Here is a 144179-nt window from a genome sequence, read left to right as displayed (position 1 = left end):
CTCTTATGTCTCCTGCATCGGCCCACAAGTTCTTTATCATGAGCTCTACCTGGGAAGCCCAGAGATGAAGTGAGAATGCCTTTATAGAAAAAAGATTACAAACCGCAGTGTTTGGCCAACTTTCGAAAGCAGATTTTATTACCTGCTCTCATTGTCCCTGTAACTAGCAGTCTGGAGCCAGCTCCTCTTTTGGGGACACCATCTCCCCAAATCCTCTGGGGTTCCCACTGCCTGCATGCCTGCCCAAGAGTTTCAGCAGTGAGTGGGCTACGGGCAAGCCCCTCCAAGTGCTTTCTCCCAGAATTTCCATGAACCCTGTAACTTCATCTCTTATCCCATGACTGCTGGAGAATAAGACAAGAATCTTCTACAGATATTAAAAATAAGCTCCGAGGCTTAGACTAGTGCATTGACATCTGCTGATAATCAGAGAAAAAGAACAGTGGCAGACCAAAAAGTAGAATTTTATGTAAAGGGGAAAGACTAGGTTGATAAAAGTCGGATCAAAAGCAGTTTCCTCTTTATAAAGTGTTATGATCAAATGTATCCCGAGGTCCTTTTATGAAAAAGAGCAGTACTCGTCCTTGGGACCCCATGTCAGCTGGTAAGCTGTTCTTCTTCCGGGGTGAGCACGTGGAGGGATACTCACGGGATTCTCATTTTCCCCTTCCTTTACTTTTTCCAGCTGCCTTACTGGCATCATCAGTTTAGAAACTTTGTCTCACAATTTAATAAGTAAATGAGAGTGAGTGGCCTCTGTGTTGATCCTGATTTTTATAAACTCCAGCCCAGAGCTAAAATTGAAAAGGATGGCGTGCCATCTCCGACTGCGCTTTCACGCTGAGTGTGAATTGACCCACTGTTCATGGCCAGATCAAGCTCAGAGCTCAATTTAGATTTGGGGAGAAAGTTCTTAAAGACCCAGGTTCTATTCAAATGGGAGGTTTTCACTGCACACACAGCCTTAATCAAAAGTAGAGCAGTATAGAATGGTTTAAATTTAATCCAAACCTCGGCCAATTTCATGAACCGGCCTCCTCAAGCTTCACACGAGTGGGCTCGTAAATGCCATTTCTGCGCTGACGCGTGGCTCCCGGCAGATGCTGTTGAAGCTTTCTCTCGCCTTCCTGCGCTTTTTACAGCGTGAGCAAAATAAAGCTCATTTCACTGATTGATGAAGGGTAATAAAGTCTGACTTTTCCTTGAAAGGGCTTCTCGAGTAACTCACTCGGGCCGCAGACGGTAAGATTAGCAATCTGATGATCCCAAAAAGACAATATAGGTGCAATAATGAAGAATGCTGTGTGCACAGGTGTGCTTGTGAGTATGTGTGCATGTGTGGACACACACATGTGCACCTAGACGGTGGCGGCCACGGGATAAACCACAGACGGCTTCAAGAGGGAGAACATGAACTCGTCACAGTTAAAAGCTGACAGTGTATTTCACACTCGAGTAGAATAGTTTATCTCACACAAATAGGAAACACTGAAACTTATTCTAAGTTCTAGAGTTTTAAAAATTGCAAGAAGCAATATTTTGAAGCTTCAGTATTATTTTAAACACACCACCAAGGTCTCTTCCAGTGTGGTCTTAAGAACAGTCACACAGAGGGAAAGGCTGTTTGTTACAGGGTTAGCCTTCTGGACAAAAATCACTTCTAGTGGTCTAAATGCACCCAGAGGGGCGTGTGCTTTAGTCGGGTGCGACTCCGCGACCCCACGGACAGCATCCCTCCAGGCTCCTCTATCCATGAGATTCCCCAGGCAAGAATTCTGGAGCAGGTTGCCATGCTGGCCTCCAGGGAATCTCTCCAATCCAGAGATCGAACCCAAATTTCTTACGTCTCCTGCATTGGCAGGCGGGTTCTTTATCACGAGTACCACCTGGGAAGCCCACCCAGGGGAAACTGACCTTCAGAAGGAATGCACACGGAGGCTGGGGAAGGAGTTGCAATGAGTCGAGGTGGCCTTGGCCTTGGACTTGGACAGAGTCTAACGCTCGGGGCACACACAGCCGGTTGCAAGCAGAGCTCCATGGGGAGAAGGGAACCCAGTCCCTGTTGGAGCCGCAGCCAAGGGCCTCCAGCACCCACGTGGAGCCCCGCCAGCCGACAGTCACCGGCCTTCAGCTCCAAGGACACCTGGGGCTCCCTGCCCGCCCTGCCGCACGGGCCCCACCACTGCACTCACCCCGGGAGCCCGAGACTGTGGCGCCGGGGTCATCTCTCTGACCTCACCTGCATGCTCAGCCGAGCCGTTTCAGGTTCGGAAGTCGCCCCTGCCCCCGCACCACTTCCCCTCCAAGCTCAGCACAGCAGAAGTCACTTTGTCTTTTGCCAGAGGGAGTGGTAAAAGTCAAACCTAACCAGAAAGAATTGCCTTTTAATCGAATATTTCAAAATCAGATCTGCTGAGTTATCATCTATCGACGTCAAAACCTCCTCTCAAAGCATGGAGTCGCAGCCCCTGAGTCTGGACCAATGATCGCGGTTGCGTGACCATCACACCGTCACAATCACGACAGGGCCCGAGTCCCGCAGACTCACAGCGTCGCCTCCTGCCCCACGCAGCATCCCCCCAACCCTGCTCTCCTGGCAACCCTGGGTCTGACTTCTGTCCCCAGCTTTTCCTCTTCCCAGAATGTCATGGGAATGGAAATGCACAGTGCCATTACATTTCGGCAAATAGGGGAAAAATGGAAATAGTGACAGACTTTTTATTCTCTTAGACTCCAAAACCACTGGGAACAATGACTGACTGCAGCCCCAAAATTAAAAGACGCTTGCTGCTTGGAAGAAAAGCTATGACAAACCTAAGCAGCATATCAAAAAGCAGAGACATCATTTTGCCGACAAATGCCCATCTAGTCAAAGCTATGGTTTTTCCAGTGGTCACATGCAGAGGTGAGAGGTGGGCCACAAAGAAGGCTGAGCGCTGAAGATTTGATGCTTTTGAACTGTGGTGTTGGAGAAGACTCTTGAGAGTCCCTTGGACTGCGAGGAGATCCAACCTGTCCATCCTAAAGGAGATCAGTCCTGGGTGTTCGTTGGAAGGACTGATGCTGAAGCTCCAATCCTTTGGTCACCTGATGCAAAGAGCCAACTCTTTGCAAAAGACCCTGATTCTGGGAAAGATTGAGGACAGGAGGAGAAGGGGACGACAGAGGATGAGATGGTTGGGTGGCATCACCGACTCAATGGACACAAGCTTGAACAAACTTGGGGAGATGGTGAAGGACAGGGAGGCCTGACGGTCATCCATGGTGATGAAAAGAGTCAGACAGGACTGGGTAACTGAACGACAACAAAGGCCACTCTGTATTCTGGCGCATTGTGGGGCCTTTGCAAAATCTTGGCTGTTTTCCGTCGCCTCCCCCAGGGTTTGGCGGTCTAGTGACAGACAGGGGAGCCTGATGCGTTGCAATTTACGGGGTCACAAGGAGCCAAACAGGACTTAGTGACCAAATAGCAACTTGATAATGTGCATCTTAGGTTCCTTCATGACGTTTAATGGCTGGATAAACGTTTTCTTTAGTACTGAATAATATTCTACCGTCTGGATGGACCACAGCTTATGTATCCGGTCACCCACCTACTGAAGGACATCTTAGCTGCTTTCAAGTTTCATGAGTAAAGTTGCTATAAGCGTCGCTTGCAGGTTTTTGTGTGAACACGTTTTCCACTCGTAGGGTTAAACACCAAGATGTGAGATCGCTGGATCATACAACAAGAGTGTGTCTGGTTTTGTAAGAAACCACCAACTGTCTTGCAGTAGGGGCTGCACCGCCCTGCCCACCAGCCCTGACAGCTCCTGCCGCTCTATACCATCACCAATATCCAGTGTTATCAGAGCTCTGGGTCTGGGCCTTTCTAATAGGGGTGTCGATGCAGATTCTCAATGTGAATGGAACCTAAGTTCTCGAAATTTTAAGGGATTAGAGTGAAATAGAGCACACTGTGGAATCCACTGCGCTGCAGGCTCTGAACGTCTGATGCATCAAGACCAGACCATCTGGTGGGGGGTGGTCACGACGGGGCCACTGTTCCCGTCTCAGCCCCTTTCCTAGATGGGAATCGGGCTCCTTGTTAAAGGCAGCGCGTCCTCTTCACTGGCTCCCAGTGCAGTTAGTTTTTGACTTCGCTAACTCTGCTCACATCCAGAGAGCGGGGAAGAACAACCAGGAAATCACTACTCACAAACCCTAAAGTGAGAACTAGATTCTTCACATTTCACTGGTATGTAAATAGCTTCTATTTTTCATTCATTCAGCCAAAAATAAGGTTAATGTGTCTGGAAATTTCAGACTGAATGCTGTACTATGTGTTTAAATGGATTATACCCGTTTTATAATCTTTAAAATAACTTTACCAGAAATAATGATTATGTGGTGATCGGCAAATTAAAAGACCATGATGCTGGGAAAGACTGAGGGCAGGCGGAGAGGGCAACAGAGGACGAGATGGTTGGGTGGCATCACTGACTCAATGGACACGAGTTTGAGCAGGCTCCAGGAGCTGGTGAAGGAGAGGGAAGCCTGAGCAGCTATCAGTTTCTCGTTCACACCTGTCCACCCTCCCATCCCCAGGCTCACCTTGCCTGTTGGGTTCTTCACACAGGTGTCCGGAAGCTCAAAAGCCCCGGGTTTCTGGGCATAATCTGCACCCCTGGCTTATACTCCTATTTGTGATGTGAGGATGCTGAGCTGAGAGTGATGATAAACAGGAGGTGTGTGCTTCTAACACTGGAGATGCAGGCTGACCCCAACTCAGGCGGGACAGCTGATGCTGGCAGGACAGGCTTAGCTGGGAGCCCCAGAGGACCATGGCCCCCTGCTCTCAAAGTGCTCAGTAATCCCCAGCAAGACACAGACGGGACCCCTGCAGAAGGCTCTCGGGTGCAGGCCAAAGATAGCAGTGCAGGTCAGCTTTCTTCCTAAAATAACAAATATGTGACCTGAGTAACACTACGGAAAGGCCAACGATATTAACATTTGGGCTCTAAATTTTTGTATCATCTGAAATAAAAAGTACCTGATGAAATTTCCTGAAGGCTCAGTGGTTAGGAGCTGGGGCTGTCATGCTGAGTGTTCCTGGGTCAATCCGTTGTCAGGGAACTAAGATTCACGGCCAAAATAAGGGAAAAAATGAAAAAACACCTGAAACACCTGAGAGTTCCTAACCACTTGCAGATGTGTGTGTGCATGTGTGTGTGTGTGCGTGCGTGCATGCAGGTGCACCAATAGGCCAGTGGATTTCCTTGTAATCACAGTAAGTTACAAGTCCAAATGCTTCAGACAAGAACCTACAAGTTGCATTATTGGCTCAGTCGTGTCCAACTCTTTGTGTACCCATGGACTGTAGCCAGCTAGGCCCCTTTGTCCCTGGAATTCTCCAGGCAAGAATACTGGAGTGGGTTGCCATTCCCTTCTCCAGGGGATCTTCCTGACCCAGGGATTGAACCCATGTCTCCTGGATTGCAGGCAGATTCTTTACCATCTGAGCCATCAGGGACACCTGGACCTGTGGAAATTCAGCGTGCCCTGCCCTCCCTTCGAGGTCGTGTTGCTGCTGCCTGTGTTTCTGCCCATCCCCAGCAATTTTGAATATTCCACCTGGAATACAGCTCTTTTATTTCATCTCTTGAGCAGTGGAGTTTTCTTCTTTAGGCTAATGGCACGGGTCCTTTTGCAATAGTCTCCATCTGCTCTGCACAAGCATTTGAGAAGAGAACTGAATCTGAGATAAAGAGGTGCTTGTTTATTAGAATCTGACTGGAGGGAGAGGTACATTTAAGGGGAAAGTTTCACTTTAAGGTTTGCGTGCCTGGTGGACACAGGACAACGCGCTGCAGCCACAGCTCAGCTGAGAGGGTCACCTCTGCCCCCGACCAGACCGCATGTGATGAGGGGAAGCATGTGGGGGCCAGGCAGCTGGACGTGGCCCCCACCCGCTCCAAGCATCGCGTGGCCAGCCGGCTGCTCCTCCGTTCGCTGGGCACTAAGGTCACGCTTTTAGATCAGCGTCCAGCAGAGTGACGCTTGTCATTGTGACCTTGGTGGCCGGGCCCTGTAACTCAGTCTAGGGAGAGGAGGGGCCTGCCTCCTTCATGCCACCAGACAGGCACCTACACACCAGGGACTTCCTGCACAGAGCGGGGAGCCCCCAGCGGGGAAAGTGAAGAGGGAAGAGAAAGATCTGCAGCAGAGCCACGCTTCCAACAGAAAGAGAGCACGGGGAAGCAGGCCCGTGGGAGAGACAGCCCGTTACCTGGTTATGATGGAGGAGATGGGGCCGGTCCCCCGGGGAAAGATTAGCATTGGCTGCCGTTAAAATCTCCATACTCCGCATCATTGATGTTTACTAACACCGTTTAAGCTGTCATTTTAATAGACAACTGCATAACTCACAGTTTTATTTCCCCTCCTGGGTTTTCAGGAGATCTGTAAATCTGAACAATGCCTGTTTCCCATCTTTCTATATTAGAATATGCTTCCTAATCTGGGCTTTCCCCCTTGACTTTGGCGGTGGTAGTTTTTACATAAGCAATAATATTTTTTGTATTCTGTTAAAGTACATATTATGTACAATCTACCATTTTATCCATTTTTAAGTGCACGGTTTTGTGACATTAAATACATTCACTTTGTTGTACAACCTTCATCACCATCCCACTCCAGAGCTTTTTCATCTTCCCAAACTAAAACTCTGCTCCCACTAAGCAGCATCTTCTCTTGTTCCCCTCCCCTAGCCCTGGACAACCACCATTCTACCTATGCCTCCATGGATTTTGATACTCTGGGATCTCATACAAGTGGGAAAACGCATTTGCTTCTGTGACCTGATTGTTTCACTCAACCTAATGTCCTCAAGGTGCATGCAAGTTGCAAAGCATGTCAGACACTTTCCTTTTCAAGACTGAATAATATTCCTCTCTATGCAAGAACCACCCTGTGTGTGTCCATCATCCACTGATGGACACTCGGGTGGCTTCTACCTTTTGGTTATTGCGAACCATGGCTCCATGAACATGTGTGTGCAAACATCTGTTTGTGTTCCTGGTTTCGGTACTTTTGCATATATGTTCCAGAGGGAAATGCCAGGATCATGTGGTAATTCTAGGTTAATTTTCTGATGAACTACCACAACTTTCTCTACAGTGGCTGCAACTTTTTACATCCCTAAGAGCCAAGCAAAGGGTTCCAATTTCTCCACATCTTCACTAACCCTACTTTCTTTTTTAAATAATAGCCATCTTAATGGACATAAAGTAATATCTCATGGTGCTTTTCTGTTCCCTAATGTTGAGAATCTTTTCATGTATTTATTGGTCATTTATATATGTTTAGAGAAATATTAAGGAAGCCTGGCGTGCTGTAGTCCACGGGGTCGCAAAGAATCGGACACAGCTTAGTGACTGAACAGCAGCAACAGCAGGGAAATGCTAATTGAAGCCCTTTTCTAGCCTTTTCACTGGGTTGCATATTGCTGTGGAGTTGTAAGTAGTGCTATTTCCCCTATAGTTTTTCAAATTCCTAACTCTCCTCCCCAAATTTGTGAAGGAGATGCATTGAGTGTAGACAACATCCTTATTGTAGAGTTAGACTCTCTTATCTCTGATGTCATGGAAAGGAAGCTGCATCTTATAGCTCTGCACTTTGGTGCAAAACCAGGTTTGATAATAATTTCCTCATTAATGAGATAATGTATATAAATGTTGCCTATGCGGTCTCTGGTACATGGTAAGTACTCGATTAATTTTAGTTGAATCTGAATATGAATTATTCTTTTTGGATATTGTCTGAGTGAACTATATTTCTGAGAGGAGGAGAAAAAAAAACAAAGAAAAGAAATGCAATTATCTGACACAAGATATGTTAGTAGTGCTTTTTATTCTGTAATGTAATAATAAAGTGAAAGGGCAAGATAAGTGAATTTAATAAAATATAGTACAACACTGAGTGTTTGTATATATTAATGGTGTCCTTAATGCGTAAAATATTGTATATGTAGCAAATAGAGATAATTAATTTTATTTCTTGGAGAGCGTACCTTGTTTCTCTTGGCCAGAGCCTGCCCGCTGAGACAGCTGCAGAGGAGCCTCATTGTGGGAAGAGAAAGCACCCCGTTTGTTTGGCCCGAAAACGCAGGGCCAATCCGAGAGGGTGCGTTTGATTTTCTTCCACCCCGCCCCCCTACCGTTCAGAAAGTTGAGAAAAGAAAATTTTTCAACAAAAACGATATCATGCTTTTCAAGGACTGTCACGGACTCTCACGTCCTGAGAAAACAATGGAGAAAAAGCAGTGTGGGCGTTTATCTCTTGGGGACATCTACGGTATTTTCCCCTAATTAACATTCTCTGAGAACCACAGTCAGGATAAACGTGCCGGCAGGAACAGGCAGGATGTTTGCTCTGTTTCTTCTCTGGCCGCCACCAGGATGGGCAGAAACAGGGCAGGGAGTGGTTGCATTTGCCTGAAAAACTATTTAAAATGCTCTCTTTTCCTTCATGAATGGTTAGCATAATGTACTGTATGCATTATTGCATTGTTATTGTTAGTTGCTCAGTCATGTCCGATTCTTCGCAACCCCATGGACTGCAGTACGCCAGGCTTCCTTGTCTTTCACTGTCTCCCAGAGTTTGCTCAGACTCATGACCATTGACTCAGTGATGGCATCCAACCATCTCATCCTCTGTCGTCCCCTTCTCCTCTTGCCCTCAATCTTTCCCAGCATCAGGGTATTTTCAAATACCTTCGCATCAGGTGGCCAAAGTATTGAAGCTTCAGCTTCAATATCAGTCCTTCCAATAAATACTCAGGGTTGATTTCCTTTAGGATTGACTGGTTTGATCTCCTTGCAGTCCAAGGGACTCTCAAGAGTCTTCTCCAGCACCACAATTTGAAGTCTTCTTTCATGTGTCTCCTATACCCTCAAGCCACAATCAACATTTGAAACACTTCTGACACCAGATACATAGATTCCCCCACAAGAGTCGGGGACACCAGCTGGGCTCCTGCAGCCTCAGTCCCGGCTCTGTCTTCCTGGAGACGGCATCAGCTCCCACCGGTGAGGGGCTCAGTCCCATGAGATCGCCCCGCATGTAAGATGCCAATGGCAGGTAGCGGGTGCCCAGGTTGCCCCAATTACAAATCAGAGGTCTCGCCACCCCTCCTCGGGGTCAGTTAATTTGCCAGAGCAGCTCACGGAGCTCAGCTCACCACATTAGTAAAGGACGAGATAAAGCACACAGGGGAGCAGTCAGGGGAAGAGATGTGCGGCCAGGTCTGGGGGTCCTGAGAGCTGGAGCTTCCGTCCCCGAGCAGCTGGGGTGCAGCCCCGCTGGGTGCATGACTCTGCTTACCCGCCCGGGAGCTCAGAGAGCCTGAACCACGGGATCTGGGGGAGGTTCACTCTCGGAGGAGAGGTCCACTGTCCCCTCTGCTTCCAGCCCCTCTGGGTACACGACTGGGAGCTCAGAGAGCCCAGTACTAAGTGATTTGGGGGGAGGTTTACTTTAAGACACGTGGTCCACTGATCCCTCCCCTTCCAGCCCCTCTTCCTTCTCGGGAGGATGAAGCACAGGGCTGAAAATGCCAAGCTTTCAACAGTGGGTCCTTCCTTCTGACCACCAGCACCCATGCAGAAGCCCAGCCCAAGTCACCTCAACAGAGCAGAAGACAGCCCTATCCCTTAGGAAACCACTAGGGTTGGAGGAGCTCTGCGCCGGGAACTGGGGCATGTTTTCTGCCATCTCACACTTCTATCAAAGGGCACAGAGAGGCCGTGCTGATGGAGATGGTGATTGTGTTTGGAATAACACATCCCGGTCCCAGGCAGCCTCCTGGGACACCTCACTGCCCCCAGCCCTCCGCTCTGCAGGGTTCCCCCCAACTCCTGGGTCCCCCAGTCCCGCTCCCTCACAAGTTACCGATGCCAGGGGACAGCCTGCCTGTGCCGATGAGGACTGTCACCTGCTGCCTGAGCCTCTCACCTGAGGTCTTCCACATGCCGTGAATCAGCATGAAGTCATCTCCAACCAAGGAAGCACTTGGATGGCAGACACATTTCCTCTGCCTGGAAGATGAAACTTCTTAGATACTTTAGGCTTAAGTTACTCACCTCACTTTCCCCATCTCCAGCACACACACAGACATGTACACACACATACACACACGCGCACACACACACATGCCTCCAAGAGCTGTGAAATGAGGCATGGCAGAATAGTTTCACAGATACGAGGAAGAACAAAATCTTAATTAGACTTAGGAAAAAATCTAATTTTGAGAAAAAATAATTAAAGCAACTTTTAGCCTGCTAGCAATTGACAAATAGCAAATTTTGTCAGGTGGCACAGTGGTAATCTTCCTGCCAGAGCAGGAGATACAGGAGGTTCAGGTTCCACCCCGGGTCAGGAAGATCCCCTGGAGGAGGAAATGACAAGTTACTCCAGTGTTCTTGCCTGAAGAATCCCAGGGACAGAGGAGTCTGGCAGGCTGCAGTCCATGGGATTGCAAAGAACTGGACATGACTGAGCAACTCACACACACACAGTCCATAGGATCGCAGTCAGACACGTCTGAAGCTGTTTGTGACTGATTTATTGAAGGGTGAAGAGATGAAGTGGAGTGTCACTCAGTCGTGTCCCACTCTTTGCGACCCCGTGGACCCTACAGTCCATGGAATCCTCCAGGCCAGAATCCCGGAGTGGGTAGCCTTTCCCTTCTCCAGGAGATCTTCCCAACCCAGGGATCGAACCCAGGTCTCCCACACTGCAGGCAGATTCTTTACCAGCTGAGCTACCAGGGAAAAGGTGAGCTGGTCCCAACTGAGCTACCAGGGAAAAGGTGAGGGTCGGGCCATAAAGGGTTTATGAGCCGCGTTGCTGAGCTGGGACTGGATCCTTCTACCTCAGGGAACTTTAGGTCAATTGATTAAGGACAGGTTGACCTTTATGAACTTGGCACGGCGTTGCCTTGGTCACCATCATGCATTTAAGACAGCGTGCCTTCCAGTGGCCTCTAGCTGAGCTGGCAGGCAAACAGAATCCTGCCTCTGTTACGTGAGGACCCAACACCCCTGTGATGGAGACGCTGTCGGACGAGCAGGCTGCTCTGGGGGAGGGAGGGGAGCGCTGAGGGCAGAGTCTAGGCCACCAGGCCGATCACCCACCTGCCACAGAAGCTCAGCATCCCTGGGGCTGCTGTCACAGGCAGCAAGGACACCCCCTGCAAACTCTGCAGTGCAGTCGGTCCATGCCCCTGCGGTCCCCAGGACAACTTTGGGCTGCGTCCTTCTCAGGCATCCCTGTCCTGGTCTCAGAAAGGTGTGCCCCATGTCTGAGTGTTCCTGCAGCCTCGGGAGATGGCAGTCCTGGAGAAGACACCCCGCAGGTTATTTTCAGTCCAGGACTGGACAGGGGCCTGTGCTCTGCTTTTTAGTTATTTCTTTTTTCCTTTTAGGTTTTTTAAACTTTTTGCAGAGGTATAGTTGATTAACAGTGTTGTATTAGTTCAGGTGTACAGCCGACGTGATTCCTTCATATGAACATATCCTTGTTTTTTCCAGATTCTTTCCTTATCAGTTGTTTGTTGTTGCTGTTTAGTCCCTAAGTTGTGTTTAACTCTTTTGGGGCCTGGTGGACTATAGCCCACCAGGCTCCTCTGCCCACGGGATTCTCCGGGCAAGATTACTGAAGTGGGTTGCCATTTCCTTCTCCAGGGGATCTTCCCAACCCAGGGATCAACCTGTGTCTCCTGCTTTGCAGGCGAATTCTTTACCACTGAGTCACCTGAGAAGACCTATATTTTATTACAAGATAGGGAGTGTACTCATCGTTCCCTGTGCTGTATGGTAAGTCCTTGCTGGTTATCTATTTTGTATAGAGTAATGTGCATATGCTAATCCCACACTTTCAATCTCAGGAGATGATAAGAGTTCCAGGTGGGTCTTGATCAGCCCCCAACACGGGCTGGGTCCTGAGTTGGGCTGAGTGGACAGCTGCCCTCTGAGCATGGCATCCACTGTGCTGAGAACAGGAAGGGGCTCTGCCTTCAACCTGGTGACTTGATTTTACTGAAACGGAGAAAAGATTTGGCAGCATCAGGGGTCAGAATGTCACCTGGCCAGACCGCTGATCCTTCATACATTTTAAACAGAGCTCTTTTAATCATTTGACCCAGAATATCACTTTAGCACGTGTGTCCTTTTTCAAGGGGAGAAAATAAAGACTCTCCCTCACAGGATAAACCCCAGTGTGCTGACTGACAACTTATATATTGCTTCATTCTAACCACTGAGCCTGTATGATCACAAATCGATCTCAGAGAAATCTCTTCTATGGGTTTGAATCATCTCTCACAACGGCAAACACACTGCGTTCATAGGAAACCAGTAATGACAACGATTTTTTAAAGAGCAAAAATAACACATTCTTTATGTTTGTCCTTTTAAAAAATTGTCATTTGTGTGTATTTTGAAAACACAAGGTGCTGGAAATAGATCTCAAATGCCACCTGGGAATAAAAGGCTGTTTTTCATCCCCAACGACAGTTCTTACTTCTTTACAACCCCAGGCCCAGGCTGCACCTCCGTCCTGACAGAGGGTAGCTTCTTCCAAGATCCCCCATCCTGGTCACCCTACCCACCCCCAGGAAAAGAAAATGCAGACCGCCCCCCCCTCATGGGGGTGAAGGCAGAACTACACTTGGAAAGCATTTGTGAAACTGGAAACAGCCTTGAAGGTACAACATTTGTATTGCGGTTAGGAAGGTCTTACATCTCAGAAATCCCATTATAGAGCGTACTCCTAGAAAGTCGGGAGTACTGCCCGACCAGTATTGCCAAGACAGGTGTAGTTGAAACAGCGGCAAGCAAAGAAGGAAACAAACAAGCAATGTGAGGAAAACCTGTTACAGGGAGCAATCACAGTGAACAGATTACTCAAAGAAAACCAGAACGCCAGTGAGTTCAGGCTGCCCAGCTCTGAGGAGGGCCGGGGGGCCAAGACCAAAGTGGCTGATCCCCAAGGGGGACTTCAGATATGTTTGGTCAGCAGATTGAGCGTGTGATAAATCTCTGAACCTGGGCTATCTACAAGCCAAGAGCTCTTTAATTACAAAGACCCACATGCAAGTTCCAGAGATCCCATGGCTATCTCCTCTTGTGCCGAATGGGTTAGGTCCCATCATGAAATGATGTGTAGATTATACGTTTCCAAGGGATTTTTCCCTGGAAGCAATACCTTAACTGAAAATGGCCCCAGCCTTCATCCGTGGACACACGCATCCTATAACCATCACAGTACCCTGTTAGGAACTGAAGTACATCCCCACAAAGTGTGTGGAGACCCTAATGCCCACGGTGACTGCATTTGCAGTAAAAATGTAATGAAGGTTAAATGAGACCGTAAGAGGGGACCCTGATGCAACAGGGTTAGAGTCTTTACAGGAGGAGACACCAAGGACTCTGCCTCTTCTTCTCTAGCCCTGCTCTTCCTCACGCACACAAACTCGGGTGCTCTGTCGTGTCCAACTCTTCCTGACCCCATGGACTGCAGCCCACCAGGCTCCCCTGTCCATGGGATTCTCCAGGCAAGAATACCAGAGTGGATTTGCCATTTCCTCCTCCAGGGATCTTTCTGACCCAGGGATCAAACCTGCACCTCCTGCATCTCCTCCATTGGCAGGTGGATCTTTACCGCCGAGCCACCTGGCAAACCCCTTCCCCAAACCCTATACTGATCACGACCTCCGTCTCTCTCTTCAGCTCCATCTCGCAGTCTCTCTCCAACATACGAAGACGCAGTGAAAAGGCGGCCGGCTTCAAGTCTAGATCAGAGTCCTCTCTCACCAAGAATCAAAGCTGCTGGACCTTGATCTTGGACTTCCTGCCTCTAGAACTGCGTGAAAACTCTCCTCTGTTATTTAAGCTACTTCCTCAAAGGCATTGTGTTATGGCAGCCTGGGCCGACTGAGGCAGGTTTCAGAAAATGCCCAGAAAGCCTGCTGAGCCAAGTGTAACGCAAGGGGAAGGACAGGCTTGTTGGCTCTGACGCTGGAATTACGACCCTGAACATCCTCTTCGGTATCCACAGACTGCTCCCTTTTGCAGTTACAATGTGTTGATTCGTATCCAAAGATAATAAAACTCTCAAAATGCTCAAGGAAGAAATCATTATGCACAAAATATTTCAAGGCAGAGCCAACTTTCTATCAGAGGTTTGGGTCCCAGACACACACTTAGAGTGAGGGGTGATTTTTCTTCCTTTAAAAATAAACCTGCATTTTAATTTGAAGCAAAGTTTGGTTTAAATTGTTTTCTTTTCTTTATTTATCCTGATGGAACGTGCTCCCCTCTGCTGCAGAACACTTTTTATAATGTCGCCTTTTACTCAGCAGACTTTCTATTTCTTTTTTTTTTTTTTCCAGAGAGCAAAGCCTTGATTTAATATTTTCCATTTCTGCAGCAGACCCCAGGAATAAGCAGAATACCCAGCATTGTGATTGCTTTGGGGACAAAATGCCTCTAGTAGGTAATTAGACAAATGCTCTCTCTCTCTCTCTCTCTCTCACACACACACACACACACACACACACACAGACACACATATATATACTGGGTTTCCACCAAGGTTAGTTTTGTATATAAAAACTCATTAGGCTTAAAGCAATGCTGTAGGCGCATACATACCAGCAGAGCAAGCAGGAGAAAGCCTCCCTGCAGGAGGGAACAGGGCCTTTAGGGGCTCCTGTGTCTCCAGGAGTCGGAGTGATTGTGTAGCCTCTGCTTGCATTTGAACTCCTTGCCGTGTGATCTTGAGTAACTTGCATAACTTCTCTGAGCCTACACTTCGTTCCCACATCTGGAAAGGCAGGCCCATCCCGCTCTCTGGGTGGTGTTCCCTTCTCGTTCCCTCCAGCCTGTGCACCCTCAGCCAAAGGTCCAGACGGCTTCTTACCCTCATTCAGTGGTTCAGCCGAACTTTCCCCTCCCCTGCTCCCAAATGAAACCACCGCTCCCGCAATCACACTGCTGTGCTCAGGGATGAAGACACAGGGGCTCCTCCTCGCATGAAAGCCTCCCAACGGCCTCCTCGCCTCCAGCCTCGCCCTCCAGGCCGCTTTCAGCCAAGCAGCTGGAGAGGCTCCCGAAGCGGAAGAAGGCATCATTCTTCTTCCCGCCAGCTTCCGCTGGCTCCCGCGTCACCGCAAGTGGAAAGCCCTGGACTCCTGGCCGTGTCTCATCTGCTCCATCGCCTGACGTGTCCTCCTGCCCTGGACTCGGCCCTGGGCCGGGAGGGGGGTCCCCTGTTCGTCCGCCAGCACATCTTCCTGTCTCTTACCCCACCACTGCGCTCCCAGCCAGCGCCCGCCTCCCGATCTCCAGGCCAAGGCCCCCTGTCGGGAGGGCCACCCTCACCCTGACCAGCCTACGGGAAAGGGCCCAGCAGCCCCCAGCCCCGCCGTCCTGACCCGCCCCGCTCATGTCAGCACACGGCGCTCACAGGCAGGCTCTCCCACATTTGTGTTGAGCTCATAGTGGGTGTCAGTGGTCCGCAGCTGTGCCCTGAGTGTCTCGAGCTGGGAGACCTCTGACTGCTCGCTGGTAAACCCTGAGACACAAGGCGGGAGTGAATGAGTGTTTCTGGATGAATTAATTCATGCAGTTAGTATCTCAGAAGGCCAAAAGCGTGATCTGTGATACACATAAGTTTGCAAAACTTGAAGGAGACTGTGAAATCTGCAACTCCGCTAGCCATGTAGGTCATGCCGGTCCTAGAGGTGGGGTGATCCCGTGTAGACGTCCTGGATCGTGAGTGTGAGTTGCGGGGGGACTCAGCCCCGGCTTCTGCACCGCTTCCCAGAGAAGCCGCTCAGACCCGAGCCCTCCCCACATCCCTCCCCAGAAGCTGAGTGACTCAGGATCCAGGGCCTCCCGTGACTTGTGTTCTGGAGACTGGCCTGACGGACGTGGGACCCTGGCCCCACTCAGCCCCCTGCTGCCTCCAGTGTATGGGGGCGCGGTGATGGCAGGTGAGGGCCAGCTCTCGTCCATCACCCTGCTATGACCCTACAGTGTGGATGACGTGAGATGGAAGGAATGTAATGACTTGCAGCCTTGGGGCTCAAGAGTATCCTCAAGTCAACTCTACCAGAAACAGGGGTGAGGTTTTCATCAACCTGATTCTTGTGTCTCACAGCTGACACAGGCTCATCCAGGAGGTGTGGGGGGAGGCCGCCCAGATTTCCAAACAGGATCCATCAAAATCACTTCGACAGCAAGCCCTTGGATAGCAAATACTTATCTCCTTCTCTTTTCCTCTGAAATCTGATCCAGCACTGTGATCACAACCTTCCGTGGATGAATATTGCTATGCAACAAAAAATAGACAATGCACATGATTTTAATCCTCCGCATTCTCCAGTGAGGCTCACTGTGAAAATCTTACCAAACTTTGTTCAGTTTTGTGTTAATTGGCTAAGCTAAACATCTATAATCAGTCCTGAATATTCATTGGAAGGACTGATGCTGAAACTGAAGCTCCAATGCTTGGTCACCTGATGCAAAGAACTGACTTCATTTGAAAAAACCTTGATGCTGGGAAAGATTGAAGGTGGGAGGAGAAGGGGATGGCAGATGATGAGATGGTTGGATGGCATCACTGAGTCAATGGGCATGAAACTGAGTAAACTCTGGGAGTCGGTGATGGACAGGGAGGCCTGGTGTGCTGCAGTTCATGGTGTCGGAAAGAGTCGGACACGAGTGAGTGCGTGAATTGAACTGAACTGAACATCTATAATGCAGGGCATTTTCAAGGTTCCTAGACAAAGATATTGGAGAAATTAAGCATGTGTCACCTGGACTGTTTAACTTCTGGGGATAGTATAGTATTAGAACCAAAGAGAGCATGGGCTAAATTGCTAAACTAGAGATTCTGAATGGTAAAGATGCTTTGTAAAACAATTTAAAGAGGTTACCCAAAGTTAAAAATAAATGAATAGCACAATTAAAACTCAGCACTCAACTCCAATATGCTAAATGTGATTGAAATGATAAATATTGAATAAAATGTCAGTGATATTGGAATTATCACTGACAATGGAATATTACTCGGTCATGAAAAGGAATAAATTGTGCCATTTGCAGAGATGTAGATGGACCTAGAGATTATCACACAGAGTGAAGTGAGGAAGAGAAGGACAAATGTTGTATAATGTCACTATACGTGGAATCTGGAAAAGTGGTACAGATGAATCTATCTGCAAAGCAGAAATAGAGACACAAGCAAAGAGGACCAACATATGGACACTGGGGGAGGGGAGCGTGGGCGGGATAAATTGGGAGATTAGAATTTGCATACATACACTACTATGCAGAAAACAGATAGCTGATGAGAACCTGGGCCTCCCCGGGGCTCAGCAGTGAAGAATCTGCCCGCAATGCAGGAGCCACAGGAGATGGGGGTTCAATTCCTGGGTCGGAAAGTTCCCATTGCAAAGGTCACGGCAACCCACTCCAGTATTCTTGCTTGGAGAATCCCATGGACAGAGGAGCCTGGTGGGCTACAGTCCATGGGGTCGCAAAGAGTTGGACACGACTAAGCGACTCAGCATGCAATGAGAACATACTGCATAGCACAGGGCACTCTATTCAATGTTTTCCGGTGACCTAAATGGGGACCCAAGGCAGAGGAGACGTCTGTGTGTGTGTGAGAGACCCACGCTGCTGCACAGTGAGAACTAACACAACACTGTACACCAGCGATACAGCAAAGTGCGTGTCAGTCTCTTAGTCGCAGCCGGCTCTCTGGGATCCCGTGGACTGCAGCCCGCCAGGCTCCTCTGTCCATGGGATTCTTCAGGCAAGAATACTGGAGTGGGTTGCCATGCCCTCCTCCAGGGCATCTTCCCAACCCGGGGTTAGAACCCAGGTCTCCTGCACTGCAGACAGATTCTTTACCATCTGAGCCACGGCAGAAGCAACTAAGCTCCAATTAAAAAAAAAGAGACCGGGATGGGGAATTCGTGTAACTCTATGGCTGATTCACATCAATGTATGACAAAACCCACTGAAAAATAAAAAAAAAAAAAAAGAGAGAGAGAAGTAGAACGCCCCTCTTATGCCTCCTGTCCATTTGAGGCAACGTTTATGTGATCTTCTCTTCAGCAGGAGAAAGGGCCTGCTCCCCTAGCAGCGTCAGGAGGACATGGCCTGCGGAGAGCCGGGTCCCAGAGCCGTGCAGAGCCCGGGCGGAGAGGCAGCCCCCGCCTGGCTGACTCTCCGGGCTCTCGAGTTTGGCTATGCGCCCCCTGCCAGGGTCAGCCAGGTTGAACAGGCTCTGATGAGAATCAGAACCCAACCCCCTGTGGTTCCGAAGGGTGCCACCCTGCCCGCCCCCGTCCGGCCCCCGTGGATGGAATTTGAGGAAGACACCTCGGCCTCAAAAGGGGCAGCCTGTTTCCTCTCCTGGCTCCCACTGAAACAAAGAAAAAGCCGCCCGGCGCCTGCGTCTCTGGCAGCAGCGGGCCGCCCCTGTTTATCAAGCCAGGGCAAATCCAATTAGCGGGTGGCCCACCTCCCAACCTATCACCCGCTCGGCGCTGAGCCGGCCCCAGCCCCTGCCAATGTGTCATTTCTCCAGCGGCTGATAAAGATCAGCCGGGGATGCTCGGGGCCTGCTTTCACGGGGGCTCCCCGGCCGGGCCCTCGTGGCCCGATCTTATTTTCCTCCATGAAATAGGCTGGCAGCTCCCGGCCCGGCGGCTGCGGAACCAACGCTGATGGGCCGCGCGGGCTGGCGCGCTGGGGGCGGCCGCTCGCCTTATCGCGGGGCGCACAAAGGCCGGCGCCCGGTGATTAGCATCCTTCCCGCGCCGAGTCAGGCCTCCTTCTGTCACCCCCGCAGATGGAGGCTTTCACTCAGGCTCACGAGTGAGTGACACATGGCCCGACCGGGAGGACAACATTGTTATTTGAGTTAAGAAATCAATTTGTATCAAATGTACACTGTAATTTATTTGTTGGCTTTGAAGGGAAGCGAGCCGAGATAAATGGGCCCCGGCTGCCTTTCCCCCAACCCTCCCCTCCCCATCCTCGGCCGGCTGATAAAGTCCTTGTGAAGCTCCGGATCGCTCCAGTCACAGCCGAAGTGACAAACACGTTTAAAGTTGCACAGTGATCTTTAAATCTCAAAAAGAACACCTTGTCGGACATGATAGAACATTTTTTACCTTTTCCCTCTATCTGTCAGAAAGCTGCTGTGACATACTGCTTTAGTATTTTTGCTGACATTTTCTTTATCAGGCACATCTGTTTGTGGTCAAAAGATGCTTATTCCTATTTTCTTCAATCTACGGCGGGCTGAGAAACCGCCAAAAGGAAGGGAGAAAATGAGACGATCCATCCCAGCATCACACTTAAACACCTGGACGTGCCTGTGGTTCGGGCTGGTTGTCTTTTATTTTATTTTTAAATATTGTGTCTGAGCCTCCTGTGGTTCTGCTCTTTGCCACCAGGATCTCCTCCTCCTCTCTCTCTCTCTTCCTGCCTCTCTTCTTCCTCCTCCTCCTTTTCATCTTCATCTTTATCTTATCCGTCTTCATATTTATGAAGAATCTTCATTTACATTCTTCTGGTCGCGGAGGAAATCCGCAGAGGGTTTTATTTCTCTGCTGCCGGTGGCGCTGGCCCAGTGAATTAGCCTTTGATGGCCGTGTGGACACTCTTTGTTATCTTGAAACCCTAAGAATGACCCCAGGGTCCCTGGTCCGGCTCTCAGGGCGTGGGCACCTGGTGAGAAAACGCAGGGCCCTGGGGCCAAGAGCGCGCGTACACTGAGGATCCAGCCCTGCAGCCCTCCAGGCTCCTGATTTCTCTTCTTTTTCCCTTCTTTTGAAAAAGAGGCCAACATGTAACATTCTCACGCTGGCCAGTCACTCAGAACACGGATCGAATTTCAAGCTGGCCCTTTTGTGCTCTGAGAATCTGCTTCCTCTGTTAGCAGGAGAACAGACTCAGGACTGTGGGCTCTGTCTCTGTCTGACCTACTGTCTGTCTGTCTGTCTGTCCCCAGTGTAGAGCCCGGGAGAATTCTGTGTTTCTCAGGATGGGGCAGAGTCGTCCTGAAGCCCCGTGTTTACGCCTGATCCCGGGCCCTCCATGGGCCGGACTGCTGGCCCGGCTGAGCAGAATGCCCGTCTCCTAGGCCAGGGTGCGCCAGCCACGACACTGATTTCCTTGGCCGTGGGACGTGTCTTTACTGGTTGAGGCATCACCATGGAGTCCACGGTATCCGTGCAGGATTGAACCTCCAGCTTGAACTCTGGGCTAGTGCTGTGGTCTGAGACCCCTTGATTCAGGACTTCAGTCTTGAAACATCCCTCAGCTGCCTTGCACGCACTTCTCTGGCAACATCAGAAGGGCGGGGGCAGGAAGCCGAGCAGTGGGTGTCATCCTGCAGTGGGGGGCAGAGGGGTGGCAGGACCACGACCCAGGGCCAGAGCTGGCCTTCGCTGGACCACTGTGGGCACCCCGTGAGCCTCCCCCCTCCCCGTCTCAACAGGCCCCAAACGCTTTCCCCTTCCTGTGTCCCCAAACACATTCCTTGATTTGTCATCGTGACAACTCTTTGCATGTCAGTGTCAAGATTTCCCGTCTGCCAGCCTAAAATATGCGTCCGCAAACACAGAAACTGTCTTTGCGTAAAAATAATGAACCATCACAGAGTGGCAGGACTCACTCTCCACGCAACATGCAAGTTAGAAAGCAAGCGACGGGCGCCCAGGCCACTCGGGGGACAGCATTCCTCAAACCACCTCCAGCCCTGCGCTCTGTTTGCTCGGGTACCAGTTTTATTGTATGTGATTTACATTCCACACAGCACACTGCCGTGAAAACTAACGGCTTTTAGCGTGTTCGCAGACTTCTGCAACAGTCACCATCAGCCAGTGATCCTCTACTCAAAAAGAAGCCCCTACCCCTCCCACTGCCCCTCTGCCCCAGCCCCAAGCAACCACTAATCTACCTTTTGTCTGCATGGATCTGTCTTCTGGACTTTTCCTATAAATGAAATCACAGAACACCCGGTCTCTTGTGACTGGATTCTGTTATTTCCATTACGTCCTCAAGGCTCATCCATCCTCTGGCAGGTATTAGCGTTCCGTTCCGTTTTGCAGTTGAATAATTCTCCACTGTAAGGATGTACCACATCCGTTTTGTTTATCCCGGCTCCTCAGTGGACAGACATTTAGGTTGCTAGCAAATTTTGTCTTTTATGGATAAGGCCGCTGAGTTTTCACTCCCAAGTTCCTGAGTGGACGTATGCTTTCATTTCTCGTGGGCCAATACCTGGGAGTGTAAGTGCTTGGGTCATAGGATAATGCTAGGAAGTCCTGATGTTGGGAAAGCTTGAAGGCAAAAGGCGAAGAGGGAGGCAGAGGATGAGATGGTCAGGCAGCTTCATCGACTCAGTGCACATGAGCTTGAGCAAACTCTGGGAGATGCCGGAAGACAGGGAAGCCTGGCTGCAGTCCATGAGGTCACAAGGAGTCGGACACGACTTAGTGGCGGAACAACAGCAGGGTAATGCTATGTTTTACTTTTCAGGAACCACCAGGCTGTTTTCCCAGTGGTGGCATCTGTGTACTGTTTTCACCCACGATTCAAATAAACTCAGTTAGCTCCTTTCTACTGAACAGAAGGTTAGAAGCAGCAAATTAAATGCAACTTTAGAAAACTTGCTCTGGAAAAGAACAATGATGCTGCTGAAACCACTGCTTCCAAGTGATGGATAGGGAAGAAAAAATAAGAAGGCAGTGTAAGAATTAAAAAAACAGAAAAAGAAAGAGCAAGCCTAATCTTTGATGTGAGTTGAGCAGTCTCTCTCCACATCTGGGGTCTAGACAGGCCACCACAGAATTGATATTTGAACAGTTTTCCGGCACCAGAAGGAAAATGGAAAAGTGTACTCTGAACATTCACCTTAAGTCATCCAGGGGCATAAAATTCTGTTACATGTGATATAAAGCTACAAACAATGTGATTAAGATATGGGCATTCTGATGTGAAAAATTCCTTCAGAAAGTGCTTTCTTTCCATGAATGTTTGTGATGCTCCCGCGAGCCAGTTTTTACTCGCTGCCAGCCACAGGGGCATCACACACACACCACGTGGTGACTGGCGGCACTGTGATGACCCAGGAAGTGTGACGGCAGACACAGCGCAGCTCCCTTTCGAGACGAAAGAGAGGCCTTTCTAGAATTGAAGGGACTTCTTAAAAATGCAGTAGCTTTCACAAAACGCTACGTAGATGATCTGAGTGATAAAGAGTGTACGAGAGAAAGCAGTTTAATTTTACAATATACACTGCTCCCTATCCAATGAGCTACACTGTGTTTATGCCACGTGAGGTGGTAAGATGAGCTTCTGTTTTTCTTTTTTTAATTGTATCTAAACTTTTAAGACATTCTGCTCATTTTCTCTCCTGTTGAAAGATCTTTCTTTTTTCAGCACATGTGAAACTACAGACAATATTAATAGCTGAAAGGGGTTTTTTTGGCACCTTAAAGGTTAAAAGTATTGAAATTGTCAAGCTGCATTTAGCTCTGAAAAAAAATTGCACAACCTTAAAATTGACAGTTATGTTTTATTCAGCAGACTCTCTGAGGACTTAAGCCCAGGAGACACCCTCTCAGACTTCTCCAAGGAACAGTTCTAAAAAGGTGAGAGAAGAGCCAGGATATACAGGAATCTTTGCAACAAAAACCAGGTAGCTGGAACATCAGCAGAGTACCGCTAATTAGAGAAAACCAGACGTCTCAAGTTAATGAATTTACGGCTTTTCTATGGATGGGAAGATATAAGAGTCTAGGCTCACTGAAATCACTCCTGTGATACATGCCTCAGTTATTTCCCATGGACACAGGAGCCTGGCGGCCAACAGTCCATAGGGTTGCAAAGAGCGACTGAGCATGCACGCACACACATTCTGCTGTTTTCCATTCTAAGTCCCCTCAGGGTGCACAGTCTGGGGCAGCTGCTGCAGCTGGTGGCTTGATGGTGGCAACATCCTCTATCCACTGATACGGCCGGTGACATGTTTTGCCCACAGACTGGAGATCAAATTATGCTTGTGCGTGTGCTAGCCACTCAGTCATGTCCGGGTCTTTGGGACCCCCATAGACTGCATCCCTCTAGGCTCCTCAGTCCATGGAGTTCTCCAAACAATAATACTGGAGTGGGTTGCCATTTCCTTCTCCAGGGAATCTTCCTGACCCAGGAATCAAACCCAGGTCTCCTGCATTGCAGGCAGATTCTTCACCATCTGAGCCATTATGCTAAAATCAGAATTATGCTTGAATCAGAGTTAAACCCAGGTCCTTGGAGCTCTGGACTCACGCTTGGTTCAGCCGATTTTGTGTTTCTTGTGCGAGTGCATTTTCATCTGATGTGATGGAGTATGAGTTTATGATAAGTCCATGATGTGATCAGTGTAAAACACACACGCAGGCAGTTGGCACCATTCATTTAAAAATGTGAAAAACAAAAGGCTGGCCCTGCAAGTCAAGACTCAGCCAAAAGGGTGGCTTCACACATGTGCTCAGAACATTCTTCTGAGAAGCAAAAAAAATCTCAGCTACCCTTACACGACAATCCAGAGAACAGGTGCCATCACTAGGCCCATCTTCACCCAAGTTCCTGGTGCTGGTCTGGTGTCCCCACTCTCCAAAATGTCTCTGTTTCTCCTCTGGAAGCCCGGAGACCACAGGCCGTCCAGGAACCAAATTTGGGGAGCCTGCCTCAGCGTCTCCTCCCACACTCACCAGTGTCTCTGGGATCAGTCCCCAAGGCGCTGCCCTGGAACACGGGACCTGTCCTGAGTGTAAACTATATTCTCAGAGCAGACTGACATGTGAGCAATGACGGGACACTCTTCTGTGCTCAGTGGCGAATAGTGGCTGTGCTTTTCCAAAAGTAATTGGGAAGTCAGTGGTTCTTTGATTACTTTTCCCAACAGTGGTTCTATTATTATTTTTCATTAATAAAAAATGGTGTTATTTTCAACCTGGAAAATTCATCCAGGGTTTATTAGGCTGGGGTTTGGATCAGACCAAGGTATGCTCACATGCATCTTCACCCACAGGTACAACACTTCTTAATCAGGAATAATGGGGTGATAATCCTCAATTATGAAACCAGTATTTAAATGCAGCTGTATTACTTTCGTGTACATTACATGCTACAGAGCAAGATATAAATCTGTATTACTATTAGGAGGTGAGTTAATGAAAAAAATACAGTATTACATAATATATTATAATTATAAAAACCTGGTAGCATATGGAAGCTAATTGCTACACCCAGAGCTGAAATCATGCAAAGACATTCTGAACTTATTGATTCCTTGTTTTGAAACCAAATTGCTTTTAACTTGAATCTGCTATGTTTGTATCCTGACATTCCCAGACACTTTTTTGAAGATATCTAAATTTCAGTCAAAATCACATATGCTACAGAAATGACAGGAAAATCTGAATGAGTGGAGTTCCAGTTATTATTCAAACAGTGTTCCCAAAATAGATTGCTCCACCAAGACAATTATACTGAGAAAGACAGATAATATACAACACGGGAGCTGCATAGCCAAAATTAAAAGAGGAAGGAACATCGCAATGTGCTCTTAATAAGATCTTAGAACAGTTTCTAGTATTTCTTATTTTTAAAAAGTTAATTAAAGGGTTGGCATTTTATCATGCACAGTGAAAAACTGACAGGCATTATTATAATATGAAATGGTTCATTCTCCAGCAGAGTTTAATTTACAGCCTCAACAAAGAGGAAAGAAATGACACAGTTGAGCTGTTGCCACCAAGGACCAGGCTCCAGGAGCCCTTCGGAACTGTGCTTGGAGGGAGACACACCCGCCCAGTGGATGCCCTGGGAGTCTTGTTTTTCCCGAAATTGTTTCAGGCTAAAGGGTTTATGGGAGGCTCTTAGGGTTATATGCATGCCTTTGACCGCCTCGTGGACGTGTGCAGCCATGATCAAGGGTGGCCACGTGGACATCAGAGTGTGGTGTGGTCGCCAAGGGGCCGCTGAAGTCGCCAGCACTGACCGTCTGCAGCTAAACCCAGAGATGCGTGTCCTGCAGCTCTGTCTGAAGCTCACAGCCCCTTCATACTTCTGCTCCGAGGTGAGGGGCTACGGCCCCGGGGCCTCAGAGAGGAAATGGTTCCTGCAGGATGGTAGGACAGCATTGACCCACAGCGGGTGTTAAATGATGCCTGCAGCACGCTGACCCAGAAACCCCCTCTTCCAGCGCATCCTTCCCACTTACCTCCACCCCATGGTTTAATCCGAGTCCACTGTTTTATTTGGTCATATGTATTGACAGTCTCTAGTTTTTATCTTGCGTCTACTGCAGTTTGCATCACACCTTCTCTCCAACTACAGCGTGCTCCTCGGAGGCAGGAGAGCGGCCCCTGTTTACAATCTCTTACTCAAGACTTGCTATGCTTCGCTTGCGATGTGGGGAGGAAGGAAGGAGGGAAGGAAGTGGGGGGAGGAGGAAGGCAAGAAAAATGTCTTCCTGGACCCAGGAATTTGGTATCTTCCATAAAGAAAACAGAATTTTAGTGGCTCATAAACACGATTAAATATTGCGAATGTACAGACTCGCCTGGTGGATCAGCAGATTAGAGTTCACCCGTCAATGCAGGGGGCGTGGGTTCTGTCCCCGGCGTGGGAGGATTCCACAGGCCTGGAGCAGCTAAGCCCGCGTGCCACCCACTGAAGCCCTCACGCCGTTGAGCCCACCTCTGCAACAGAAGAAGCGGCCGCAGTGAGAAGCCCATACACCACGACTAGACAGACAGCAGGCCCGCTCACCGCGGCTGGAGAAAGTTCTCGCAGCAGTGAAGATCCAACAGAGCCTAAAGTAAGTAAATTTAAAAAAGTTTAAAGTGATAAAAAATATTGGGAAAATACAATAGATTCCATTAATACGCCTCTTCTGTTCTAATACTACCTTATAAAAAGCATCATGGTAGAATTTTTTTTTTAATATAGGCTCCAACTCATCTTATTTTTTTTTTTTCAAAAACACAAAATAGTCATTTTGAGGATCATCAGCCAAAAAAAAAAAAAACATCAGTCATTACGCTGCGTTTGTCCTAAGGACACACATTTCAAAACTGATTCTATGTAGAAATATATGTTTTAATGTGTTAGTCTTTATGATACTTTAGACATAAAGGTTTCATTCTGTGACTTTTCACAGTTAAGTTTTACCCTTCTCATGGTTTAATAACAACGCTTTTGATGAAATATGCATATGCCAAGTGTAGACCAGCAGGAGGCTTGGTGTGGGAGCAGATATAACCAGTATGTCTGCTTTACAAAGCTTAGGGGTGTGATGGAGCCATGTGACATGTACTGGGGCATCAAACAGTCCTGAATCTCATGCTCCTGATACAGACGCGATTTGTCACCTGAGTCTGCAGCCTGCTGACCCCAGCGGCCACAGGAGCAGAGTTGAGAGCCCTGTAGCGTGCTGGCAGATGGGCTAACATGCCTGGCTCTGCCTACCTCGCAAGACAGTCGTAGGGTTCAAATGAAAGAAAGCAACGTTCCGGGCTTCGCTGGCGGCTCAGTGGTGAAGAATCCGCCTGCCGGTGCAGGAGACACAGGTTCCATCACTGATCTGGGAAGATCCCATGTGCCGCGTGCACCACAACCACGGAACCGGTGCTCTGGCATCCGGGAGCCACAAGCCCTGAGCCCCACTTGCCCCAGAGACTGTGCTCCACCAGAGAAACCACCGCAGCGGGAAGCCCGAGCATCACCGCCGGAGAAAACCGCCCCTGCAGCCACAGAGACGCGGCACAGCCAAAAACGGATAAGTAAATAAATAAAATTACAAAAAAAAAAAAAAAAAGAAGAAGAAGAAGAAAGCAAATTTCAAGTCCCCCAAGCCGGCGCTGTTACTGCAGCTCACCCGGCCACCCCAGCGCCCACGCCAGGTAGGCGGCCCAGGTGCGTGACCTTGCGTACCTGGCCATGAGCACTTTCCCTTGAGCTCAGCACTTGGAAATATCCAGTAAAGGCGCAGTCCAGGCCACCCCCTCCGGACATCATTAGATGCCTCACCCATCTGCCTGCAGAGTCTTGATTCTGATCACGAGGGATGGAAGCCATCAAAAGTCAAATCAGACCCAGTCAAGCTGGCGCGGCTGATCAGAATGACCGTAGCTGGCTCTGGGGTGCACCTGCCGTGCTTGAGGGCTGCCCAGCATCTTCTGAGCAACAATCTGACATGTGGGGGTTTTCTCACTTGGTGAACTTGCCTCCCCAGAGCAGAGGTGGGAACGTGCCTTCCCAAACTCTCCTGCGATGAGGCTGCTGCCTCGTGACAGAGTCTGTACAGTTGGATACCTACAGAGGCTGCAGGTCAAGGGAGCCCCGAGAGCCAGCAGGCGTCCGGCGGGACCACTGATGGGGAGCAGGTAGGGTGGGCAGCTCGCTGTGCAGAGGGTGGCCATGGCGGGGACTCTGAGGTCCCGTGGCCAGCGTCACCAGGGTGAGCTCCATCCAGAACCAGTAACTGTGGGCAGTGTGGGAGCCCCAGAATGTTGGATGTCTGAGAGTTTTGGCTGGATGCTGTTTTCTGAGGAAGGTCGTTGGACCGAGTTCACCTCTTTACAGTTAATTATAATCTGCAATTAATTAACCTACAGCTAATTATAATCTGCTATGAGGGGCTTCCTTCATAGCTCAGTTGATAAATCACCTGCCTGCAATGCAAGAGACCTGGATTCAATTCCTGGGTCGGGAAGATCCCCTGGAGAAGGAACTGGTAACACACTCTGGTATTCTCTCCTGGAGAATCCCAGGATAGAGGAGCGTGGCGGGCTACAGTTCACAGGATCACAAGAGTCGGACATGACTTAGCAACTAAACCCATCACCACCATAATCTGCAAGGTATAAACTGGAACTGGCTGAGAGGGTGAGGATTCAGCATCACCTGTCATCTGAATTCTCTTAAGTGTCCCCTTTTTGATGCTCTGGGCCCACTCTTTGTTGGCCAAAGTCCCAGTTTCCACAGGAGATCCCTGAAAACACAAAATTCAGCAAGTCTTGTCGTTTGCCAAACTTCAGGTCCAGACTTTGAGCTTCGTTTTGGGTCCCTCAACCCTGAGGCAGCCCGGTGACCAGGGAGACGCTAGCACAGACACAGACGGTCCCCAACTCCCTGATGCTGCTGTGAACCTGAACTGGAGCCTCTGCGCTCACGACCCCTTCTTTCAGCCCCCAGCACGGCCCCGAGAAGCCAGCCCGCACCTCAAGCGCTCACGCCCGCCATGCCCTTCTCGGTCACAGCCACTTGGTCTCCCAGACTCCTGCCTTCAGGAGTCACAATGCTTCAGGGACCCCAGGAGCGGTTTTTGTTTGGTTTTTAGGTAAATTTTTCATTACTGAAGACCACAGGCTGCTGGGTCCCATCCCCAAAGAGTATCGATCCTGAAGAGTGTCAGCCTTCGAGAGCCCCCGGCACAGCTGGCCGGCACCAACCCCTCTCCCTCAGGGACCAGTGACTGCCAAACTCACTGTGCGCCGTATTGAGGTCTGGGGTACTAGAGTCCAAGGCCGCCCGACCCGGGACGCCGGAGAAGGGTTAGGGCGAGATCAGGGCGCCCACAGGAACGGGTCGGCACAGACGGGCCTTCCGACTCGGTTCAGGCCACACGCGCCTTCCCATAAAGGCTGGAGTCCCTGCCTGAACACAGGCCCTTGGTCCAAGGGGCGGCGTGTTGGATCGGGGCCAGTCCTTTGTGCTGAGCTTCCCAGGTCGACTCAGTGCATGAAAGGGAATAACAAGAAGAAAAAGATCATATTCTGGACGACTTCGCCTTCCAGGAAGGCCTGGTGCAGGGCTGCTTTCTCTGGGCAGGCAGTCCTGTTAGGCGAGGCATCTTGAAAAGCCAGAGCAGAGCGCGCTTTGGGCGTCTTAGTGGAAGCGGGCACAGAAACGGCAGAAAAGGGCGAAAACCAAAATGCAGCAGTTTCAGCTTTCTGATCTCCCCAGGTAGCCCTGCTCCCATGTTGCAAGATGGAATTGTAAGCGCTCCCTAACTCCAGTACTCTTGCCTGGAGCATCCCCTGGACAGAGAGGAGCCTGGGGGGCTACAGTCTGTGGGGTCGCAAAGTGTGGGACAGGACTGAGCGACTCAGCAGCAACAGCACGCGCAGAGACAAGCCTGAAAGTCTCAGCAGGAGAACATGGACGCTCGGGGCTGCGTCTGCAGTCGGAAATCACGCTAGGTTTCCGGGAGAGCCCGGCATGCTCCTCTTCCCAGAGGGTCAAGCAGAGCTGCTGTTTTCTTTCCAAAGTTCCCCGTCCATTCCTCTGCATCTGTTTAGGAATCTCCTATTTTCTTTCCCCGGCAACACTTTTTCACTCTCCTGAGCTGCCTTTAAAAAAAGAAAAGTAATATTCCATCCTTGTCACAATCCTCACACACAGAGCATGGCTTTCCTGTCTCTTTCTTTCTTTTTTTGTCTGCTGGGTCCCCAGGGATTGGCGTCTCATTCCTACCCTTTCTTCCAGGGCTTTGAGGCTTTTGCTGGCCAAGAGTTGACACAGAAGAGACTTTCTTAAAAATTTGTTCACATCCATCCATGAAAGGGAGGATGAAAACAGTGCACCAAGGGTTGCCAGCCATTGGCTGGAAGGCCTGCAGCTTCACCTGTTTTAAATCTGCTGTATTTGTCCCCGACTCAAAAGCCAGAGATCGAATGACTCTGGCAGGTCTTTGCTATAAACATGCACACAGACACGTTTGTTTCATAGAGACTTCTCTCTTCCCACTTGAAACAGAAATGCATTTTTTTTTTTTCCTGAGAAAGCGCTGACAGCAAAACTCGATTTCTCAAGGCAGGAGAGCTGCTTGCCCCCAGGCTGTGGGAGGTCTGGCACTAGGGACACATGGGCCGGGCTGCCCTGGCTGCGTCCACAGTTCCCACAGCTGCCCGCGCCTCAGAACCCATCCACCAGCCCCCTGGGAAGGTGAGGAGGCGGCCGGCTCCACACTGCTAACAGGGAGACAGAATTCACCGGACATCCTACGGGGGCCTCACGGGCGTTTGTTAACAAAATAAAACTTCTAGATACATCAGACTGCTACCACTCATGACTTCCAAACTGGAAGAAAAGAATGAAAGACAGAACAGCACAGTGATGCTGCTCTGGTCTGTATGTATTACTCACTCAATCGTGTCCGACTCTCTGAGACCTCATGGACTGTAGCCCGCCAGGCTACTCTGTCAATGGAATTCTCCAGGCAAAAATACTGGAGTGGGTAGCCATTCTCTTCTGCAGGGCATCTTCCTCACCCAGAGACCGAACCCAGGTCGGATTGCAGGCGGATCCTTTACTATCGGAGCCCACTCTCAGTTCAGTTCAGTTGCTCAGCCGTGTCCGACTCCCTGCAATCCCATGGACTGCAGCACGCCAGGCTTCCCTGTCCATCACCAGTTCCCTAAGGCTACTCAAACTCAAGTCCATTTTGTCAGTGATGCCATCCAACCCATCTCATCCTCTGTCATCCCCTTCTCCTCCTGCCTTCAGGGTCTTTCCCAATGAGTCCCAGAGACGGCATTTTCCACCAAACTGTGAGCAGGTCCCCAGCTGCTAGCCACATCTTCCTGAGCTTCCGGATGGTTGGCATCCACCAGGAGGGTCACAGCCTGAGATCGGCTCTCCAGAGGAGACCTGCAGCTCACCTGAGACGGTGCTCTCACGGCGCACCCAGGAAACCGAGTGGCCGGGGCCAGGAAGGTGATTGAGACACACACCCCGTCTGGGACAGTGAGCTCGCCAAGCACCGGGTCACCTGAGATACTCAAACCTGGGAAGGAAACAAAATGCACGCCCAACGCAGAGACTGAGCCAGAACTGTGTCTGAGTGTGTCCCGTGGAGGGACGGGTCAGCAGTGGCCTTCCACACGGGCTCTGGGTGCAGCAGACCCGGGTGTGGCATAAGCCCACTTGGAGGAGGTCACCATTAACCCCACCACAGGGCCACCAGAACTTACACAGGACTGGGAAACAGACTCCTGGAGGCACAAGCAGAACCTTTGCACCAGGACCCAGGAGAAAGGAGCAGTGACCCCACAGAGACTGACCCAGGCCTGCCGGTGAGCGTCCAGGAGTCTCCGCGGAGGTGTGGGTCAGCGGTGGCCAGCTGCAGGGTCGGGGCACTGAGCGTGGCAGTGGGGCATGGGACCTTCTGAAGGAGGTCACCATTGTCTTCATTGCCTCCACCATGGTTTGGCCTCAGGTCAAACAACAGGGAGGGAACACAGCCCCACCATCAAAAGAAAATTACATTAAAGATTTACTGAGCATGGCCCCGCCCATCAGAACAAGACCCAGTTTCCCCTCAGTCAGTCTCTCCCATCAGGAAGCTTCCATAGGCCTCTGAACCTGCTCCATCAGAGGGCTGACAGGCTGATAACCACAATCACAGAAAACTAGCCAATCTGATCACATGGACCACAGCCTTGTCTAACGCAATGAAACTAAGAGCCATGCAGTGTAGGGCCACCCAAGATGGACAGGTCATGTCAGAGAGTTCCGACAAAACGTGGTCCACCGGAGAAGGAATGGCAAACCACTTCAGAATTCTTGCCTTGAGAAGTCCATGAACAGTATCAAAAGGTAAAAAGGTATGATACTGAGCCACTCTATTCCTCATTAATAGACACCACTGAAGATCAAATTCTTTCATATACAGAGCATAGTTACTGCGACAAACACACTTACGAGGTGACCTCCTGTTCCAAAGAAACAGCGGCTTCAGGGTCTGTTTGCTTCAGTATCAGGCCTTGGTTATCACCCAGGAATGAAACTAGTCTTTGGTTTGCTGGAGGACTGTGGGGTGTGGGTGACAGCTTTGCCCCCCAACAGTGGGTCCTCTGAAAGTTGGGTCTATTCTAAACCAGCCAGAGCAGAGCCAGGCTTCTCTCCAGGGCCCCCAGGGGCAGCCTTCAGAAGGATACAGGTGGCCACGTCCAGAGAGCTTCAGAATGCTGCCCAGTGCAGGGGCTGTGAGGAAGGCTGGGGACTGCCATGCAGAGCAGCTGCACCAATAGTCAAGACCAGAAGCTCCTCAAGGACACCTCACCAACCCCTCGAAATGTAGCCATGAACCCCCAAACGCATCGCGTCTTCCTGTTGCATAATATTTCACTGGAAGGACTGATGCTGAAGCTGAAGCTCCAATGTTTTCACCACCTGAGATGAAGAACTGACTCACTAGAAAAGACCCTGATGCTGGGAAAGCTGGAAGGCGGGAGGAGAAGGGGACGGCAGAGGGTGAGATGGTTTGATGGTATCACCGACTTGATGGACATGGGTTTGAGTAAGCCCCTGCAGTTGGTGATGGACGGGGAAGCCTGGCAGTCCATGGGGTCGCAAGGTGTTGAACACGACTGAGCGACTGAACTGAACTGAACTGAAGATAAAGTAAACAGTGTGAATTAGGGGAAAGCTCATTTCTCCCTGAGGCAGTTTTCTCTTGCTGAATATGTGCTTTATGTATGTTACAGAGGAGAAAATCAAGGATCGGGGAAACCAGCTAAACCGGAGCTCCTCAGGAAGGAAGAGGCCCGGCTAGATGCAGGTCTGAGTGGCCATGGCCCATTGCCATCTTCTTGAGACAGAAAAGAGAGCAGATCCAACATGGTATTGTTTCTTCAAAGGGGAGTTTGGGGGAGAATGGAAACATGCATATGTATGGCTGAGTGCCTTCACGGTTCACCTGAAACTACCATAATATTGTTAATCAGCTATACCCCAATACAAAATAAAAAGTTTTTTAGAAAGAGATAAATTAAATTTACCCATTAACAAAAAAACAAATTAGTATTTTGCCTCGGTAGCTCAAAGCTGAGTAGAATCTTGGTCTTAGTATTTTGTAAGACATGATGAAATCCTCCTTATTGTGTAGAGTGTGGAAAGCTTCCCTACCCTTGCCCCAACTTTTAAAACTAGGAATTACACAACTGGGTCAAGTTACAGACCCTGGACTGAGCACCCAGCAGCTCATGAAGTCTAAGAAGATGCCTGTGGCCAAAACTGAGAACAAGAAGGTGCCTAAGACCTTTATGTCTCCCAGTTGCTTCTTCCAAAACTTGGGTAAATAAATGGACTGTCGAAGTCTTTTGGGGAGTTTTGACAGATATTTTGAAATTCATAATGTAGATCCAAACAAAACTTTTTAAAAACTGTCCAACATTGTGTGACTGGTATGTATTGTTTTATAAATAGGAATCCATTGCTCTGTTGAGCCAAGGGATTTATGAAGGTATCTCCCAACAGGTGTTGGAGGAGACCAGAGTTGGTGAAAACCCATGTTCAGTAAAACTCTTGGATCTCATTAAGTCTGGTATGTTCCAAAAAGCTCTAAAAGCACTAATAAAGTCACAGCACCATGTTTCTCAAGCCCTTTACTTACTGAGGTGTGTTCTTTTCATTGATCTTTCTTGGGTCCTGTAACCTTGGAATCTGCCACTCTCCCATGGTTGTTTTCCATGCAGCATAATGAAAATCATTATAAACTATGATAAAATAAATAGATATAATTAAGTAAAATGATTGTGAATTAGCAAAACAATGACCAAAACCAGGAAGGCATTTAATCTCTTTGCTCAAACATGACAGAGACTTTGACCTCCTGTAGAGTGCTTCTGTTATTGCTGTCCTGTTCTGTTTTTGCTTTCAAAGACTTTACTGTATTCTCTCCTGTTCTCCAAACATTATTTTCTGGTTCGGAATAAAAAATGCCACAGAACAATTTTGGTTTCCAACTTGCCAAGCCTGGGAACAAATACTTTGTCAAGAAAAGGCTTAATTATGCCTGGTGAATGGCTGCCATGTTGAACAGGAACAATTGTGCAGACAGAGGAGCCTTTCCTGGCCTCGGCGGTGTGGAGAGTGGGAGTGCCTGCCGGCTGTGTTTCCATCAGCCCCGGTGGTTTATATAAAGGAACCTCCACCGGCTTCCCTTATGGCAGCCTCCAAAGCTGGCAGCTCCTGCAACCTTCCCACATCCTGTTGACACCACCCTGGCACGCAGCAGCAGGCCTGCCGTGAACAGAGCTGGCTCCTGCTCGCTTTCAGCTAAGACAGGCTGACATCACCAAGAGGCGCATCTTGGTGCTGAACCGGCGTGTGTATATCTGCTTCCAAGAGCCTCTTTTGTCCACCTGAAAATAATCAGTGCCAAGATCATAACTTCAAAATGAGTTCGAGCAGCACCCCCTGCCCATGTCGTAAAATCTGCAAAACACTGACTTTTTTAAAATTGAGAATACCTATATCAAAGAGTCCAAAACAATCTATGCATGCAATAGAAACACTCAAATAAATCAGATAATAGCAAATGTATAAGTGAAAAGATGTCCTGAAAGAGGATTTTCTACCACCTTGCTGTCAGAGAGCAGGTGAGGAAGAGAAAGATGATGACAGGCAAGTATATGAGCAAACTTACAAAACAGAAAAAAACAATGAGTGGCCTGGGTTTCAGAAACTGCTGGGCTCATCTCATAGTGGAGAAATCAGTTTCAATGATGCAATTTCAAAATAAAAACAACTGTTATTTATGTCATCATGAGAATAAAGATCTCAGAGAAATGATGCTTATTTACCCAGAAGTAAGAAGGAGAAGAGGGCATCAGAGGATAGGATGGCTCGATGGCATCACTGAGGCAATGGACATTAACTTGGGCAAACTTCAGGAAATGGTGAGGTACAGGAGGCCTGGCCTGCTGCAGTCCACGGGGTCACAAGGAGCCGGACACAACTGGGAAACTGAACAACAAAAAGGGCAATATTAAAATTATAAAAAATACAATGTCTTGTTTGCCCGCCCAATTATTCAATAAATACCCGTGTGCACTCTTGGTGTCACTGAGTTAAATTCTTCAATTCTTACCCCATCTTTTTTTGTTGGAGTTAAAGTCTTAGGATTTTTTTAGATTTTTGGCTCAGTGGTAAAGAGTCTACCTCCAACACGGGAGATGCAAAAGATGTGGGTTCGATCCCTGAGTCATGAAGAACCCCTGAAGGAGGGAATGGCTATGCAGTCCAGTATTCTTGCCTGGAACATTCCATGGACCAAGGAGCTTGACGGGCTACAGACCATGCGGTCACAAAGAGTCAGACATGATTGAGCATGTGAGCCATTCTGACTCTTAAAGCCAGGAATGAGACATCAGCAACCAAAAATCCTATTGAATATTTCTTAAAAATTGATCTTTATTTTCTGAAAAAGAGGAATTTCCTAATTACCTAAATTAAAAAGAAAAGTTCTAAGGGTTTAAATGCAAGTTATGACACTTTATGGAATATACAGATTATAAAACAAATCAATGCTGAAATCAATTATTTAATCTTTCATGTGGTCTATATTGGGTTTCCCAGGTGGCTCGTTGGTTAAAAAAAAAAAAAAAACTGCCTGCAATGCAGGAGATGCAGGAGACGCAGGTTCAATCCCTGGGTCAGGAAGATCCCCTAAAGTGGGAAGTGGCAACCCATGCCAGTATTTTGCCTGGGAATTCCCATGGACAGAGGAGCTGGCAGGCTGCAGTCGATGGGGTCATAAAGAGTCGGACACAGCTGAGCGCACCCTCATGTGGTCTACGTTAAGGGGAACAGGAAGGGTTGGCGTTGACTGCTTTGGATTCGCCAGCTGCCCTGGCACCTGCTGTTGTTCAGGTAAGTAGTGTCTGACTCTTTCTGATCATTAGCTGTGACACAGCCGGCCTCCCTGTCCTGCATTATCTCCCAGAGCTTGCTCAAACTCATGTCTGTTGAGTTGGTGATGCCATCCAACCATCTCATCCTCAGTCTCCCAATTCTCCTTTCACCTTCAGTTTTTCCCAGCATCAGGGTCTTTTCCAAGGAGTCAGTTCTTCGCATCAGGTGGCCAAAGTATTGGAGTTTCAGCTTCAGCATCAGTCTCTCCAATGAATATTCAGGGTTGATTTCTTTTAGGATTAACTGATTTGATCTCCTTGCTGTCCAAGGGACTCTCAAGAGTCGTCTCCAGCACCACAATTTGAAAGCATCAGTTCTTTGCTGCTCAACTTTCTTTATGGTCCAACCCTCATTTCCATCTATACATGACTACTGGAAAAACCATAGCTTTGGCTATCAGGATTTTTGTTGGTTAAGTGATGTCTCGGCCTTTTAATATGCTGCCTAGGTTTGTCATAGCTTTTATTCCAAGGAACAAGTGTCTTTTAATTTTGTGGTTTCAGGCACTGTCCGCAGTGATTTTGGAGCCCAAGAAAATGAAGTCTGCCACTGCTTCTCCTGGTGACTCAGACAGTAAAGGATCCACCTGCAATGCAGGAGACTCAGATTCAATCCCTGGGTCAGAAAGAGCCCTTAGAGAAGGGAATAGCAACCCACTTCAGTAATTATGCCTGGAGAATCCCATGGACAGAGGATTCTGATAGGTTGCAGTCCTTGGGATGGCAAAGAGTCGGACACAACTGAGCAATTTTGACTTCCAGTCTTTCAAATCAGTTTATGTTCTACAATCCTCTGTCCACAGACACCTCCTCCCTCTGCCTGGGCAGTGGGCCCTCATGGACATGGCATAGCCCTTGGCGTGGCCCTGAGTCCTCTCTGCCTGTGACACTGGCCATGGTCCCATTCAGCATGAGTATCCGAAAAACCTTTGGTGACAATCTTACTGGATTTCATGTATACTGTGCACCTCATACCTACCCACCAGGGTCAGTCCGCCTTTCCATCTGAGACAGCTTTGGAGCACAGACTGTTTTCCCACCTGGATGAACTGTCCCAGGGCCTCCAAAGGGGTTTCCTCTCCATTTATTAAGTGCAGATAAAAGTTAAGCCAAGTCAGCAGCTGCTCTTTAATCATTCATCCCACTTAGAATCCAAAGTGCTTTGCCGAGACCTTCACGGGGCCACGGAGCTCTCCCAGAGCCACCATGAACACTAACGTCTGTGAAGGATTTTTTGGTTCAGACAAGCAGTCACTGGTTTCATCATCTTTGTCAATATCTTTTAACCAGCCTGAAAGTGAAAATGTTAGTCCCTCAGTGTGCCCAGTTCTTTACCACCCCAGGGATTATAGCCCACCAGGCTCCTCTGTCCATGGGGATTCTCCAGGCAAGAACACCGGAGTGGGTTATCATTTCCTCCTCCAGGGGAGTCTTCCAGGGATTGAACTCAGGTTTCCTGCATTTCAGGCAGATTTTTTACCATGTGAGCTACCAGGGAAGCCCCACTAGAATTCTTATTGTGTGGAATGCTTCCTTTGACTTTGAAAGTGGCTTTTTAAAGAATGCTACCCTGATTTTGCAATCCTGGCCACAATGAATGGCAAATATCTCAAATCCAGAAGTAGACTAATTATCGGTGTTGGGGAGGACCCAGTGCATGTGCCTGATCCCGTTGTAGGAAGCTTGGGTTATTGCCAATTACTTTATCAAAGAAACCGTTTAATAAAGTTTAATATATGAAAGACTCAGCCCACAGTGATCTTTTTGAAAGAACAATGATTTTGTACCTGTATTTGTATGAAGATTGTTTTTTCCTGTAGGTAATTCATACTCAATTCAAATTTCATACAGTGTTTGGTTTTTGTTATTAGCCCTGTATAACTCGGTCCCTTTCCAGCTATTACAGGTTACTTATGTTTCTAGTTCAGTAGTCTCTCTGCGATCCCAGAGATGCCCCTACAGAAGGAATAATAAAACTAAGTAAAATTTTATTACCAGGGAAAATGCCCATGGCTGTAAAAGTCTTTTTATAGTGGTAATGTTTGGTTTTAATATTTAATAAAGCATAAACCACCATAAAGAAACATAACATTATGTTCAGTCCCTTGAAGGATGGTGAGATTTGAAATTGTACAGGTGAAATTTTATCTGATGTAACAAAAAAGGCTTTGGAGGGACTTCAAACCTACATCCAGAATCCAGGTGTCGCCTAGCTCCAGGGGAGCCCGGCGCTTAATGATAACAAGTCCATCAAGCATGCATTCCAGAGCAATAGAAAGTCGAGGATTTGCAGCTACGTGGCTGTGACTCACTTTTCTAACATCTGAGGATGAAGTCAGCACGTGATTTGTTGATAAAATAAATCTAAACCACAACTAAATGGCTTAAGTGCCTCTAAAATGAATCAGAATAAGTGATTGCATTTTAAACATTGAATAACTGGTCTGGAGGCTCTTCAAAGACTACTAAGCAAATGCCATTCCCATAATTGTGCTGCAGACCCTAATTTAACTGTCTAGATTTTTGAAAATGGTGAAAAATTCTGTTTGAAACTACTCAGAAAAGAAAGGTCAAAGGTTATGTATGTCTACGTTGAAGGCATCTCCCTCTCTTGACTTTTACAGCCGTCGGATGATATAGGTTTATAGCAATCAATTTCAGAATCCCCAGGGTTCAAGTGTCAGCGGAATTTTTTTCTTCCTTTTTCTTGTAATGTGTGACTCTCCATGTCAAGCGGAAATCACTAACGACACTTACAAACTCCAAACAGAGGGATGAGGAGTGGAGACAGCCTGAAAATTTTTAGAAAGGTGTCAATAGAGATGAAGCTAATTTTTAAAAGTTGAAAAATATGAGAAAGGTAGCTTTGGGCCTAGAACATTTCATTCACTAGTTAAAACTGGATCCCTCAGAAAAGGGTGATCAAAAGTCTTATGCTTGTTTGCCATAATATAGGCAATAAACATGGATAAGTATATTATTTTATTAAGTTTTTTGTCTAGTTATATGAATCCATCACATGAAAGAAAGCCAGTTGCATAGCCATGAAGATCTTCTGGGTGTATTTTTCACCGTCATTCATCAGACTGACCTATACACACATGAACTCACAGAAACTTCTCCAGGAAAAATGTGCAGGAGCTGTGGCCAAGGTTGATTTGGGGTTAAGACAGCATGATTTTAATACCTTCCCCATAATTTAAAGCCATTGCTCTTTTAGGGTCAGAAGTGCTTTGACTGATTGCAGTGGCCACCTTTCCTTGTAAACTGATTAACAGGAGCTAAGACATACAGAAAAACATCTATTTCTGCTTTACTAATTATGGCAAAGCCTTTGACTGTGTGGATGACAATAAACTGCAGAAAATTATGAAAGAGATGGGAATTAAAGACCACCTGCCCTGCCTCCTGAGAAACCTGTATGCAGGTCAGGAAGCAACAGTTAGAAGTGGACATGGAACAACAGACTGGTTCCAAATAGGAAAAGGAGTACGTCAAGGCTGTATATTGTCATCCTGCTTATTTAACTTATATGCAGGGTACATCATGAGAAACGCTGGGCTGAAAAAAAAAAAAAAAAAAAAGAAACGCTGGGCTGGAAGAAGCACAAGCTGGCATCAAAATTGCCGGGAGAAATATCAATAACCTAAGATATGCAGATGACACTACCCCTATGGCAGAAAGAGAAGAGGAACTAAAGAACCTCTTGATGAAAGTGAAAGAGGAGAGTAAAAAAGTTGGCTTAAAGCACAACATTCAGAAAACTAAGATCATGGCATCCGGTCCCATCACTTCATGGCAAATAGATGGGGAAATGAAACAGTGTCAGACTTTATTTTTTGGGGCTCCAAAATCACTGCAGATGGTGATCGCAGCCATGAAATTAAAAGACACTTTCTCCTTGGAAGAAAAGCTATGACCAACCTAGACAGCATATTAAAAAGCAGAGACATTACTTTGCTGACAAAGGTCCATCTAGTCAAGGCTACGGTTTTTCCAGTGGTCATGTATGGATGTGAGAGTTGGACTATAAGGAAAGCTGAGCACAGAAGAATTGATGATTTTGTACTGTGGTGTTGGAGAACACTCTTGAGAGTCCCATGGACTGCAAGGAAATCCAACCAGTCCATCCTAAAGGAAATCAGTCCTGAGTGTTCTTTGAAGGACTGATGTTGAAGCTGAAACTCCGATATTTGGACCACCTGATGTGAAGAGCTGACTCATTTGAAAAGATCCTGATATTGGGAAAGATTGAAGGCAGGAGGAGAAGGGGATGACAGAGGATGAGATGGTTAGATGGCATCACAGACTCAATGGACATGTGTTTGGGTGAACTCTGGGAGTTGGTGACGGACAGGGAGGCCTGGCGTGCTATGGTAGCAAAGAGTCGGATACGACTCAGTGACTGAACTGACATGAAGACATACAGATCTAGTAAGACAATCATTGACATTAATCATTTCTAAACAGGAACCTGTGATAATAGCCTGTACAGTTTTGATCCCACCACTGATCACTATAAATTTAGGTCCTTAAGAAATAAAGTTTCCCAAACAGCCTCAGTCCAGGTGCATAAACACATTCTTCCCAGATCAGTCATATAAGACCAGCTGAGGCTCCCAGACAGAGGATGGCCAAGTCCAGCACAGTCCGGCTGGTCAAGGCCACGGTCATGGAAGGAGGATGTGTATGCTGGTGTACGGATTTAGAATGCTGATTAGTTCAGCAAAACAGGGGTGTGGGTAAGACTCTCTACAATGCGTCACATCATCATCACAGCCATCACTCTGATAAGACACCACATCCTATCCTTTGGGATCTGGCCCTTAAAGATTCTTTGGAAGCTTCATGAAATTATTTTATTCTGGTGGTGTTTGATTACTATCATTCCAACTCTACGGATGTTAAGTTGACTGGAATATTTATACACTATTTGATGTTTAGTAGCATAAGCAACATTAAGCTAATTTAATTGCTTTAACTGGGAAATGAAATAGTCCATAAAAAAGGGTTATGGCTCCACATAAACACATTACTTTGCATTCCAAATCATATTTTCCTTGCCATTTCCTAGTGTTACTTAAGGCAGTGACCACCCAACTTTCATGTGGTAAGAAGGACCCAAGATATCAGCAAAAGCATCAGTATATTTTCCAGAGAATCTGATTCCATAGATGAGGCCCCAAATTTTGAATTTTTAAAAAAGATTCTCAAGCAATTTTGACTCAGGTACTTCATGGACCACATTTTGAGGAATTCTGCTGTGAACTGTGCATTTTATCATTTGCAAGTATCCATGAGGAAAGGGCAGTAGCATCTATATGTGTTGACATTAGCAAAGATCATTTCAGAATCATGTGAGAATCACCAAGGGTGTTGCTTGACCTTGGCACAGTTACGAGAAGAGAGCGCCGTGTTAGCATGCTGTCTGCGGAGCCATCCATCCGCTGGTGACAGGGTCTTAGGTCATCTCTCACCAGCTAAGTACCTCCACCCCTCTCGATCCAGCAACCTAAAGTGTGGTGACTGGTTCGCAGTGGATATGAAAGAGAATCTAGGTCATTAGATAAAGAGCACTGAACAAGTTCTCTGTTTCCATGAGATATTTAGTCCAGTGCCTGGCACAGAGCACATGATTAAGGAACATTAGTCACTGTTACTATTATCCACTTTTTAGTACTACATTTAACACAAGGAACTAAAGAGGCCTCTTGATGAGGGTAAAAGAGGTGAGAGAAAAAACTGGCTTAAAATTGAACTTTGAAAAAAACTAAGATTAAAGCACCCAGTCCCAACATTTCATGGCAAATAGATGGGAAAAAAAGTGGAAGCAGCGACAGATTCTGTTTTCTTTGGCTCCAAAATTACTGTGGATGGGGACTACAACCGTGAAATTAAAAGACACTTGCTCCTTGGAAGGAAAATCATGACCAACCTAGACAGCATATTAAAAATCAAAATCATCACTTTGCTGACAAAGCCCATTTAGTCAAAGCTATGGCTTTTCCAGGAATCGTGGATAGCTGTGAGTTGGACCATAAGGAAGGCTGAGCAATCAGTGCTTTCAACCTGTGGTCTTGGAGAAGACTCTTGAGAGTCCCTTGGACTGCAAGGAGATCAAACCCGTCCATCCTAAAGGAAATCAGTTCTGAATACTCATTGGAAGGACTGATGCTGAAGCTGAAGCTCCAGTCCTTTGGCCACCTGTTGAGAAGAGCACACTCGTTGGAAAAGATCCTGATGCTGGGAAGACTGAGGGCAAAGGAGGAGAAGAGGAGAAGTGGGTGGCTAAGGATGAGATGCTGAGATAGCATCACCAATTTATTGGACATGAATTTGAGCAGACTCCAGGAGGCAGTGAAGGACAGGGGAGCCTGGCATGCTGCAGTCCACGGGGCCACAAAGAGTCAGGACCAACCGAGCAATTGAACAGCAAATAACACATTTTGGTAGCCAGCATTTGGGTCTTATTGAATAAGGCAAATTATCCAGTGAAAAGACATTTTAGACACAATCTAGCTGATACAATTTAACAAAATTAAAAAGCAAAGACAATTGGTCTTAAATTGTTCCTATGTCTTTGTGGAAAGAGCACTGTGTTCTACCTTGAACACTGAATATATCTTCATGTTTGCAACTTTTTTCCACAGGGCCATCATCAGTTAACTATTTTTATTGGTGAAGCTGATAAAGGAATGTCCTTCCAGAACTGTTGAGGCTTCATTGACACAACGTGTCTGAATGCAGTGGGAGGCGGCAGTGGCTTGGGGATAAAGACACCTTCCTTGTGATGGGCAGTGTATTTCAACATTAACCCCACCACACCGGCCCAGCATGGCTGAGCTTCCTTAGTACCCAGATGACTGAACTCAATTGCCATTTTCACAGGAATTCATTTGTTTTTTTCCTTTGGCCAGAAGAAAACCAAAATTAGTTTTAAACATAAATATAATTGCATACTTTGGAATTGCGGTGCTGGAGAAGACTCGAGAGTCCTTTGGAATGCAAGGAGATCAAACCAGTCATTCCTAAATGAAATCAACACAAGAGATGACCTTTTCAACAACACAAGAGGCAACTTTACACATGGACATGACCAAACTGTCAATACTGAAATCAAACTAATTACATTCATTGTAGCCATAGATGGAGAAGTTGTATATAGTCAGCAAAAACAAGACTTGGAGCTGACTGTGGCTCAGATAATCTGTTTCTCAGAGCACAATTCAGGCTTAAACTAGAGAAAGCGGGGAAACCACTAGGCCAATGTGGTACAACTTACATCCCCTGTGAATATGCAGTGGAGGTAACAAATAGATTCAAGAGATTAGAACTTGTAAGCATTGTACCTGAAGAACCATGGGCAAAGGTCTGTACTATTGTACAGGAGGCAACAAACAAAACCATCCCAAAGGAAAACAAGACAGCAAAGTGTTTATCTGAGTAGGCCTTACAAAAAGCTAAAGAAAGAAGAGAACCAAAAAGTAAGGGAGAAAGGGAAAAGTATGTCCAACTAAACGCAGATCTCCAAAGAACAGCACAGAGAGACAAGAAGGCCTTCTTCAATGAACAGTGTATAAAATTAGAAGAAAACAACAGAAGTGGAAAGACTAGAGCTCTCTTCAGGAAAATTAGAGATATCAAGGGAACATTTTGCCCAAAGATGGGCACAATAAAGGCCTGAAGTGGTAAAGACCTAGTAGAAGCTGAAGAGATCAAGAAGAGATGCAAGGAATACATAGAAGAACTCTACAAAAAATATCTAAGTGAACTGGATGACCATGATGGTGTGGTCAGCCACCCAGAACCAGACATTCTGGAGAGTGAAGTCAAGTGGGCCTTTGGAAGCCCTGCTGTTAATAAAGCTAGTGGATGCAACAAAATTCCAGTAAAACTACTCAAAACCCTAAAGGATGATGCCATCAAGGTGTTGCACTCATAATTCATCATAATAAACTGTGGAAAGCTCTTAAATAGATGGGAATACCAGATCATCTTACCTGTCTCCTGGGAAACCAGCATGTGGGTCAAAAGCAACAGTTAGAACCCTGGCTGGGACAACCGACTGGTTCAAGATTGAGAAAGGAGTAGGAGAGGACTGTCGGCTGTCGCCCTCTTTACTTAATCTATACGCTGAGCACATCCTGAGAAAGACCAGGCTGGATGAGTTATGAACTATAATGAAGATGGGCAGGAGAAACATCAACAACCTCAGATATGCAGATGATACCTCTTTAATGGCAGAAAGCAAAGAGGAACTAAAGAGCCTCTTGATGAGGGTGAAGGGGGAAAGTGAAAGAGCCAGCTTACAATTAAATATTAAATAAACTAGATGAGGTATCCGGCCCTGTTACTTCCTGTCAAATCAAGGGGGAAAAGGTGGAAGTAGTGACTGATCCCCTCTTCTTGGGCTCCAAAATCACTGTGGATGGTGACTGCAGCCATGAAATCAGAAGACACTTGCTTCTTGGCAGGAAAGTGATGGTAAATCTAGACAGTGCATCGAAAAGCAGGGACATTATTCTGCATACAAAGATCCATATAGTCAGGGCCGTGGTCTTCAAAGTGGTCATGTACGGTTGTAAGAGCTGGACCATAAAGAAGGCAGAGTGCCAAAGAACTGATGCCTTCAAACTGTGGTGCTGGAGAAGACTCCTAAGAGTTTCTTGGACTACAAAGAGATCAAATCAGTCAATCTTAAGGGAAATCCACCCTGAAAACTCATTGGAATGACTGAGGCTGAAGCTGAAAACTCCATTATTTTGGTCATCAGATGAGAACAGCTGACTCATTGGAAAAGTCTCTGGTAAAGATTGAGGGCAGAAGGAGAAGATGGCATCAGAGGATGAGATGGCTGAATGGCATCACCAATGCAATGGAGATGAACTTGGGCAAGCTTTGGGAGATGGTGAGGGACAGGGAGGCCTGATGTCCTGCAGTCCATGAGGTCACAAAGAGTCAGACCTGACTGGGTAATTGAACAGCAACATTTATGTATCTATTTCTAGATGGATACCTATGTACCTAGATAGGTAAATGGTTGGGTGGATGGATGGATGGATACATGGATAAAGAGAAAGAGATAATGAAAGTCTGTACTAACAGTTGAGCAATAGTTTCTGAGCAGTCTCACAGTTTTTTCTTTGTTTTTTTATAGCATGATAAATGTTGTGTTTGTTAGCTATTGTCAGGCTGTAGCAAATGTATAGCATAATTATCACACTTCTTCATGTAGAGGGGCTAATTTTTGTACTATGACTTGGAATCATAATGCTAAAATTTGGAGGCATTTAAGTGTTGCATTTATAATTGGCTCATTTTCACATACACAGAATTATTCCCTGTCCACTATTTCATCTATCTATATTTCAAGGAAGGGCTGTTGCTTTGGGGAAAGTGGAAATCCTCCTTGCCCTGAGAAGTCCAGAGTGAAGTATCTCCCAGCACATGTTCTGTGTGTTTCCTCATGTTTCCTGCTGAGGCTTTCCTTCTGTGACCACAGCAGCATTTTTATAGCAATAGTGAATTAACACACCAGCATATGGCAAATTTTATAAACATTCATTTGTGGTCAAATATGGTGCATATCCTACCACCGTTGACCACAGTATACACACAGAAATCAATATGTGAATTTGCTTAATAATTTCACTCAAATCTTGCTACCAACGGTATTTTTCACAGAATTAGAACAAATAATTTCACAATTTGTATGGAAATACAAAAAACCTCGAATAGCCAAAGTAATCTTGAGAAAGAAGAATGGAACTGGAGGAATCAACCTGCCTGACTTCAGACTCTACTACAAAGCCACAGTCATCAAGACAGTATGGTACTGGCACAAAGACAGAAATATAGATCAATGGAACAGAATAGAAAGCCCAGAGATAAATCCACGAACCTATGGACAGCTTATCTTTGACAAAGGAGGCAAGGATATACAATGGAAAAAAGACAATCTCTTTAACAAGTGGTGCTGGGAAAACTGGTTAACCACTTGTAAAAGAATGAAACTAGAACACTTCCTAACACCATACACAAAAATAAACTCAAAATGGATTAAAGATCTAAATGTAAGACCAGAAACTATAAAACTCCTAGAGGAGAACATAGGCAAAACACTCTCCGACATAAATCACAGCAAGATCTTCTATGACCCACCTCCCAGAATATTGGAAATAAAAGCAAAAATAAACAAATGGGACTTAATGAAAATTAAAAGCTTTTGCACAACAAAGGAAACTATAAGTAAGGTGAAAAGACAGCCCTCAGATTGGGAGAAAATAATAACAAATGAGGAAACAGACAAAGGATTAATCTCAAAAATATACAAGCAACTCCTGAAGCTCAATTCCAGAAAAATAAACGACCCAATCAAAAAATGGGCCAAAGAACTAAACAGACATTTCTCCAAAGAAGACATACAGATGGCTAACAAACACATGAAAAGATGCTCAACATCACTCATCATCAGAGAAATGCAAATCAAAACCACAATGAGGTACCATTACACGCCAGTCAGGATGGCTGCTATCCAAAAGTCTACAAGCAATAAATGCTGGAGAGGGTGTGGAGAAAAGGGAACCCTCTTACACTGTTGGTGGGAATGCAAACTAGTACAGCCACTATGGAAAACAGTGTGGAGATTTCTTAAAAAACTGGAAATAGAACTGCCATATGACCCAGCAATCCCACTTCTGGGCATACACACTGAGGAATCCAGATCTGAAAGAGACACGTGCACCCCAATGTTCATCGCAGCACTGTTTATAATAGCCAGGACATGGAAGCAACCTAGATGCCCATCAGCAGATGAATGGATAAGGAAGCTGTGGTACATATACACCACGGAATATTACTCAGCCGTTAAAAAGAATTCATTTGAATCAGTTCTAATGAGATGGATGAAACTGGAGCCCATTATACAGAGTGAAGTAAGCCAGAAAGATAAAGAACATTACAGTATACTAACACATATATACGGAATTTAGATAGATGGTGGCGATAACCCTATATGCAAAACAGAAAAAGAGACACAGAAATACAGAACAGACTTTTGAACTCTGGGGGAGAACGTGAGGGTGGGATGTTTTGAAAGAACAGCATGTATATTATCTATGGTGAAACGGACCACCAGCCCAGGTGGGATGCATGAGTCAGGTGCTCGGGCCTGGTGCACTGGGAGGACCCTGAGGAGTCGGGTGGGGAGGGAGGTGGGAGGGGGGATCGGGATGGGGAATACATGTAACTATATGGCTGATTCATGTCAATGTATGACAAAACCCACTGAAATGTTGTAAAGTGATTGGCCTCCAACTAATAAAACAATATTAAAAAAAAAAAAAAAAAAAAAAAAAAAAAAAAATCTTGCCTTTTCAACTTTATGTACTTTGCATATCTTAATTGCTCATGCATCATCAACAAGTTTCTTATTTTTGTCTTCTCATAAGAAAAGTATATCAAACTCCTCTACCATGATTGTAAAATTCTGTATTTTTGTTTCATTTGCTGTCAATTTTTGCTCTATATACATTGAAGTTACATTATAAAAATGTGTATAAATTTAGAATGACCATACTTGCTGTGTGTTGAAGCTTCCGTCACTATAACATGCCCCTCTTTATTTTTGTCAATGCCTCCACTTTATAATTTCCCTAAAGAGCATAAAAATAGTAAACTGTTAAAAAAGCATCCAACGTACAGAACTATAAGGAAAGTTTTGATGTAACAAATAGAAAGATACTTTTTTTGAGGAGAGAAGACCCCAAAGACAATCCATCCAGAGAAGGAAGAAATGTCTGACCCGGATGAAAGTCTTGCCAATTGAGGGGAAAAAAAAATTCCAGAAAAAGAAGGAATGAACATAATTTGGGAAGTATATTGTAAGTATTTTGTAAAGAGAGAGAAGTAGATATCTGTTAAAAATTATTTGTATTTTCAATAAAAACACATGGATTCTGTTAAGAGCATCAGGATAAGACAGTGGACTGAGATTTTTAAAAAGAAGCTAAAAGAAGTAAAGAAAAAATGAGACATATGAAAATTAGCAAGGATAACATAATACTGAGATCATTACAACTCTGAGTCAGTACTGAGGGAAAGGGAATCAATGCTATGAATGACAAGTTTCTGAAAGTACAACAAATCTGCAAAGTGATTAAAAATCTCAAAGAGAAATAAAACATGTGAAGAGCAGGAGCAGAGATCAATATATTGATAAAATCTATTCACAGGGAAGCCTGGCATGCTGCAGTCCATGGGGTCACAAAGAGTCAGACACAACTGAGTGACTAAACTGAACTGAGATTCCCAAAGAGGCTAAAAGAACAAAGTGAAAGTGCCAAATTAAAATAAAAATCTAGGAGAAAATTTTTTTAAACTTAAAAAAAAAAGTGAACATTTTAATCTCATTTATCAAGGTAAGAAAAACTTGCAAAATCACAGTGAGATGGAAGTACTTTCACAAATGCAAATTCAAACAAGGTTGATATAACATTTCAAAGACAATCTGAAGAAAAATGACAACGATCATTCTGTCCAATTTGCTTTTTTTCGTTTATTTGGACAAAATTCTAATCACACCTAAAATGTGCACAGGGAAGTTATTGAAAGTAACATACTAAGTCTCCCTGTATCTCATAACAGTAAAATAATACAAAGGCTATTAAAAGTGAACTGATTATACAAAGCTCAAAATATAGAGATTCATATAGCAGAGTACAATAGTAAGCTTTATTTCTCTTTGATAACATAACTTGTACTTAAAGTTCATCTATATATTTCTTTCTGGCCTATTTCACTGAGCATAATGTCCTCCAGGTTAATTCTATGTTGTCTCTGTGCCAAAATTTCTTCCTTTAAAAGCTAAAAAACACTCCATTGGGTATATATGCCACATTTTCTTTATTCATTCATCCATCATTGGACACTTAGGTTGAGCATAGTCTTGGCTATCGTGAACAATGCTCCAGTGAACAAGGGGTACAGATATCTCTTTGAGATACTGATTCCATTTCCTTCAGATATACAGAAGTGGAATTCAGGGTCACGTGGCAGTTCTATTTTTAGGGTTTTGAGCAAACTCCATACTATTTTCCATAGTGACTGCACCAGTTTACATTCTCACCAACCTTGTATGAAGGCTTCCTTTATTTTTACATCCCCTAAACCCCAGTATGAATAACATTTCAGTATTCTTGCCTTGAGAACCCCATGTATAGTATATAAAGGCAAAAAGATAGGACACTAAAAGGTGAACTCCCCAGGTCAGTAGGTGCCTCATTTGCTCCTGGAGATCAGTGGAGAAATAACTCCAGAAAGAATGAGGAGATGGAACCAAAGCAAAAGCAACACCCAGGTGTGGATGTGACTGGTGATAGAAGCAAGGTCCGAAGCTGTAAAGAGCAATACTGCACAGGAACCTGGAATGTTAGAGCCAAGAATCAAGGCAAATTGGAAGTGGTCAAACAGGAGATGGCAAGAGGGAACATTGACATTTTAGGAATGAGTGAACTAAAACGGACTGGAATGGGTGTATTTAACTCAGATGACCATTATATCTCCTACTGTGGGGAAGAATCCTTTAAAAGAAATGGAGTAGCCTTCATAGTCAACAAAAGAGTCCACAACGCAGAACTTGGGTGCAGTCTCAAAAACGACAGAATGATCTCTGTTTGTTTCCAAGGCAAACCATTCAATATCACGGTGATCCAAGTCTGTGCGCCAACCACTAGTGCCAAAGAAGCTGAAGCTGAACAGTCCTATGAAGAGCTTCAAGACCTTCTAGAACTAATACCGAAAAAAAGATGTCCTTTTCATCATAGGGGACTGGAATGCAAAAGTAGGAAATCAAGAAACACCTGGAGTAACAGGCAAATTTGGTCTTGGAGTACTGAATGAAGCAGAGCAAAGTCTAATAGAGTTCTGCCGAGAGAACGCACAGGACATAGCAAACACCCTATCTCAACAACACAAGCGGAGACTCTACACATGGACATCACCAGATGGTCAATACTGAAATCAGATTGATTATATTCTTTACATCCAAAGATGGAGAAGCTCTATACAGTCAGCCAAAACAAGATCAAGAACTGACTATGGCTCAGACCATGAACTCCTTATTGCAAAATTCAGACTTAAATTTTAAAAAGTAGGGAAACCACTAGACCATTCAGGTATGACCTAAATCAAATCCCTTATAATTATACAGTGGAAGTGACAAATAGATTCAAAGGATTAGATCTGATAGACAGAGAGACTGAAGAACTACGGATGGAGGGTTGTGACATTTTACAAGAGACAGGGATCAAAACCATCCCCAAGAAAAAGAAACATAAAAAGCCAAAACGGTTGTCTGAGGAGGCCTTACAGATAGTTGAGAAAAAAAGGAAACCTGCAAGAGTGTGAGTAAACTCCGGAGTCGGTGACGGACGGGGAGGCCCGGCGTGAGCCCTGCGTGTGATGACGGGGAGGCCTGGCGTGCTGCGATTCATGGGATTGCAGAGAGTTGGACACGACTGAGCGACTGAACTGAACTGAACTGAAAGGCAAAGCAGAAAAGGAAAGATATGCCCACTTGAATTCAGAGTTCCAAAGAATAGCAAGGAGAGATAAGAAAGCCTTCCCCAGTGATCAGTGCAAACAAGTAGAGGAAAAAACAATAGAATGGGAAAGACTAGAGAGCTCTTCAAGAAAACTAGAGACACCAAGGGAACATTTCATGCAAAGATGGGCTCAATAAAGGACAGAAATGGTAGGGACCTAACAGAAGCAGAAGGTATTAAGATGAGGTGGCAAGAATACACAGAACTACACAAAAGAAATCTTCATGACCCAGATAACCACAATGGTGTGATCACTCATCTAGAGCCAGGCATCCAGGAGTGTGAAGTCAAGTGGGCCTTAGGAAGCATCACTATGAACAAAGCTAGTGGTGGTGATGGAATTCCAGTTGAGCTATTTCACATCCTTAAAGATGATGCTGTGAAAGTGCTGCACTCAATATGGCAGCAAATTTGGAAAACTCATCAGTGGTCACAGGACTGGAAAAAGTCAGTTTTCACCCTGCTTATTTAACTTACATACAGATGATGGGCTGGATGAAGCACAAGCTGTAATCAAGAATACTGGAGTGGGTTGCCATTTCCTTCTCCAGGGGATCTTCCCCTCCTCGGGATTGAACCTGAGTCTCCTGCACTGCAGGAAGATTCTTTACTAACTGAGCCACCAGGGAAAATTTTGTGGTCTAGAATAATTTTAATAAAGTGTGAAAACAAAGAAATTAGATATATTTTGCTTTGTAACACAGTATCTGGTACCCATATATAAAGAGCTTTCTGTTGAATTTTTTTATCTGTATCTTTCCTGTTGTTTGTTTAGATGCCAAGGCGAGTCTGACTCTTTGCAATCCCATGGACTGTAGCCCATCAGGCTCCTCTGTTCACAGAATTTCTCAGGCAATTTCTCACTTGGGTGGGTTGCCATTTCCTTCTCGAACACATGTCTTTCTTTCATCTTGGAGAATTTGTAAAATCCTCTCTGAATCAGTGAATTTCATATACTCTAATGGAAAGGCATACTAAAACAGAATTAAGGATTTTAAAAATTTCATCTATTTCTTAATATCATTCGATGTCAAGTTAAAAAAGATGTCACTTTTAACGAATACAATATTGTAAAGCAATTATCCTTCAATTAAAAATACATAAAATTTTAAATGTCACTTTTGGCCAAATTATTGATAATTAGGCATAAATGTTAATTTTAAAATAAATTAATAAATGTGTGCTTGTTAAATGGGAAACATGAAAATATATCTTTAATTCTTAACCATTATTACAGAATACTTGTGAATAAAATAGGAAAAAAATCTTAATGATATTCTGAACTAAAAGAATTTTTTAAATTAAATTGCTGCTTTATTATGCAATAGATGGAATGTGTTTATAAAAGAGAAACACAAAGGGGATTCATTAGGTATTATTGCCAAAGGAGTTTACGGACCCAAACTTTTTAGGAAGCTCTGGGCTAGAAATATTTCAACTAAAAATATTCAAGCTTTTTCTCATATTCACTTAGTGGGAAAATCTCTACCACACTTCTTGCAACTCAGTTCAGGCTACAGGAATATTTCTTGAGAAAGTAACAGCAGGTCCCTAAGAAGGATCAAGAATGCACAGAAGAACTACACAGAAAAGATCTTAATGACCCAGATAGCCATAATGTGTGATCACTCACCTAGAGCCTGATATCCTGGAGTGAGAAGTCAAGTGGGCCTTAGAAAGCATCACTATGAACAAAGCTAGTGTAGGTGATGGGATTCCAATTGAGCTATTTCAAATCCTAGATGATGATGCTGTGACACTGCTGCACTCCATATGCTGGCAAGTATGGAAAACTCAGCAGTGGCCACGGGATTGGAAAAGGTCAGTTTTCATTCCAATCACAAAGAAAGGCAATGCCAAAGAATTGTCAAACTACTGCACAATTGCACTCATCTCACACACTAGCAAAGTAATGCTCAAAATTCTCCAAGCTAGGTTTCAGCAGTATGTGAACCCAGAACTTCCAGATGTTGAAGCTGGATTTAGAAAAGGTAGAGGAACCAAAGATCAAATTGCCAACATCTGTTGGATTATCAAAAAAGCAAGAGAATTCCAAGAAAACATCTACTTCTGTTTTATTGACTATGCCAAAGCCTGTGACTGGGTGGATCACAACAAACTGTGGAAAATTCTTAAAGAGATGGGAATATCAGACCACCTGACCTACCTCTTGAGAAATCTGTATGCAGATCAAGAAGCAACAGTTAGAACGGAACATGGAAAAATTTGGAACTGGTTCCAAAAGGAAATCAGTCCTGAATATTCATTGGAAGAACTGATGCTGAAACTGGTTCCAAATTGGGAAAGGAGTACATCAAGGCTGTATATTGTCACCCTGCTTATTTAACTTATATGCAGAGTATACTATATGAAATGCCAGGCTGGATGAAGCACAAGCTGTAATCAAGACTACAGGGAGAAATATCAATAACCTCAGATGTGCAGATGACACCACTCTTATGGCAGAAAGTGAGGAGGAACTAAAGAGCCTCTTGATGAATGTGAAAGAGGAGAGTGAAAAATCTGGCTTAAAACTCAACATTCATAAAATTAAGATCATGGCGTCCAGTCCTATAACTTCATGGCAAATAGAAGGGGAAACAATGAAAACAGTGACAGACTTTATTTTCTTGGGCTCCGAAATCACTGCAGATAATGACTGCAACCATGAAATTATAAGACCATTGTTCCTTGGAAGAAAAGCTATGACCAACCTAGACAGCATATTGAAAAGCAGAGACATTACTTTGCCAACAAAAGTCCATCTAGTCAAAGCTATGGTTTTTCCAGTAGTCATGTATGGAAGCAAGAGTTGGACTATAAAGAAAGCTGAGCACCAAAGAATTCATGCTTTTGAACTGTGGTGTTGGAGAAGACTCTGGAGAGTCACATTGGGCTGCAAGAAGATCCAAACAGTCCATCCTAAAGGAAATCAGTCCTGAATATTCATTGGAAGGACTGATGCTGAAACTGAAGCTCCAATCTTTAGATGCAAAGATGTGACTCCTTAGAACAGGTGGGTGGATGACATCCCCAGCTCAATGAGTTTGAGCAAACTCTGGGAACTGGTGATGGACAGGGAACCTGGTGTGCTGCTGTCCATGGGGTCCCAAAGAGTAGGACATGACTGAGCGACTGAACTGAACTGATGATGGAAACCAGCATAAGCAATAGGCCAGCGTCCAATTTAAAATAACTAAATTTTAAAAAATCAGCACCGCTGAAGTTTTAAAGGGTCACACAACCTGGGAGGGGCCTTACTGAGCAACTAATAATGGTCACTCTGTGATCACTTTCAGGCTGTCCCTGAATACTGCACTGAAAAGAGAAAGTAGCTGTGAAGACCTTTAAGAACAGAAAAATCCTGCCAGAACTGAGTGTTTTACAAAGAAAAGAGAATCCCTGGTGGGATTAAAGGGAGATCTTTCAAAGTGAGCAAACTCAGCCAAAATGGGACATCACAACCAAGCAGTCAGGAGTTCCATCTTTGCAGGACGTTTCTCAGCCAAAGGATTCTGGCCAAGTCACACCCCGTCCACCCAGTGTGCTGGGAATTAACCACAGACTCAACCCCTTGCTGTGAGCGACCCTGCACGGCACCCCCCACGTTATTCACTGGTTGTTCCGTTTCCATGGGACTCTCTGTGTCCCCATTCACTTGGGACACCGTCTCCTAACTGGAAACGCCAGCTCCCCTGGCCATCTCGCTTCTACTCTGGCTTGGGAGGCATTTGGTCCTGAGACTAAGGCTGAAAGAGACAGAAAACGAGAAGCAGCTTTCACTGAACTTGAATGGAAACCAACCAATCTTCACCTCGCTGAAGCCTAGGATACGAACTTCAGAAAAGATGTTACACAGTTAATCCCCTTTACCAGTTCTGCATGGGGCGCTTCTTAGGCTTAGCGCTGTTCTCGGAATTTTCACTTACATGATTTGACTTACATGATTTTCCTCAACTCAGACATCAAAAGCCACAATGTTCATTTCACATTTGCAATGACAAGGTCATGGTTCTGTTCCAAGGGCTCTAGGAAGACGAAGAAAACACCCCTCTGACCCAGAGCCCTGTGTGCAGCTTTCTTCTGCTCCGCACATCAAGACAAGGGCCACACAGCAGAAAGAACTCCCTTGCTGAGCCGCCCGCTCTGTCTGGAATCCCCTGGACAGACGGCTCTGGTGCAGCCGGGCCGTGATGAGCACTCATCCAGCCTCACCCAGTCGGGGTCCCACGGGGTGATGTGGGCACAATCAGGGCTTCCCTGGGCTGCACCGGGGGCTCCGGCCACTGCCCATTTATTACCCTGAAGCCGTCTTTCGGATGCATTATGCTGCGAGCTAGCGAGGAAGCGCCCTCGGCTTCTGTGAGCGGGCCGAGCCGGGACGGCTCCCTTTGTCGGCAGCGACAGGGGGTGAAAATACTTGGCATTGCCTCTGACTTTGCTTGGGAAAGTGCTCCCCAGCCCAGCGCGGGGAACAATGTGAGAACAGTGAGCCGTCCTCCCGGCCACGGTATCCGCTCAGGTTCCTAAAGAGCTCAGGCTGTTACAGCCCTGAGGACGGAGTAGCCCAGGAAACGGATTCCCAGGGAGCATTCATTCAGGGGGATTTCAATAGGAACCAAGGTGGCTTGTTCCAATACGTGTAATTCTCTGTGTCTGCCTGTAACCCAAGCTCCCAGCCTACTGAAATTGTTTCCATACACGGGGCAAGGTCCAAAGAACTGATGTGTAAGCAATTTTGTATAAGGATGAAGCAAACCATTTAAGAAGTGAGGAGTCAGACCTGCGAATCCATCTGGATGGTGGACATGCGTGCAAAAGCATGGGACCCGTGTGCAAGGGATTCTGTGAATTATGCAAGGTCAGCAGATGTCCATTACTGAAGAGAAACAGAAGCAAAGACAGGTCTCAAGAATCCAAATTCAGTTACACTGATTTTTATCAATTAGCATAATTAATATTCTTTTGTCATGTGCAGTTATGGATAATGGAAGATTTTACCAGTACAAAATTCACAGAAGAGTCTGGGCCCTGAGCCAAAATTAAAGTAATACACTTTCCACTCACATCGCTACATACAGCTGATCTTTCTTTCTGGTGCTGCCATAACAGTATTTTTTTTCTCTCCTTTAAAACATGCTATCCAATAGACATATGGTTTTTAACATTTCCAGGTCTCTCTTCCTGGAATATGTGTCTGTTCAGAAGGGAGGGCTCATGCATTATTTCTATCTATATCATCAGAGGTATTAAGTGCTTAAGTATTTGTCAAATATATTCATACATTTTTAAAATGCAGACTTTCTCCCTTCTTTCCTGTTTCCATTACTGTTGCATATTTCTGCCTGAGTGAAAATTGAAAAAATGGGGGGAAAAAAAAAGGAAAGAAAATGAATTCTGAGTTTCCTACAGTATTTCTTTTGGCACCAATATTCCAGGATTTAAATTTTATTGTAACATGGAAAAAACTGTAGAATCATCTTTAAAGCCGAATTCATATTTGATATTGTCAAAGTAATTACTTTTAATGTTTCATGATGTTACACAATGTAATGGCTCCTATTAATCAATTTAAAAGGTGGTAATTTTACAATTACTTTGGTTTGAAAAGATAAGAAAGAGAATCCAATGGAGACTAAAAAGAAAAAAATGATGAGCTCAAACGTAGGAAAGAAATGCCATTGCTTTTCTGCTGGTAGAACATAAAATGTCAAAATGTGTGTCTAATAAGTCCTGCATAGAGTGAATTCAGGAAAGAATGCACTGCTTCCGGGACTTTTGAGATTTTAAATGTTATTTAAAATAATGAACATGAATTGGGGAATTGTCCAAAGTAAAGAAAGATGATGAGATAAAAGCACGGGCCTGGAAACAGGGACTCCGTACGCCTCTCCTGTCCTCACTGTATTCATTTGGAGTGAGTGAGAGAATGCCTGAGACTGCCCGCTGTTCTGAGATGCTCCATGTTCTGGGGACCACAGAGTCCCCTGAGCACATCTCTGCAGGATCTGGACAGGAGGAGTCCTGCCTAGCTGGCCGCCTCCCCTCCCTTCTGAGCCACATCCTGACTGTTCATGGAGCCCCATCTGCCCAAACTCGGGGCATGACATTTCAGGTACAGCCACACAGAATACTGAGCTTCAACCCAATGTGGAAAGCAGATAAAGCAGATATCAGGGCTGCTATTGAGTGCAGGCACGTGTGAAAGGCCCGATCTTGGTGGTCATGCAACCGCTCTACGTTGCATACTCGCTATTTGCAGAGTCTGTATTTGGGGAATTATACTTTACACTGACTAAGGTCATACCTGAGTGGTCTAGGGGTTTTCTCCACTTTCTTCAATTTCAGTCTGAATCTGGCAATAAAGAGTTCACGATCCGAGCCTGGGTGCAGAAGAACTGATGCTTTTGAACTGTGGTGTTGGAGAAGACTCTTTAGAGCCCCTTGGACTGCGAGGAGATCCAACCAGTCCATCCTAAAGCAGATCAGTCCTGGGTGTTCATTGCAAGGACTGATGCTGAAGCTGAAACTCCAATACTTTGGCCACCTCATGTGAAGGGTTGACTCCTTGGAAAAGACTCTGATGCTGGGAGGGATTGGGGGCAGGAGGAGAGGGGGATGACAGAGGATGAGATGGCTGGATGGCATCACTGACTCAATAGACATGAGATCAAGTAAACTCCGGGAGATGGTGAAGAACAAGGAGGCCTGGCATGCTGCGGTTCATGGGGTCACAAAGAGTCAGACACGACTGAGCGACTGAACTGAACTGAACTGATACTTAACATTGAGGGCTTCCCTGGTGGCTCAGTTGGTAAGGAATCTACCTACAATGTAGGAGACCCCTGTTCAATTCCTGGGTTGGGAAGATCCCCTGGAGAAGGGGAAGGTTACCCACTCCAGTATTCTAGGCTGGGGAATCCCAAGGCCTGTATAGTCCACGGGGTCACAAAGAGTCAGAAACAATTGAGTGACTTTCACTTCCACTTTTCAATTTACTTTGAAAGTGATCTTTAACCCCAAACCAACCAGTCTTCCCTGGTGGCTCAACAGTAAAGAATTTGCCTGCAACGCAGGAGCCACAGAAGATGTAGGTTCAATCCCTGGGTCAGGAAGATCCCCTGGAGGAGGGCATGGCAACCCACTCCCATATTCTTGCCTAGAGAATTCCATGGACAGAGGAGCCTAGTGGGCTGCAGTCCATGAGGTCGCAAAGAGTCGGACACGACTGAAGCAGCTTAGCCCAGCACAGCACACAATCCCAGGCAGCGCCTTTTGGTCATTTACAGACCTGATCTTACGCAGAGCAGGGCACCTCTGAGCTGCCCCAGGGCACTTCGCAGGTTGGACGAGGAGACAAGACACTGGGACTTGTTTGAGTCCCCAAACTGGACTCGAAACCAGGGTCTTCTCTGCTGTCTATTCAGTGACAGGTTTTAAGGATTTCGTGTGAATGAGCCAACAATAGATATGAAATAAGCAGCATCCAATTAGTAACACACATACAACAAGGTCAAGGTCACGGCTGATGGAAATGTTGTGACTAAAGGCTCTCAGTCCGACCCTCCCCAAGCCCCCAGGTTTCCCCAGGAGCAGGGGCTCAGCACAGAGTAATTTAGTGACCCGTGGGACATGGCTGCAGCCAGTAATGAGAATTAAACCGCAATTTCTCCGCTTCCTTCATTTGTGTCGTCTCCTCTCTGCACTGTTCTCTTCGTCCCCTTTGTATCATCCCGGCGACCTATCAGGGCCTCCAGGGTTAAAACCGCATCTGACACATAGTAGGTGCTCAATTAATCATAGGCTTGCTAGTACCCCTCATCAACTAAACAAAGAAATTCTCCTATGGATTATTCCATTCTCAAAACACACAAAAGATGACAGGTGAGCTTTTTGTTTACTTTCCCCTTCTTTTTCCCCCCAGACTTGGCATTGGTCTTCAGCCCACTGGGAAGGCTTGATGCTGGTTCAGCCCTGGGGTTCATTTGAGCAGGTTCAGATACCAGCTGATGACCAGCATTCAGTGAAAGATGAGATGGTTCACCCAGGTTACAGGTGGAAGAGATGTGAAATCTACAGACATACACTTGCTTGGATTCCAGAATTATTCTGAACATGGTGGTTTCTCACCTTAGGATTTTAACTCATTGTTAACATAAAAACAAGAAGCCATTCAGAAAAGGAAGAACCAAGAAGACAAACAGAAGATGTTTTACTCTAGACCTGAAGCCAGTCCCTTCAACTATTTGAGTGGGATGGTTCCCGGCAAGCAATCACTCATGTCCCAGAAATAGTTTTCAAAGATGCACATTTTGTCCTTCCTGCTCACTCTTCACCCCAACCCCCACCAACGGCCCGGGCAGCAGTCCCTGTGGGTTTTTCGCCATGTGGTGTCAGCAGCGTCACCCGAGTAGATGACAAGCATCTGCGCCGTGCAGGTCAGCCAGGGAGGGCGGCGTGGCTGAGAAGTAGTGGACAGGGGCGTGCGAGAGGGCAGCCCAGTGCAAGCGAGACCTTCCTTGGCCTCAGGAGTAGACATCTGGTCTCTTTGCCTTGGCAGAGCTCAGCTTTTATCCCTAGCTCTGTCCTTGGCGTGTCTGGGTGAGAACAAAGCTTGAACTTCCCTCCACTTGACACCCACCGGGTGTCCGGCCCAGAGGCCACTGTCTCCTACCTCCTCTTGGTGCAAGGGGAGCCCTCGGGGGCTCAGCCCTAAGGGCACAAACTCCCTTCACGGGGATCCCCCTCTTGACTTTATCCCCTCCCAAGGCCCCACCTCCAGACACATCACGTTGGGAGTAAAGACTTCAACATGTGAATTTGGGGGAACACAAATGTTCAGTTTTTATAGCAGCAACTTTGGGGAGCATATCCTGAAGGAGTTTAAGGGGGTTTTCCTCCAGGCTGGATTTGGTTGTAAAGATGTGGCCCCAGCCCCTCACAGGGAGGATTCTGACCATGTGTCCTGGCTCCCAGGTCCTCACGGGGCCCTCCAAGGCCTTCCCTGGGCAGCACAGCAGCTTGGCTTCTCTCCTTCCAAGTTCTGCTCCCTTCCTTCCCTCCACAAACAGGACCCCACGGACACCCTAACCCCTTCCCCACACCTGACCCCTGGCTGGGGCCACTCGGTTCATTTCCATGGCTCCATCCCCAACCCTGATCCCAGTCCAGACCTGGACATGCCACGGCTCTTTCTAAAGTAACGATCTGATTTTCTTTTCTTTCTCTTTCATTCAGATAAAATCTTTTGCAGAATCACCGACCCTTCCTCAGATCTGGGGCTAGCTGACTGCCATCAGACCTCAGTTCTATGACAGGAACATGAAAACTGCGTTTCGGGGGATTCCCTACCTTGTGCTTGCTCGTACACAAGAGCGATGTCTGTCCAGTTTTCTGTCTCCTAAGCAGAAGCCAGACGTCATCGATACAATTTAAAATGTTAAAATGAAGGGGAGGGAGGGACTTGCTCTACCAGCTATCAAGACACACCAACAAGTCGCGCAGATAACAACAGTGACACTTCACAGGAGGACAGACACCTGAAAGGGAAAGAGGAGGGAGCAGAGAGAACCCAGGCGCATCCCAAGCTGGGGTCCGGGGGAATCGCCATCTCAGAGCAGTGATGGGAAGGCAGGACCGGATAATAAATGCAAGTGATGGATGGGAGGGCAGCTTGCCACCTGTCACCTTAAAAGTCACATGCCTGTCTTACATCATAAGTCTCAGCAAATGACAGATTCCACCATCAGGAAAGCAAATCTGAAATAGGTGTAAGCATATAAAAGCATCTTCATAAATACAGAGTCTTAAAGTCACAAAAGGAAAAAAAAAATAGATTGCAAACTATAAGCACTTTAAGATTTTAAATTTCTCTGTGACAAGATGCCTTAATCAAAGTTAAAGTCAAGGAAAGAATGCAGGTGGGAAGTGTAGGGTTGGATTAGAGATGCTTCTGTTATTTTAACAGAAGAATGTGGGCATGCATGCAAAGTTTTTCTGACTCATGGCAACCCCATGAACTGTAGCCCACCAAGCTTCTCTCTCCATGGGATTCTCCAGGCGAGAACAGTGGAGTGGGTCGTTATGCCCTCCTCTAGGGGATCTTCCTGACCAGGGATCGAACCAGCATCTCTTACGGCTCCCGCATTGGCAAGTGGGTTCTTTCTTTTAGCTTCTAGAAGAAGAGTAACTGCCATACACAGCAATTTAGAAAGTGCCTCCCACAGGCAGGAAGGGCTCACACACCATAGGGAAATAGGCGAAGCGTACTTTATAAGGAACTTGACAAAAATAAGGTACAGATAACCAATACACACATGAAAAGAAACCTCACCAGTAAGCCAAGGGACCTACACTAAAATGACAGTGAGTTTATCTTCCCTCCACATTTTGGGAAAAGGAGCATGGTCCACAAGATGGAACATTGCAGGAAGAAGTCACCCACCTCACTGCTGCTGGCAGAGCCTGTGTGGCCCGGGGCACCCCTGAGCAGCAGCCCTCCTCTGGGCTGTTGCCAGGAGACTGTGCTGGCTCTGCCCGGTCATGTTGGATGGAACTTCTGTCTTGTCTGGATGGAACACAGGCTGGAGTGGCCAACGGCTGGACCTTCCACTTGATCCAGAGGTCTTCTTCAAAGGTCTAGGAGAAGAGCGTGCCAGGGCAGCCATGACCCCCACGTCCTCGACCCAGAAGTGAAGACTTGGAAGCAGGCAAGGGCTCAGCTTGGACAGACCAGCACCACCAGCTTGCAAGATTAACGGCCAACTTGCACACCCATGAGCCCAGACGTGTGTGCCGTGTGCCCTGTGTTTGGCATGTGGCCGCTGCCTGAACATACTCCAACATGACTGACTAACCCAGCCATGCTGGAAATATTCTGGCATTTTCTATTAAAATTAAAATTCTGCATCCCCTATAATCCAGAAATCCCACTTAGCTGTATTATGGAAATATTAGAACCTTTAATATCTAGAAAAAGCAGAAAATGTAACACAATAGTAGGCAGCTACAGAAGAAGGGTAAATAGAGGTAATACAGTGTTAAATAAAAGAATTAATGAGCAGCATAACTTACAGATGTGGGAAAACCCTTGAAAACATATTGTATGCAAAAAGCAAGCTGCTAAGCCATAAATATAGTATGATACTGTTTATGTTTAAAAAACACAAATCAGTACTCTAAATTTTTCATGAATGCGCATACAAGCATTAAAATGATGTGGAAAGATGCACATATTCACAGTAGCAGGTACATATGAGGAGAGGTAGAATGAGCCATATTTGTGGGAGAAATCACAGAGAATATAAAGTATCTCTCATATTCCAGTTCCTCAAAAAATAACAAAATTCACAAATTACTTAAATAATGATGCATACTGCATATATGTGGAGAAGCCCGGAAATACTTAGGCCCAAATACTATCACTGTTTAATTTTCTAAAGTAGAAATTTAGATGGTAGATGGGTGAATGGAGAGATATATGATGGATAGATAGATGAATGGATACGTGGATGGATGGAGAGATGGACAAATGAATACATAGATGGGTGGACAGATGATGAATGGATAGATGATGGCTGAATTTTCATCTCTGGCATCCAGCACTCCCAAACAATTTTCCCACAACATAGCAGGTCTTGAAGTAACATGAGAAGAACTTGCGCTAGCAATTCTTTCCAAAAGTAAACAAATATGGCCCCATGTGGCTTGGGAACAGTGTATTTGCTTGCTGACAGAACAATCCAGAAGAGAATAAGAGAAGAGTGATGTAGGGAGACCTGCTGAAGAAATGCTCTCAGCCAAGGGGAGGTCCTGTGGTCCGAGGCACAAACAGGAGGAAAACAAGGCAGCTGGGAGCAAAGGGCAAAGGGGACACTGTTTTGTCTGCTCATATTTAATACTAATAAGCTCTCTGTTATCATAGTCACTGCTGTTATTAGCTGAAACTATTGTCATTGTGTAACAGCATCACATATCACTTCCCTAGTGGCTCAGATGGTAAAGTGTCTGCCTACAATGCAGGAGACCTGGATTCGATCCCTGGGTCAGGAAGACTCCCTGGAGAAGGAAATGGCAACCCACTCCAGTACTCTTGCTAGAAAATCCCGTGGACACAGGAGTCTGGTAGGCTACAGTCCACAGGGTCACAGAGTTGGACACGACTAAGTGACTTCACTTCACTTCATCACACATCAAATTTATACATGTTCATTAATTTAAATCATAATATTAATAATTATTAAATAATCCTATTTAAACTATGTCTTATTTTCTAGTATTTAATCTAGAAAAACACATTGAGAGGCCTTTTCCTTCTAAAAGGTAGATGCTTCTTCCTCCTCAGAATTTGTGCCATAGTTTAAAGATAAATGATATTCACTTCAGTCCCAAGTTATGGACATTGAACTTTGTTGCTTTTGGATTTGTTCCTTTTGTATGTTGCTGTTGTTCAGTTGCTAAGTCATGTCCAACTCTTTGCTATCCCATGGACAGAAGCACACCTGGCTTCCCTGTCCCTCACCATCTCCTGGAGTTGGCTCAAACTCATGTCCATTGAGTCAATGATGCCATCCAACCATCTCATCCTCTGTCACCCACTTCTCCTCCTGCCCTCAATCTTTCACAGCATCAGGGTCTTTTCCAATGAGTTGGCTGTTTACATCTGGTGGCCAAAGAACTGGAGTGTCACCTCCAGCTGAGTACTCAGAGTTGACTTTCTTTAGGATTAACTGGTTGGATCTCCTTGCAGTCCAAAGGACTCTCAAGAGTGTTCTCCAACATCACAGTTCAAAAGCATCAATTATTCAGTGCTCAGCCTTCTTTGTGGTCCAACTCTCATATCGATACAAGACTAGTAGAAAAACTATAGCTTTGACGATATGGAAATTTGTCAGCAGAGTGATATCTATGCTTTTTAACATGCTACCTAGCTTTGCCATAGCTTTCCTTCCAAGGAAAAGACATCTTTTAATCTCATGGCTATAGTCACCAATCTCTATTTCTGCTTTATTGACTATGCCAAAGCCTTTGACTGTGTGGATCACAATAAACTATGGAAAATTCTCAAAGAGATGGGAATACCAGACCACCTGACCTGCCTCTTGAGACACCTATATGCAGGTCAGGAAGCAACAGTTAGAACTGGACATGGAACAACAGACTGGTTCCAAATAGGCAAAGGAGTACATCAAGGCTGTATATTGTCACCCTGTTTATTTAACGTATATGCAGAATACATCATGAGAAACGCTGGGCTGAAGGAATCACAAGCTGGAATCAAGATTGCCGGGAGAAATATCAGTAACCTTAGATATGCAGATGACACCACCTTTATGGCAGAAAGTGAAGAGGAACTAAAGAGTCACTTGATGAAAGTTAAAGAGGAGAGTGAAAAAGTTGGCTTAAAGCTCAACATTCAGAAAACTAAGATCATGGCATCCGGTCCCATCACTTCATGGGAAACAGATGGGGAAACAGTGGAAACAGTGTCAGACTTTATTTTTGGGGGCTCCAAAATCACTGAAGATGGTGATTGCAGCCTTGAAATTAAAAGGCACTTATGCCTTGGAAGGAAAGTTATGACCAACCTAGATAGCATATTAAAACACAGAGACATTACTTTGCCTAAAAAGGTCCATCTAGTCAAGGCTATGGTTTTTCCAGTGGTCATGTATGGATGTGAGAGTTGAACTGTGAAGAAAGTTGAGTGCTGAAGAATTGATGCTTTTGAACTATGGTATTGGAGAAGACTCTTGAGAGTCCCTTGGACTGCAAGGAGACCCAACCAGTCCATCCTAAAGGAGATCAGTCCTGGGTTCATTGGAAGGACTGATGCTGAAACTGAAACTCCAATACTTTGGCCACCTCATGCAAAGAGTTGACTCATTGGAAAAGACCCTGATGCTGGGAGGGATTGGGGGCAGGAGGAGAAGAAGACAACAGAGGATGAGATGGCTGGATGGCATCATCAACGCGATGGACATGAGTTTGAGTAAACTCCGGGAGCTGGTGATGGACAGGGAGGCCTGGCGTACTGCAATTCATGGGGTCACAAAGAGTCAGACACGACTGAGCGACTGAACTGAACTGAGTGAGTCACCAACCTCAGTGATTTTGGAGCCCAGGAAAATAAAATCTGTCACTGCTTCTACTTTTCCCTCTTCTATTTGCCATGAAGTGAGTGTATCAAATGCCATGATTCTAGTTTTTTGAATGTTGAATTTCAAGCCAACTTTTTCACTCTCCTCTTACACCCTCATCAAGAGGATCTTTAGTTCCTCTTCACTTTCTGCCATTAGAGTGGTATCATCTGCATATCTAAGGTTGATGTTATTTCTCGCAGCAATCTTGATTTCAGTTTGTGAGTCTTCTAGCCCAACATTTTGCATGGTGTACTCTGCATAAAAGTTGAATAAGCAGGGTGACAATATATACCCTTGATGTACTCCTTTCCCAATATCAGTTGTGACACGTACTTTTGCATACTTATATTTTTTCCTCTAACTAGAATAAAAGTTTCTTGGGTAACGGAATGCAGTCTCTATGTAATGTATCTTTTACACCATTGTCAAAATAAAAACAGAAAAATTTTAAACCTTAATGAATATTTTTTCATGCTGACCATGTGCTTATATTCAATAGTAAGGAGGAAAAATTCAATGAAATTAGCTAAAAATTTTGTTACATGTTTTAATCCTAAATTACTTAGTTAATTCCTCACATGTCATTTTTTAAGTCCTTCCAAGAAGCAAGCTGCTTACCAGTGCTCAGAAATAGATGGATTAGTAAATCTTACATGCTATAATACTTATGCTGTTCGGTGAACAAATATCATACACTATTTGCACCATTTCATTCAAATTTGGAAGAGCTCAACTCAGCGTCAAGTCCCTCTAGATTTGCATGGCTCAGTGCTACTTGTTTTTGCAGGAAGGGGGCACTTTATAAAGATCCAGTCATGATACTGAGACTCCAAATTCACAGTCCACTGAAGCCAACCCAGAAGAGTGTGTCCAGAGGGCTTCAGGGGGTCTGTTCTCACGATGTCAAAGTTTTGAAGAAAAGGACTTAAGCCATGGGGATGGGATTCAGCCCATTTTAGACTTTGGTCCTTTCAAGACATCTGGACTCTGGGGAGAGTCCAGTGATCACAGAGTGGTGTTTTCTTGAACAAAGCCATGTTGAAAGGATAAGAAGAATTTTTTAACTTTAATTAGGATGACTGTCATAGTCTAAACTTCCAGTCAGTGAAATATATGTGAAGCTTGCTTTGAATAAAGTGAATGATTCCAAGATGACTTTTCTTTCAGGGTTATTTCATTCTATCAGATTTAGGGTTGGGGTGAAAATTCTAAAAATAGCCTTGTTCCACTGGAAGAATAAAACATAGGGTCTCATGATGGCTTGAATACTAAAACATTTCCATTCTAATATTTTAAAGTGTCAAAAAAGAAAAAAAAAAAGGCCAATGTGCTTTAAAGAAATAAAAGTCAGTGTAGGTCTTTTTCCCATGGTCTCACAGTAAAATTCAGTGATGAAACCAAATGTGAAGCCTCTTTCCCATCCTGACTCCAGGGCCAGCCAAACATTTGCCCTTGATCATGAGGTTTCAGACATGAAAGACGCCAAGCCTCTCCACGCCCAAGATGAGCACAGAATAGTAATCTGAATCCAGGTGACACACAGGAGAAGTAAATCCTTTATTTCAAGCTGTCAGTAACCAGGCAGATTAGAACACTGCTAGAACCCTATTCATTTTTCTAGGGCTCCATATTACTAATAAGTCCACAGGAAAAGGTAGTATTAGTGACCTCAGCAGTCCATGTGGCTATTATTTAAAAAGCCCCAGGTGTGTGTATAATAAACTACTTGCTGAGGGAACCTGCTCTCTTTTTATAATACATTTAATCAAATGCTGACTTCAAAGCATTTGGCCCGATGTCATTGCAGAGATATATGTGGTCTTTTTGCTTGAATATAGCAAGCCTTGTATGAATATGTAATCCTCAGCTTTCTTACCTCTCAGTCCTGCTTGGGCAGAGGACATGGAGAATCAAGGAAATGGTCTGGGGTTGGCCTCCACAGCATTGGGCAATGCACACCCCACAGGACTGCTCTTGTCCTCCTTGGGTTCTTCATCTGCGGTGGAGCGTTGCTTTGGCAGTCAAGTTAGGTCCCCAGGGTGTGGGTCATCCTGCAAGGAACTGTCCTGAAAGAGTGTGAATTTGGTCTGCAGTTGAGAGAATGCACATAATAAATCCTGCCTAATGAGGACAGAGCTTGATAAAGCCCAGACCAAAGTCACTGTCCTGTTGGCCAAAGGCCTCTCTGACCTCCATGTTGGACAAATGCATGTCAATCAACACTCTCTAGATGAGAGTCCTGTCTCTGCCTCCAAGTTCCCTCTGCTCCCCACTCAGTCCCGCTGCTAACAGAGGCTTCCTCCCTGGTTCTCCCTTCCAGCCTCCCCTCTGCAGCATCGCTGCTCGAACCTTACCTCCCTGCCACCCCACCCTCCCTAGTCAGCCCCACCTGCCCCTTCAGAAGAGTTTTATTCATGGCACCCCACAGCGTGTGCAGCCTTGCTCCCAACCCCCTCTTGGCTTCTATTTTAGCCTCAAATGAAAGCTTCTTAAAATCTGGCCTTTCTGGGTTTTCTCCCATTTTATTTAGCATGCCTTCTGTGCTCCAGACAAATTGGATTTATAATAAAGTCATTCCAGTACCCATGAAAGGCAGGTACTTCCCAAAACCTTTATATGCACTATCTCATCTTATCCTCAAAACAACCCTGGGAGGCAAAGGGCACAGAGAATAAAACATTCATAATGCTCTCATCCCCAACTCTTTTCCAGATGAACCCTTCTCCTGAACGCACAGAAGTGGACCAGGGAGCCTGTGTGGTCCCACGGCCGTGAGATACCTGTGGGTGGGTGAGGACAGAAGGCCCATGAATAGGGTCCTACCTACCCCATCCTGTCCTCTCCCCACCTCCAGCAAACAGGCTCCGTGTCTTCCACACTCACACCTTCATTTCTGCGTTTGCCTTTATTAATAATTGGGACCAAGAGTGGGAAGGAAATGCAAGCATCTTTGTTGTTTAATGTCCTCATAGATACAGAATATTGGAGTGAGTCGCATGCCCTACTGCAGGAAAACCTTCCCGATGCAGGGATCAAACCCGTGTCCCTTACGTCTCTTGCATTTGCCGGGGAGTTCTTCACCACGCGTGCCACCTGGGAAGCCCGTTTTATATATGGCAGTGTGTACATGTGAATCTCAACCTCCTAATTTATCCTTCCCTGTCTCTTTCCCCTTTGGCAACCGTGAGCCAGTTTTCCATGTCTGTAGGTCTGCTTCTATTTTATATATAAGCTCACTTGCTTCTCTTTTTCTGTTGTTTTTGGTTTCACATGTAAGTGGCAGCGTGCACCATGTCTCTCTGGCTTCCTTCACATAGTATGACCATCTCTAGTATGACCATCCATGTTGGCTTTGCTGTGACTTTTGTTTTTAAACAAACACTTCCAAATTTCTTTTAAAAATAATAGAATTTTCCTTCCATGTAGTTGGAACACTAGGTCTGAGAGGTCTACTCAGGGTAATTATGAGTGAATTCCGTCCCTGTGCTGTTAACAGTCTTGCTATACATCATATTCCACATTTCACTTGCAGTTCACCAAAACCCATAGATGGCAGAATTAAAGCTGGAGATAAGGAGCTGTCCCACTCTGTCAGCTGCAAAAGTCAAGTTGATATCTTATTTCTTTAAATAGAGAGATTATAAAGTAGGTTAATAAAAAATAATCACCTGTCGGTAGGGAAAGATACAAACCAGGGCAAGCATCAACACAGATACCTGCTGGAAAGGCTGGCTGGATATTCTTGTTAAACTCAAGCAAGGTCAGGCAAAGGAGTGTCATTTTCTTAAATCCGCCGCTCACCTGACTAAGAAATCTGTGAAAAGAGTGTTTGCGACCAGATTTATGGAGGTTTTCCTCAGGATATTGATGCATGCATTGTATCCACCGCTAGAGTAAAGATGATGTTTTTAATTATGATTCAGACACACCAAAGAGAATATGGAAGAACAAATGACTTTTAAAATTAAGATCGATTTCTCTTTCTTTGACACTCTATACAGATACATACACACACAATCTTTTCCCTCTTTATATATATTAACACAATGACGTTTTATTAATATGATTATAAGTTGGATTTTCAAAGTTATTTTATCAAGATGCAGAGATAAATTCATTAATAAATTAGACATTGAACATAATATAGATGTGTTTTTTTTTTTAACTAGGTATGTTTACATGTGCTGTTATTCTTTAAAAATTGCTGGCCTTCTCATAATATAGATGGCAGCTAAGTAAGAGAATATTTGATCAACAAGAATATTCTGGCACAGCCATAACTGATAAACAAGACTGCTGATTGAGAAACACACTTGGAATTCAGGTTGTGTAAGCCTAAGATAGTGTGTCTGGTGGATATCATAGTAAATTACTTATGAAGAAAATCCAGAATTCCTTACACTGCTACATTTAAATTTGGGGAATGACTTTGTACACCATCACTTATACCTTATTTTTCTCATCTTAAATTTGGAAATAAGTTTGGTCTATTCCCCAAGATCTCTAGGAAGAATCAACAAAGTAACTCTGATATCTTGAAATAGTATGAAAATGCTTGGCTTAATGCATAAAAAAGAAGATACATTATCAAGATAGTCACTCAGTTTTAGAAAGTTTGCAAGCCTACCTGACCATATAAAAGTCTAAATTAAATATATTACTGAATTGTACGTGATTAAATATTTCCCTCCACATCAACTATGTCTCTATGATCTTAATTTTAACATTTTAAACTTGAAATTAAAACTTTCCTCAAAAAAATCTTGTTTTCTGTCTTGACATCAGTGGAAACCATTACCTCCAAAGGCATCTCATCTCATTGGATCAAACTCCATGGTCTCTGATGAAGGGGGATGTATTTTCTGCCCCAAGATTTGTAGAGCTGTCCTCTGGTTTCTGGCCTCAGTGGAGCCTCAGTTTCATTCCTGCCTGGTCTCATCTCTCTGCCCCATGCTGCCCACCAGCCTCTGATCTGGCTCCTCCTAACGCCCGTCTGCAGAGTCTCCCTGAGCTTGGAGCCCCTCCCGGGTCTGGAGCTGGGGGGTGTTGGTGCAGTGGTCACCACACAGGACTTGGCCATCTTCCGAGAGCACCCACCTCCTTCTGTGAGGCTGAGCTCTCAGGACCACTCACCTCTCCTTTCTCCTTTTCTCTTTCCTGATGCAAATGCCCATTTACTTCCTCCAGGTGAAGTTTTGTTATCTCTTTGCTTCTCTTTTTCCCTCCAAGGTATCCCATGAGGATACGTTGCTAAAAAATGACTGTGGACTTGGAAGGGAAATTCTATGGCTCTCTGAGAAGCTGGGAGAGCTATGATCCATTTTCATTTTGGACAGCATTTTAAAGTCATCAATTTTCTAAGTTTCATATCAGAAAATATAAACTTTTAATTTTCCTCTTTGATTAATTTTTCCTTAAACTTGAGAACAGCTTTAGCTAATTATTAAAGCTGAAACATAATTAAGTAACCACAAAAATGTATTTATTGTTTACAATAAATGGAACACAGAATTGTAGTCACAGATCTACTTAGCCAAATGTGTAAGTGGAATATTTCCAGAAATGAGGATTTTGAGGTAGTTTGTTCAATTTTGGCAGAGACATATTTACTTTAGGAGTATTTTCCTTATACAATAAAATTTAACTCTCCATATTTTCATCCCACTAACCCTAACCCAAATAATTCCTATTGGAATTACAACAACAAGAACAAAAAAATGAAAAAGCTAAATGCCCACCACTCATTTTAATTCATTAAACTTCATGTTATATTTTAAGCACAAAAAAGAACTTGTTTTAAAATAAATAATTCAATGAACTGTAAACTGTGCATATAAAAATGAATTTTGAATATCAAAATCTAGAGTTTTTCATACATTGTCCATAAGGTTGCAATTTCATTGTAAATATCATGTCTCTTGCTGTCTTTTCACGTTGCAACATCCCCTCCCTTCACTCAGACCCTGTTCTTTTCCCGGAAACTTATTCCAAAGGCTCACCTTTATGTTTTCCATTTTCCCCTTGACACCACAGAGTCAAACAGAAGAGGTGATGACTTTGTATTCTGTTGGCTAACTGGACCCTTTTCTGCAGGATTCAGGGACTGTGTCTGCCATGGGGCGTCAGGCCGTCCCTGTAATGAGCTACCTGTGGGCTGTCGAGTAGGCTTGCAGAGGTGGACATCCGCCTGTCCACTGCAGGCCCTGTCTCTGGCTTGACCTCTTCTTCCTGGGAGACAGGTGGGGCTTCTTCCCACCCTGCGCCCCCTCCAGACACAAGGATGTCACACATCCTTCCATCATCACAGGATTCAGGCCACAACTTCACTGAAGCAAAACCTGTCGAAAAGAAAACTAAGGAAGCCACCAAGACTGAAGTGTCTCAAAGGTAGGTGATGTTGGCAAGCATCGCGCAAGTCAGGGGCCCTAAAGCAAACTGCACTTGCTATCAGGAGAGGCGGGGAGGCTCCCTGGAGAACCCAGGGCCTTTCAGCTCCCGTGATGAGGACAACCTAGTGCTTCGGCTGGTGTGAGAACTTCCTCCTCTTTGGCCAGCGTTTACGACACCAGCTCCCGTTTGTTCGCATGCTGCCGCCTTCTCTTTTATGCCCACTCACTGTGCACTCACGTTACAGTGCTCCCGAGGAAGTTACTACTGAGATTCAGTTGGGCAGGAATGGTTCGCATGTCGAGGTTACATGGTTATGCTTCAGTACCCATGGTGACCAGACAAGATCATTTTTTCTGACAATTCTACTACAGGTTACTCAGTCTATAATATAGGTCACAGCCTCCTAAAATCTCAAAAGGATGTAAATATTTCTTCCAGTTTCTTCTGGGAATATACCAGATGTTTCATCTAAGGGCAGAAACAAAAATCATCCAAGAAAGACATATTAAATATCAAGTTCTCAGTGTCGAGTTAAGCTCTAGCTTCTTTTTAGCTGTTTTGCTGAGAGGAACACTTTGTGAAATTTAACACTTTAAAGTTTTCTATGCACATTTATTTAATTGTTGCTTCAAAGCACTCAAAATACACTAATAAGTTGAAATACTATGGGTTTTCAGATTAAACTGATTTTGTAAAATATAGGTTAAAATTATCTTTGCTATTTCACAAATTAGCAATAAAATCTATGCCTATGGCCTTCCCTCATGCTTCAGACGCTACAGAATCCGCGTGCAACTGCAGGAGACCAGGTTCGATCCCTGTGTTGGGATGATACCGCGGAAGAGAATGACGACCCGGTCCAGCATTCTTGCCTGAAGAATTCCGTGGACAGGAGTCTGCTGGGCTGTAGTCCATGGAGTGGCAAAGACGTGGACACAACTGAGTGACTAGCACTTTTGCTTTTCTATGCCTGCTTTCTTAAAAAATAATTCTGGCGCTAAAGATCGCTGAGCCTTGAATTTCAGAACAAGAAAACCACTTGTTGATAAAATTTGATTTAGTGGGAAAATTAAATAAAACAACACTGAAATCCAGCCATGTTCCCACCCTAACCATGGGAAGATTATGAGTTGGTATGGCCCCCAGTGATGAAGTCCTGTATTTATATTTCTTTCCTTACCTGAACCCAAGAATAATTTCTAATCCAAAGGATTCTTTTAGCATACATGAACAAGCTAATACAACAATGTTTTGTATGAAGCATATTCTTAGATTTTTAGCAATCATTTATTATTTTCAAATATTTTCTTGCTTGTAAGGTGATTACAAGCCAAAGGGCTAGATCTACTCATGAGAAAATGCTTAGATTAACAAAAAGGAGTCTGAAAATCACATTTGTAATAGCAAAACAAAACAAACAAAAAAAAAGATTAGAAGGGCCACAGCTTGTAAAGTAGAAATGTAGCTGGGAATTCCTACACAAACTGTTTCCCCTGGAAAGTTCAACTTTGCCAGAAACACTTACAGTGTTCAATCTGGAAATGACAGAACAAAGACACATGTTTAAGATAATTTAAATTTGCTATCAGTTTAAGATGGTTTCTAGGAAAATAAGTTGTAGTCAAAGCTATGGTTTTTCCAGTAGTTATATACAGATGGGAGAGTTGGACCACAAAGAAGGCTGAATGCCAAAGATTGATGCTTTCAAATTGTGGTGCAGGAAAAGACTTGCGAGTACCTGGGACTGCGAAGAGATCAAACCAGTCAATCCTAAAGGAAATCAACCCTGGATATTTGTTGGAAGGACTGATGCTGAAGCTAAGCTCCAATACTTTGGCCATCTCATGCGAAGAGCTGACTCACTGGAAAAAGACACTGATTCTGGGAAAGATTAAGAGCGGGAGGAGAAGGGGGTGACAGAGGATGAGATGGTTAGATATCATCACCAACGCCTCAGACATGAGTTTGAGCAAACTCCAGGAGACAGTGGAAGACACAGGAACCTGATGCGTTGCTGCAGTCCATGGGGTCGCAAAGACTCAGACATGACTGAGCAACTGAACAACAAGTTCGAGCAAGAGCTCTTGTTTGTTTCAAAGTCACAGTTTCAACCAAGACTTTCTAAAAAAGTCAGAGAAAACATATAAAAAGTAAAAGGACCAGATCAACAGAGACTCTAAATAGTGGTCTTGTTTCAAAAAACCAAAAAAGAAAAATGATGTACAGATTATACAGTGGTTAATTTCATGTAAATTGGCATAGTCATGGACAGTGAGATACAGTCACTCTCCATTTCTTAAATTATATGTTGCATCTATACGGGCTTCCCAAGTGGCACAGTGGTGAAGACTCCACCAGCCAATGCAAGAGATGCAAGAGATGACATGGGTTTGATCCCTGGGTCAGGTAGATCCCCTGGAGTAGAGATGGCAATCCACTCTAGCATTCTTGCCTGGAAAACTCCATGGATGTGATCGCACAGAGTCGGACACAACTTGGCGACTGAACAGCAGCAGCAACCCCGTAAGTAACGACAGTCATTCAGGATTCCCCACCCCCCATCTCTGCTCAGAGCCCCCTGTGAGACCGCCGCTTCGGCCCCGGGCCCTGTCACATTCACCAAGGCATGCTCAGCGGGAAGCTTTGCGTGCTGATACCCGGTGACTGACTGCAACTGTCTCCTAAAGTTTCTCTGACTTATTCTTTTTTTTTTTGGTCCACACTGAGTGGCCTGTGGCTCACAGTTCCCCGACCAGGTATTTAACCTGCATGCCCTGCACTGGAAGTTCAGTCTTAACCACTGGACTGCCAGGGAAGTCTTAAGTTTCTTTCCTGCTATAGCTGCTTATATCCACAGAGTAAGTCTAATATCAACATTTCCCTCATGTCTGTAGTGGGAGGTTCATGCACCTAAATGTTAGGGATACATCGGAGGAAAGGGTTAGTAAGTATAACATTAAAGATCTTGCTTTCAGCCAGTGTTCACAGTGCAAATACAAAATGGTACATAGCATAAACACACAATCAATAGATGATATCCAAATAGCCTATTATCTCCTGAAAGAAGAAGGGCCAACATTTTAAATAACATTGCATTGTTGCTCCTATCAAATCATCGGAGACTTTGGAGGTTATACTTCTCTTTGATGAGGTTGAGGGAAATTGGGGGAAACATTCACTGCAGTTAAATGTGCTCATTAGGGCAACCTTTCTGGAGAACAATCTGGCCATGCATGCCACCTTTCTTAAGAAACATGATACTCTTACCCAAACAATTTTACTTCCTGGAATTTTCACGAGAAGCTAGTTAATTCAAAGCTATAGCTACAAAGATGTTCATCTCATTGTTTATATAAGAAAGAAAAAAGTGCAAACCATTAGCTATTTATTAAAATATAAATTTTAAGTTAAGAAAGAGTTTAAGCATAGGAAAATGTTTATTTTTAAAGTAAAAAAATTGTTAAAAATAATTCATTACTCTATGGTCCTATTTTTGAGGGAATAGAAGTATACAGTAAGATTATAGTTGATTTCCCACTATTTTTATAAGTATTTTTTCTTATTTCTATAATACATATCTGCTGCATCTGAAGTAGAAAAAATGATCCTTTTTTATTTTTTAAAAAAGAAAACACTGTCGAATACTAAAAATAAAATATAAATATAAAATTCTATGAGTTTTGGCAGAGAATACAGATAAAAATCTTTTTTTGGGTAATAGATAATATATTTAAGGTTGTTTTCATATATTATCTTACTGGTTAACTCTTTCTTTTTTACTGCCTTTGATAAAGAAAGTGGATGAAAATCAAAGGAATAGTGCAAATTCTCTGAGATATTCATTCATTTTGATGCATTCTTGGCAAACTCTTTTGATATTAGTGTTTTAGGTTCAGTTCAGTTCAGTCCCTCAGTCATGTCCAACTCTTCATGACCCCATGGATGCAGCCCGCCAGGCCTCCATGTCCATCACCAACTTCCGGAGTTTACTCAAACTCATATCCATTGAGTCCGTGATGCCAACCAACCATCTCATCCTCTGTCGTCCCCTTCTCCTCCCGCCTTCAGTCTTTCCCAGCATCAGGTTCTTTTCAAATGAGTCAGTTCTTTGCATCAGGTGGCCAAAGTTTTGGAGCTTCAGCTTCAGCATCAGTCAGACTGTCATGAATTGTTCCAACAAGCTTTTACTAAATTTCCCACTATATGATGTTTGAAAAGGTTTGAAGGAAGTGAGAGTGCTCTAAATGTTTTGCTCTAGTGAAAACAAGTTGTTTAAAATTTCCCCACTTCCACTTCTTAACTGTATTTTCTAACCCATGCCTTTACTGCCTAGGTAGAAATTTAAACAGTGGCTTAAATTTAAGCCACCAGTGGTTCGGATAAAGGCATCTTCAGCTGTATGAGAGATATGAAAACAGCATGTGAGAGCAACTACGGAAAGTAGCATCTCTACAAAAAGTGACAGAACGTACTTGAGTTTGGGAGGCACAAACGGAGGTTTTCCTTCGAAGACCATTTTGATTAATCTAATCCACCACGACAAACTCACAATTCAATATGAGAGGTAAGGGTGCCTGAAGATGCCCTTTACTCTCATCCAAGGGAAAAAAATGTATGTCTAAGCGAGAGATGAAAACATGGCAAGCTTAAGTAGGAGATAAGAATCTGAACTGCAACTGGCGTGATATGCGCAGTGAGGGCTCCCGGGAGAAGACGAGGACATCGTGTTCTCCCTGCACAGGGGCTGGGACAGACACAAGCCAGCTTTCTGCACAAATACCTTCCTTCAGCGTCTGCTAGGGAGCAGAAGGGCCTGCAGGCTTATATTACACGCCCAAAGCAGCACCTGCGGAGACTCGTTTGTTAAAGAAACACTGGACTTTCTAAGTCTTTTTGCCTTTGGATTTTCTTACTCTTTTCCTGAAAAAAGTATTGTTGAACTTCCAAGAAGCAATTGTCATTTGCCCAAAAAACAAAATAAAAGATTGTATTTAAAGGACATAGAGTAAATCTAGATTATTTGAACAAAGGCATAGTATCTTTCTCTTGTTTACCAGTTAAGTCTGATTTCCTTTAGATGATCTACAGTGTTTTTTCTCTAAATGTTCTGCAATGCCCTTGAAGTTTCTTCATCCATCCATCTATTCACCCATCCATTTGCCCATCCATCATCCATCCATCCAACCCATCCATCCATCATTCATCCTTCTGCTAAGTGTCATCTGTTATCAGGCATTGGGCAAAGTATAAATGGAGTAATATTAATCAGTTCATGCCTTTTCAGGCTCATAGGGGCACAGACATTATAAAAATAAGTCACTATATTGTTAGGGCATCACAAAGGTGATCAGCATTACAATGGAAACAATGGGGTATTATGAAAATCTAAATGTCACTTCGTGTTTGCAAAGTGTCAGGGGCAGGGTGGAGCTAGCTCTGGGTTGGGTGGGGGAAATAGCATTTAAATTCAGACTTAGAGACCTGGAAGGCAGAGTACCCCAGGCAGAAGAAATAGCTTGGCGGATGTCTTTAACAGGGGCTTCTCAGGCGGCAGTAGTGGTAAGGAAACTGCCTGCCAGTGTAGGACACATAAGAGGCCGCGTTCGACCCCTGGGTCGGGAAGATCTCCTGGAGGAGGGCTCGGCAACCCACTCCAGTGTTCTTGCCTGGAGAATCCCATGGACAGAGGAGCCTGGCGGGCTGCAGTTCGCGGGTTTGCAAAAGAATCAGACAAGACTGAAGCAACTGAGCATGCAGGCATGCGCCTTTATTAGAGAGGAGTGTGACATTTGTGAGAAGCTGAATGTCACAAATCTAGATAAAGTGCAGAGGGGGCAGGGGTGTGGCCAGAACTCTCAGGTCTGACCAGTCCTGGAAAGTGCTCTACTTTATTAGAAGTGAAATGGGGATTAACTGAAGGGTGCAATGTACTGGGCAATATCTTCTCATTTTAATATTTAAAATATCAGAAAGTGCTAATTTCTCCTCCTACAAAGAGACTTTCATGGCCAAGGTCAAAGCTGGAAGACTGACCGTGGTGTGGGATGGGAAAGTCAGTGGGTGGTGAGCTGAGCTGGATACCCCAGACAGTTGCAGTCACGCTGGAAGACAAACTGAATACAAGGCTCAGAGAAAGAAACATTTAAAGAAGACCATTCATCCTGGTCTGCGCCACTGGGTGCGGAGACGTGCCCCTCAGGACCCTGCAGAGAACAAGGGATGGGGAAGCTGTTCTGACAGAGACGATCGCAAGTTCAGTTCTGAGCACGTGATGTTTGAAACGCTCGTGAAAAATCAAGGGAATACGCAAAATAGACAACAATTAAATGTGTAATTCCAGAGCCAAGATAAAAGATCTTGCTGGAGGGCATATGTAGGGTGACCTACACCATTTATTAAACATGCTCGAGTCTCTCAGTTCATAATAACTAATGATACCATTAGTTTACCTCATTAGCCGAGAAGTAAGGGGGGAAATCAGATAAGGAGTGTTATTGTTTCCTGGAAAAGGCACTTAGAGTTAATTCCACTTAACCTTAAACCAGGATCATTCATCAAAACACAAGAGGACCTTGGTAAACCATCTAACCCCCTTCCCCAACCGCTTCAGCACCTCCACCTTGGATTCAGAGCACGCACAGCGCTGGCTGCTCTAACAAATGACCACCAATGACGTGGCTGAAACAACAGGAGTGCTATCGCTCATTATCCTGCATCTTGAAAGTCTAACTTTGTTGCTGAGTCCAAGCTCACTCTGATTCCGAAATCAGAGAAGAACTATTGGGGCAAGGAATACAACTTTATTCGGAGGGCCAGCTAAGAGAAGAAGGCAAACTAATGTCTCAAAATAACCAACTTGTTGGAGCCCGAATGCTAGGTTCTTTTATAGATTAGAGATGGGAGAGGTGAGGAAACAAATTAAAAAGGTCATCCGCCTTGTAATTATCTCCTAGAATGGCAAGCTTCCAACAGGGGGATGTGTTCATTTCTTTCTTCCTGCCATCTACACATGAACAGGGTTCTGAACAAAGCCACTTCAGTTTAACAGTCAGGCAGAGGGGCGGGATTCTCTGAGGCAGGCCAGTATATATGATCATAATAACAAATTGAGCTTCAGTATTCTGGCCAAGAGAATTCCGTGGACTGTATGGTCCGTGGGGTTACAGAGTTGGACATGACTGAGCAACTTTCACTTCATAATAACAAAAGGGATGGAAAGCAAGTCAAAGAAATAGTTTCCACATGGAGTCAGAATTGGCTTTTTCTTGCAACCAAATCAGAGTACCAAGGTGGTCAGTGTCTGGTGGGAGCCCTCTCCTGCTTTACAGATGGCCACCTTCTCACTGTGCCCTTGCATGGCAGAGAGGGGATGCAAACTATCTCCTGTCTCTTCTTGTGGGGACACTGGTCCCATCGCAAGGGCCCCTCCTGCATGACCTCATCATCTCCCAAAGGCCCACCTGTACATACCATCACACTGTAGATTAGGGCATCAATACTCAAATTTGGGGGAGACACAAATGTTCAATCCACAGCAGTCGTCATGACCAATATCTGGCTCGGGTCTCACATCATTATATGTATCCTTAGACATGTGGCTGAATCGCCTTCTATGTAGTTAACTTTACACAATTTACATGTGGGGGATGAAAGTCTCCACTGCTGTAAGGAACTGCCCACCTGAACAGTGATGCTAAGTCAGATATCCATACTGTCCATCTAGGACACAGCTCAGAGGTCTCACACTATAAAAACATGGCATGGAATTTTATATAGGAAATACATTTATTTCCATGTAACTGAAACAGTCCTTTTTATTTTTTGCTATATAAGAAGCTTTCTTGAAATAAAAATGGGAAAATGAACAAACATTGTTCATCACCATCTGCATGTCATGTACCATGTGGGTTTTTTATGGAATCAGGCATTCCTTCACTGGGAACTGTCTTAGGGCCAGGGCAGGGCAGTGAATCAAATGTTCATTTTTTAAGACAAAGTTTTTTCCATTATAGTGAAATACCTGGAGGGCATCAGGTACACATTACAATGAAAAGCAAAGGCTTTGTCGCATGTTCAGTGAACAAAACCAAAGTGGGGCAGAGTAGAATTCAGTGGTGCGATGGAGAGATTCTGTGAATGGGGCGATCCTCTGGGGAAGGGTCATGTGGCGTCCCTGTCTGACGGGGAGAGGGAGGCAACTTCTTGGGACTGCGTTTTCCACTGGAAGGTAAGGTTCAGTAGGATAGGAGATTTTAGAAAGCAAGGTTCCCTGAAGGGTCTTCTACAAAGATGGAGGTGACTATGGACAGATAATGCCTTTATTGGGAAAGACAACTGGAGGGGGAGAATTGGGCTGTTGAAGGCAGGAGAAGAGGGCAGAGAATCATCCTTATGGATCTGAAGACAGAGGTCATTGTTGAATGGAGTGTGACTGAAGGGGAAAGTGCAGGATCTTGGCATGAAAATGCGAGAGGAAGAAATAACGGATCCTGATATAAAAAATTCTTTTCAATTTTGCATACCCTTTTCATCCACCTGAGTCAATACCTTACGTCTAGATGTCAAAGTTGGCTTGTTAAAGGGGTTCTCCAGAGCCAGAAGATACCACCTCCCTCTTTCAGAGCAGGACACCCAGTTGTTCACTTGCTATCCTGTCCAACCATTTGAGACCCCATGGACTGCAGCACACCAGGTTTCCCTGTCCTTCACTGGCTCCTGAAATTTGCTCAAACTTGTGTCCATTGACTCAATAGACATGGCATGGGCATGGCATGGACATGAAACCTGACGTGCTACAGTCCATGGGGTTGCAAAGAGTCAGACATGACTGACCTCTGTCCGTTGAGTCTGTGATTCTAGCCAATCATCTCACCCTCTCTTGTCCCCTTCTCCTCCCGCCTTCAATCTTTCCCAGCATCAGGGTCTTTTTCAGTGAGTTGGATCTGTGCATCAGGTGGTCAAAGTATTAGAGCTTCAGCTTCAGCATCAGTCCTTCCAATGAACACCCAGGACTGATCTCCTTTAGGATGGACTGGTTGGATCTCCTTGCAGTCCAAGGGACTCTCGAGAGTCTTCTCCAACAGCACAGTTCAAAAACTCAATTCTTTGTCACTCAGTCCAGGTTTCATGTCCATACAGGACTACTAGAAAAACCACAGCTTTGACTACATGAACCTTTGTTGGCAAACTGATGTCTCTGCTGTTTAATACTCTGGCTAGGTTCGTCGTAGCTTTTCTTCCAAGGAGCAAAAAAGCATCTTTTAATTTAGTGGCTGCAGTCACCCGTCTTCAGTGATTTTGAAGCCCAAGAAAATAAAATCTGTCACCATTTCCATTTTTTTTCCCCACCTATTGACTGTAGCATTTCTTCCTTATATTCTCAATAACTTCAAAAGTATGTATTTTTCATACACTGAGTGTCTATCCTAATTAGAACCTTTTTTCTTAAAACAGTCAACCCAATGGTCAACTCAAATTTCCTCATTAAAATGTAATCAGAGTCCCTCCCCCACCTTGGAGACCATATTAACAAAACAATAAGAAAGCAGTCGTGCAGTTAGCAAAATCTACTTATGAGAAATTATCCTTTCTCACAAGTGGCAAAAGTTGAAATAGCTGTATAGTCTAAAATGCTTCATATAATTTACCATGTACATTTTTTTCTACTGGGAAATTTTCTCATAATGATATTCAGTCTCCAAGATCTACATGTAGATAACTCCTTTTCAGCCAGACTACATATTTTGAGTATTCCCTTTAAAAAAAAAAAAAAGCCAAAGAAATTCTTCTGCTAAGTACTGATTTACTTGTTTCTCAAGCAGTTGTGCAATTTAAAATGCTGATCGCTTCTATTTTCTGCTTTAAGCAGAAGGGGAGATGTCACTCTTCATTTAAATATAATAGTGTACTTACAGTAGGCTCATAAACCAAGACATGAAAAAAGGATGAGCTATTTTAGTTCTACTGAAAATTTGTTGTTGTTGTTGTTTAGTTTGAAGATGCACCGATTGTTTATTGAGAAGTTCTGCGAAATCTCAAGAAACGTAATGGGAAATTGTTCATGCCTAGAAGGGAAAGGATCTTCAGGTTCACGCCCACAATAGTGGGCATGAGACACAGTAATTAGCAAATACTGAGGCCGTTTGGAATTGTAACTTTCCAAGATGTAAATCATTGAGTATAAGGTTTTACTACATGGAAAACATGCATTTGAAGAATCCATGCAGACAATCACATTGACCAATGTTCTTTTGAGTCTGCACTTGCCATTAATAATCATAATTAACGGAAAGACTCTTAAAGAACGCATGTGTATTTTTACATCTATTTTATTTATTATCAGTCCATGTTTCTCATCTAAAAATGTTAATATATTTGCTAAAATATAATGTGTAAGGTCTTCACTGAGTCATCAAGGATTAGGAGACAGATCACTTTGGTTAAGAGACCAGATTAGTTTCTCAGATTTGATAATAGCATCTTAGCCTGTCACTTAAAATTTTAAAAAAAAATTAAACTTATTTTTGCCTGTAGCAAGGTGACAGTATTCTTCTTTAGTCAATTTTTAACCTGAAACAATGAAATACAAAGTACATCTTTAATCTCTTGTTTAACGTACCACTAATTTCAATAGAGCACCTTTGGGTGGTAGACATTTGCTTGCACACGTTTATCAGCCCCCTGTCTGCCTTATGATACTTTTTAAGGACATGATTTTTACATTCCCTTCAAACAGCCCTGTTGTCTTCAGGTTGACCTTCAAAGTCACCACTTTCTCATCCTGTCTGGCTGCAGAGATCAGCTGAGGCGTCCACTCTCCACTTGCAGGGCATTGATGCGCTGGCCCTGATGTGTTGAATCAGGAACCATCCCCCCTCCATGTTCCCTGTGGAATCTGAACCCCCTTGTGAAATTCCACAATAGTCATTGACTCTATCTCTCTAAAATGAGTAAGGAGACCAGGTTTCCTTTCTGGAAAAAATCATGGTTATAACACGGTCATCGTCATCGCTGTCATGGTAACATTAACACACCCTGGGAGGTTACTGAGGGTCATGCAATAAGCTGTGTATTTCACAGGCAGTCTCTATCACTCCTCGCATTGAGCCTGTAAGATTCCATTCTTAGCTCGATTCTGTATGTGTGCGTGCTCAGGCGTTCAGTCATGTCTGACTCTTTGCAACCCCACGAACTATACCTACCCAGGCTCCTCTGTCCACTGGATTTTCCAGGAAAAAATACTGGGGTGGGTTTCTACTTCCTTCTCCAGGGGACCTTCCTGACACAGCGTTTGAACCCACATCCTCTGTGTCTCCTGCATTGGCAGGTGAGTTCTTTACCACTGAGCCACCTGGGAAGCCCAAGGAAAACAGAGGCTCGGAGAGGGTGAGTAACTTGCCGAAGGTCATACAGATGGTAGATTCAGAGCCAGACTTTGAACTTGACTCTGAGTTCTCCACACTGTGAACTTCCCCTCCCTGAGGCACTAAAACTCACAAAGTGAAAGTGTCAGTTGCTCAGTCCTATATGATTCTTTGCAACCCCGTGGACTGTAGCCCGCCAGGCTTCTCTGTCCATGGGATTTCCCAGGTAAGAATACTGGAGTGGGTAACCATTTCCTTCTCCAGGGGATCTTCTCCACCCAGGGATCGAGCCCGAGTCTCCCACATTGCAGGTGGATTCTTTACCATCTGAGCTACTAGGGAGCCTCCCAAGATCATCTACAATTTACATGGAGAGGATATGGCAAAATAAGTCTGCACTTAAAGGTAATTGCCTGGGGCTTTGTTTGAGACACCTGAACTCCCAAACACAGTCAGACCACCCGGTCACTGAGAGAGGAGATCCCCTTTGGGATGGGATCCCCGTGAGTAGGACAGGTCTCCAAGCATCCCCAGGAGCTAAGACTTCACTTTCTCTGGGGAAAACTGGATCCAGGGGCTTGGAAATGGCCTTTCACTCTCCGCAAGGTGCTCAGGCTTTGAACCACTTGGGATCCCTGAGGGTGTAGGAGTCCCACCAGACCCCATAGGGTTCTGGGCCCAGCAGAGGCCTCAGCAGCTGCCAACGGTGGTCTGGGGAAACACTGACCTGAGCAGGCAGGCTCTGCTGAGGGTCCTTCCATCCTTCCAGCTGGGGCTTTGTGCTCAACGCGAGGGGCAGAGCGGACCACACACGCGAACTCACACTCACGGGCAGACGGCCACGCCTGGGGGCGGCCCCCGGGACCTTCTCAGAAGCTGGTGCAGAGCCTCAGCGTCTGCACCTCGGTAGACAGCACCCCAGGCACCTTGATCAAAGTCACACTCACTGCAGGAACCTGCGGCACCGTGGGGAGAGGGGCCGCCCCCGGGGAGCGCTGGGGACCGGCCTCACGGCAGGGGCCGCCCCGTGGCCGCCAAGGAGCCTCTCGGTGACCCCGGCTCTGCCCTGACCTGCGCGGTCCTGCCCAGGTTCCCGGTGCTTTGCTGGAAGACCGGCTCAAGCGAGCTCGAGAGCAAGGTCCTCCGCCCGCAGGCCCTCCGCGAGGCCGGCGTACACCCCGGCTTTGCAAACTCACCGACTTCTGTAAAGACGGAACCGGAGTCTCCCGCCTTGCAGGCAGACGCATCGCCTCTGCGGACGGGTCACTCAGCCCAAGTCAGCCTGTGTCAGGAGCGTAGCCCCAAATAAAGGACGGACAGATCCCTAAGACCTAATCTTCACCTTCACTACTGATCGTGTTACGAACTACTTTCTTTCTTATTTCACCTTGTCTTCCTATTTTTTAAATTTAGTTTTTATTTTGTATTGAAGTATAGTTGATTTACAATATTGTGTTAATTTCACGTATACAGCAAAGTTATTTGGTTATAAATATATATATATGTATATATATACATATATATATATTCTTTTACAGAGTCTTTTTTCCCTTGGTAGTTTTTTTTTGTTTTTTGCTGAAATAAACCATTCCCATCTATGACCATAATTTAATAATAAGAAAAAGCACATTCACTATATAGTTAGGGAAGAAAGGACACCGTCCAAGTAACTTTAATAAAATCTATTTGTGAGCTAATCATCTTGGAGACGTGTTAATTTCAGTTTCATATACTTCATTTTATTTAGGGAGAAAGAGTAATCGAGCATTATTAACTCCAGCAGAGAATGGAGAGTTGCGTAGATGAAATTTCATTGCTTATGATTCAATTTTATTTTTATGCTAAAGTCAGCTAGATGGGGAAGAGTCTGTGTCCATAGCCTCAGGAATAATGTCCCTACAATCAAATCAGCTTCAGTAGAGGTAATGGTGATCGGGGTTTTTAAAGGAACATTAAAAACCTCGGTGACCAAAGTTGAATTTAACATCACTGAAAAAGCTTGTAGAAGTAAAGGAGGCATTGTCAGCACCCTCATTCACTCCTGAATTCTACACATCTGTACACAAGCTCATTAAGGAATGTTCTGTCTGGGATCAAAATTGCTTATTCCTTCTACAGAAAATACAGATCAGAAAGGAGCAGGTGACCCCCCCACCGCCAGCCTTGCTCTCCTTCAACTGACCTCTGAGTCAGTAAGCCGGGCGACCCCAGAGCCCGTGCGGGGAATTATCTCCAGCGGCGGGTAAATTAGATCAGCGGGCATCGCTGTCAGCGGCCGGGAGGGCTCATCGGATTCCGCCGCTGGTTCTGGTCACTGACACACAGACATCTCACTAGTTCTGGGCTCCCAGTAAATGCAATTAGAAGTGGTTATTCCATTTTGAAAGAAGAAATATCCAAAGCAGCATTTCGCAGCCGGGGAAAGGCAGAAAAGAGACTCCAGCGGTGTGGGGGGGAGGGCTGGCTGGCTGAGTTGACTGCAATTTATAATCAATATTAACCACATCATACATAGGGAGTCACCGTTTGCAGGAAAAATGAAAAAAGAGTTAGAGCTGCACTTCTTTTATCCCATGAAGGTCATAATAAGATGAGTTGTGATGACGAGAAAAATTGATGGAAGGTAGTTGCCTCAACAATGGAGAAAAATACCTCTGTTCTGATGAGGAATTCTCTCCAGCGATCTTGCAAAAGGACTGACCTCTGCTGTAAATTTGCTTGAGAACGAGAATGGAAAGTTTAAATGAGGTTTTTAGTGATTTCTGCCCTCACCCAGAGCTGGGAAAATGACAATGATTCAATTTAAGAGATTTTCTGCCTAAAAAAGTTGGTGGCAAGGTGAGGCAGGGGGTGTCCCGGGTTGATGGCTGACAGACTATGCCACTGACCACTGCCCCCTGGTCCTGGAAAACACCAGGTCCAGACACCACCAGTCACGTCTACACAGGCGTGTCCTGTGTCCAGCGGCAAAGGGCTTCCAGAATTGGTCCTGATTTCCAGAGAATGGAGAAGAAGAAAGGGAGTTAATCCGCCTGGGGGAGTATCCAGGTAGACAATGTGTGCATGCATGCACCGTGGGTCTGACTATTTGTGACCCCGTGGACTCTAGACCTCCAGGCTCCTCTGTCCTGTTTCCAGACAGGAATACTGGAGTGGATTGCCATTTTCTACTCCAGGACATCTTCCCAACCCAGGGACTGAACCCATGTCTCCTGCGTCTCCTACATTGGCAGGCAGGTTCTTTATCATTTGAGCCACCTGTTAGACAGGTTAGACAGTTAGACAGTTAGACAGATGTCAATAATTTCACCACCTAAAATCCCCGCAGAAATTCTAAAAATGTCTCAGTGTTTTCCTGAGTTCTGCTTTTCCTTTTTGGTGGGGTCCTGCAGATTCTGAATGGATGTTCAAGCTCTGTAGTGTATCCAGAACTCCAACTCTCCATGTATGACAGAGACTTCTTAACAACATGATGGAAGGGTAGGGAGGGGGGCAGTCAGAGCAGTGGGCTCCTGTGGATGGACAGCACCTGGGTGGAGGCGGGACTGGTCCTGACCCACAGATGAGATGTTGGCACCCTCTGCCACTCCACCCAAAACACACCTGTGGAAGCAAGGCAGTCGCCAACACCACAGGCAGCTGCCAAGAGCGGGATTTCTTATTGAAGAAATCCTGTGGCTCTAGAAGGTCCTCTTTCTCTTGAAGTCAATACTGAGAAGGAGGAAAAGAACTCTTAATGAGCCAGTTGTTAAGGGGAAACCAGTATCTTTTCCCTTGGCCATAACTTTTATGACTGTGAACTTTGTAATGATATTGCCTATGTAGATGTAGGTATAGGTATAGATGTAGATATGAGGGTAGATACAGGTGTGAGGGTAGCTGTAGGTGTCAGACGGATGTAGCAGGTGCAACTGAGTAAATATGTAGGTAAAGATACGGACGACTGATCGATACACACATGCTGATGCAAATAAAGATACTGATATGATACAGATCTTGACATGATAGACTGATGTAAATAGATACAAATAGACATAAAAAGATATGAATTGCCAACATCCGTTGGATCATAGAAAAAGCAAGAGAATTCCTGAAAAATGTCTACTTCGGCTTCACTGACTATGCTAAAGCCTTTGACTGTGCGGATCACAACAAACTGTGGAAAATTCTTCAAGAGATGGGAATACCAGACCACCTGACCTGCCTCCTGAGAAATCTGTATGCAGGTCAAGAAGTAACAGAACTGGACATGGAACAACAGGTTGGTTCCTAATTGGGAAAGGAGTACGTCAAGGCTGTATATTGTCACCCTGCTTATTTAACTTATATGCAGAGTACATCATGCATAATGCTGGGCTGGATGAAGCCCAAACTGGAATCAAGGTTGCCGGGAGAAATATCAATAACCTCAGATATGCAGATGACACCACCCCTGTGGCAGAAAGAGAAGAGGAACTAAAGAGCCTCTTGATGAAAGTGCAAGAGGAGAGTGAAAAAGCTGGCTTAGAATTCAACATCCAGAAAACTAAGATCATGCCATCTGGTCCCATCACTTCACAGCAAATAGATGGGAAAACAATGACAAACTTTATTTTCTTGGGCTCCAAAATTACTACAGATGGTGACTGCAGCCATCAAATTAAAAGATGCTTGCTCCTTGCAAGAAAAGCTATGAAAAACCTAGACAACATGCTAAAAAGCAGAGATATTACTTTGCCAACAAAGGTCCATCTAGTCAAAGCTATGGTTTTTCCAGTAGTCATGTATGGATGTGAGAGCTGGACCATAAAGAAAACTGAATGCCAAAGAATTAATGTTTTTGAACTGTGGTGTTGGGGAAGATTCTTGAGAGTCACTTGGACTGTGATGAGATCAAACCATTCAATCCTAAAGGAGATCAGTCCTGGATGTTCATTGGAAGGACTGATGCTGAAGATGAAACTCCAATACTTTGGCCACCTAAAACGAAGAGTTGACTCATTGGAAAAGACCCTGATGCTGGAAGGGATTGGGGCAGGAGGAGAAGGGGACGACAGAGGATGAGATGGTTGGATGGCATCACCGACTCGATGGACATGAGTTTGAGTAAACTCCGGGAGTTGGTGATGGACAGGGAGGCCTGGCGTGCTGCAATTCACGGGGTCGCAAAGAGTCGGACACGACTGAGTGACTGAACTGAACTGATGGCGTTTGTGTGCATAGTCACTCAGTTGTGTCTGACTCTTTGTGACCCCATGGGTGGTGGCCCACCAGGCTCCTCTGCCCATGGGGATTCTATAGGCAAGAGCATTGGAATGGATTACCATGCCATCCTCCAGGGGATCTTCCCAACCCAGGGACTGAGCCCACATACCTTATGTCTCCTGCATTGACAGGCAGATTCTTTACCACTAGCATCACCTGGGAAGCCCACACACCCACAGACATAATTAGATATATATGCATATAGATATTGGAATAGTTAGCAATATGCATATAGGTACAAAAGTAGATATAGCTAGTATTGCAGTCCAAACGAAGCTTTCAGTATACTTTTACTGTATTCAGTTCCCAATATTAAAATCATGAACACAGTAAGAAAGACCCAGTTTAGACCTTATCCTTATGTTGCTTACAATCTAGTGAAGGGAACTTGGGAGATAAATAACCAGTTTAGTCATAAAATAATCCTACGATTACTAGACTATGCTGTATCTTGATGACAAAATCCATGTCCTAGAAAAATCAGTTGAGAAATAATTCTAGAGAAGCCTTCCTACCTGTCCTGCCAGTGGCACTCTGATCAGACAGTTCCATGTGTCCCCATCAGGACGCCACACTCCCCTTCCACGGAGGACACCGGCCTTGCAACCCCACCAGGTTGGCAGGTGGGGACATCACATCCGGCTTGTTGGCACATAAACATGGGGGCACGTCCAGTTGACCAACACCGTTGGCCAGAAGCCCCTTGACCTTTTTCCTGGGCTCGGCCACTGCTCCCCTGGGACCAGATGCCCGGCTCCAGCTCTCATCCCCCAGCTCCTCTCCAGAGCGTCTCAAGTGTCAGGACAGACATCAATCTAATTTTCCCAGTAAGAAAATTTTATTTGCCACTTTTGAACCTAATAGCACTCCATTTAAGGAGAGGGGAAGTTTGCAGCGAGTGAACCCCTGTCAACAGCAGCTGATGGCAGGTGATTGTGGTCATTGGTAATGCTGGGAAAGACTGAGGCAGGAGGAAAGGGTGATGACAGAGGACGAGATGGTAGGGTGGCATCACCGGCTCGATGGACATGAGTTTGAGAAAACTCCAGGAGATGGTGAAGGACAGGGACGCCTGGCGTGCTGCAGTCCACAGGGTCACAAAGAGTCGGACATGACTGAGCGGCTGAGCAACAAGAATCAGAGTCCAGGGTTATAATCACAGGAAGACTGAAGATCACATTCTCCTTGAGAGTTGGGTCAGGAAAACACCGGCTCACACGAGTGTTGATGTATTCCTCTCCATTGGTCTTTATAGAGGAGCATTAAAGCGTGACGTGCCCAACATGCAAGCTGATTAGGAATACCTGAGTGAGGGTAACAGTATTTCTTTAACCCAGTAATGAGACCCTGTCTGTCTCTTTCTAGCTATAAGGAAGCGTCTATAAGAGGGAAAATGAGAGCTTTGGTAAGGAAGGAGCTCTTAAAATGGGAGATGTTTACCTTGCTGGTAACATTTGGTGACTTTATGTGCAGTTGGGTGTGTGTTCACATGAGCAGGGAGGAACGTACACACACAGGCTTGTACATACACACACACACACACACACACAGTGACAGCGTGTAAGCACTCCCCACAAGAGGCCCTATGCTCTATTTCCAGAACCCACCCAAAGAACCTGTGATGTAAGGATCATTATCGAGGGGTAGAGACAGGATGCTGAAGCTCAGAAACCCCCCGTCATGTGCCAGCATCAGGGTCACGGTGCTTGTGAAGTCAGAACAAAAATTTTACATCCAAGTTTGACAGATCCTCCACCGAGGCTTGTAACCACGCTGCCTTGACTGTTCAGTGAGGACAAGTTTCCAGAAGACGACTGATTTCCTGTTCTTTGGCCCGGCTCCAAGGTCCACCCATTATCTGAGTCAGCCAGCAAGGGCTTCAAGAAAGACCCCGCCACTAGTGAAGTGGGTCAGACAGAGGAAAACAAATGCCATTCAATGTCACTCATACATGGAACCCAAAACCAGGACACAAATGAACCTCTTTACTAAACAGAAATAGACTCGCAGACACAAAGCAAGCTTGTGGTTACAGAAGGGGAGGGCAAGTGTGACTGTCAGCCACTCAGTCGGGGCCCACTCTTTGTGGCCCCGTGGGCTGTAGCCCGCCGGGCTCCGCTGTCCATGGGATCCTCCAGGCGAGAATCCCGGAGTGGGTTGCCGTTCCCTCCTCCAGGGGATCTTCCTGACCCAGGCAGATTCTTTACCACTGAGCCACCAGGGAACCCTCGGAATCAGGTTGCTATACACCTGAAACCAAGTCAACCTTGCAAATCAACTACACAGCAGCTTTAGAAAAGATTTAGAAAGAAAAAGTAGTCCCCACGACCTGGATGTCACAGCTCAGACAAAGCCACCTCCTCTCCCTGCAGCTCTTGCCTTCAGCTCCCCTCTCCTGGGTTCAAGGCAAAGGGCGATTGTCTCAGCAATGATTATTGGACCCAGGGAACACAAACAGGCTATTTAGGAAAAACGCCTTTTGGATAAGTGCGAAGTCCAGTCCCTGAAAGACGACAAATAAAAGGCAAGCCTAAGTGTTTTCACACTCTAGTGCAATACCCTCCATAAACCTTAAGTATCTTAAAAACCCAGAGAGTTACCTTTGGAAGTTCACCTGCTGCTATCTTTGCGGCTCTTCGTCAAAAGAGATGAGGACGGAGTTGAAGGAGAAGTTGAAGTGCCATCTGTTCTCCGACGCCGGGTGTTGGCAGGCAGCATCCTGATGGCCCTCCACGACGCGCCGTGCGCACCGTCGCGGCACCTGTGGATCCGTAATGGAGCGCACCTGACCATCTGCTTGTGTTCCCGCGCGACGGGACAACTCTATTTCTTCCAAAGAGCTCTCCAGCATCTGGTTGAAATGAACTGTGTAATTTTAGCGTTTCTGATAGTTTTATTTTTGCCGCAAGAAGCATCCATATCTTGTAACGATTCCTTATTTTTCTTCAACCCAGAGACCTCACTGAAACGGTAACCGCAAATGACGAGCGCGCCTCCTGGCCTCATGTATATTTCAGAAACTAGCATTCAGGGCATCCTGCTCCCACTAAACATCAACAGGAACAGATCTTAGCATTTGAAGGAAAACACTCAGAGTGCATCAGTGTTTTCTTCCCGAGCTTGTTTTGTTTTACTAAATTCTGTTTTTAAATCACGGAACTGTAAAATCACACACAGGCTTTACTGTGCCTATTTTCAGTCTGTCCAAAAGGCGGGTTTCTGGAGCAGAAGAGCCCTGACTCCAGAGGAGACCCCCGGCAAAACTCAGACGCGGTCCATGGGCTGGGCGCCATCCCGGTCTGCAGTAGGGAAGATGCTACCTGCCCTGCTGGTCTGCCCACCCCCTGTCAAGGTGGCCTGGGTTCCACCTGTACCTGAAAAGAGTGACATGGGCTGGGTCAACGTCATTCTCACAGTCATGTGGGTCAACCTACCAGAGCTAGAGGCTGCTGTTTTTCACAGCAGTACAGACGAGGGTGGGCACGCAGGCAGTCTCCTCCTTGAGCATGACGGGACACGGTCCAGGATTCCTTCTGCAAGTGTTCTTGGAAAACCTACAGCCTGACCTCTCATAGGGGCGTCTCAAAGTGGACAGGTGTCGGGTGAGCCCTGAGCGGATGGTGCCTCAAACAGGGTCATGAAGGGCCTCAGAAAGACCACAGAGCTGTGCATCCTCCTCCCTGCCCCACCTTGGGCGTTTTCCACCCCAGGGGACACGTCCGTGCATCCCTGTTTCCATCCAGGAGCCCAGGACGCAGCCCCTCGGGGCCTCCCAGCTTTCTGCATTTCCGGTCCCGGATCACCCGTAGCTATTTCCAACACTCACCCGCCATGCCTGGACTGATCAGACTGTCCGCACGGAGGCCGTGGACTTCAGTCACGAGTCGATCAGCGCTACTCGGGGAGCAGAAGGTACACAGCGGCCCCCATGTCAAAGTTCCGTGAAGTTTGGCGATCCTGACATTCAGTGTCCACCAAATCTTCCTCAGTACTTAAATAAATGGGTGATAGTGTCTCCAAAGGAAGTGAAAACATACCTGTGCTTTAAATATCAATATATTTTTACTCAAGGGATACTTATTTGCGATAAATGTGGCTTTATTGGCATTTGAACCAAGGAGAATTGCAGTGATGTTCACAGAGTTAGAGGGAACTCAGAGGGTATAACCCAGTCCTGCTGGCTGGGGGCTTTATGAGTAAGTGTGGGTGAACTTTCTATGTTTCCACAAAACGGTTACAAACTAGGTAACGTCGTCCCCACATCTCACTGGTGATAAAGGTGACACTGGGCCTCCAGCTAACCAACCACAGAGGAAAAATTCAAACTCTGGCCTGCCCAGTTCCAATGTTACATTTTTATTTCATATGTTAAGAAACTTTCTTTTGTGTAAGAACCGGTTGGTTTGTATTCGACCCAGCCTACACTGGCCCCGGGGTGTAGACACCATGTCTTGGCTTCCATTATCCTGTTCTTCGGGTGTTGATCGTGGTTTTCACAGTTTTTCTAAAGATCTTCTAAGCTTGTACTAGTCAACACACAGGGCGCTTATTCAAGTCCCTAAAGCATGGTTTCCTTTCAATATCCGCTTATTTTCTTTTTCGGCATTTTAAATACTTCTATTTCTTTTTTCTTTTTTTTGGTACATTAATTTATTTATTTTAATTGGAGGCTAATTGCTTTACAATACTGTGGTGGTTTCTGCCATACATTGACATGAATCAGTCATGGGTGTACACGTGTCCCCATCCTGAACCCCCCGCCCACCTCCCTCCCTGGCCCATCCCTCAGGGTCGTCCCAGTGCACCGGCCCTGAGCGCCCTGTCTCGTGCATCGAACCTGGACCGGTGATCTATTCACATATGGTAACATACATGTTTCCTGAAACTGCATCTCAGGTGTAAGGCCTTCTCCTCCAGCCACTTGTCTTAAGGAGATGCCATGAATTTTAAACCGAGGCGCCCGCGCGAGGCTTTGGGAAATGATGCAGGCTCTGAGAAGCTGGGACCCAGGAAGCCGGCCGTCATGACAAGACTGATAGGATGTCCAGGGCACCTGCCGAGGGGCCACTCTGCCCCCAGCGCTCCTCCTGGAAGAGGGATGAGATGAGCTGGCAGATCCCACACCCCGCACCCGCCACAGGCTGTTTCCATGTAAGCAAATGAGAAATGCGGTGAAGGGTTCAATCTAAACCATGTGTGTTGACTCACTTCCCTGCGAATCGCCCACAACACAGTGGGGTAAACACAAATGCTCTTGGTAGCCTGCTTTGGGTGAGCTCATGTTTGCCGTCTGTTCGCTGAAAGCCCGGAGTGTTAGCTTTGAAAAATGGGGCTCTGAGAGCCACGAGCTAATGCATTTCCCGGTGGAGGCGGGGAGTGAGTCCTGCAGCCCCGGTCTCCCCAGCCTGTTACTGATGGCAGCAGGCTCTCCTTGGGACTGATCATGGCTGGGACCCCCCGACCTGGAGGATGAAATGGAAACAGCAGTCCTGGGGCGGCGCACGCTCTATCCTGCCAGACGCCACAGCCACTTTAAAGCCACTTGCCAAGTCGATGATGAAAACTTGCACACGAGGGTACTGGAGCACCGATGAAGACGTCAGGCAAAGGCCAATTTTTCTTCATTTGATGGCTCTGAGTCTTCACGGGGTTTCCATAACCAGGCAGCGAGCAGCTGGAAAAGAGCAGGATGATCTGACTTTCCGTTGTTTAAACCTGCTCCCTGGTGGGGAAGGGCTCCCCAAAGCCACACCTGGGTATGTATGTCCATTTCCTCCAAACGGGAGGAAATTTCTCAGTTAGGAGACTTCACTGCCAGATCTTCAGAGGTAACAGAAAGCGCAAGTGATAGTCGCTCAGTCGTGTCCGACTCTTGGTGACCCCAAGGACTGTAGCCGACCAAGGCTCCTCTGTCCACGGGATTCTGCAGGCAAGAATTCTGAAGTGGGTAGCCATCCCCTTTTCCAAGAGGTAACAGGAGAGCCGGCATTTCCAGGGCTCTCCAGGGTGGCCCCTGCTGGTCTGTGGGGCAGGCTCCAGCCTCTCGATGAATTTGGTCCTCTGTCTGGAGCCTGGAGGATTCAAGATGCTGGGGGACACGAGTCCCCCAGTAGAGAACGTGACGGCGTGAAGGCCTGCTATCGGCAGCTGCCAGGTTTCCCGTCGATTCCAGTGCCACCTCCTCTCGTTTAAAGAGCATAAGGGGTTTTTCTCACAGGCCACAGCAACACAGGCGAGGATGAACTCTGCCTTCTGCTTACACCTTTTTGTCTCCATTGAGAGCAAGTGGATGGAATTGGAAGATGCGCGCCTTTTCCTGGAAAGACAGTTGTGCTCTGAAGCTCCCATGAGGCAAGTTCTTCCCTGGAAAACGTTCCCTTATCAAGATCGCACACCACAGACGGAGCTGCTTTGAAAGTCAATGTCTTGCTCTTTTTTTTGAAAGCTTTGCTCGCTGTGTGTTTTTAGATGCAAACTTCAAACTGTCAGAGTTTTGTTGCCGTTGATAGAGCCGGCCTGGGATTGATGCCCAGAGGGTGGTCTGACTAGAAATGATGAGACAATACTTGAATTCAATTAATTCTCTTGGTAGTTCAAGGAAAGAAGGCAAAGAAGCCAGTCTCCCGGCTGCACGAGTGGGTAATCCATAACTGCTTTTGGTCAGAGGAGGTCTGCTTTCCTAGCTTTAATGACACTTTTTGCACACTTATTTGTCAAGATGTATTTCTGGGGACGTTTGAATCCGGTGGCCTCCAAGAGACATCACCAGAAGCATCCTTAACGTCACGAAGTGCTCGCCGGCCATTTGCACACGTGTAGATATCAGAAAGGGAACAGTGGCTTTCTTTAAGGATGCCAAGTGTTCACACCATAAGCCTCTGGGAGCTTCTCATCTATTTTCAAGGAAATTTGCAGTATGTATTTTCTGTTTTTTTTAATTTTTTAATTCAGGTATAGTTTATATACAATGTTGTGTTCGTTTCCAGTATACAGAGAAGTGGTTCATAAAGATAAATAGATAGATAGACAGATAGATAGATAGATATGAAGTGTGAAAGTGTTAGGAGTGCAGTCGTGTCTGACTCTTTGCAACCCCAAGGATTGAGCCCACCAGGATCCCCTGTCCATGGGTTTCTCCAGGCAAGATTACTGGAGTGGGTTGCCATTCCCTTCTCCAGGGGATCTTCTCAACCCCAGGACTGAACCCAGGTCTCCTGCATTACAGGTAGATTCTTTGCCATCTGAGCCCCCAGGGAAGCTCAGATTCTTTCCATTGTAGGTTATTATAAGATACCGTTACCCACTTCTCCCCGTTGGTAACCATACTATTGTCTTCTATGTGTGTAAAACTGTCTTGCAAATAAATTGATTTGTATTATTTTTTTTATTTCCATACATAAGTGATATCATATGGTATTCATCTTTATCTGACTTACATCACTTAGTATTATAATCTCCAGATCCATCCATGTTACTGCAGATGGCATTATTTCATTCTTTTCTGTGGCCAAGTTACAAAACAAATTCTTTATTTGTATTTAGTTGTTTCAGGTCTTATATAGAAACCTCAGAACTTCTCAGGAAATATTGTGGCCACAGAACTGACCTCCAGCATTCTAAAACCGTAAACTGTTTGGTTATGGGATGGGTGTGGCTTCTTTGGGGCTGGTGAGGGTGCTCAGGAACCTTCACAGATACACTAACACCCACTGGATTGTGCACTTCAGAGTGGTGGGCTCTGTGGTATGTGAAGTGTACCTCAATAAGAAAGGAAGTTAGCCCCGGAGACCAGCATTTCATGGAGACCAGATTTCATCAAATCTACCGACCATTTCAGGGAGGCCTTTCAGCCAGCCTTCTGTCCGAAGGGTTTTGTTTCTGAGAAGTTTCTCTCACTTACCTTCGACTTTTCTGTTCATCTGAGCAAAAGTCTGGGTTTTTCAAACTATCATTTGTGACGTGTTAAAAGGGCTATGAAACATTTTTTAAACAATTTAATTATTTTTAATTAGAGGATAATTGCTTTACAACATCGTGTTGGTTTCTGCCAGGCATCAGCATGAATCAGCCACAGGTTTGCACACGTCCCCTCCCTCTTGAACCTCCCTCCACCCCATACCACCCCTCTAGGCTGTCGTAGACCACTGGATTTGAGCTCCCTGCATGCAACTCCCCTTTTAGATTGACAGATTTTATCAGAATAAATCAGAATAGAAGATACACTGAGTTTCAGCTCTGTATGTACTGGACCACAGTGTCAGCTAGGTTCTTGGCTGAGGCTCACATTTCAAAATTCAGAAGGCCTCTGCACAGGTCTCCCTTCGAGCGGTTTTTGTTCAAGGATCCTGCACTCACGGTGGATGTCAGTTCCAGGCATTTCAGTCAAACGGTCACACCTTCAAGCTCACGAGGCCTTAAGTGGACAGATACCACTACATGCAGATGATTTTAAAAAATAGAATAAATCAAAGTTTCCTGTCTGTTTCTACAAAAGGGGACGTGACCATGGAGGATAAGGAAAAGCATTCGTTTTGCTAATTTTTCTGTCTTTCCTGTACGTTAAATTTGTGCGGATAAGGATGGAGCTTGAGCAAAATTGGGCAAGCTTTATTTTAGTTCTACTGACTTTGTTGTGTCTGTTTATCAGCTTGATTTGGGAGCAAAATAGCATTTTGCAACAGCAGGAACATTAGAGAATCCCATGTTATGGGGGAACATTTCTCTGCAATAAGTAAACATCTTTATTCATGTTAAGGATCCAACAAAATTGAGAGTTAGTGAGCATGCATCAAAAACGTGAAAGAACCAGAGTGTAAACACCCAGGCTACCCTGAAACATGACAGGATGCTTCTGAAACATAGCTGGAGGCAGTGCTTGTATAGACACAGAGGTCAGAATGCAGCTTCTCAAGGATTACTGTGTTTTAAGCTTGTTTTTCTACCACACTCCCAAATGTCCTCATCTCTCCCTAGTGCACTGATTCATTAATTAGTGAAGTAAAAAAGTTAAAATTCCCACCAGCGACAGTACTGTTTCATATCATTACAAAGGATGTTTGAAGACACTTGGCAGGTTTGGGATTGAAATCCCCGCCCATCTGGTCATGCGATTCCTCACTGTCAGCCCAACGGCCACTTCTTCGGAACGGCCCCTCCTGACCCCCCTGGAGCTTTTCTCTGCACCGGTCACCTGGCGTGAGTCTGTCAGATGTGGAGTACTATCTGCTTTCTGCTGCTGTAAGACCTTCAGTCACCATTTTCTCCACTTTATGACAGAGTGGCCTCAGCCTGGACCTTGCACCAACTGGATGATTGCTGGTAGACCGTCTCTCTGTGTCACTATCTACACCCGCAGAATCAGGATCTATCCCACAGATCTGGGAAATAAAGAGCTCCCTAAGGCCACCCACACCGTAGACTTCAACCCAGTGTTCCTACTACTAGTGACGACTGTCATGGGGCTTCCTAGGTGGCTCGGTGGTAAGGAATCTGCCAAGGCAGGAGATGGGGCCCGATTCCTGGGTTGGGAGGATCCCCTGGAGAAGGCAGTGGATCCACATTAGCATTCATACCTGGAAAATCCCATGAACAGAGGAGCCCGGTGGGCTACAGTCCATGAGTTGCGAAAGAGTTGGACACCATTTAGCCACTTAAACAACAACAAATAACAGCATGCAATCAATTCACCTTCTGTTTCCACTAAAGTGGGTTTTTTGGTTTGCTTTTTACTGTTTAAATTTATTTGTAATGGAGGATAATCACTTCATAATGTTGTGTTGGTTTCTGCATGACTCCACGGGTATACACATGTCCCTCCCTCTGGAGCCTTCCCCCTCCCCCCACCCCATCCCACCGCTCCAGGTTGTAAGGGGCTCCCTGCATCGTCCAGCAAACCCCACTGGCTATCTATCTGTTTTACATGCGGTCGTGTATATGCTTCAGCGCTGCTCTCTCAGCCTGTCCCCCTCGCTCACACCTCCCTGCGTCCCCTCCCCTGGCACCTGTGACCGCAAGTCAGTTCTCTGTGTCTATATCTCCATAGCTACCATGCAAACGGGCTTCCCTGGTGGCTCAGGGGGGAAAGCGTCTGCCTCCAATGCAGGAGACCTGAGTTCAATCCCTGGGTCGGGAAGATCTCCTGGAGAAGGAAATGGCCACCCACTCCAGTATTCTTGCCTGGAAAATCCCATGGACTGAGGAGCCTGGTGGGCTACAGTCCATAGCGTCGCAAAGATTCAGACACAACTGAGCAAATAGGACACGACCATGCAAATAGGTTCATCAGTACCATCTTTCTAGATTCCATGTATATGCATTAAAACACGGTATTTGTTTTTCTCTTTCTGACTTACTTCACTCAGTGTGATAGGCTCTAGGATCATCCACCTCATTAGAACTGTCTCAAATGCGTTTGTTTTTATGGCAGAGTAATATTCCATGCATGTATGTGCCAGAACTTCTTCCTTCATCTGTATGGACGGACATCTGGGTTGCTTCCATGCCCCAGCTATTGTAAATAGTGCTGTGATGAACACTGGGGTACATGGGTCTTTTCCAATTCTGGTTTTCTCAGGGTATACGCACAGTAGTATGCGGGAGACCCATGTTCAATCCCTGGCTAAGGAAGATCCCCTGGAGATGGAAATGGCAATCCACTCCAGTACTCTTGCCTCGAGAATCCCCATGGAAAAAGGAGCCTTGTGGGCTAAGGTCCACGGGGTCACAAGGAGTCGGACACAACTGAGCGAGTAAGCACAGCACATACACACACACGCACACACTCACATGCACACACATGTGAACACACAGGTACACACATGCACACAAACATGCATGCACATGCACACACATGCACGCACGCACATGCACGCACACACGGCATGGAAAGAAAGAAGCAGCCCCATCAACTTCACCGACATCCTGTTATGAAAAGGAAACACGTGGATATTTCTGTCAGTGAAAGAACCAGTTGCAACGTGAAAGCTTTTCAGAAAAGGATTTTTAAACGTAGGGAAAGCTTGAATACCACTGAATTCAGTGGCTCTGCCTCTCACACCCTGTGGTCGGGCAGTTGTGTGTAAATTTGGTACCCAAGCCCCTTGGATAGATGTTCATCTACCTCATGGCCTTTAAAATAGCTTATTGGGCGCACTCACCACCAGCTTTTAAAATTAGTGGAAAAGAGTCTGAAGTCGCCCAGTCCTGGGGGCCCAGCATCTTGGGTGTCCACAGCACAGGTGGGCGCCACCGTGGACTCACGTGTCCCGCCATCCCGGGGCGGCCACTCTCCAGGGGGCCGCGAGTCTCCTGTGTAACGGGGTGTCTCCCGCACATAGCCCTCTGGCTGCTGGGGAGTTCCCGGGTTGATTTTTAAGTGAAGCTATTCATTGCGGACAGTTTTGAGAGGACCTGCCACCAGCTCTTCACTCAGGGCTGGTTTCACTCCCGTTTACTCCAAGGCAGTACCGCAGGCAGTGGACCTGGGCTTGACCCTGAGCCGCCTAGCCCCTCCGGGGCTGCTGGAGGCTGAAGACTTGCCTGCCATTCTGCAAGCACCTGATGGGCTTCCCAGGCGGCTCAGTGGGAAAGAATCCGCCTGTCCTTTCGGGAGACCCAGAGGCGTGAGTTCGATGATCCCTGGGTCGGGAAGACCTCCTAGAGGAGGAAATGGCAACCCGCTCCAGTGTTCTCGCCTGCGAAATCCCTTGGACAGGGTAGCCTGGCGGGCTACTGTCCCTGGGGCCTCAAAGCGCCGGGCGTGACAGAGTGAGCGCTCACCCACGCCGCAAGGATTGCTGCCGCCCTGTCGGGACGCGGCCTGTCGGGACGTTTGCCAAACCCCTGAGCGCTGAGCTGCGGAGGCAGCCTGACCACGGCCTGGGGATGCTGAGGGCCGCAGAGGGAGTGAGGCCCCTGCGAGCCTCCGGGCTGGCACCCCATGAAGGCGGTCACATGCCCGTCTCCCCACTCCTGTGGCGGCAGGATTGAGACACCCATGTTCCTCTTGCTCGGGGGGGAGGGTTGCGCTGCTACAGGTCTGACTTGAAGAGCGCATAAATGACCAGCTAAAAAATTGCCTTAATTATTTCTCAAAAGTTGACACATGCCTTCCTTGTGTTTCATCGTATGAGAGTGGTGCATATGTCTTTCCTTTCCACAGGCATCAAAACCGCTGGTTTCTGACAGCCCGGAGGGCATCTGTAGAGGCACACAAGAGCAGAACTGGCCAGAAAGGAGCCAAACCCCGGGGCCTTGCCCCCACCCCCGCCCCGGGCGCGGTCTCCGGGGAGTGACACCTTCAGGGGTAGCTTGTCTTCACCCAGGCCCTCTTCCTCGCCCCAGTCCCTCTCTGTTTTGGTGATCCCTAACTCTGCACAGAATTGCATCTTGTGCCTTTCAGCACATCTCTTTCCTCTTCCATCCTAGAGGGACCTGGGCTGCAGGTTCCAACCTAAGCAGACAGTGCTCTGGTTTCACCGCAGAAAGGGTCAAGGCTTTAAGCACTGCAGCATTGGAACACTTCTGTCTATATGCACGTGGAAAGAAATACACATTTTCTTTCCCAGGCGTCTGTCCCTTTCAGAGGCATTACAGTGGGTTGTGATGTTTTGGGGAATTTAGGTTTCTGTGAATCCTAAGAGGGAAGCTAAGTGCACGTCCCAAAACCACTGTGGTCCTAATTTTGCCTGTTTCTACAGACGCAAAGATACAGAACATAGGCACCCTCTTCAATGACAATGCAATCATGTCCTGTACATTTTGCCACTGATTGTCTCTGCCTTGGTTTTGAGCTACCGGACGTGAATGTTCCCACCTGTGTTTCTTCTCCCATGTTGAATTTTAGGGGGCCAGCTGCTAGCTGGCTTGTTTCCAGGGAACTTGGGGACCCTGCAGAGCAGTATCACGCTGGCCTCCTCCCAAGGGGAACAAGCGTTCCACATCTGGCTTTAAAGGGGGAAGCCCAACTCCTAACCCGAGGCACAGCTCTGAGACTCCTCACCTTGCATGCCAGTCTTTGAAACAAAAGGGATTCTGCAGAAAGGAAAATGAAAAGCACATAGAAGATGGTCACTGGAGCTTTGCAGAAGAGGAAGACGAGCCTCCAGAATATTCTCGGCAGGAGAGACGAAGGCCTTCCGTGCAGGGACTGGTTAAATCTTCTTCTCCATGTTGGTGCATGGCTAGCCTCCGTGTCTGATGGTCTGTGTGCGCTTTGTCACCAGTTTACAATATTAAATGCTATCTAAAGGCTATGCACAAATATCAACAATTCTTTTTAAGAATGAAGTATTTTAATAACAGAGCTTTGCAGTTGTTTGTGTGTTTTTAGACCCAAAGGAACCAAAACAGTTCCTCCCACTTGGAGCATTTAGACCCGTCTCACTCATGACACAGACCAGGCCTGAAACCCTGCTCGCGCGAGCCCGGAGCCGGGCGCGGAGATGAGGGAGTGCGGTGTCCCTCTCTGTTGGCGCTACGTGCCGAGCAGCGCTCCCAGCCCACATTCCACTGCAGTTATTAGTCAAAGTAATAGTTTATTTTTTTCTCCAGAAAAATAAACGGTGATGCACTCAGAGCAGCGGGGCCCTGAGCTGCGTGCGGGCTTTGTTTGACTTACGGAAGGCTCTGACGGAGAAAAATTGTCCCGTAATGGATGAGGAGTCTGAGAACACGCTGCCCGCCAGCATTCATCTGGGGGAATTACATGGCACTGCCATCGAGGGGGACCGGAGGGCCGCAGGAACCGCCCCGGGGGACCCGGGGCAGGGCCGCCCAGCGACCACCAGGAGCCAAAGCTGCCTCCCTGGGAAGTGGGGAAGCCGCGCTTCAGACAAGCAGAAGAGGTGACCAGGTGATTTTTTTCAGGTCACACTTAAACAGGAGTATGTGCCTGAGTGCTCAGCCGTGTCTGACTCTGCGACCCCATGGACGGTAGCCCGCCAGGCTCCCCTGTCCGTGGGCCTTTTTAGGCAAGAATACTGGAGTGGATTGCCATGTCTTCCTCCAGGGGATCTTCCGGACCCAGGGATGAAACCCGCTTCTCCAGAAGATTCTTTGCCGCTGAGCCACCTGGGAAGCCCCCAAACAGGACTATAGTTCGTAGCAAACAGACTGGCTGAGACATGGGCCTTGACAAAAGTCCTTCGTATTTACGGATGTAGGTTTGACTATTCATCCTTAAACAAAATGTCCCTAAACCTGAGCTTAATCTAGAACCCACAGGCCCGCTGTTTTGCATGTGGGCAGTGTTTTACTGCAGTGGGGTTTCAACTTCTATGCTCTCCGTGATATCACTTGTCTTTCAAGGTAATTTGGAAGATCCAATCAGGCACTGCTTGCAAGAATTCAATTTCAAGCAGATTTCTGGCAAGGACGAACAGTTCACATCCGTCTCTCTCCCAGTTCCACTTCCTCCTCCGCTACCGTCTCCCTGGTTCCCCTAAGACGTTTAACCCCCTTTGTCCTGAGAGCTGAGGTCACAGGTTCCAGAGCGCAGAGGGCACCTGCCCCAAGGTGGTCCTGGCCCAAGCACCCTCCCGGGGCCAGCTGCCCTCCTCCCAAGCAGGTTGGCCGCGTTGTAACTGGGGGACTTGTGAGCACCAAAGCCCGTCTCATCAGAAGAAAGGAGCTTTGCTCTAGGCCACCTGAGCTCTTTTCCTCCCTGACTACTGAATCCCGGGCCTTCTTCCTCCTCCCCCTGCAAGGTCTGGGGCTGCCTGGGACGCTGGATGGAGCACAGAGCTGCCCACATATAATAAGGACCTTCACCAGCGCCCCCAACACCAGAAGCACAGAGACAGCAGCATAAACAAAGGGGTTATCTCCTGGTTAGGCCCAAGGACAGGCCTTAGAAGAAGAGATATGAGGGAGAGATAAACAGCCCCAGGAAACATAGAGTCTCAAGTCTATGTGCAAGTCTCAAGGGCACGTTCCCCAGGACCAAAGTGCTGGTCCTTGTCAGCGTCCGTGGAAACAGGCTTCTCACGGGCCGGACACAAGCTCCAGGACAGGGTCTCGAGGGCAGACCGACCCTGGCCCATGCAGAGAGGGAGAGCGCCAGCAGTCTGCAGCCATGTCTGGGCTTCCTGGAAAACTGCCCCCATAGGCTATTTCCATACAGTTCAAACAAACAAAAACAGAATGTGCTTATAGGTTTTTTGGTTAACATCTCTCGATGATGGATACCATAGTGCTTCAGGGAAAAGAACTGTTTATAGTTTAAAAAAAAATTTTCCTCAGGATGATGCATCTTCAGAATTAAAATATGCACATACATAAATGAGAGACTTTGTGACATCAAGTTGTGAAGGAGCGTGTTGGGATGAAAGAGATTTCAAGCGTTGGGGCAAAGTCAGAGCAAGGCGTCACGTGTGTTCATTCAGCGCTGTTGAGCCAAGAGAACTCGCCACTCCCTCGGTTTGGAGGGCTCGTGACTTTCTCCCTGTTTCTGTCCTTTAGATCCCTCCCTGACCACACCCCACTCCCCACATTACTGCGAGGTCTTGACTCCACCTGGAAACTCAGGGACCAAGGGTCTCGACTGATTTAGGGTCTAGAATGAGGAAGTGGCTGCTCCCCTTCTCAGAGCTACTGTGAGGGTCCCCAGGCCCAAGAGCCCCTACTTGATAGCAGGAAGGACCCCAAGAAGCTTAGCTTTCCCAGCCCCCACTGGCCTCACCTGGGACTGGGAGACAGTACCCCTGCGTCCTAAAGGCTCTGATGCTCTGAGCGGTGGCCTGGGAGGGGGTGGTCCTAGAGCCCAGGGCTGGCCCTCAGCGCCCCGTGACCCTACACCCAGCCCGTCGGGTCAGGGCGGCCGGCAGAGCTCGCAGAGGCGACTTCCTGAGATTCGGGGCCGGCACCAGGCGTTCACCCTCCGTCAGAGACGTGAAGGCTTAAGTGCTTTTGTGTTTAGTCCTTTATAAATAGTCCCCGCGATAGCATTTCTAAACACAATGGGGACTGTTTAGCTTTTCCCAGGGTGACGGGGGACCGGGACTGCCAGCTCGGAGGCCTGCTTTCCTGCGGAGGGCGCACAGCCGTCAGTCATCCCGGGAGCACTGCGCGTCCACCGGGAGCTCCTCTGCCCGACTCTGGCTCCAGAGCCGGGCTGTGGGCCCCACGTCTCAGGCCGCAACGATGGAGCCAAGAGGCAGCGGGGCAGAGGCAACCGGCTGTCATCCTCCATCCTGTCTCCAAGGCCAACCCAGCTTCTTTCCTGCCCCCCATCCCCTGGCGGCTCTCCCCTGCCTCCACTATCCTGCCCTGACACAGGCGACCGGACCACATTCAGTAAAAGCTGACCAGTTCGGGACTCCCCTGGTGGTCCAGGGGCTAAGACTCTGCACCCCCATGCAAGGGCCCTGATTCAGTCCCTGGTCAGGGAACCGGATCCCATACGCCTCTATTAAAGACCCCACATTCCGCAACTAGGACCCGGAACGTCCCAACAGATAAAATTACTTTAAGTGATAGAGTCATAGGAAAGATAAAGAAGGCTGTTACAGTCTGTGGAGCTCCTTGGAGAGTAAGAGAAGAAAGCTTTCCTCTCAACTTATGAAACATGCTATAAAATAAATCAGATAAATTGAGATTGACATATATGCCTTTATACACACACACACACACACACACACACACACACACATATATATATATATATATAAACAGATAACTAATAAGGACCTACTATATAGCCCAGGGAACTCTATTCAATACTTTGTAAAGACCTATATGGGAAAAGAATAGAAAAAAAGCGTGAATATATGCATATATATGGACTTGCTTGGTGACTCAGTGGTAAAGAATCCACGTGCACTGCATAGGTTTGAGACACGGGTTCAGTCCCTGGGTGGAGAAGGTCCCTTGGAGAAGGAAATGATGAGCTTCACCAGCATTCTTGCCTGGGAAATCCCATGGACAGAGGGGCCTGGTGGGCTACAGCCCATGGGGTCGCAAAAGAGTGGGGCGTGACTTGGTGACTAAATGACCACCTGAAACTAACATATTGCACATCAACTATACTCCAATAAAATTTTTTTAATTACCTTTACACGCTAAAAGAATAAAGTAAACTAAATATATCTGATAACTTCTGTTTTATTTGGGTAAATGGATTACAGTGTGTAAAAGAAATCTGCAGGAGAACCAATTTGAAACCACGTGGCAATATGCCTTCCTTGGGCGAAAACTAAGCATCTTTTTTATGTTGTGATAATTGCCGCATTTACTTCACTTAAATAAGGAAAAATATCACCCATGACAGAATTTAAACTACGTAGAGACTTTCATCTCTGAACAATTACATAATGCTTTAACATATTAAGATGCAACTAAGGGGACTGGGGTATTTCCAGTGCTGGCTGCTAATAATTCCTGAATAATTTCTTTGGAATGGTTTTTCCCCTTATTATCCTTTCTTATTGTGTCTATAATTATTTTAATTATCATTTTCAGCAATTGTTTTGTAGCCAAGGCTTGGAGTGGGGTTTTAGAAACGCAGTTGTTGTTGCAGTTCAGTCACTCTGTCGTGTCCGGCTCTCTGCGACCCCCTGGACCACAGCACATCAGGCTTCCCTGTCCATCACCAACTCCCAGAGCTTGCTCAAACTCATGGCCATTGAGTCGGTGATGCCATCCAACCATCTCACCCTCTGTCATCCCCTTCTCCTCCTGCCTTCTATCTTTCCCAGCACCAGGGTTTTTTCCAATGGGTCAGTTCTTCCCATCAGGTGTTCAAAGTATTGGAGCCTCAGCTTCAGCATCAGTCCTTCCAGTGAATAATCAGGGTTGACTTCCTTTAGGATTGACTGGTTTGATCTCTTTTCTGTCCAAGGGACTCTCAAGCATCTTCTCTAGCATCACAATTTGAAAGCATCAATTGTTTGGTGCAATCTTCTTTATGGTCCAACTCTCACATCTGGACACGCCTACTGGAAAAATCATAGCTTTGACTATACCAACCTTTGTCAGCAAAATGATGTCCCTGCTTTTTAACACACTGTCTAGGTTTGTCATAGCTTTCCTTTCAAAGAACAAGCATCTTATAATTTCATGGTTGCAGTCACCATCCTCAATGATTTTGAAGGCCAGGAAATAAAATATGTCACTGTTTCCACTTTTCCCCTTCTATTTGCCTTGAAGTGGTGGGACCCCATGCCATGATCTCGGTTTTTTGAATGTTGAGCTTCAAGCCAGCTTTCTGGCTTTAATTCTTCTTTCTCATTAGAGCAGTATCATCTTCATATCAGAGGTTCTTGACATCTCTCCCTGCAAACATATGCAGGGCCACGCACTAAGGTCAACACAGCCACTGTCCTAACCTACCTGCAACCCAAGGGACTGGACAATTTAACAAGTCTCCTCAAAAGAGACATTTTGTAACTCAAACTTTCAATTCCACACCCCTATTTTTTATTATAAGCAAAAAGTGCCTTGTAATGTACAAATCACAGTCCATATTACAAAAATTCACACTACGTATGTACCTAATGATGAGGGGGGAATATTCCCCAAGTACCAATATTAGGGGTCTATCAAGGAGAGGTTTCAGTCTTTAAAAGCTTCACCTGGAGGGAAGTTCTCCTTTTCGTGCCAGTGTTGGCTGGGTGCGGCAGGGCGGGGGGTGGGGGGTATGTGGGGGTGGGGGTTATTGTCAAGAGTGAGTTTTTATATGTTAAACGACAGCTACTGAGACAAAAATCACAGATAGGACCAATTTCCTGGAAGAAAAATAGAGTACTGTGGGGGCATTTTGTACTATTTATCCATCATTTTAATAATGTGTCCATTCATTTTAAGCCTTCAATAAGTAGGACTAACTATTTTACTCTGGAAAGGCAGGAAGAGCCCTCCAGTCGCCGGGGGGCTGCTCTTGGTATATTTCCCCCCTCTCCTCACCGCCCCTTCTCTCTGCAAAGGGAGACGTTAGCCATCTGAGAGAACGGGCCACATGCTCTCTAAAAAGTTAGTCACTTGGCACGCTGTCCTACCCGTTGCCAGGAAGGACTTCAAATGTGTCACACAAAACCTAAAGTTAGTGGAAGGAAAGAAATCATAAAGGTTAGAACAGAAATAAATGAAATAGAGACTAAGAAAAATAGAGACTAAGAAAAAAAAAATTGACAAGCCCATCAAGAAAAAAACGGAGAAGGTCCAAATCAATACAATCAAACATGAAAAGGAGAAGTTACAACAGACACCACAGAGATGCAAAGATTCATGAGAGACTATTCTTTATGCAAGGAACTGCATGCCAATGAAGTGGACAACCTGGAAGAAATGAATAAATTCATAGAAAGGGACAATCTGCCAAGACTGAACCAGGAAGAGATAGAAAATACGAACAGAGTGATTACCAGTACTGAAACTGAATCTGTGATTTAAAAACTCCCAACAAACAAAAGCCCAGGACCAGATGGCTTCACAGGTGAACTCTACCAAACATCTAAAATGAGAAGAGTTAGCATCGATCCTTCTGAAGCAATTTCAGAAAAATTTGCAGAAGGAACACTTCCAAGCTCATTCTATAAAGCCACCATCACCGTGATACCAAAACCAGACAAAGATATCACAGAAAAAGATAACTACAGGTCAATCTCTGATGAGCATAAATGCAGAAGTCCTCAACAAAATACTAGCGCACCGACTCCGACAACGCATTAAGAGGACCACACACCGTGATGAAATAGGTCTGAACACAGCCCCGCAGCCTCGCCTTTCAGGACAGTGAGCCCCAGGCGGCACTGTCTGCGGTCCTGGGGGCTTCGCCTTTGGCACAGATTCACCTTTGGATTCTTCCATGAGATGCAGACAAGACACCTGACTCGGGGCAGAGCGCGCTGCTGGGACCCCAAACCTGGGAGGGGGGCCCTGTTCCGGTCCGCACTGCCGGTGCCACCCCGTCCTCTTCCTGTCCCCTCCAGAGGGCCCCCTTTCCGCCCCCGCCACCCCAGGCAGGGGGGACAGTGACGAGCAAAAGTGACCGAGGCCAGCTTTGGTGGGGCTCACGTTCTGGGGCCTGAGGCTGATTGCAAGTGCACGGATCTCAGGCGGGGGCAGTGTGATTGTGGAGAAGGGCAGACGTGTCCAACGGGAGGCGGGAGGATGCCATTTCCCGCAGGTGGGCAAGGAGAGCTGGTCGCCAAGGAGGGGACATCCGAGCACAGACCGGGTGGGGGAGGTCCGGCACGTGCTTGAGGGAAGAGCGTTTCCAGCAGAGAGACTAGAACTGCGGCTGTCCCCAGATGGGGGTCCTTATCACCAAATGCAAAGACCGTTGTCAGTCGCTTCACTGCTCTCAACGTGACTGTGTCGTAAAAGGTTTATAGGTAACTTTGAAAACAGGAAAAGTCAGCAGCAGAAGCACTAAGGAAGCCAAGGGCAAGAAAGCCTTTTTTTAACTAATACTTTCTTTTCACAAGCATCTTCAGTTAATTTTTTCTCTACTTACCTAATCACATATCCATGCATAAAAATTCGCATTTCTTTCTATCTTGAATATTTAAAAATGTAAATTTTTCCCAGTGTGGTAGGCAATCCACAGTACATCACTGTTACTTGTGTGAGCTTTTCTTTTTTCCTTCCCTAGTGGTACAACTAGTTGTAAATTGAATCTTTGCAGCCTTTTTTTAACTTTTTGATTTGCATTCTTACTGATTTTGTGAGTTCTTATATACTAAAATCTTTAAACTTCATTTGTAATATTTTCAAATTTGTCATACACCTTTTGATTTTTACCATATTTTGCCATAATTTTTACCACATACAAAAAAAAAATGTGTGTATTCTAACACACACTTTCATGATGTTAACCCTCAGCTTTGCAGTAGATTTGTCCACATTACTACTTAGGGCGGCTTTAGGCACCCTGACGATTTGGGGCTCCAGTTTTGAAATTCAACACTAACCCATCTGTAAACTCTGCTGCTGTGTTTAGGAAACTTGACCCACAGTTGTTACCGTTTGTGCTGTTTATGGTTCTTCGGTCTCCCCACACCATTTATCAACTAGTTTCTCTGTGCCTTCAATCTGAGATGGATCTGAAAGCCTCAACCCTGGGAATTTTAAACTGAAACCTCCATTGTTAGAATCGTCTCATTTTACAGATTGGAGACAGTAAGATTCAGAGAACTTTAGCAAATTCCTAGCCCTGGGGTGCTGTGTTCTCACAAAGCCAGGCTCTGAAAACGGTCCTTGGAGAAGCTCGGGGCTGATGCTTAGGGCTCCTGGGCTGAACCACAGCTTCCTGCCTTGGCGGGGGCAGGGGGTGGTCCAGCTCACAGACATCCCCAGGGTGAGGCGCCTTCTCAGTTCACTCTTAGTGACTGCAACTTGCCTTCAGTATCCTTTTCAGAGTCGGGAGGATCTTTACAGAACTCCTGCCTCTGAAAACCATACCAAGAAGGGCCCGTAGGAAGTTCTCTCCCTATCCTTGGCTTCTGAAAGTCTGAGGAGTTCACAGTGTCCTTGAAATCAAGTACCTCCCTATAAGGAGGGCTTCCTGACCTGAGAGCATCTCTTCTAGCATGTGATAGTTTGACTGGGAGAGGGAAAGACACATTTTATTTAAAACCGATAATATTGTTTAAGAGCAAAAATAACGGATTCTAGTGGGTTCTTTCAAATGATGTGCTTCAAATAGTGGTATTTCTTTTTCTTCTTTCCTTAGAAGTTAGCTCTTGTCGAGATTTGTTGGAAAATGTGCTTAATTAATGTGAGCTCCATATAACTAAGCAAGTAATTATGAACAATACATTGTATTTCATTTTCTTTTAATAAAGATGCATTAGGAAAGCAAATCTATTTAAAATACATTAGTATTCAGTTCTTGGAAGGACCGATGCTGAAGCTGAAGCTCCAGTCCTTTGGCCACCTGATACAAAGAGCTGACTCATTGGAAAAGACCCTGATGCTGGGAAAGATTGAAGGCAAAAGGAGAAGGGGGCAACAGAGGAGGAAGTGGTTAGACAGCATCACCAACTCAATAGGCAGGAATGTAAACACACTCCCGGAAAGAGATAAAGACTGGGAAGCTAGGTGTGCTGCAGTCCATGGGGTCGCAAAGGGCCAGACAGGACTTAGTGACTGAACAACAGTATCAAATCGTATATGTCACATCTACTATTCGTAGCATGTATATCATGTGCATCAGTGGTGTTCAAAATCAAGCGCAAAGTTAATACGATTCTCATGAAAAGATGCATAATTTTAAATGAAGCATTTATATATATTTAGTAGGGAAGTGTTAGAGAAAATGATGTGTTTTTCTCAAATTATTGATCTTGGCAATTACTATGAAATCATGGAGAATATAGAATGAGGGCTTCCCTGGGGGCTCAGCGGTAAGGAGTCTGCCTGCCAGACCAGCAGACAGGGGTTGGACCCCGATCCATGACGGTCCCACGTGCTGTGGGGCAGCGGGGCCCGTGCACCACAACTCTAGACCCCACGCTCTGCGAAGGAGAAGCCCCGAATGGGGCGCCCGTGCACCACCGTCAGGGCAGCATAGCGAGGAAGCAGCCCCTGCTCACAGCAGCTCAGAAGCGCCCTCACGGCAGCGAGGCCCAGCACAGCCAGAAATAAGTAAATAAATGGATAAAATTCTTTTTTAAAAAATCACTCATGAAATATATAATGAAGCTTGATGTTGTAGCTGTCAAAAATATTTTCCAAATGATGATAATTTTTCAGAAATCAGAGTAGCTTGAAGCTCTTATTTCAGAAGTATTATTCTGATCCTGTAACTCAATGGGGTATCTAGTTTATTTTAAAAAAAAATTACTTCCTTAAGAGAGGTTAAGAGAGTAACATGGAAGCATATACACTGCTTCCCTTGTGGCTCAGCTGGTAAAGAATCCGCCTGCCAGTGCAGGAGACCTGGTTTCTATCGCTGGGTTGGGAAGATCCCCTAGAGACGGGAAAGGCTACCCACTCCAGTATTCTGGCCTGGAGAATTCCACGGGCTATATAGTCCATAGGGTCACAAAGAGTCAGACACAACTGAGCAAATTAAAAAATCATCATATACATATACACCAACAGATGTAAAACACATAACCAATGGGAATCTGCTCTATGACTCAGGGAACTCAAACTGGGTCTCTTTAACAACCTAGATGGGCAGGAGAGGGCGGGGGGTAGGAGGGATGCTCAAGAGGGAGGGGACATATGTACAACTATGGCGAACTGATGTGGATGAACGGCAGAAATCAAACCAGTATTGTAAAGCAATTATCCTTCAATTAAACAAATTCTTAAAAAGAGAGAGGAAGGACTTCCCTGGTGGTCCAGTTGCTGAGAGTCCTCCTGCCAAAGCACAGGACATGGGCTCCATCCCCGGTCCAGGAAGATCTCACCTGCCGGGGGGCAGCGAAGCCCACGAGCCACAACTACTGGAGCCCAAACTTCTAGAGCCCACGCTCCGCAGCAGGAGGAACTACTGCAGTGAGAAGCCCGTGCACCGCCCCAGGAGAGCGCTAGCCCACACGCGCAATAGAGAGCAGCACAGCCAAAAATAAAGAAAGAAAAAGTTTAAAAAGGAAGGGGAAGGGTAGGGCAAAAGCTGAATGCACAAAGGGAAGTTACAGCGGGTTTAGGGGAAATGAAACTTGAGAAAAAAAAAAGTCTTGTGCGTGGTCAGGACTGGCTAAGGTTTTAAAGAAATTAACTGGGTGAATATTAAACACTGGTGCAAAAACTAACAAACAATAGAAATTATCTTCTTCCCAGAAAAAGTTACTTGGAAATGCTTTAGCAACGGCCACAAGGATGTTCCCACGAGGTCTGAGTGTCCTCAGCCCTGGCCAATTCATAGAGCTGTCCCCCATGAAGTGCCCCGGCTCAGGCTCAGCACTCTTTCCTGGGGGTCGTCCTGGGTGGGGCTCGAATCTTCTGCAGGGCTGGTGGTGGAGGACCACAGACAGAAAAGCCCAGCCCATAAGATGCCACTTTCACCCCCTCGGTCAGCTGTGAGGGTCTGAGTTGCAGGAATGATCCCCTCCCCGACAGCTGAGCCTTCACGGGCACTCTTGCTTCAGAAGGCTGCATGCAGCCCATGTGCTTCCTGTGCCTTCAAAAGGCTAGATAACCACGGTGCGGCGTGTTTGCTGTAAGTAACCGGGAGACAGTCGCCTGGATCCTGAACTGAGGCGCAGAAACGCCCCCTCGGTCCAGGTCCGGGTCTTCTTTCTCAAGGCTGATAAATAAGGCTCAGATGTCCAGTAGAGTTTGCATTGCAAATGCTGGGGAATTGTTTCTTCTCCGTCTTCAGACTCCTCTGCTCCGGAGGGGTTTTCCCCTTCCGCATTTGCTTACCCTGATGTTCCTCTTTGCATAGAAAGCAGTCCCATAATCCTGCCATCAAAGCGCGGTGGGTTTATTGACTGACTTCCTGGTGTCAGGGGTGAGGACGCGCTGCCAGACACAGGGGATATTAGGAAGTAGAAAGGGTTACAAATATGAAAGCAGGGGATAAAATGCCAGCACCAAAGAGATCTTTAATGCTCTCGTAATCAGCCGCACGAGATTCCGTATGCAGCTCCGGCAGCCGGTCCAGTGGTCTGAATAAGAAAACGCACCATCAACAGCTCTGGGAGCAGACCCTAGAGATGGCCGCTCTGCACCAGCGCCCCGGGGCCAGCCAAGGGCGGGGCGGGGCAGGGGTCCTGCGTGGGCAAAGGAAGAGGAAGACAGGAAGGCAGAGGGGCTGGGGGGTTGAGCCAGAGCGCAGATACGGATGGAGTCAGGGAGTCTTCCCTGCAGCTCTGCGATCACAGCAGAGCTGTGATGGGCCCCCTGGCCCATCCCGCCCCACCCCAGGGAAAGCCAGGCTCACAGCTCCGGCAGGAAGGACCTGAAAGTCGCTCTGGCCCCTTCACTGGGGCTTTGATTAGTCTGATTAGGTTCAATTAGTTTGCCTTGTGGAAACTGCCGCCTCTAGTTACTAAGAGGCCGTGATTCACAGCCAAGGTGGCGGCAGGTAGCGCCACGCAGGGGCCCGTCTCCAAACCCCCAGACTCTGATGCAGGAGGAAGATTAGCTCGCTGTTTTCCATGTCTGACTATTGAAGCATTTTCCTCACATCTCAGTGCCAGTGCATGGAGGGCTAAGTACCATGGACCCTGCCCAGAGTGTGTGTAAGAGTGTGTGAGTACGTGAATGCATGCCTCAGTGTGTGAGTGTGTGTGTGTGTGTGTGTATAGATATGCGTGCATACGTGGTATGTCTATGCATGAGTGCATATGCATATGTAGGTATGAATGTGTACGTGTAAAGGTGTACTTTCTGTGTGTGTCTATAGATGTGTGTGCATATGTGGTATGTCTATGCATGAGTGCATATGCATATGTAGGTATGAATGTGTACGTGTAAAGGTGTACTTTCTGTGTGTGTCTATAGATGTGTGTGCATATGTGGTATGTCTATGCATGAGTGCATATGCATATGTAGGTATGAATGTGTACGTGTAAAGGTGTACTTTCTGTGTGTCTAGATGTGTGTGCCTATGTGTGTGTGTCTGTGCCTGAGTGCATGTGCATCTGTAGGTATGAGTGTGTGCATGTAAAGGTGTACTTTCTGTGTGTGTCTATAGATGTGTGTTCACGTGTGTGTGTCTGCACCTGAGTGCATGTGCACACGTGTGAGCGTGTGTGCCTGTGAGTGCGTGCACTGCGCATGTGTGTGTGTGGTGGGGCTGTGGGGCCCCCAGCAGCGCTCAGCCCTGGCTCATCCATGTGTTCAGTACGAGCACCTGCTTCCGTCGATCAAGAGACACGTGATTCTTGACAAAAGAGACTTCTCTGGGTCTTCAGCGCTGCAGACCCACACGCACGAGTGTCACACATTCTCTAGGGGTCTAGACTCCCGGGTGACAACCTGAGAGGGATGCCCACACAGAGAGAGGCCATCGCGCAGGTCTTGCCCGAGATCAGCAGTGAGCAAGCCTGGTCGCAACGGCCGCGTTTCTGCAGGACAAAGCCCTGCTCTTCCCGGGTCTCACACGGATGCGACTGAGGCGCCCACAGGGTCTTCCCCGCTCAGCCACCCGCCTCCCGAATGCAGGCTCACCTGTCCTGTTTGCCCCGGGAGCCCGGGGCCTACTCAGCCCACACTCGGAAAGGTCAGTCACCGTGTTACCTGGACTTGCCCTGGAGTCCCTGAAGCCAGGACGTGTCTGTCACCATCGTCCCCCCGAGGCCTGGGGGACCTGGCACTTCACGGATGCTCCATGCTGCCCAGAGAGGGCCCACCTCCCCCGAACCTTCCTCCTTCTCCTTCGGCAGCTCTGAAGACTATTCTGGGTGACCACTGACCCCAAAACTCCTTCCAGTTGATTGACAAGTTTGCTTCCACCTACAGAGCAGCTCCTCTGAGACGTGTTCCAGTCAGTTGCCAAGACTGCTGAGGTGAGATATTGCATGTGTGTTGCATGTGGGTGTGTTAGTCACTCAGTCATGTCTTACTCTTTCGCGATCCTATGGACTGTAGCCCGCCAGGCTCCTCCGTCCAAGGGGATTCTCCAGGCAAGAACACTGGAGTGGGTTGCCGTGCCCTCCTCCAGGGGATCTTCCTGACCCAGGGATCGAACCCATGTCTCTTATATCTCCTGCATTGGTAGGCAGGTTCTTTATCACTAGCGCCACCTGGAAGCCCCAGATACTGCATTCATGAGAACCTAAATGCCACCCTCCTTTTACCAAACCACACACGGCCCTGAAGCTTCTGCTATCTGCAGGAAAAAGGCCGCCGGGTGGGTGGTGCTGGTCTCTTTTAGCCGTGGCCATGTGCTCACGGCCCCACTGTCCCCTGTTGGCCATCGGATGGCCCTTGGCCATCGCAGTTGCCTAAGTTTGAAACCTTAAACCGGTGAATGCTAGTGTCTGTTGTTACAAGGCTCTCACAGCCACCAGTAAAGCAAAGACATCACTTTGCCAACAACGGTCCATATAGTCAAAGCTTTGGTTTTTCCAGTAGTCGTGTACAGATGTGAGAGTTGGACCATAAATTGGCTGAACACCAAACAATTGATATCTTTGAATAGTAGTGCCAGAGGAGACTCTTGAGAGTCCCTTAGATGGCAAGGAGATCAAACCAGTCAATCTCAAAGGAAATCAACCTTGAACATTAATTGGAAGCACTGGTGCTGAAGCTGAGTCCTCAATATTTTGGCCACCTGATGAGAAGAGCTGGCTCGCTGGAAAAGACCCTGAAGCTGGGAAAGACTGAAGGCGAAAGAACAAGAGGGTGGCATACAATGAGATGGTTAGAGAGCCTCCCAGACTCAATAGGCATGAATGTGAGCAAACTCTAGGAGATAGCGAAGGACAGGGAAGCCTGGCATGCTGCAGTCCATAGGGTGGCAGAGTTGGACATGACTTAGCAACTAAACAACATAGCCACCAGACCTAGTCCAGGGCCCGATGTGGAGCAAAGGGCTAATCAATACTGCTTCAATGGGTGAATGAACAGGTGAATGAATGAATCAGTACTAGATAGAACTCTGTGCCTGACAAATTGCCATAGAACATCAATGGAAAAACAAGCTGAAATTAGAAATGCTGTCCTGTTACAACACTCTAGTCATATTCTGCTGAAAACAGTCATTTTGGTTAACATTTGCATAACATATGGTGGAGTCTGCTGAATTATTTACAAGACAGTCAATAGAAAGGTAATTAAAATGTGTTTGTAGTAAAAAAAAAGGAAAAAAGATTCAGAATCAGCAACTTGTTCCTCTACTTCTCCTTCCTTTAACATCCCTGGAGGTGTTAAGACTGGTGGTCCAGTGGATGTAACTTGATCCAGGGTAAAAAAAAAAAAAAAAAAATTGCAGTGATTCCACTTCCTTGACTTCACGTGCTTTCAAGGTGCAACTTGTCTGACTTGTGTAGATGGTGGTCTTCAAGTGGGAACCCCTTCTCTGACGCCTAGCCCCCGCAACTGGTTATGTGACTATCAACCTGTAAATGCTCTCACTCACCTGCTTGCCACGTCTGTGACCATGGACACTGGGCCAGAATAAGCCCTTCCTTCATTCTCAGTAGTTCCCTACCCCCCAGATTCCTGGCCTTTGCAGTGTGTCCATCAGGATACACTTACACTCATCAGGAGATGGTAGAAGTGGAAGCAGCATGAACATCTCAGTTTCTGGGAAAACTGAGCTGCTGAATTTGGTGTGTTCCTGCTACCAAATGTGACCGGGCTCTGGGCCTGGGCCCCGAGAGGGTGGAGATCAGATCCCCGCTCTCGGTGCAGAAGCGGGTGGGTCTGCTCATGTTTGCAGTCCCAGGTCTTAACTCTCAACAGTCCCCTACTTAATGCCTAGTGAGCACTGGACTTCCCTGGCAGCTCAGTTGGAAAGAATCTGCCTGTGATACAGGAGACAAGGGTTTGAGATATGGGTATGATCCCTGGGTCAGGAAGGTCCCCCGGAGAAGGAAATGTCTACTCACTCCAGTGTTATTGCCTGGGAAATCCCATGGACACAGGAGCCTGGTGGGCTACAGACCATGGGGTTGCAAAGAGTTGGACATAACTATACACGAACACACACAGGCATCTTAGGGAGCTAGGGCTTCACCCTTTCAGGAACCCCAGTCCAGAAAGGCCATTCCCACCACACCGCATCTTGGGCTTCCTACAACATGGAGGCTCCTAGGAGGTCAGACAGCTACTAGAGTCTTCAGCAGACCTAGGTGAGACCTTCCAGCCCTCTTCACGTCTGGGCCTGGAACGGGTGCAGGGTCTCCTGTGCCACAAAGTAATGGTCTGGGGCGATAAGCCAGCTTAGATTCATGGGATGTTATATCAACTCCAGGGACATGAGTTTGGGCAAACTCCGGAAGATAGTGAAGGACAGGGAAGCCTGGCTTGCTGCAGGTCATGGGATCATAAAGTGTTGGACTTGAATGAGCAACTGAAGAACAGCAAATACAGACTCTACCCTTGATGGAAAGAGTGTCAAAGAATCTGTGATTCTACTCAGTCTACTGCACACTGGTGCTACAGATAAGAAAACAAGCAAAGATGTATGATGACCTACTCATCCACATGCTACATAAGGCTGAGGTTGTTCACATCAGAAAGTGCCATCTATGGCTTTTAAGGTTATCTTCATTGTCATCAGGTTGGTGAGGCCTAGTGGGCTCCAGACTAAGAAATATCTCCTCAGTCTTCTCCAGTCCTTACTTTTGAATAACACAGATGACTAGAGGAAAAGCACGGAGATATTTAGAGGTTGGTTTCTTTGTCAATGGGCTTCCCTGGTGGCTCAGCTTGCAAAGAATCCATCTGCAAGGTGGAAGATCGGAGTTCGATCCCTGGGTTGGGAAGATCCCCTGGAGAAGGGAAAGGCAACCCACTCCAGTATTCTGGCCTGGAGAATTCCATGGACTGTATAGTCCATGGGGTCGCAAAGAGTCAGATGTGACTGAGCAACTTTCACTTTCTTTGCTAACAATTAACAGATAATCCTACTCAGTATACAGAACCAGTGTTCAATTGGTTCAAATTGAAAAATGCCATGTCTGTGAATGATCTACTAAATATTGAGCTTAATAATAGAATTAATGCAAATTCCTTCTTGAAAATATGTTTTATAAAAACCTTGATTGAAGTAGCCACAATTCCTATTAAATGTACTGCTGGAGAGGACATGTACAAAGCATTTGATAATTAGCCCGACTTTAACCATTTTCTTTCATACATCTGGTTTCTATTGTATGAATTCTATTTCATACAAATAGCATAGAGTCCAGAGACCATCTGTATAAAGTCATCTTTAAAACAGTTAAATGTTACCTTAGCTACTTGGCTATAAATTACAGCCTGACTTTTAGATGCTCAGGACATAAGGCATAAGATGCCCCAGGGTGAGAAAGCCTAACATGCATACAGTACAACTCCACGAAGTATTCATCATCTATTTCCAAAGGACACCCAGAGGTCAGCGGTGTGACCACAGAAAACACTCAGGCCACAACCCTTTAACGTGTAAGTAGCTGAGGAAGCCCGTTGGCTATGGGGGAGGGGGGAAGTAGCTGAACTGCTTTAGGAAAAAGGAAGACAACACTCCAGCCGTAATAAGCACACCCCTGCCCAAACCCTGGTTTCTATAACTCTTCTCCAGTGACAGAAGCTAGGGCTACTTGGAGAAATGGCTGATTCTGGGACTTAGACTAGACATGTGTGTAGTCTAGCCTGGAAGAGCTGGAATATTGCAGCCGCAGAAAGGAAGACACACACAAGAAAGGAATGGTGACATACGGGCAGAGAACGGGAGACAACCCAGAAAGCTCAAAAATCTGGCCAGGGCTGGGCTGTCTGTGCAACGAGATAAACAACTCAGTGTTGGACTATACACTGAAGAATAAAAGAATTATCCGTGCTCTGTACTGATGAAAATAATTTACTGAATAAATAAATAAATGAGAAAATGAAGGGATGAAGTCTTTTATGCAGAAATACTGGGATAATTCATGCAGATACTCTGCCCACACTGATAGGTAATATCATCTTGCTTCTCTCCCCTGGGTTGCGGGCTGCCATTGGTGACGTTTCCAAAATGCACAGTATGAAAATGGAGAGAAAATGACCCTTTACAGAAACCCACAAACACTGCTGCCAGCTGGTCAAGCTAACATCAGTGATAAGTCATGGTATGCGAGGACCCTGGAGAGGGTCTGAGGAGAGTGCCTCTTTACCCTGGTGGTCTTCCTCCCCCAAGCCCATGCGCGTGTGCACAATGGCTCAGTTAGGTCTGACTTTTTGCAACCCATCTACTATCGCCCACCAGGCTCCTCAATCCATGGGATTCTCCCGGCAAGAATACTGGAGCGGGTTGCTACGCCCTCCTCCAGGAGATCTTCCCGACCCAGGGATCAAACCCGTGTCTCTTATATCTCCTGCATTGACAGGTAGGGTCCTTACCACTAGCGTCACCTGGGAAGCCTCCCAAAGCCCATAACCCCTGTCTAACCACAAGAAAACATTATCAAAGCCCAAACTGGGAGGCATTCTATAAAATCCCTCACCAATACTCCACAAGCTTCCCAACTTCATCAAAAGCAAGGAGAGTCTAAGAAACTGTCCCAGACCAGAGGAGGGTAAGGGGACTGGAGAAGTAAATGGACTGTGGCCTCTGAATGGGATCCTGAGAAGGAATAAGGACATCAGAGAAAAAACTGGTGATATCCTAGGAAAGCGTGGAGCTTGGGGCGTGGTAACACGGCCGTGCTGGTTTATCAGTCATGTCGAGCGTGTGGCGATGGAAGGCGTTAACTACAAAGGGAGCCGAGGGGAGGGACGCAGGGAGTTTACCGTGGTTGCAGCTGTCCTGCGAGTCTACACGCATTCTGGGAAGTTCATTCAAAGCTTGTAAAACACAAAATCTTCCCTGCGATTCTCAGACGCATCCTCCTCCTCAATCAGACTGCTGCCTGAGACAGATGCCCTCTGAGCCGCGAGGCTACGTCTACCAGGTTAGGACCCGGATTGCAGGTGACCCTCCCGAGACACAAAACAGCATCTCAACGTTGGCTCTCTGAGCGCTGGCTCAGGAAGGACAGAGGCATCAGCCCACACTCTTGCCTGTCCCCGAACCTCGCCTTCAAGGATGTTTATCTAGCAGGGTGTGCAACAGAGGGCCGGGCTTGTGTAATCCCGGACACAGAAGAAACAGCTAGTTGATGTTACTGTCATCAAAGGTGGAGGCAAGTGAGAAGAGGTTTCCAGAATTGTGGATCTGGGAAAACAGCTTCCGCCGGCAGGTGGCAGAAAACTCACCGTGAGGTCCAAAATATTTGCTTTCCATCAGGGCCATTATTGTTCACTTAAGTCTAGGGGTGGGATTGCAGACTGAAGCTAAATTTTACACTGTTTGTTCTATTTGTATAAAGCTCTCCTCAGACATGTAACCGAGACCTGGGCATTTGCCAGAGTGAAGTCAAGGGAGCTTTTTATGAATAGAGTCGAGTTTTACACCAAAGAACATTCTTTCCAGGTGAGCTATAGGAGAAATCCTTTCTCTAAGCACTGAAGGATTAACAAATAATTAAATGCTCCCAAGTTCCAGTCTTGTCTGGTCTCCCTGTCGCAATTTGAGTTTAAGTGCCCCACCAAAACACACACACACACACACACACACACACACACACACATACACACACACACACACACTAGCATGCATCCTAGTGAGGAACTGTGGTCCCAGCCAGATCTCTAGTACCTTCTCAGGACAGGATCTTGGAGATGGGGACACGTGGGCAGATTCAGGAAGGGAAAGGGGGCGGGTAACCTCACCTCTTCCTCTGGGAAGCCAGGCTGTGATGAGTAAGCCCGTCTCTGCCCTGGTCCAGTGGGAAGATGGGCCCACAGGGGTTACTTTCAGGGAGGAGGTGCTGTAAAGAATGTTCCCCGGGCACGTGGGAGGATCCAAGACAGTCCCTGCCGGGGGTGAGGGCAAACAAGAGAAACTGAATAATTGGCCTTCAGGAACCCGGGGGGAGCCCCACAACTCAGACACTCAGATCTCCAAAGAGGAGTGCTGCCAGCCAATGATGCTGGCATTGGGGTCACCTTGAGGATGATTCCCTGGCCCCTGGTGGCTTAGACGGTAAAGAATCTGCCTGCAATCCAGGAGACCGGGCTCAATCCCTGGCTTGGGAAGATCCCCTGGAGGAGGAAATGACAACCCACTGCAGTATTCTTGCCTGGAGAGCCCCACGGTCAGAGGAGGCTGGAAGGATGCGATCCATGAGTCACAGAGTCAGACACGACTGAGCGACTAACACTTTTACTTTTCACTTTCACTCTAAGGTTAATTCCAGAAACAGGCTCGCTGAGGCCCCTGGAACAATCTGAACCCTCTTGGAGGTGAAGTGACGCTGGGGGTCACACAGACAGGTACGGGAGACCACCCAGAAAAGACGAAGAGGTCGGCATCCCTGCTTCCTCCAAGTGCCCTCACTCTGGGCCCCCAGGGCAACAGGCTGAGCCTCCCAGGAGTCTGATCCAAAAGAGGCGAGGGCAGAGCATGGGTCACCCCATGCCAGACTCAGCATCTCCGGCCAGATGCTTGGCAAACCTCACCAGACCCTTGAAGAGGTGGTGCTGCAGTGATGGGTGTCAGGCCCTAGCTCAGCAAACCAGAAGGCCAAGGCCACCGGAGCCTTCAACAAAACAACTCCCAGACCAGAGACAAACGACCTCGGATGAGCTTTCCTCATTTTTTGGTGCTTTGACGTGAACTGGCGTTGGACAGTCTGCCTGAAAGGGCTTCTTTTCGGCCTTGAGGAACGTTGTCTCTGCCGTGCCGATTTCATTTCCTAATCTGGATTCTGAAGTCCGGATTCTAGAGCACATGGTGTCAGTACTGTGGGGCCAGCTTTCGGGAGGCGGCTCCTGTCATCATTACAAGCCACCAAAAAATACTTGCATTCATGAATTCAGAACTGCTTTGTGTACGGATGGGATTCGCTTTTGTACGTTGCTGGGTAAGACGCACTCAGAAACCCGGGCAGGTCCACCTGTGTCCTTGCCGAAGCCCGTCGTGATTCCAGCAGCTCCCCCTGGAAGGCCCACAGGGCGAGCACTTTCACATCCTTAAACACAGCCTGTTGACACACTCTGCTTCCTCAGACCCGTGAAATAAAGCAGGACAGGTCTTAGAAGACGAGCCTCACAAGCGATGCCCGGCACAGCGGCATCCGTCACGTGGTCCTCAGAGAGACATGTGGGTGATGAGCGGCAGAGGAGGGTGTCCCCTCATCGCGGTTCTGAAACCCTCAGCTGCAGCCCACCCCGAAACCCGAGCCCAGGCTGGTGGGGCACAGAGGCCTGACTCTTGTCTGAATCGGAGCCTTGGGTCTAAAGGTACTTTATGGGGTTGATTTTGCCGCTCTGGGGGTGGCTGCCTATCTCAGTCACCACATTTACAGCTGCTTCCCAGGTGGTGCTAGTGGTAAGTGCAGGAGACGGGAGAGATGTGGGTTCCGTCCCTGGGTCGGGAAGATCCCCTGGAGGAGGGCATGGCAAACCACTCCAGTGTCCGTGCCTGGAGAATCCCATGGACAGAGAAGTCTGGCAGGCTACAGTCCATGGGGTCGCAAGAGTCAGACACCGCTGAAGTGTATGCGTATATGCTCATATGTGAGAAGAGAAGGAAGAGGAAATGATCAAGCACCCCTTCGGGCAACAGCACCAAATCCTCACTGCAGTAAGTGCTGGGGAGCACGTGATGTGCGCCTTGACAAGACGTACTCTGCGTCCGGAAAGGCTCTCCACACCGTGGGGTCCACCCCGTCGCTGCAGCGCAGTCCTGCTCTGTGACGGTGACGCTGGGGGCAGCTGACCCTGGGGAAGGACGCAACTGCTCAGCAGGACCCTGTGGGCGTCTTGTTGCCCCTTCGGTTTGATGACCACTTCCTGATTCAGGAAGCGGTCGTCCTTTTTTTTCCCCCTCTGCATTCATTTCTTTTTTTCACTCAAGTCCTTTTGAAATTGGCAAGGCAAACACCGCCCCTTTTTACAGACGAGAAAACTGAGGAAGGGCAGCTCACCCAAGGTCCTACTGATGCCGAGAGCACAGAAAGTCTGAGCTCCCCTCAAGAGGAAGGCTCGAGGCTCTGATGTTCCCACCACTGGGCTGAGAAGTACATAAAGGGACTACAACGGCATTTATTTTTAAAGAGGTTCTTCAAATACAAATCTCTTGGCATGAGCCTGTGCACATATATTAATATACACACATGCATCACGTACCTACACACGTGTGTGTGTCTGGGGTCCCGCACCATGGCTGGAGGTTGGCACAGACCAGAGTGGGCTTGTGGGGGAGCTGAGGGCAGACCCCGAACAGCAAGGCTCGCAGGGCTGGTGACCCCATCAAAGTCACCCCCCTCTGTGTGACTGGCGTGGACCCCGCGGCAAGCCCTAACCAGCGGGGCAGGACCATACCGCAGGTGCGGTCTTCCTCCCAAGCTCGAAAGTTAAAAAGAGGACCCGTGATATCTTCACTTAATGTTTAGAAGATGCTGTAGCAGGATTTTTGCTTTTCTTAGGAAAGAAGTGTCCATCTCCAGCTGCAGTCTTTTCTGCATCATCGCCGTTATACTTGGGGTGAAGTCCTGAACACGAGGTCAGCACGCTGGCTTCCCACCACAGATGGAAAGGTGCAGAGGTCAGGCTCCCAGGACCCTCTGCCACCATCTCCGCAGCCTCAGCCCAGCATCTGAGCTGCCCCCAGAGGCTGGGGAGGGGGGCATCGGCTTCTCAATTACCCAACGATGGACTCTTTAGTCACCCAAGAGCCTGTCCAGGATTTTCCTCTTTGGGGATCTCTAACATGCCCCGGGTTGAGTTGGTTCGACTGTGACCGCGGGGCCTCCCGTCAGCAGTGCCTTGTCAAGGAGCCATCAGCAAGACCTGCGGTGGCTCTGCTTTTAGTAACATGTAGTTAATGTAACCAGAAAGCCCTCAGAAAACGGCAGCCAGAGCTTCAAAGAAGAGGCAGGGTGACTGGCAGAAGAAGCCCCCTGTTGGAACAGATGACGCCGGGCCTGGAGTCTATTCTTAGGCAGATCTCCCTGCAGCTCCCCGTCCTCACCCGACACGTGTCACCGTGTCCCCAGATCGTCTGACACCACGTCCTCCACTCATCAACACACACCCCCGCAACACAAGGGCAGCGACACTCACACTTCTGCGCCCTGGGCCTCAAGGTCACCTCCCCCCTCCACGAGCACCCCCTCCATCGGGAGCCGGCCCCAGGAGGTTAAACACCCACTTGCGTCCACGCTGGTCACAGAGGAGTTTAGAGACGGCAGCACCCACTTCCCCGGGAGAAGCTTGGAGCCTTCCAAAGAGTGTGGCCCAGACTCCACCCAGGGATGGCAGTGTTTCCTGCAGACCTGGGTGACGGCCGTGGTCCAGGGCATGCAGGCCACGGAGAGGGAGGTTTGGGCCTGCAGCCGGACCACCCGCTGGGGCTGGTGCTGTCAGCATCTCGGAGTGGACTTAGTGAGGGACGGGTTGGCCAGATCCCACCAGGGCTGGTGTTCTGTTTGGAAGCTTTTCCATTGTGAGGAGATGGCCCATGGTTTCCCATGGCAAATCTTTTGAAGGGGAGGCTGCACCTGAGCAGACGGCGAGGCTTTCTCAGGGTCCTTGGGGGAGGGGAGGGAAGACCCTCACCCAGGGGATGACTTTCCACACGCACGGATCAAAGGGAACACCTTGAGCTGTGACGTCACGGCTGCAGACTCTGCTTATGTTGGCTTAAGGTGGTCTCCAGGCAAATCTCACTCCCTTTCAGCTGTTTTTCCATGTCCTCTATTTACTTTTCAGATGGGTTTAAGACAAAGGAGAGATTTGTCCTAGATGTGACATGTGGTTTTGCATAAATAAAGCATTTTTAAAAGTCAGTGAATTAGGAGTTAGGGTGAGTTCTGAAAGGGACTTTTGCGGGCACTCAGCACGGACTCTCTTAATTTATTCTTTTCTTCTGCACACATACATCTTGAAAACATCTTCATTTCTCACCCTTTTTGTTTTTAAAATGGCCTTGAAAGCACACTGGTGTTTCTCTCTGGCTTCTCCTCCAGTAGAGGCGCAGTCTTTCCTGCAGCTGTGCCGTCCCCGGGTCCCTGTCATCTCCAAGAAGGTGGAAACAAGGAAGCGGCCAGGACCCCACGGGAAGTCCCAGGGCAGGTACCTGGCGCGTCGTTCTAAGATGACGCTGTGGATTCCTGGGCGGAGGTCAGGCTAGCCTGAGCCTGGAGGGCCCGTCTCCCTCCAATATGCCCCCACGCAGTCCATGCTGCCACCAGCCCTGACATCTGCCTATCCCCAACTCTCTGATTGTCCTCCTCCCTCTGACGGTCCTCCTCCCTCTGATGGTCCTCATCTCCCTCTGATGGTCCTCCTCCCTCTGATGGTCCTCATCTCCCTCTGATGGTCCTCTTATCCCTCTGATGGTCTTCTTCTCTCTGATAATCCTCTTCTCTCTCTGATGGCCCTCTTCTCTTTCTGATGGTCCTCATCTCTCTAACAAACCTCTTCTCCCTCTAACGATGGTCCTCCTCTCCCTCTGATGGTCCTCATCTCCCTCTGATGGCCCTCTTCTCCCTCTGGTGGTCCTCTTCTCCCTCTGGTTGTCCTTTTCTCTCTCTGATGGTCCTCATCTCCCTCTGATGGTCCTCTTATCCCTCTGATGGTCCTCATCTCCCTCTGATGGTCCTCATCTCCCTCTGATGGTCCTCTTATCCCTCTGATGGTCTTCTTCTCTCTGATAATCCTCTTCTCTCTCTGATGGCCCTCTTCTCTTTCTGATGGTCCTCATCTCTCTAACAATCCTCTTCTCCCTCTAACGATGGTCCTCCTCTCCCTCTGATGGTCCTCATCTCCCTCTGATGGCCCTCTTCTCCCTCTGGTGGTCCTCTTCTCCCTCTGGTTGTCCTTTTCTCTCTCTGATAGCCCTCATCTCCCTCTGATGGTCCTCTTCTCCCTCTAATGGTCCTCTTCTCTCTGATGGTCCTCTTCTCTCTGATGGTGCTCTTCTCTCTCTGATGGTCCTCATCTATATCTGATAGCCCTCATCTCCCTCTGATGGTCCTCTTGTCCCTCTGATGGCCCTCATCTCCCTCTGATGGTCCTCATCTCTCTCTGATGGTCCTCATCTCCCTCTGATGGCCCTCTTCTCCCTCTGGTGGTCCTCTTCTCCCTTTGGTTGTCCTCTTCTCTCTCTGATGGTCCTCTTCTCCCTCTGGTGGTCCTCTTCTCCCTCTGATGGTCTGCTTCTCTCTCAGATCACTCTTAAGGCCTCTCTGAAAACTTCAGGTCTGCCCTTCTATGATCTGAATCTCACAACCCATCTCTTTCTTGAGCATAAACCACTGTAACACACACATGTCTGGTACACGTGTGGCATAAATACCAAGCCCCATTCGCCCAGAGCTCCAAGAGCTCACATTAATTATGCACTAACCTTTCTGTTGTCTGTAAGTTATCAGGAGCCAGAGGGCTTGGATGTTCCAGAGGCTTCCATCCCTACGTTTGAAAATATCTTTGTGGGAATGTAATGTCCTTCCTTTCCTCATTTGTACATAGAAACTTTGAAAACCAGTGGTTGCGAAGTATGCCGATTTAGGGACATGCTGGATGCTAGGTACTCAATAAATGCTTGTTTGATTACAATGTGGTCCACTTGAATCTTTAGGTATGCATTATAGAATTATAATTTGATTATGAAAAATTTAGATTTTTTTTGGTCATGTTGCACAGCTTGTGGGGTCTTAGTTCTCTGACAAGGGTTTAAACCTGGGCCCCCAGAAGTAAAAGGTCAGAATCCTAACCACTGGACCACCAGGGAAGTCCCAACTTATTTTTTTTTTAAGTTCAGTAAGTCAGGGGGCAGGTAAGTCACACCAGTGTCAGGAAATATCTATTGTCCTAGTCAAGATTCCCCAGAAAAACAGAACCACTAGGAAGCTGAGAAGTTTCAGGATCTTCGGCTACAAGCTAGTCACCCTGGAGAGCCAATTGTGTATGTTGAGTGTGGGTCCCAGCGTGAAGGCAGGAGATGACCAATGCCCTGGTTGTTTCACAATAGCTCCGAGAAGGATCCCAGGTGTGCTGGGGGAGTGTGGAGAGGGAAAGCAAGATGCTTAGGTGATGGCAAAAGCACCTTTGAACGCAAATGAGCAGGAGTCCCTGAATCAGTCAGGAATGAGTGGATTGCAGAGGCGTCACCTTTCAGGCTAAGTTTAGGTGTAGGAGGAGGTGGTGAAGCAAGAGCTGCACATGGTCCTGCTCCCTTCCTCTGCGTGTAGGTGCAAAGGCTGCATCCTCTTCTCCTGCTCCTGCGTTTAGGTTTAACTCTGAGGGCCTTGCTTCCCAGCAAGCACATTCCTATAGGTGTTTCAGTCTTGCAGTAGCTTTAAGACAATTGTTTACAAACAGAAAAAAGAGAACTTGGAAGCACATATGCATCTGCTTATTCTAGTCCTAAAGGAAAGTGATGAAAACTGAAGCACTAGACCCCACATACAGTCTCCCCAGGGGGACAGGTAAGGGCTGTTTGGAAAAGAGGAGCATAAAAGAGAAAGGAAAATGGAAAAGAGGCCATAATGAAAAATATAGCAACTATAAATATACAGATGGCAGCATTGATGTGGCCCACTCGGCTGAAATCTATGTAAGTGATGAATGAGCCGGGTTGTGATGAACCAGTAGGGGAGATGGACAGAGACCCCCAGAGTTGCCTTAGGTGGAGGCACCTCATTCTTCTGGAAGAGGGATGAGGGGAGCGGGAAGGGGTTTCTGAAGACAGGGAGGAATAAGGAAAGTGTGGTTAGGAAGCACCTGGACCCCCAGAAGCCACTCGCCATGAAGTGACTAAATACACCCCTCCCGACACTGGCGGAGCCTAGTAGCATGTTGTCTGGGAGGGTCCAAAGCAGGATGCACCTTGGGGTGTCAGACAGAAGGCAGCAACACTGAGAAGAAGCCCAAATCATGGGGAGACCCCTCATGACCACCCCCATCAGCTACCAGAAGGCAGGCTCCCTTACACTGTGGAGGACAATACGCTTCTCTAACGTCTCGACATAATTGTTTTCTTCTGTATTTTGACTCAGTTCCTTGGCAGTGTCTTCCCATCTCCTGGACTTAGATGTTGTCTGTACTCCAGTGACCCTCGTCTCTGCATCCCCTCCAACTCGGAATTCACCCATCCTCCTTCACACTCAACATCCCAGCTCAGATGTTTCACAGACGTCTCAAGCTTAGCGCACCCAAAATTGAATTCCTGAACTTCACACCCAAACCCACGGGGGTCACAGTCTTCCCATCTCAAGTAGCATCCACCCCACCTGTCAGTTGCTCTGGCCAAAGACTTTGGAACTGACCTTGACTCTTTTTCTCCCTCTCACATCATAGCTCATGGGTTGGGAAACGTCCCTGGCTCAGGGTTCAAAGTCACCTGGACTATGGTCGGTTCTCATCCTCCCTGCTGCTGCCCCATGGTCTGGGGGACCATCATCTCCACTGGACCACACTGGCAGCCTGCTGCAGAAGTCTGACCCATGGGAGAATTTAAGTCAGATCTGTGTCTCTCCAATCGGGCCCCAACAGTGGCCCCTTCCATCCAGAGCGAACACTGTGTCTTCACAGGGGCTCCAGCACCATCTCCTGCCTCCTCCTCCCCTCATCTCTGCTCTAGCGATCCTGTCACCTTGCTGGCCCCAAGACGCCAGGCACCCTCCCTGTTCATGCCTGGTCTCTGCACCACTCTTCTCTGGACCCGGGGCTCTTTCCCCACAGGTATCTCTGGACTGACTCCCTCGCTTCACTAAGATCTTTGTGCAAACATCACCCTCTCTGTGATGCCTCACTGGCCACCTGTTTGTTCGTGGCACCCACTCTCCATCACAAACCTCCACCTCCCTTGTCTCACTCCCTATGTTTCCATAGCATGTTCAAACAGACACCATAATCTACTGTTTATCACATTTCTTGGTCAGGGGTTTCTGTCTTCTGTTCACTGACTTATCCCCAGTGTGTCAAACACCACCTGCCCCACAAGGACTCAAAAGTACTTGTGGGATGAATGATGGTGTATCTTAGAGGCACCTGTGCATGGGCATCTTAAAACATGGTGCCTTGTTTATTGAATATGTCTGTGGGTCACATATTTTAAAATTTGCATATTTTCTGCACATATTTCTTGTGCATATCTTGCACATATTTCTAAAGTTTCTGTTGAACTCAAATATTTCCTTCCCCTTTGATCGTATGTGGTCTGGAGAAAACGTCAGATGTAGCTGGAGCAGGGGTTACAAGCTGGTGTGTGGCCTGGGAAGTCAGCACCGCAGCAGGAATATTGGGCTTCTTAAAGGTTTAATGCAACTGCTAGCTTGCCTTTTTAAAACGCTCTTCTCCTGAAGGGATTACTCCTAGTGAGGTTAAGAGAAAAAACCATCCAATAAAAGAAAATGTACTTTATTTAATGTTCAAAACGACAGCAAGAAAGATAAATGTGGACCTCAAGGTTCTTTTCTCCTCCTTTTCACGTCTTAAATTAATACATTTCAGCCTGGTACCTTGGCATCGCCATACCCTAAAGTGACTACAGACCACCAGAACATCCCGTGACACAGGCAGTTGGTCAAGAACTCAGTGTAACAGATGTGGCCGGGGCAGAACTCAGTTTCTGTGAATTCCCCATTGTCACCAACAGAAGTTGGGAGAGTCTCCCAGTGCTAGAGACTCCGGGAAAATAGTTGTTCATGGGTGACATAAAATAGACATCTCCTCCCTAGGGGACTAGCATACAAGATAGATTATTTTTTTTAATTTGTGGTATGGAAATTAATTAGTTAGGAAGACAAAATGGCAGACTTAAAAAGGAATTTTTTTCCGAATAACCTTGGACTTGAAGATGTAGGAAAAATTGTTATTTTAGGGTTTGGTGATAGCAGAAACACCAAAGGGGCTGATAGACATGGAGGCATCAAAGATTGGCTGAGACACCCTGCTGCCAGATATTCTCCCACATCACCCTGGGGATCACTTTTCCCAGGGGAATGAGATTTTGCCTGCTACGGCAGACAGGAGCTCTGCAGTTTTGTGAAGAAGAAAGGGATTTCAATACCCACCGCTGCGCTCGTGGATTTCCTACAACATCCAAGAAAATCGCTTCCAAAAGAGAGGAAAAGAAGAAGAAATTGATGCAGGCTACATTCAAGTGAAAGGAAGTTAAGAAATATCACCCTAACAATGTCTATACCGTTACAGTGTGTACTGGGGGTTTCATTCACACCAGCCCACAGCCCAGAGTTGATTCCCTCTGGGTCAGGTCTGCAGCAAATTCCAGGGTGCATTTCCAACGAGAAATATTCTAGGGCTACAAAGGTCAGGGGGCCACAGCACATGCCCACAGACACACACACACACACACACACACACACACACACACACACATGCATACACAGTCATAGTGGTTTAGTTGCCAACTCGTGTCCGACTCTTGTGACCTCATGGGCTGTAGCCCGCCAGACTCCTCTGTCCATGGGATTCTCCAGACAAGAGTACTAGAGTGGGTTGCCATTTCCTTCTCCAGGGGATCTTCCCAGCCCAGGGATCGAACCCGGGTCTCCTGCACAAGAGAACACAAGTGTGTTCTCTGCATCCTCGTCTCTATCCTTGCCCTGCCGATAGGCTCATCAGTGCCATCTTTCTAGGTTCCATACACATGCATTAATATACGGTATTTGTCGCTCTCTTGCTGACTTACCTCACTCTGTAGGCCAGGCTCTAGCACCATCGTTTCTGATCTGTGGTCCAAGCCCAGGCCTTTCCAGGTTTGGAGACTGAGCCCCACAGACCTAACCTGTGTTCAGCGGCCACATCGCTCTTCAGAGACAGAGCAAACACCGAAAACCCAGGACTCCTCACTGATGGTCACGTTTCATGTAATGTTTCCAGAAGCAAAACAGCTCATGCATTTCTCTTCTTTTTAGTACGGCTGTGAGCCAGACGCCCTGCTGGTCGCCTCAGGAGCAGCGTCCCATCAACCTCGCCGCCCTCTCCCAAGCAGGGGCCATCACACCCCGTTTCAGAGGAAGCTCAGAGGGGGCATCTCCTTCCCAAGAGCCCTCGGCTTCTAACCGCAGATCTCAGCAGGGCCTCCGCTCCACCTCACTGCGTCGCGTCACCGCGTCTTGCCTCTACATCTGCCTGCCGATGTCCTTGCTGGTATGTGTGCACCTGTTTTAACGGGAAAATAATGTGTTGTTTTTCATTATTTAAATGGAAACTAATTTTCTTAATTTATTCATTGGAAGGACTGATGCTGAAGCTGAAACTCCAATACTTTGGCTACCTGATGCAAAGACACAACTTATTGAAAAAGACCCTGATGCTGGGGAAGATTGAGGGCAGGAGGAGAAGGGGACGACAGAGGAGTAGAAGGTTGGATGGCATCACCGACTCAATGGACATGCATTTGAGCAAACTCTGGGAGATGGTGAAGGACAGGGAGGCCTGGCGTGCTGCGGTCCATGGGGTCGCAAAGAGTCGGACATGACTCAGCAACTGAACAGCAACAATTTGACTTGAAGCTTTACTGGTTAGAGGCAATTAAAGAGTCTAGGACGGTCCATGGCCACACCATCCTGAACAGCCTGATCTTATCTCAGAAGCTAAGCAGGGTTGGGCCTGGTTAGTACTTGCATGGGCTACTGCCTGGGAATACAGGGTGCTGAAGGCTTTTTAAAAAGGTAAAATATTTAATATAAACTGAAAAACTGAAACTGTGAGAAATATTGATTCTATTAAAATATAACCATCATGGAATACAAAATTAACATACTCCGAGGTAAGATAACATTTCCCACCAAAACGTCCAAGCACTTTTACTAGACTCGTGTTCTCTGAGCTTTGAACTCTTAAATGATGTCAAAGCTACCGGAACATGTACTCCTGCATTTGAAGCGGTACAAGATATAAGTTTTATCCCTCCAAATTCTGAAACATTTCTGTGATGAAACAAAAAATCAATCTACCTGGCATCCAGATTGTGCTGCCCAGAAGAACCGGAGCTCCTGGAGGGGTGGTTGAGTCCAGGTCTGGGGTAGGACTTGGAGAAGGTGAGCCCGTGACCTCTTTCAAGGGGACGGGAAGGATGACATTCTGGAATCAGGTCCAGAGGACCCAAGAGCCAGTTTGCAGAAGCCCCCACGGGCTGCAGACAGACAGCACTGGCTCCCAGTGATGCCAGCTGTCCTTGTTGACCCCATCCTTCCCTCACCCCGCGCCTCCCAGGATCACAGGTGTCTCTACGTCCCTCTGACCCCAGTCCATCTGAGCCTTCCTCACCTGCCTCATTGCTGTGTCCTTTCTTCCCACCAAGAAACTCCGGTTGGATGAGAACAGGATCCGATTCTTATTTGTCCTGGATCTCCCAGTTCCCAGGAGAGGTGTTGCTTGAGTTACGGGCTCCATGAACTTGCTTTGAACTTGGAAGCTGACATGTCACAGGTCGTAACTACAGGGCAGGCTTGGGACAATCAGCTCCCTCCTGCCAAGGATTTTTCCACATATTCAGTGATTGCGTTACCTCACCTCGTAGTGACCAGTTTCAGACACACTGTTAACTTTTGTGTGCCGCTTACTGCCAAGTACAAAAAGAATGATATTTTAGTGAACATGAAAATTGTGTGTATCTGGGGTCCTTCGCAGGACTTTGAGTAGGCTGTCAAGGGTTTCTGGGTGATGAGCTGGCTACTCAGGGACACTGATACACAGGTGCTAGGACCAGTTTACTATCACCAGCGTCATGTTTGGGGTGATACTGTTGACATCTGTAAATGCATGCCATGATAATAATAACACACTGAGGAGCATTTGCCACCCACAGATGTCAATAAGGTGCAGTCAAGAATTTAAAGAAAAGCGCCCCTGGGTGCTTTCAGCTGAAAGAGGAAATATCAAGCAAAAGCAAGTGGGAATAGCCTCGGCTATACAAAGCCTCTCCGTGGTGAGCCAAGGACTTGGAGGAGTGGCTGAGAAGGTATCAAGCTTGGGAGAGGAGCGGACTGTGGCTGCGTTTAAGCCTCCACCAAATATTTACTGGTTGAAAACATCACTAAACAGGCAATTTCATCTCTGTTTCCCCCAAACCTCAACCATCTGAAGTCTGTTATGCAGACCCAGCCACAATTATTAAGTCCATCCTCAGATATATTTTTTTTTTCAAAGCAAAATACTTTTAAGCTTCTCTCAAGGGGATTTATGTCCAAATCTTGTATCACTTTGGGCTCTTCTGGAACTCCCTAAGCGCTCCGTGTTCTGCTCATTTTTCCTCATTCTATTATAACTGTCAAACTCCACTCCCTCATAAGTAGTCGTGACAGTCAAAAAGGAAAGAAAAACCCTTCAAGATTCTAGCATCAAAGCCGACGCCTCTCAGGTTATATCTTCAAGAGGCTGGCAGCAGGGCAATCTTTGTGTTAAACAACCAAAAATGTGACATTTAAGTAGGGACAGATGCCGAGCTTCATGATATAATAAATGCGGGGCAGCACCGTTCCAAATCTGCCGTGCAGACAAGTAGCAGGCGAGGTCAATTTTCCCAGTGATCCCTAATTCCTTCATGACAATAGATCACTTTACCGATGACCCTAACAAAAGCAGTTAGCTGCCCTCCTATCACACAAACCCCAGAGGCGAACAGAATGATTTCATGCATAATACAAACAGCCATTTAGGAAAAATAAAATCAAATCATGGAAAATCATGGTGGAGAAACAGCCAAACGGAGGCTAACAACTTCCATTCGTGGAAACATTTTTCTACTCCTGGGTCACTTGCAAGGAGTGAAAAGTCACGGGCTGATGTGGGAGCTGTAACAACCCCCAGAGATAATTCACCTTCAGAACTCAAGGTTTTTGATCCAAGCCCCCTGTGTTTGTCAAGGGATGTTTGTATGAGAAAATGATACGGGGCACAAGCAACATTAGGAGGCACAAGTCAAACCTAAAGGTAATAATTGCCTTCTTCGTACATTCTGGGCGACTCCCTCCAGCCCAGTAGCTGTTGGCCAATATGGCAAGTCTATTGAAGGAAAATAATGCACTAAAAAAGCCATCCTCGCCTTTGCCCCTTGAACTACTTAATGAATCAATGACTATTAGATGGATCCACATGCCAAATGCCAGAAAGCAAACAGAGAGGGCAAGAGGGTCTGACCTGAAACCCGAAGGTTGGCCTGACCACACACCAGACGGCCAAGTTTTTGTGTGTGTGATTCTTTGATCCCAAGTGCCCAGAATTTGCATATTCTAAGAAGACAGAACAAGGAGCAGGGGAGGAACCGAGGAACAGAGGCAGGAAGCTCAACAGTTCAGATAGAAATTCCTCTAGGCAACAACTTCTTGAGAAAAAAAAGACCCTGTCAAACCATGGTATTCATTGAGCTTTTCCCTCCTGAGTGACTGACACCAGGTAGGTAAGTCATCCTTTCTTCCTCTCTGCAATAAAGATCAATGCTCCATTGTTTATATAGTTCTATCAAATCAAAATGCTATCATTATTTTCAATATTCTGCAAGAAAATGAGTGCCCATTTCTAGAACCAGATACCAGCTCGGGGATGTGGTGGGGGCAGGGAAAGTGTGTGAAGCCCCTGCTTTCTGGACCTGCTACTCAGGTTGCCTCTGCAGGGTGTGTCCGCGCCTCCTAAAGGGCTCCTCCTAATCAGCCCCTCCTTGAGGACGCAGAAGCTCTAGTCCTTAGAAACAGATTTGATACACCTGATATAGCCTCCAATAGGGTTCCAGTAAACAGCTTATTTCCAAATATGCTGGCATGTTGAGTGCAGCACTTTAACAGCATCATCTTTTAGAATTTGAAATAGTTCAACTGGAATTCCATCACCTCCACTAGCTTTGTTCATAGTGATGCTTCCTAAGACCCACTTGACTTCACTCTCCTGGTCCCAACACTTCATGGCAAATAGAAGGGGAAACAATGGAAACAGTGACAGACTTTATTTTTGGCCTCCAATATCACTCCAGATGGTGACCGCAGCCATTAAATTAAAAGACACTTGCTCCTTGGAAGAAAAGTTATGACCAACTTAGATAGCATATTAAAAAGGAGAGACATTACTTTGCCAACAAAGTTCTGTCTAGTCAAAGCTATGGTTTTTCCAGTAGTCATGCATGGATGTTAGAGTTGGACCACAAAGAAAGCTGAGTGCTGAAGAGTTGAAGTTTTTGAACTGTGTTGTTGGAGAAGACTCTTGAAAGTCCCTTAGACAGCAGGGAGATTCAACCAATCCATCCTAAAGGAAATCAGTCCTGAGTGTTCATTGGAAAGACTGATGCTAAAGCTGAAACTGCAATCCTTTGGCCAGCTGATCCGAAGAACTGATTAATTTGAAAAGACCCTGATGCTGGGAAAGATTGAAGGCAGGAGGAGAAGGGGATGACAGAGGATGAGATGTTGGATGGCATCACCGACTCGATGCATGTGAGTTTGTGTAAACTCTGGCAGTTGGTGATGAATAGGGAAGCCTGGCGTACTGCAGTCCATGAGGTTGCAAAGAGTAGGACACGACTGAGCAACTAAACTGAGCTAAACAGCCCATTTGCTCTCAAGAAAGGGTAACTAATCAAAAATGTAGGTTTCTCCCACATTTCCAGTGCACAAGCGTATTAACTGTTCACACAACCTAATACAAGAGACCCAGCGATGACGATTACAAGGATGCTCTCTCACGCTTATATGGCTTCAGAAATCCACAGTAAACTCTGAGATAAAAGAATTTGTTTTGTTTTGTTTTGACACTGTGCTCTCTCCTGGTAGGATGGATGTAGACCTTGGGCCTTTTTTAACTAGTTTCTGACAATCCAAAATGATGGCCAGAAAGATACATGAGGGCTCAGTGTTCTTAAAGAAAGTCACCTTGTGTGGAAGGCATTTGTGTGGAGTGGAAATGCAAGGCACGGAGGTTTCCTACTGAGAGGGGCATTTGAAGGAAGTGACACAAGCATCTTTGGCCAGAGAAGAGCCCGACTCACCGCAAAGGCGAGGATGGAGGGGGCTGTGCCTGGAACAGAGAACAAGTTCAGTGAGGCCCAAGGTGGTGCAGGGCAATCAGCGACCTTATCGAGAACCTCCCAAAGGAGGAAGTCGCCTGCACATGCTCCTCTGTTCACAGCCCTGGCCGCTCCGGACAGGAGGGCCAGACAGCAGGCACAGACAGAGGGGCAGGGTGAGCCCACAGCGCCCCCCAGGACCACCAGGAGGTGCTGAGTGGCTGACGAATGCCTGCCCATGTTCTCACTCACTCTTGATTTAAATCTTCTGAGATGGCATGCTCACATAGATAGCACATCCAAGAGGTTTGGGAAGTTATTATCTTTTTCCAGGACCTTGCAGCTCCCACAAGGAGCCTGCTGGATTGGTTTCCTAGGATGGCTTCAACTGTAGATGTTTATTTCCCCACTGGTCCAGAGGCTGGAAGCCCAAGATCAAAGCGTCAGCACGGTGGCTCCTTCTGAGGGCGCTCTCCTCGGTGTGTAGACGTCTGTCCCCTCCCTGGACGTGGTTGCTGCCCTGTGAGTGTCTGCATCCTCATCTCTTCTTAAAAGGACATCTGTCAGATTGAATGAAGCCTCATCCATATGACCTCATAAAGAAGGCTGAGCACCACAGAATCAATGCTTTCGAACTGTGATGCTGGAGAAGACTCTTGAGAATCCTTTAGCCTGCAAGGAGATCCAACCGGTCAACCCTAAAGGAAATCAACCCTGAATATTTATTGGAAGAACTGATGCTGAAGTTGAAACTCCAATCCATTGACCACCTGATGTGAAGAGTCAACTCATTGGAAAACACCCTGATGCTGGGGAAGGTTGAGGGCAAGAGGAGAAGGGGACAGCAGAGAATAAGAGGATTGGATGGCATCATTAACTCAATGGACATGAGTTGGAGCACACTCTGGGAGATAGTGAAGGACAGAGAAGCCTGGCGTGCTGCAGTCCGTGGAGGTGTAGAGTCAGACACAACTGAGTGACTGAACAGCGACACGTGTGACCTCACTTTTTCCTCGCATGCTTGCGTGCTAAGTCACTTCAGTCATGTCCAACCGTTTGCGACCCTTTGGACTGTAGCCCGCCAGGCTCCTCTGTCCATGGGATTCTCCCAGCAAGAATACTGGAGTGGGTTGCCACGCCCCCTCCCAGGGGCCCTTACTGACCCAGGGATCAAACTCGTGTCTCTTATGCCTCCTTCATTGTCATGCGGGTTCTTTCCCACTAGAGCCACCTAGGAAGCCCTGAAGTGAAGAGAAGTGAAAACTGCTCAGTTGTGTCCGACTCTTTGTGACCCCGTGGACTATACAGTCCATGGAATTCTTCAGGCCAGAACACTGGGGTGGGGAACTGGTCCCTTCCTCAGGGGATCTTCCCAATCCAGGGATTGAACCCAAGTCTCCTTCATTGCCAGCAGATTCTCTACTGCCTGACTTTTTGCCTTAATTACTTCTTTAAAGATCCTGTTTCCAAAGAGGGAGGGATGAAGACTTCACGGTACAGATTTGGGGCCGGGGGATACATCAGTCCATAAGACTGTCTTCTGTTTTCTGAACCCTCAGTATTTTCTGCCCATCAGCAAAAAGTTGTTCCCAAACCGAAGTTTGGGGAGTTGCGCAGTAAAACCCCTCCCACGGCCGCCTGCGACAGAGCAGCGGACAAAGATCTACTCAGGAAAACACAGCGTGCCTTGCCTCCGAGTCACCCTTCCCCGCTTCCCCGAGAAACAGCGCTAATTCAGGTACAAATTTATTTCTTTCCCAGTACTTCTGGTTACAAATATATGATTATTCTGAAACAGAACTTTAAAATTAATAACGTATTTAAGGAGAAGCCTTTACGGGTTTTAAAATATAAATTTCACGTGTTTCCATGACATACAGCCGTAAGTGAGAAATGAGAAAGAACCTGTGTGTCTCGACTCCCCTCGGCGTAACTCAGGGCGACGTGTTAGCGCAACATTTAAAACATATTTCAGAAGCAATGTTAATATTTCATCGAATCTGGAGCAAATGGGCTTTCAATCCATATATTAAAATCCTAATAGTTGCCATTACACGAGAGGCTACAGGCAACAATAAAGCGTGTGGAAATAAGACCATTCGCCCCCATCCAGGGCGTTCATGTGTTCAGAAATGATGTGAGTTGTTGGCTCCCTGACAGCCCTGGTTCCCATTACTTCTCGTGTTTATGGCCCATCTTTATGGAAAAAGTTAGAAATATTGTAAGAGTAAAATCTTAATAGACTATAACCTGGAAAATCTCTGAAAAGAGAAGGACTCCTACGGCCAGAGGTTAGAGCAACTCGGCGAGACTGCCGGGGCGACCTGTCCTTTGGCAGCAGCAAGTGACGGGCGGGCAGAGGCTCACCTCCGTGTCCAGCTAAGCTCCGCACATCGGAACCTCAGGGGAGCGTGCCATCACTCCTGGCTGCCCAGGGCTGAGCGGAGCCATGCGCACGCAGTCACAGAAACAGTCCCCGAAGTGCTTTTTTAATATTTGAAAAATAAAAGTCACATATGGCGTGTTTTGCATTTATTGAAGCGCTGTAACACTCTCTGTTGTGGCGTTTCATCTCCAAAAGCATTCCGGAGAAATGCTTGACTTCAGGATCACGTGCTATCTGCAAAGTTACCAACTATATACTGGACCTGTTATATATTGAATTAAAAACCAAATCTTTTGGCAATTTGTAACAATGCCACCGGCAACTGATCACCTCCAAAAAAACACAAATCGTTCTGACAAAAAAAAGGCATTTTAGCTTTTTATGCAAAATGTGTCTCCTCTCAGAATTATAGTGTTAGCCTATTTGGTTTTTATATTCATTATAAATGGCTTCCCAGATGGCTCAGTGGTAGAGATGGCTCCCGTCTGCCATTGCAGGAGACAGAAGAGACACAGGCTGAATCCCTGGGTCGGGAAGATGCCCTGCAGGAGGAAACGGCAACCCCCTCCAGTGTTCTTGCCTGGAGAATCCCGTGGACAGAGGAGCCTGGCGGAGGGCAGTCCATAGGGTCACAAAGAGTCAGCACGACTGAAGTGACTTAGCACAGGTATGTGTGTAATGGATAAAAGTACAGCTGTGGCTCAGAAGGTCTGTGAACGAGCATGGAGGGTCTAGTGTGATCATTTACCCAGAGATCACACACCGCATCCTCTTTCCAATAGCACCGATGTTATTCAAAACCTTTTAGATTTTGTAATTTAGGATTGTCCCTGGAGTCTGCAACGTATCAAAAGAGAGTAAATATTTACGGAGCGCCTACCCCGTGCCAGACAGTGTAAAATGCACAGTGTAATCTCAATTTATTTACTCAATACTAGAAAATTGTCATTTGTTTTCTGCTTGCTTGTTTGCTTCCATTTGGTGGTTAAGTTCTTGTTGTTGCTATATTTTTACAGATGAAAAGGCTGGGATTTGATTAGATTTGATTAGATTAGGTGCTTTAAGTAAACTCAGGGGCTGGCAAACCCCATGACAGGAAGGTGCATCTTGATTTGGGGAGTCACTCGGAGCCAAGCCTGTTAACTGATGTGGTAACCTAAATGGGGGAATTTCTAAACTCGATTTTTTTTAAGTTGTCCTTAAATGTGAGGCAGTTTTGAGGCCTGTCTGGAGGCAGCTCCCACTCAGAGAAGGTGCCCTTGTGGGATTTTGCCTTGCTCTGTGCCTTTGAGCAGCTCGGAGGGCCTCCAGCTGAGCCCCGGACCCACGTGGTCTAGGCAGCACACGGGGCGCGTTGACATCCATCCCCATCACACCCACCCTGGGCCCAGGTCCCTCTCCAGGTCTCCCCTTGGAAGTGACTGCTGTTTCTTCCTTTGTTCCTCTACGTGCTGAAGTTCTAAGTAACTGTGTTTACTGCCCCAGGTTTAACAAAGACCCTTGAAACCCATACCCTTTATTCTCCTTTGGGTGCAGATAAGCGATGCCTTCAAAATTCTCCCCAAAGTGTCCCATCGAAACCCAGTACCACTTGCAATGTGTAAGTTCTGATTTTTTTTAAAATGACTCAAAAATATGTCCTGGCAAGAATGATCATGCAAACACATTATACTCTGCTGAATTTGACATTCCAAAGTTTAAACTAAGGTTCTAAGAAGAGAAGTGGCGAACAGACAGCTCATCTGAAGCTGGGAATAGAGGATGCTTCAGATGAGTCTTTGGAAGCACGCCTCCTTCTCCTCCTATTTCTGCTTCCCTGAGAACAGAGCTCTCTCCTGAAGCCCCTGCTGGGAGGTCAGGACCCCAGTCGCTGGACGAGGTCTGAGCCGCTGATAGGAAATGGGGACCGAGCATCTTCCCAAGCTCCCGAGAGGAGCCGCGTCCAAGCCCCCGCGTCGGTGCTGGCAGGCGCAGCCCATGTGGGGAGGGCTGCCCAGAGCAGAGTCAAGGCCGGAGGGCCTCTGCCTCCCACCAGGTCTGGGGGGACATCACCCTTCCCCCCAGCTTCTTCTGAGAGGCCCTTTCCAAATTCCTTTTCTGGAAGGATGACTTCAATTATTTCCTCACCACAAGAAAAGATGACGCGTCCTTCTTCCTCAGCCTCACTCTTACTGCTCTCGTCTCTCGAGAAGTCAGGAGGCTTACAGAGACGAACTCTGTCTCTGGAATGTTCTGAGGTTCCCACCAAGCCTGCTTTACGCGGGTACCAAGCTCAGTCGCCAATGAAGACAGTATCTCCAGTTAATCCTAAACCCTGACCACACCGCGGATGCAAAAGGACGGCCGTGAGGTGAGAAGGGCGCACCCTCAGCCTTCCTCGACCATAAATGCACACCCAGCATGGGAGGGTCTCCACTCCTGGGGGGGATCACTCCAGAGTGAACAATCTGCAGGTCCCAAGCGGATTTCATCAGGAATGTGGAGGGGGAAGGGTCATCACCAGGCAACTCAGCATCACTGTCAAGACCCCCACTCCACCCACGGGCAGTCCCCCACCCCCGGCATCACTCACAGACCAGAAGGAGAAGACAGAACCTTTACGAGAACTCTATCGTGTACAAACCCAGGGCACTTCAGTTCAGTGGCTCAGTCGTGTCTGACTCCTGGCAACCACCAGGCCTCCCTGTCCATCACCAACTCCCGGAGCTTGTTTACAGTCATGTCCATTGAGTCGGTGATGCCATCCAGCCATCTCATCCTCTGTCGTCCCCTTCTCCTCCTGCCTTCAAATCTTTCCCAGCATCAGGGTCTTTTCCAGTGAGTCAGCTCTTCGCATCCGGTGGCCAAAGGATTGGAGCTTCAGCTTCACCATCAGTCCTTCCAACAGGGCAGCAGTCTCTCAACCAGGTTTGGCTTTTGTTTTGTTTTGCAGTGCTTCCCACAGCACAGCGGAAGGCCTTTCCAATATTCCAGATCCACCCCCCCCCCAACCTGCAGATGAGCGCCAAGTCCAGCTTGACAAGCTCATGTCCACCTTCGAGACGGTGGGCTTAAGGGGGCCTGGTGGTCCCGTCTGTCCGCCCTGGTCCACCTCCCAGGCAATATGCCAGGGCATCCAGAGGGAACCTGAGCTCATCCTGGACCATCGAAGCGCTGGGTGTGGTAACCGCAGAGCCCAGCCTGTCCTCACGCCCCTGGGTTCCCCACCTGTCCTCAGGAGATGGAGGGGTCCACACGGGCCTCTGTGACCCACGCGGGGCGTCCCTAGGCCACAGATGCCTCCCTCCCGGGCCTGTTATTCTGAGAGAAGCGGTCTCAGGGACTCCTTCTGTGGCAAGGCAGCTGGGAGGGTGTGCGCGCCCAGGCCAGGGGCTGACATCTCAGCGTCCCTCTCTGCAAATCCTGGTGCCACTCCAAGCATGGAGGGCGGTGCGCTCTGTCTGTTGACTGTGGCTCTGAAGGGAAGGGCAACAGATCCCTGAGAAAGGATGAGAGCCCTCTTCCTGATTATGTTCTGATTCTCTTATCACACGCCTCCAAAACAGTCTCCACATCCCTGGTCCTCCTCAAAGAGCTTTCCCAGTACTGAGCCCTGGATTCTTCACAGCCAGCCCAGGAGGGAGATGCGTCCATTTTGCAGATGAGAAAACCGAGTCCCAGGGAACTCACACAGCTAGTGAGTGAAGGAGCTGGAATTCCAACCTAGCAGTCTGTCTCGGCATCTCTGCTCTCAGCTCGAACCCCGCAGAGCCCTGATTATAACAAACACCCAGGAGGCCGGCAACGCACTTGTGGGGAGAGTGGGTTGGCGACCATCAGAAGCTCATCCCTGCTCGTTGCAGGATCAAGGCCCGTGGCCCGTGAATCTGGCCGTCCATGTCTCCCTGGGCAGACGACCAGGACGACTTTGCCGAGCAGGTCTCTGTGAGCTGAGGCTTACAACACATTCCTCCTGTTGGGCGTGGAATACTGGCTTGACGTTTAGTCATTTTTTAAATGAATAGAAAAATTTGGATGTGAGCTTTATGCTTTGGGGATCAGAAAAGTCTTTCATTTCCTCACCACTTATGGTCTAAAGTGTATACAAATAATTCTTTGGTTCGGTGATCCAGATGAGATTCACCCTAAAGGGTTAGTCTGACCAAGAGATAGAATAGCTAGGATTCATGGTGTAAGCAATTTAAAATTTTACTTATGCCATGTAGAATCAAGCAACTTAGAAAAGTACTCGTAAATCATCAAATACCTAATGAACTGAATAAAAAGCATGTATAATGTTGGGGTCTTAAAACATAAGACCCACAGCTTACACTCCTGACAGGGAAGTGACTTTACCCAGGAAGGCGTGTCTGAACCACTAAATTATGATTCTGTCTAGTGACACGTGCTGCCCCTTTGTCTTCCTGAAATAAACACTCTGACCTACAATCTCGCGGATGGCAGTTCTGATCCTGCGGGAAGCCCTGAACGAGACCCTGGAGGGGAGGAAGTTGGCCCACTGTCATCGGGGAAGCCAGCTGACCTGCGGTCTCCTCCGCCTGCCTGACTGCCCCCGGAAGTGATTCTGTGACTGGGGCCCATTCCTAGGAGGCGGGGTTTCCACCCCCAAAGCACTCCCTGGGACTCTTGTCCTCCATCCCTGCAGAGAAGGGGCGGGATAAATGGACACAAGCCTTTGGTCACAGAACCTCCAAGGCCCTCTCTCTGCAGGGAGGCATTTAAATGTGTCAGGAGAGGCTCCACACTGAGACATTCTGAGGGTGGACAAAGGCCTTCCATTTTAATGGCACCTTTCATTAAAATTTTCTTTAAGGGAAAAGAGATATTTCAATGCTTGAAAGATTACAGACCACCTCTCTGTCCCTTTGGACATGCATGAAGCTTGCTAATTACCTTGCAAGGTCACAGTTTTTTCAGCAGGGAAGTTCGCTTGGTGCTGGCCGCTTGATTTTAGAACTCACTTTAAAGGGATGAGAAAGGGCAGGAGGGGCCTGGAAAGAAAGTTTAGGACACCACACCGTTCCCTGATTACACGCGGTCAGTCACCCCCCACCGACTGCCTTGGCGTGATTGACCCCGTTTCTGCGTGTTTTGCGTCCTCCCACCAGCTCCAACAGCAAAGCAGAGGTTTACAGCCAGCCATAAATACAGGAGAACCAGCCGAGCCGGCCGGCTGAGGACATGGGTGCATGTGAAATCACTTCAGTCAGTCCTGTCTGACCCCATGGACTGTGGCCCACCAGGCTCCTCTGTCCACGGGATTCTCCAGGCAAGAATAAAGGAGTGGGCTGTCATGCCCTCCTCCAGAGGATCTTCCTGACCCAAACATGTGACTCCCGCATTGCAGGCGGACTCTTTGCCCGAGAAGCCCCCTGGCCAAGGACATTCCAGGTGTAATGACACTTCTCAAGATGTGAGCTTTGCAGGCCTGAGATATCACACGTGCCACTGCGGTCCCACTTCCGCAGAGTTTGAATATTTCAGCAGTTTAAGCTATTTGCACGTGTCCAAGGCAACCTCAAGCCTGAAATCTCCGAATCAGTGCTCCTCACAAACAGCGTTTCGGAATCACAAAGGGAAAAAACCAACCACGGAGGTGCACTGAAAGGACTCTTATGGAAGATCCACCCACTCAAAGTGCAAAAAGGCCTCGTCATAAATTAAGCTGATCCTACTTTCCAAGTCGGACACAAGACAAAAAAAGTGTGCTGAGCTAAACACGGCCGTGAAAACGGGGCACGAGGCACAGCTGGAGGAACAGAGCCGAAGGCGGAGAGTGTGTGTGCCAACGGCTTGCAGACAAATTTTACATTGAGCTGCAGACCTGACCACTGGATTCCACTAATTAGCACGGCCGTGCTTGAGGAGGCTCTGTTAGTGCAGAGGAGAATGATTTTTTTGCCTATAAAATTTCACTGTGTACGGAAATGTTTTATGAAATTATGTTTATGAGAATTATAACCTCCATCCCTATTGCATTCATGATGCATTATTTAATATATAGAAGTGTGGTCACTGCTGTGATTAGTAAATACCCTTTTTTATCACGCTTCCAAGTTAACAATTTAATGTATTTGTTCACAAGTGCTACTAAAAAAAATGAGAAATGCCTTCTGCATTGTATATGATATTTTAAATGCATTTATCAGAGCTCAGCTGTAACTTCTCGGGAATGTAACTGATTCTGGCTTCCTTTTCTTCAAGGTGAATCGTAGGTTCATTTCTGAGATCCCATCCTCCACGGCTCCCCAAATTGTGTAGCACACAGTAAAAAAAAATAGCATTCATCTATCTACCACTATAGATTCTTACTTTGTATTAATATAAGTTCTGCTTGTTTTTAATGCATGGGCTTCCCTCATAGCTCAGCTGGTAAAGAATCTGCCTGCAATGCAGGAGACCCTGGTTCAATTCCTGGGTCCGGAAAATCCTCTGGAGAAGAGATAGGCTACCTAGTTCCGTATTCTTGGGCTTCCCTTGTGGCTCAGCTGGTAAAGAATCCTCCTGCAATGTAGGTGACCTGAGTTCAGTCCCTGGGTTGGGAAGATCCCCTGGAGAAGGGACAGGATACCCACTCCAGTATTCTGGCCTGGAGAATTCCATAGACTCAATAGTCCATGGGGTAGCAAAGAATC

Source organism: Muntiacus reevesi, chromosome 14 (assembly GCF_963930625.1).
Source record: "Muntiacus reevesi chromosome 14, mMunRee1.1, whole genome shotgun sequence".
NCBI lineage: Eukaryota > Metazoa > Chordata > Mammalia > Artiodactyla > Cervidae > Muntiacus > Muntiacus reevesi.
Note: the sequence above shows the minus strand (reverse complement) of the source record.